The sequence below is a fragment of the Schistocerca americana genome, chromosome 11 (assembly GCF_021461395.2).
Source record: "Schistocerca americana isolate TAMUIC-IGC-003095 chromosome 11, iqSchAmer2.1, whole genome shotgun sequence".
Lineage (NCBI taxonomy): Eukaryota > Metazoa > Arthropoda > Insecta > Orthoptera > Acrididae > Schistocerca > Schistocerca americana.
The window spans coordinates 81961765-82105943 of NC_060129.1; the positions used below are offsets into that span (position 1 = coordinate 81961765).

General features: G+C 44.6%; 1 protein-coding gene and 1 pseudogene across 1 annotated transcript; one reads left to right on the plus strand and one right to left on the minus strand.

Annotated features, from left to right (window-relative positions):
• The first annotated feature begins 1329 nt into the window (after nt 1–1329).
• Nucleotides 1330–72767, plus strand: LOC124553678 (ankyrin repeat domain-containing protein 65-like). Its single transcript, XM_047127563.1, has 3 exons — nt 1330–1432; nt 67095–67590; nt 72059–72767. The coding sequence occupies exons 2-3, from the start codon at nt 67106–67108 to the stop codon at nt 72705–72707; spliced, it is 1134 nt and encodes a 377-aa protein (XP_046983519.1). The 5' UTR covers nt 1330–1432; nt 67095–67105; the 3' UTR covers nt 72708–72767.
• A 10777-nt stretch (nt 72768–83544) lies between these two features.
• LOC124554271 lies at nt 83545–83662 on the minus strand (annotated as a pseudogene).
• Nucleotides 83663–144179: the final 60517 nt, after the last annotated feature.

The window sequence follows — 144179 nt, forward strand, 5'->3', positions numbered from 1 at the left end:
GATAGCGGAACAAACACTGGTAACAGTTAGTTCTGTAAATTATCTGGGAGTATGCGTACGGAACAATTTGAGGTGGAATGATCATATAAAATTAATTGTTGGTAAGGCGGTTGCCAGGCTGAGATTCATAGGCAGAGTCCTTAGAAAATGTAGTCCATCAACAAAGGAGGTGGCTTACAAAACACTCGTTCGACCTATACTTGAGTATTGCTCATCAGTGAGGGATCCATACGAGGTCGAGTTGACAGAGGAGATAGAAAAGATCCAAAGAAGAGCGGCACGTTTCGCCACAGGGTTATTTGGTAAGCGTGATAGCGTTACGGAGATGTTTAGCAAACTCGAATGGCAGACTCTGCAAGAGAGGCGCTCTGCATCGCGGTGTAGCTTGCTGTCCAGGTTTCGAGAGGGTGCGTTTCTGCATGAGGTACCGAATATATTGCTTCCCCCTACTCATACCTCCCGAGGAGATCACGAATGTAAAATTAGAGAGATTCGAGCGCGCACGGAGGCTTTCCGGCAGTCGTTCTTCCCGCGAACCGTACGCGACTGGACAGTGGCACGTAAAATGCCCTCCGCCACTCACCGTTGGGAGGCTTGCGGAGTATAAATGTAGATGTAGATGTAGATAGATGTAGATATTAGGCGGGTTTACCAGTTTGTTTGGCTCTTCAGTGTGTACTCCGAGTTTTTCGTAATAAGGATAGTCCCTTATAATCTCACATTCGCAGCAACGACAATTTTCACGCTGACGTGCAAAACGAAAGCGACGACTCGAAACAGAGGATGTTGACTACAGGAACAGAAGGCGACTGGAAAAGGAAAGGGAGGTAATGACAGTGGCACGTAAAGTGCCCTCCGCCACACACATTTGGGTGGCTTGTGGAGTATAAATGTAGATGTAGATGTAGATAGATGTAGATATTAGGCGGGTGTACCAGTTTCTTTGGCTCTTCATTGTGTATTCCGAGTTTTTCGTAATAAGGATAGTCTCTTATTACGTCACTTTCGCAGCAACGGCAGTTTTCGCGCTGACGTGTAAACGAAAGCGACGACTCGAAACAGAGGAACAGAAGGCCAGAGCAGTAGCAGTAGATGCATCTTTTTTTTTCTAGTCCACTGAGACTAGAAGTAGGTCGTGAGAAAGGGTCTTTACTGAGGATGAGCGGCTGTCTAGGAAGGCGGGAGTCCGAATGACACTCAGACTGCAGCGCACTGTCACAGGAGGTATCGAGTCGACTGATTACGCGGAAGCGAAGGTTGCGGCCTTCACCCGCCGGCGTTGCAACAGCGGCAGCGGCGGTCACGTGACGGCGGAGCTGCTGCGCCGCGTCGTTCTGGAACAGTTGCCGGAGAGGCGCGGCAGCAGGCGGACCTGGAGCGAGGGTTGCGGCTTCCCATCTGGAATCCACGGCAGGCGGGCGTGGCACGGCAGGTAGGAGGGTTTAACCAGCCAGCACTGCTACCACTGAACGCGCTCCAGTCTGGGGAGGTGAGACGGCTGATGAAATACGGGGACCTGGCGGCGGAGGGGCGCCAACTGTCAGACCGTCTCGTTGCGTCCTAACTTCTCTGTGTAATTTATCTATACGGTGATTTTTTTCCACCGTCAGCAAACTCTAGGGATTGATCGATGAGAGGATACGGAACAAAAAGGGTCTAATGAACTTACACTACTGGCGATTAAAATTGCTACACCACGAAGATGACGTGCTACAGACGCGAAATTTAACCGACAGGAAGAAGATGCTGTGATATGCAAACGATTAGCTTTTCAGAGCATTCAGAGCGACACCTACAACGTGCTGACATGAGGAAAATTTCCAACGATTTCTCATACACAAACAGCAGTTGACCGGCGTTGCCTGGTGAAACGTTGTAGTGATGCCCCGTGTAAGGAGGAGAAATGCGTACCATCACGTTCCCGACTTTGATAAAGGTCGTATTGTAACCTATCGTGGTTGTGGTTTATCGTACCGCGTCATTGCTGCTCGCGTTGCTCGAGATACAATGACTGTTAGCAGAATATGGAATGGGTGGGTTCAGGAGGGTAATACGGAATGGCGTGCTGGATCCCAACGGCCTCGTACCACTGGCAGTACAGATGACAGGAATCTTATCCGCACGGCTGTAACGGATCGTGCAGCCAGGTCTCGATCACTGACTCAACAGATGGGGACGTTTGCAAGACAACAACCATCGGTACGAACAGTTCGACGATATTTGCAGCAACACGGACTATCAGCTCGGAGACCGTGGCTGCGGTTACTCTTGACGCTGCATCACAGACAAGAGCGCCTGCGATGGTGTACTCGGTGACGAACCTGGGTGCACAAATGGCAAGACGTAATTTTTTCGGATGAATCCAGGTTCTATTTACAGCATCATGATGGTCGCATCACTGTTTGGCGTCATCACGGTGAACGCATATTGTAAGCGTGTATTCGTCATCGCCATACTGCCGTATCATCCGGCATGATGGCATGGCGTGCCATAGGTTACACATCTCGGCCACCTCTTGTTTGCATTGAAGGCACTTTGAACAGTGGACGTTACATTTCAGATGTGTTACAACCCGTGGCTCTACCCATCATTCGATCCCTGCGAAACCCTGTATTTCAGCAGGATAATGCACGATCGCATGTGGCAGGTCCTGTATGGGCCTTTCGGATACGGAAGATGTTCGACTGCTGCACTGGTCAGCACATTCTCCAGATCTCTCACCATCTGAAAACGTCTTTTCAATGGTGGCCGAGCAAATGGCTCGTCGCAATATGGCTGTCTACTCTTGATGAACTGTGGTATCGCGTTGAAGCTGCATGAGCAGCTGTACCTGTAAACGCCATCCAAGCGCTGTTTGACTCAATGCCCAGGCATATCAAGGCCGTTATTACAGCCAGAGGTGGTTGTTATGGGTACTGATTTCTCAGGATCTGTTTTTGTTGTTGTGGTCTTCAGTCCTGAGACTGGTTTGATGCAGCTCTCCATGCTACTCTATCCTGTGCAAGCTTCTTCATCTCCCAGTACCTACTGCAACCTACATCCTTCTGAATCTGCTTAGTGTATTCATCTCTTGGTCTCCCCCTACGATTTTTACCCTACACGCTGCCCTCCAATACTAAATTGGTGATCCCTTGATGCCTCAGAACATCTCCTACCAACCGATCCCTTCTTCTAGCCAAGTTGTGCCACGAACTCCTCTTCTCCCCAATTCTATTCAATACTTCCTCATTAGTTACGTGATCTACCCATCTAATCTTCAGCATTCTTCTGTAGCACCGCATGTTGAAAGCTTCTATTCTCTTCTTGTCCAAACTATTTATCGTCCATGTTTCACTTCCATACATGGCTACACTCCATACAAATACTTTCAGAAATGACTTCCTGACACTTAAATCTATACTCGATGTTAACAAATTTCTCTTCTTCAGAAACGCTTTCCTTGCCATTGCCAGTCTACATTTTATATCCTCTCTACTTCGACCATCATCAGTTATTTTGCTCCCCAAATAGCAAAACTCCTTTACTACTGTAAGTGTCTCATTTCCTAATCTAATTCCCTCAGCATCACCCGACTTAATTCGACTACATTCCATTATCCTCGTTGTGCTTTTGTTATTGTTCATCTTATATCCTCCTTTCAAGACACTATCCATTCCGTTCAGCTGCTCTTCCAAGTCCTTTGCTGTCTCTGACAGCATTACAATGTCATCAGCGAACCTCAAAGTTTTTATTTCTTCTCCGTGGGTTTTAATACCTACTCCGAATTTTTCTTTTGTTCCCTTTACTGCTTGCTCAATATACAGATTGAATAACATCGGGGAGAGGCTACAATCCTGTCTTACTCCCTTCCCAACCACTGCTTCCCTTTCATGTCCCTCGACTCTTATAACTGCCATCTGGTTTCTGTACAAATTGTAAATAGCCTTTCCCTCCCTGTATTTTACCCCTGCCACCTTTAGAATTTGAAAGAGAGTATTCCAGTCAACATTGTCAAAAGCTTTCTCTAAGTCTACAAATGCTACAAACGTAGGTTTGTCTTTCCTTAATCTTTCTTTTAAGATAAGTCGTAAGGTCAGTATTGCCTCACGTGTTCCAGTATTTCTACGGAATCCAAACTGATCATCCCGAGATCGACTTCTACTAGTTTTTCCATTCGTCTGTAAAGAATTCGTGTCAGTATTTTGCATCTGTGGCTTATTAAACTGATTGTTCTGTAATTTTCACATCTGTCAACACCTGCTTTCTTTGGGATTGGAATTATTATATTCTTCTTGAAGTCTGAGGGTATTTCGCCTGTTTCATATATATTGCTCACCAGATGGTAGAGTTTTGTCAGGACTGGCTCTCCCAAGGCCGTCAGTAGTTCCAATGCAATGTTGTCTACTCTGGGGGCCTTGTTTCGACTTAGGTCTTTCAGTGCTCTGTCAAACTCTTCACGCAGTATCGTATCTCCCATTTCATCTTCATCTACATCCTCTTCCATTTCCATAATATTGTCCTCAAGTACATCGCCCTTGTATAGACCCTCTATATACTCCTTCCACCTTTCTGCTTTCCCTTCTTTGCTTAGAACTGGGTTTCCATCTGAGCTCTTGATGTTTATACAAGTGGTTCTCTTATCTCCAAAAGTCTCTTTAATTTTCCTGTAGGCAGTATCTATCTTCCCCCTAGTGAGATAAGCCTCTACATCCTTACATTTGTCCTCTAGCCATCCCTGCTTAGCCATTTTGCACTTCCTGTTGATCTCATTTTTGAGACGATTGTATTCTTTTTTGCCTGCTTCATTTACTCCATTTTTATATTTTCTCCTTTCATCAATTAAATTCAATATTTCTTCTGTTACCCAAGAATTTCTACTAGCCCTCGTCTTTTTACCTACTTGGTCCTCTGCTGCCTTCACTACTCCATCCCTCAAAGCTACCCATTCTTCTTCTACTGTATTTCTTTCCCCCATTGCTGTCAATTGTTCCCTTATGCTCTCCCTGAAACTCTGTACAACCTCTGGTTCTTTCAGTTTATCCAGGTCCCATCTCCTTCAGTTCCCACCTTTTTGCAGTTTCTTCAGTTTTAATCTACAGGTCATAACCAATAGATTGTGGTCAGAGTCCACATCTGCCCCTGGAAATGTCTTACAATTTAGAACCTGGTTCCTAAATCTCTGTCTTACCATTATATAATCTATCTGATACCTTTTAGTATCTCCAGGGTTCTTCCATGTATACAACCTTCTATCATGATTCTTAAACCAAGTGTTAGCTATGATTAAGTTGTGCTCTGTGCAAAATTCTACCAGGCGGCTTCCTCTTTCATTTCTTAGCCCCAATCCATATTCACCTACTATGTTTCCTTCTCTCCCTTTTCCTACACTCGAATTCCAGTCACCCATGACTATTAAATTTTCGTCTCCCTTCACTACCTGAATAATTTCTTTTATTTCATCATACATTTCTTCAATTTCTTCGTCATCTGCAGAGCTAGTTGGGATATAAACTTGTACTACTGTAGTAGGTGTGGGCTTCGTATCTATCTTGGCCACAATAATGCGTTCACTATGCTGTTTGTAGTAGCTTACCCGCATTCCTATTTTCCTATTCATTATTAAACCTACTCCTGCATTACCCCTATTTGACTTTGTGTTTATAATCCTGTAGTCACCTGACCAGAAGTCTTGTTCCTCCTGCCACCGAACTTCACTAACTCCCACTATATCTAACTTTAACCTCAGGATCTATGCAGCCGAATTGTGTGAAAATGTAATTAGATGTCATTTCTAGTATAATATATATCTGCAACGAATACCCGTTCATCATCTGTATTTGCTCTTGGTGTAGCAATTTTAATGGCCAGTAGTGCATGTACAGAAATGCGTGGTTTCCACGCTATAGACCATTTATTGCAACATACATTGTTGCAGAGACTGCAGTCTAATATGCGCTGTACCGTGCGGTCAGTGTTACAGTATCTGTCGAAAATGGTTTCCATGTGCGGCAACGCACAGTCTTGTCTCACAAGTTCACATAGTCCAGGCTGCTCCCAAACAGCGTCAAAACGAGCACGAATACGGTGCTCCAGTGTCGCCACATCTGGAATGGGCTCTGCATACACGATGTTTTTGAGATGGCCCGGTAGCCAGATACCGCACTGGTTGAGATATGGTGAAAGACAGTCCGTGCAACTGGACTCCTTCGTTCGATCCATTGGCTGGGGAAGACACGAGTGAGATGCGCCCGGACGTTAACGGCGAAGTGCACTGGAGCATCAGCGTTTGAGGATACGGGACAAAAAAATGTCAAATGAACTTGATACGCCCGCTAAAGCCGCTGGGAAGAACAGGTTATGAGGATTGTAGAAAGAGCCAAATAGGTTGGGGTCATTTTCATCTTCTAAATGTAATTTACTGTAATTTAATAACACTTTTACATCCACATAGCCGGCCGGCCGCGGTGGTCTCGCGGTTCTAGGCGCGCAGTCCGGAACCGTGTGACTGTTACGGTCGCAGGTTCGAATGCTGCCTCGGGCATGGATGTGTGTGAAGTCCTTAGGTTAGTTAGGTTTAAGTAGTTCTAAGTTCTAGGGGACTTATGACCACAGCAGTTGAGTCCCATAGTGCTCAGAGCCATTTGAACCATTTGAACCACATAGCCGGACCTTTACCGAATGCAACTCTTTCGTGGCTGAAGGCCTCCAAACAAGAAATCTTAACAAATCAGTAAGGTAAAAATCCAATTAAGATAGCAATAAAACAAAAAAACCATCACCGCAAAGTAGATAGGACAAACATATGCGAGGTGCATTACAAATGGGTGAAGGCCACAATTAAGTTTCAAAATTTTAGACTATATTGCCATAGACTTTTAAAGGCATAAGGCCACAATGTTTAAAAACAATAAATCTTACACATCAACAACATAAAAATGCAATTAAAGAGGTAAATAAAATAAATAAAAAGAAACATATCACGGCTAAGTGGAAAGCCTCAAGGCAAACACATAGGACAAACATATGCAAGGTGCAATACCAATGGCTGAAGGCCACAATTACGATTCAAAATTTTAAAATATATTACCATAATATTTTAAAAGCAGAAGGTCTCAATTTTTAAGCTTGAAAGATAAATTTAAGAATTAATTTTGCAAAATTTTTAAGAAGAAAGGATAATAAACATAAACCTAAAATTTTAAGCAGCTGACAACAGATAATTAAACACTGGTGGCACTCAGAAGCCTCCAGGGAGGTGGGTCAGCCCTCGTTCACTTAGGCGAGACGGGTGGTGAGCCCAGCTACACTTGATCTGTCAGAATCCAACCAGGGGACAGCCACGGTCTGGCCGACACGACGACTTGCAGAGAAGGTTACAAACGTGATAATCCACAATGGAGTATGTATTAGCTGTCGACATTACACACCAAGTTGGACAGCGACAACAGGTGAGGAAAGGACACTCCCTGAAATTACGTTAGTGGCCAGGGCAGGTAGCCAAAACACTAACGGCCACAAGGCAGAAAATTCCACGAGTGCACTCAAATTGTAGTCAACCGAAATGGTAAATTGCACCGCATGGCGGCTAAATTTCAGCAGTAGAAACACTCGGTGTTGCTCACAGGAAACCACCCTGAATGGGCATGGCTTGGGTAGTTGAAGCCATTACTCAACTCTGACGTCCTGGGTCGGTAAACCACGAAGCTCGTAGCGATCGGACAGCTCCACATACTCTCCGACATTGTGCAGGGGCTGCCAGCAGACCCAGCCGGCTGTACCGTGTGGAGATAACTTACCTCATCTCCAACAATCGACCAAATCACTTCAGAATGCCGACATCTAAAATCGTCGTCAGTGGAAATAATGCCAACTATATGCACAGTTTGACAAACACTTGCACGAAGACCTGAACGATACCCAACAGTAACTAAACACGCACGAAGTCAAATCGAGAGTCGATGCACACAGACACACAGCCGACTCATGAACGATCGGCGAGCCAAAACGCGCTGTCCGGTAGGACGACCGACCGACGATCCACCAAGACCGTGGCCCGGCTCAAGTGATGCGTGGCGGCAACGGTCGGGCGAGCCATGCTGACGCAGACCTCACTGCTGCTCCAACCCGAATGCATTTATGTTGGCGGCCGAGTTTAGGTTCGTTCTGCGCATCTGACGACGCAAAACACAGCCATCCAATGAACAGAGAACGACGTTGCCAGATCTCGACTGCAGTGCAGAGCATGGACGAGTGTCTTCAGTTATAGAAACGTTCAGTCATAAATAAAGTAATAGAACAAAAGCAATGTCTTGATAGCAGACTTTCTTTTATACTGCTTTTTCGCAATAAAGAACAGCGGTAATTGTTTATTTCCTATTGTACTTCGACGAAGCGTGAGTAATTCATAGTTATACCAACAGTATTTGTCAGTATTTTGCGTGACGTGTTAGAGTCCTATTGGCATACTAAAGCCGGACGAGCCGCGATAGCGTAACGGTTAAGGTGTTTGGCTTCTGTGTGAAAGGTCATGAGTTCAAATCTTGAGGGGTGCTTAAAATTTTCATTATATCGAAGTGCCGTACTTCACGAATTACATTCGTTTGAATGCAATTTTTTGAAATTTCTAGTGCTTTGTCTCTTCATTAACCCTTTCGCTGCTGCAGACACGTGCTCCCCGCATTCCGCGCTGTGCGCGATTTTGTCATCACTGCACTGCTCGCCTGTGCAGACACATGGTGTTCCCACTACTTTGACACGCTTATCATTCGATTTCACAAAAACTATTTGGCCCAAAAATTTGATTTTTACACGTCTTCTTGACTGATACATTCCCCCCATAAATGACTTAATTTTGTTTCGATGTTCAACGCAGTTATTATGCAGCATTAAATGTAGTAAACCATTGCACGAAATTTTGAAGAGTTTGCAGAGGTAGAAGTCCATAGCGTATACTTTCCGTATTGTCGATTTTAGTTGCCACAATGTTGAGAATGAAATGTGGACAAGATACCTAAATTTCATATAAAATTTACTGTATAACAATATCTCATTTAAGTACCACATAGGTGTCGTATGTAATATTGAGAAATATTCCGTCTTTCGCGACTGTAACAAAAGTTTTATTTACAATAAGCACGTTTGGCTTTATTTTAAAGCACTTCAATCAAGGAAAGGTATGGCACATACACAATGGTACTCATATTCTCTTTATTGTTTTTGTTCCACAGTCGCAGTTTTACCAATGGTACTGAAATATATTCCTCTTCTGCAACTGTAATAAGCGACTTATTTAGACCAGACGCGTTTTTCTCTTTTGAAGCATATTCAGTGGACAGTATTTTGTGTCCCCCATTGCCAAGTCACCTTTCGTAGTTTTGTGCTGCGGCAACACAATATTCAGCGTTTGTGTTGGCTGATCAGTGTTTTAGCAAATAAATGATGTTTGTGTGTGCCACACATAAAAAATATATGTGACATATCTCAGAGCACTTCACTGATAGACGGTATATTCAAGTCCTAATGTTTTTGTAAGACCACAGTTTTGCTTAATGTATTTTGTCTACTTCCTTTTGATTGATTGAAGTGCTTTAAAATAAAGCCAAACGTGCTCATTGTAAATAAAACTTTTGTTACAGTCGCGAAAGACGGAATATTTCTCAATATTACATACGACACCTATGTGGTACTTAAATGAGATATTGTTATACAGTAAATTTTATATGAAATTTAGGTATCTTGTCCACATTTCATTCTCAACATTGTGGCAACTAAAATCGACCATACGGAAAGTGTACTCTATGGACTTTTACCTCCGCAAACTCTTCAAAATTTCGTGCAATGGTTTACTATATTTAATGCTGCATAATAACTGCGTTGAACATCGAAACAAAATTAAGTCATTTATGGGGGGAAGGTATCAGTCAAGAAGATGTGTAAAAATGAAATTTTTGGGCCAAATAGTTTTTGTGGAATCGAATGATAAGAGGGTCAAAGCAGTCGGAACACCATGTGTCTGCACAGGCGAGCAGTGCAGTGATGACAAAATGGCGCACAGTGCGGAATGCGGGGAGCACGTCTCTGTAGCAGCGAAAGGCTTAATGCGGCCGTGGTGGCTTTACTTCATGACTGCGCGCTGCCCCCTAAACGTAAGCTTGCGAACTATACTACACTATGGCGCTGCTTCTGTTGGCGCGTGCGTCGTGTGCAACTGGCAACGCAGCAATCTCCCGCGTCTCGGCGGGCATGCGCGAGCCGCCGAGGTAAAAGAATTGAATTATAGTGCCGCATTGCAACTCCCGACTGCACTCCAGATGCTTCCCAACCGACTGACAGACCCGAGCCCGCAACCCGAACTGGCTTACGACAGACAGTGACCGGGAAGTAATAGCAGTCCAGCACAGATACTACGAGAGGGGATAGATCGATATCTACATCTACATCTACAGCCATACTCCGCAAGCCACCTGACGGTGTGTGGCGGAGGGTATCTTGAGTACCTCTATCGGTTCTCCCTTCTATTCCAGTCTCGTATTGTTCGTGGAAAGAAGGATTGTCGGTATGCTTCTGTGTGGGCTCTAATCTCTGTGATTTTATCCTCACGATCTCTTCGCGAGATATACGTAGGATAATAAAAGGATGGGGCCCCTCCACGCCCGCACCAACGTGGTGACCAACACAAAAGTTCTACTGTCACCTCCGTATGCATGTTAGTTTTGAATCAAGGCGTCACAGGATGCAGGCTGTGATGCTATCCATGCGTCTGGGTAAGGCTACTCATTAACATGGTCCATCAGGAGATAGTAGTGGTCGAAAGCGATCGAAGGGTAGCGGTTGTAAGAGCGGAGGAAAAAAAGTGCCAAGGCCAGCGCCAAGGGAAAAAAACCTCTGCGACAGTAGGACGGGTAGTAAGAGCAGTAGCGGTTTGCTAGCTGCGACAGAGCATGCAAGGTGAGGGGGGTTAGCGTGAGGTATCGTGCAACGTTACCTATGTACTGCGTGGTCGTTCGCTGGGTCAGTCCGGTGCCGCGGCTGGGCTCCCTCGTTGTCTCCTGGGCCGGCCGCAGTGGCTTACTCCCTGTAACACAAAAGTTCGGCGCGGCAGCGCGGCGACGCTTGCGCGATGAAGACTGCCCTGGCGGTTTTCTTCTTTGCACCTTTCACCTGCGGTGCTGCTGGGGCAACCGCTGGGACAGGCGCGCGAACGTCCTTCTGCGAGGTCGCAGGAGTGTTCGCAGGTACGACTGCACTGAGGCCCTGGGCGAAGACTGCTCGCAGTTGCCTCAAGGCCTCTTCCTTCTCTGCAGCCACGGCGGCTGCGAAGGCAGCCCTCTCCGCCGCCATGACGGCTTTGAGAGCTGCTGTGGCCTCCTTCACGGCGATGCCGAGCTCGAGGTCACATCTCTTCGCGGGAGGGCGAGCTGCGTCCTGGCTGCCCGTTTCCGAGCGGCCGTCCCCGCCCCTGGCAGGTGGATCTGCTGCTGCGCCGTCCCTCAGCTGCACCGGGCTGTTCTCCGCCCTACGCCGTTTCCGACGTCGTCTTCTCTTCTGCTGCTGCGTCGGTGCGGCCGCGGCCGCTTCGCCGCCCCCGGCACGGCTGCGGCTAGAGAAAGCCGCGCAACCGCGCCAACTGGCGACGTGCGGGCCGCCACACCGGACACAAGTCGGCAGAGCGTTGCTGCCGCGGTCGCAGGCGCGGCTGTCGTGCTCACCGGAGCACTTGACGCACCGCGCCGCGTTGCGGCAGTACTTCGCAACATGGCCCTCGCCCTGGCACCTGAAGCACTGGGGCTGAGGATCCATGGCGGTCGGGAGAGCTTCCGTCGTAACCGGGAAGCCCAGCAACTTCCGCAAGTCGAAGATGTCGCTCCCGCCGTCGACCGTCTGCACGGTCACGGCATAGAGCGGCGCCCTCTTCCTGTTGGTCCCGTTGTGCAACCTTGCGGCTGCATTACCAAACCCGGCTCGCAGCAGCCCTTCCCGGACCGCTGCCTCGTCACAGCACCAAGGCAACCCCCTGAGGAGTGCCTTAGTCGTCTTCATCCTTCCTACGGAAGATGCCTTCTCCGGCGCGTCGACGATGTGGTCGGCCACTGCGACCTTGATCGCCCTGTGGTCGGCCACGTTTGCGGCTCGAACGCAGATCAGCGAGTCTGTATCGACAGACTCGTAGACCACCTCGTTCCGAGCGCATTTCGTCATGGTGTCGAACAGCGCTGTCCACCCGCCTTTGCACTTGACGTACAAAGGGGGGACAGGCCGCGACTCGTCTTCTCGGGAGTTCCTTGCACGGTCGGCAGACTCAGAGAGTCGCACAACCGAAGGACCCTTCGTAGCGGCAGGTTTTCTCTGCGCACCCTTCTTTCCCATGCTGCGAGGCGCGGAACACGACAATTTGCACGCGTTGTCAAAACAACGCACGACAATTTGCTCTCCGCAGCGCCCACAGCGCTGCGAGTAAGCGAAGCGCGCAACAGCAGCGATGCGCTCGCCTCGCCAGCTCAGGCCGCTCTTGCGGTCTGCCGCATATACGTAGGAGGGAGCAATATACTGCTCGACTGTTCGGTGAAGGTATGTTCTCGAAACTTCAACAAAAGCCCGTACCGAGCTACTGAGCGTCTCTCCTGCAGAGTCTTCCACTGGAGTTTATCTATCATCTCCGTAGCGCTTTCGCGATTACTAAATGATCCTGTAACGAAGCGCGCTGCTCTCCGTTGGACCTTCTCTGTCTCCACTATCAACCCTATCTGGTACGGATCCCACACTGTTGAGCAGTATTCGAGCAGTGGGCGAACAAGCGTACTGTAACCTACTTCCTTTGTTTTCGGATTGCATTTCCTTAGGATTCTTCCAATGAATCTCAGTCTGGCATCTGCTTTACCGACGATCAACTTTATGTGATCGTTTTAAATCACTCCTAATGCGTACTCCCAGATAATTTATGGAATTAACTGCTTCCAGTTGCTGACCTGCTATATTGTAGCTAAATGATAAGGGATCTATCTTTCTATGTATCTTCTCTATCTCTTCTATCAACCCTATCTGGTACGGATCCCACACTGTTGAGCAGTATTCGAGCAGTGGGCGAACAAGCGTACTGTAACCTACTTCCTTTGTTTTCGGATTGCATTTCCTTAGGATTCTTCCAATGAATCTCAGTCTGGCATCTGCTTTACCGACGATCAACTTTATGTGATCGTTTTAAATCACTCCTAATGCGTACTCCCAGATAATTTATGGAATTAACTGCTTCCAGTTGCTGACCTGCTATATTGTAGCTAAATGATAAGGGATCTATCTTTCTATGTATTCACAGCACATTACACTTGTCTACATTGATATTCAATTGCCATTCCTTGCACCATGCATCAATTCGCTGCAGATCCTCCTGCATTTCAGTACAGATTTCCATTGTTACAACCTCTCGATACACCACAGCATAATCTGCGAAAAGCCTCAGTGAACTTCCGATGTCATCCACAAGGTCATTTATGTATATTGTGAATAGCAACGGTCCTACGACACTCCCCTGCGGCACACCTGAAATCACTCTTACTTCGGAATACTTCTCTCCATTGAGAATGACATGCTGCGTTCTGTTACCTAGGAACTCTTCAATCCAATCACACAATTGGTCTGATAGTCCATATGCTCCTACTTTGTTCAAGACCATTGTATTTGTACAGCAAACACAGACGGAAGAGCTTCAACCTGGCGATACGCGCACTATTTTGTCAGTAATCATGATGTAGCGTCATTCTTTCTTTAAATACTGTCAGTGTTTAATGTTACGTCTTTTGAACGACAGCGATTTGTTTCGTTGCTATGGACTGCACAATTGCCTCGCTTGTCCCAATAATACCAGCAGCTTCTTAAAGTGATTTGCTCTCTTCACCTTGGGAGACAACTATTTGCCTTTCCTCTGTAGTTGCTTCCTTCTCTTTGCGTCGCAATTTGCTGTTGCGCGGCATTCACCGCGTATCAGAAGCAACACACACAAGGCGCAGCTTCTAGAGAGCAGCTACGAAGGCTGGTTCGTCGCGCGTTCCGCGAAGAGAGAGAGAGAGAGAGAGAGAGAGAGAGACAGGCAGGGAGGGCGGGGAGAGGGGGGAGGGGGGGGGGAAGGAGACGTTACTTCGTCAGATCACGCACTGAGACACGTGACGCCGTGCTACATACACAGTGGTCTTTAAGAACTGCAGCCTTAGTACTGATAATCCTTGCGCGCACACACACAACCTTCCACGTAGAATTACAACATTCCCAATCGTATAAAATATCGAGATAAATAATTGCTCTTCATTAACTTCTATGTGGTTGAAGACGACGGAGTGAAAGTACAACAGCTGTAAAGAAAAACATAAACAGCCAGGAAAAACGCTGCATGTGATAACAAGGTATACGTGCAAAACTTTGTGCTGTTTTCAGGTTTGTAAAAACTTTCTTAAAAACTCTACTTCATATACAGGGTGTTACAAAAAGGTACGGCCAAACTTTCACGAAACATTCCTCACACACAAAGAAAGAAAACATGTTATGTGGACATGTGTCCGGAAACGCTTACTTTCCATGTTAGAGCTCATTTTATTACTTCAAATCACATTAATCGTGGAATGGAAACACACAGCAACAGAACGTACCAGCGTGATTTCAAACACTTTGTTACAGGAAATGTTCAAAATGTCCTCCGTTAGCGAGGATACGTGCATCCACCCTCCGTCGCACGGAATCCCTGATGCGCTGATGCGGCCCTGGAGAATGGCGTACTGTATCACAGCCGTCCACAATACGAGCACGAAGAGTCTCTACATTTGGTACCGGGGTTGCGTAGACAAGAGCTTTCAAATGCCCCCATAAATGAAAGTCGAGAGGGTTGAGGTCAGGAGAGCGTGGAGGCCACGGAATTGGTCCGCCTCTACCAATCCGTCGGTCACCGAATCTGTTGTTGAGAAGCGTACGAACACTTCGACTGAAATGTGCAGGAGCTCCATCGTGCATGAACCACATGTTGTGTCGTACTTGTAAAGGCACGTGTTCTAGCAGCACAGGTAGAGTATCCCGTATGAAATCGTGATAACGTGCTCTATTGAGCGTAGGTGGAAGAACATGGGGCCCAATCGAGACATCACCGACAATGCCTGCCCAAACGTTCACAGAAAATCTGTGTCGGTGACGTGATTGCACAATTGCGTGCGGATTCTCGTCAGCCCAAACGTGTTGATTGCGAAAATTTACAATTTGATCACGTTTGAATGAGGCCTCATCCGTAAAGAGAACATTTGCACTGAAATGAGGATTGACACATTGTCGGATGAACCATTCGCAGAAGTAAACCCGTGGAGGCCAATCAACTGCTGATAGTGCCTGTACACGCTGTACAATGTACGGAAACAACTGGTTCTCCCGTAGCACTCTCCGTGCAGTGACGTGGTCAACGTTACCTTGTACAGCAGCAACTTCTCTGACGCTGACATTAGGGTTATCGTCAACTGCACGAAGAATTGCCTCGTCCATTGCAGGTGTCCTCGCCGTTCTAGGTCTTCCCCAGTCGCGAGTCGTAGGCTGGAATGTTCCATGCTCCCTAAGACTCCGATCGATTGCTTCGAACGTCTTCCTGTCGAGACACCTTCGTTCTGGAAATCTGTCTCGATACAAACGTACCGCGCCACGGCTATTGCCCCATGCTAATCCGTACATCAAATGGGCATCTGCCAACTCCGCATTTGTAAACACTGCACTGACTGCAAAACCACGTTCGTGATGAACACTAACTAACCTGTTGATGCTACGTACTGATGTGCTTGATGCTAAAACTGTAGAGCAATGAGTCGCATGTCAACACAAGCACCGAAGTCAACATTACCTTCCTTCAATTGGGCCAACTGACGGTGAATCGAGGAAGTACAGTACATACTGACGAAACTAAAATGAGCTCTAACATGGAAATTAAGCGTTTCCGGACACATGTCCACATAACATCTTTTCTTTATTTGTGTATGAGGAATGTTTCCTGAAAGTCTGGCCGTACCTTTTTGTAACACCCTGTATATGTAAGTAGTAACGAATATTTTTCCTATAGTATAACAGAAAGCAAATGAAAGCCCAGCGATGATGCTAAAACCTCAACGAAACGACTCTGGGTGATAGCACAAGAAGAAACTGTGTTTTGCTCAAGGCAAAGCCCTTACAAAAGACCATTGTATTTGTACAGCAAATACAGACGGAAGAGCTTCAACCTGGCGATACACATACTATTTTGTCAGTAATCATGATGTAACGTCATTCTTTTTTTAAATACTGTCAGTGTTTAATGTTCCGTCTTTTGAACGACAGCGATTTGTTTCGTTAATCAAACGAATTTTTGCGTTGCTTACATTAGGTACCCACAGTGATCGAACACATTTAAACCATTTTCAAATTTTAATTATTTGTGACCACAAGGATATCAGAAACGGATCGTTTCATGTGTTACTAAAAGCTAACTTTCTTTCATTGTGCAACCTGCTACGGCGTTATAGTACGTGAACGAAATATGTTTTATGAAGAAAACGGGATCGTTACGAGGTTAAAGATGAAACTTGAGCGACTAGTAATTTTTTATGCTGCTGCAGGAACAGTCGTGCAAATAATGTCATAAGTAGCAGTAATTGGTACATACCTACTTCACAGCAAGATATCCACGCCATCGTCTTCGCTGACATAGATGAATCAGACTCAGCTGACGTAGATGAATCAGCCGACGTAGATGAATCAGCCGACGTAGATGAATCAGCCGACATAGATGAGTCAGACTCAGCAAGATCTATGAGAGATTGTTCCATAACGGTGTCCCTGCCAATTTCCCTGTTGCAATCTTCATCTTGCAGTTTCTCTGCTTGTCTTGCGCAAGCTGCCTACGCAGATGCTGAGATGCTGTCTATTGCCTCATGTGTAAGTCTCTTAACATCTGCAATTTTGAATGTATTGTTTTTTTCCGCAATATGTGATTTCACCTGAGCCCATACCAGTAACGATGTAATGTAACGATACGGCGTCCATAGTGCTTTGCAGTTTCGTCTATCTCATAAACTGTGTATGCAGGCTTGTGTTGATTGAGAAGAACCAGCAATTCTGCTGTGGTATGCGACGAGTTACGAGGTATTCCGTTGGATGATGCCATGCAATAACGCCTGCCTCTTTGGAGTTCGTATTGGGAGCTTTGTTCACTTGCACTGAGTGGATGCTCTCGCATTGTCCACGACTACAACTGAAGACGCGGGAATATGCGGCAATAATTGTTGTGTAAACCACCTTTTGAAGACGCTGTACGCCATTTCAGAGTGGTAATCTTCAGAATTCTTAGCCTTTGACGCCTTAAAAATCAGCTTACCCTGGGGAATAACGCCAGTATCTTCTCATCCGACACAAAGCACTATAATTCTGTTACTCTTACAACAGGAACTTTTAATCCACCGTACCCACCGCTCATTTTCCAACACATAGCCCTTGCGTGGTTCTGATTAACGAAAGATTCATCTAAGTAATAAATTCGAGATGTGCCAGCTTCTCTGATCTTCTGCATTGTTCTTAAAAACACAGTCCTTGCAGCAACAATATCGCTTCGTTCCATTAATAATTTCCTACCATCGTTCGGTTCCTGATACCTGAACCCCACCTCTTTCCGTACCCTGAACATGGTCCATTTGCTCCCGTTAAATTTTTCAGCTTCTTTCATACGCGAAACTAGTTTCTCTCCTTGCTGAACACTATACGCCACAAAACATTTTTCGCGAAATCCTCTAGCTCGCCCACTTCATTTTTGCGGTTGTGTTGCTTCCCGCCGGCCGAAGTGGACGAGCGGTTCTGGGCGCTACAGTCTGGAACCGCGCGACCGCTACGGTCGCAGGTTCGAATCCTGCCTCGGGCATGGATGTGCGTGATGTTCTTAGGTTAGTTAGGTTTAAGTAGTTCTAAGTCCTAGGGGACTGATGACCTCAGATGTTAAGTCCCATTTTGCTCAGAGCCATTTTTAGTAGTGACTGGCGTATTGTGACGAGCCAGTTGCTCGGCAACCATTGACCACATGTTTTCAATTGGTGAGAGACCTGGAGAATGTACTGGCCAGGGCAGCAGTCGAACATTTTCTGGATCCAGAAAGGCCCGTGCAGGACCTGCAACATGCGGTCGTGCATTATCCTGCTGAAATGTAGGGTTTCACAGGGATCGAATGAAGGGTAGAGCCACGGGTCGTAACACATCTGAAATGTAACGCCCACTGTTCAAATTGCCGTCAGTGCGAACAAGAGGTGATCGAGGCGTGTAACCAATGGCACCCCATACCATCACGCAGGGTGATACGCCAGTATGGCGATGACGAATACACGCTTCCAATGTGCGTTCACCGGGATGTCGCCAAACACGGATGCGACCATCATGATGCTGTAAGCAGAACCTGGACTCACCCGAAAAAATGACGTTTTGCCATTCGTGCACCCAGGTTCGTCGTTGAGTACACGATCGCAGGCGCTCCTGTCTGTGATGCAGCGTCGAGGGTAACCGCAGCCACGGTCTCCGAGCTGATAGTTCGTGCTGCTGCAAACGTCGTCGAACTGTTCGTGAGGATGGTTGTTTTCTTACAAACGTCCACATCTGTTGACTCCAGTATCGAGACGTGGCTGCACGATCCGTTACAGCCATGCGGATAAGATTCTTCTCATCTCGACTGCTAGTGATACGAGGTCGTTGGGATCCGGCACAACTGGCCCTTACTGGTGTAGCGATCTGGCAAAAATGTTCTCCCAAAATTTTATTTTCTTGGATAAACCGAGAAGGTAATATGTAATCCTTCTTACCTGTTATTCCTGTCAGTCGTTTATTTCAAAAATGTTCAAATGTGTGTGAAATCTTATGGGACTTAACTGCTAAGGTCATCAGTCCCTAAGCTTGCACACTACTTAACCTAAATTATCCTAACGACACACACACACACACACACACACACACACACACACACACACACGCCCGAGGGAGGAGTCGAATCTCCGCCGGGACCAACCGCACAGTCCATGACTGCAGCCCCTTCAGACCACTCGGCTAATCCCGTGCGGCCGTCGTTTATTTCCTCTCAGGTGGTCTGAATCTATGGATTTCGCTAATAATTATAATAACGCTTGTCATTAGCACATCCAATCAACCACACAAACAAACAGCAGAACTTCATATGGACATATGCCCTATTCCGAATTGTTTCCGAGATAGAACACATTTAATATTACTTTTGTACGTTTTTCTTGATTAACTCGAAAACCGCATCCTCCAGCGAAATTTGAGATAGTTTCCCGACTTGATAGACCACAAGTGTCCCGAATCAAACTGTTCGTCTCAACGTGCTACCTCAAATTGTCCTAAAAAGCTAGATAAGCTACCGCATGCGCGTCGAGCGAGCTTTTCAACATTCTCGCGATCTCTTCGTACAAACCATTAGATCTAGTTTTTTGTAGGAATTTTAATATAGTTTAATTTCGTACTGCGACACGTTTTCGCTGGAGGGTGCGGTTTCCGAGTTTTTCAAGAAAAACGTACAAAAGTGATATTAAATGTGTTCTATTTCGGAAACCATTCGGTATAGGGCACACGTCCATATGAAGTTCTTTGTTCAGAATCACTAATGCTATCACCCCTCAAAGCACGTACATTTCCTTCTCACTCACCCTGTATATAGGGTGTTACAAAATGGTACGTCCAAACTTTCAGGAAACATTCCTCACACGCAAAGAAAGAAAATATGTTATGTGGACATTTGTCCGGAAACGCTTACTTTCCATGTTAGTGCTCATTTTATTACTTCTCTTCAAATCACATTAATCATGGAATGGAAAAACAGAGCAACAGAACGTACCAGCGCGACTTTGTTACAGGAAATGTTCAAAATGTCCTCTGTTAGCGAGGATACGTGCATCCACCCTCCGTCGCACGGAATCCCTGATGCGCTGATGCGGCCCTGGAGAATGGCGTATTGTCACAGCCGTCCACAATACGAGCACGAAGAGTCTCTACATTTGGTACCGGGGTTGCGTAGACGAGAGCTTTCAAATGCCCCCATAAATGTAAGTCGAGAGGGTTGAGGTCAGGAGAGCGTGGAGGCCACGGAATTGGTCCGCCTCTACCAATCCGTCGGTCACCGAATCTGTTGTTGAGAAGCGTACGAACACTTCGACTGAAATGTGCAGGAGCTCCATCGTGCATGAACCACATGTTGTGTCGTACTTGTAAAGGCACATGTTCTGGTAGCACAGGTGAAATCATGTGTGAAATCATGATAACGTGCTCCATTAGGTGGAAGAACATGGGGCGCAATCAAGACATCACCAACAATGCCTGCCCAAACGTTCACAGAAAATCTGTGTCGATGACGTGATTGCACAATTGTGTGCGGATTCTCGTCAGCCCACACATGTTGATTGTGAAAATTTACAATTTGAATCGAGGAAGTACAGTACATACTGACGAAATTAAAATGAACTCTACCATGGAAATTAAGCGTTTCCGGACACATGTCCACATAACATCTCTTCTTTATTTGTGTGTGAGGAATGTTTCCTGAAAGTTTGGCCGTACCTTTTTGTAACACCCTGTATATAACCTATTAATGTGTGTGTCGTTGAATTGAATGAGAATGTGGGATTTTATTATTTTATTTTATCTAATTTATATTGTATTTTTATTTTTAATTTGATTTTGGATTCACTGCAAAGATATGCGAAGGCACAGGTCGTTCTTAGATTTCACTGTCACAAAAATTCGTGGGATCCTGTGTAACTATTGAAGTTACTTAGGCGAGACTGTTCTCAAAAACAGTTAATCATTATAGGCAATAAACACACACACACAAAGGAATTTCACTATTTTCAATACATAAGGACTTACGTGTGATTTAATTTCGCCTTAGCGCAGGCCAGGTCTGTATCCTATTGCACGTAACATAAATCGTCTGAATATATCACTAAGTACTTTGAAAATACCAGTTTGCTATAAATCATAAATGAAATAATATAGCCGATCTCCAGCTTCTCGTGTGGAAAGAACGAGATAATATTTACGATAATTTTAAATTGTCGCTTAATGGCTGCCAATTGTCGCCGTCCAGCGACGTTCAGCTTGCTGCCGGCGCGGCGTCTGAAATTCTTTTAAAAATGATTGAAAAAGCAAAGGGGGTATGTTGGGCAGGTTACGGTTAAAATTAACAACAGCAATACTTTTGACTTATATTGGAGCTCACTGCTCAAATAATAAAACATGTACACACCTTATTATGTAGACTGCGTACAATGGCGTCTTATCAGAACAAGACAGGACAAAGATAATAGTAATACTTACATTAAAGATAATAGTTTTTCTTTATAATCGCATTATTCCTTGACTTTCAGTTTCTTTTACATATGACAAATATAATTGCTTAATATCGTGGAAAAAGTTAAATAATTTATATTTCTCATAACCTGGACCATGGGACATCAACCCTCCGTGGTTCGACCACGGTGTTAATAAACTCCTAGGAAGGAAAAGAGAGCTTCGCAGCAAATTTAAACGTCATCGAGGCCTCAGAGAGAGACGAGAACTGAACGAAGCCTAAACTGGCGGATGGAGGGCCGTGTGTGAACCGTTCGACGACTTCGAAAGTACAATTGTAGTAAGCGACTTGCAGAAAATTGTAGGAAGCTTTGCTCTTACGTCAAGGAATATATATATATATATATATATATTTGAATTTATTTTCAAAGTAATAGATACAATAAGACATTAACAATTGTAACGGAAGTAGATAGTTTCTTTCATAACATGGGAAACAAAACAGGGCGTTTGCATTTCCTGGATGGAAACTGGTACACAGGCGCCCACTGTCCTGTTACGTTATTTTACCGTTAGTATTTTTGCCAACCTCCGTTCTTCATAATTACCTCAAAAATTTTCTTCGGAATCCGTTTACTTAGGTCTTGTAGTTCTTGCAGGGAAACTGTCGTCCACGCTTCTCGTCTCGCACTTTTCAGCTCACATACGGCCTCAAATTCCGTTCCATTGCGATAAACACCCTTGTAAGTACTTCCCAAAAGTCTTCCACGGGATTCAAATCCAGGCTAGGTGCAGGCCAGGGCAAACCATCGTTATCTTTTTCTTAAAACCAACTTTTTGTCGTGCAGAAACACACACAGACGCTTTGTTTTGTTGAAATGTTAGGCTTTGGTCCCCTAGCCCCTTACACAGTCTAATCCATTCCGTCTCTAGCAAGCTGTGCGGGATATCCGCGCGGTCCGAGGCGCCTTGCCACGGTTCGCGCGGCTCTTCCCCCCCCCCCCCCCCTCCCGCCCCCTTAGATGATCCAGTCGTCCCTCGGGCATTCGTGTGTTATCCTTAGCGTTAGTTTAAGTGAAACTGAGTAGTGTGTAAGCCTAGGGACCGATGACCTCAGCAGTTTGGTCCCGTAGGAACTTGGCACAAAAATGTCTCTAGCATCCTAATGTACATAGTAGAGCTCTTCGTAGTGTCGATCCACGCAATGTGTGAATTACCTTCAGTGCAGAAGGCTCGCAAATCTTCCACCGCGAACATTTCCACTCTTTTCTTACATGCTGCTCTCCTCTTATATCACTGCAATCATACTGAAAAATCCATACCTATGTTAAACTTCTTCTCGTCCCTGAAGACCACTTTATCCCATTGTCAAGTCCGTGACATAGGTTTTCCAGTAAACTGCAATCTAGCCTGTTTATATCTGGGTGTGAGAGCAGGTTTCTGCAGTCGTTTCTCCAATGCATGACGTTTGTCATTTGACAAACGTCTGGCAGTCGCTGGCGACTGTAAATCAGCGACAAGTTGAGACTAATAACGATTTGTGGCCCTTGCCCTGCGCAAAAGTAACCGTTTCGATGCCTCAGACAATTTTCTACTTTGCCCACATTTTCGATTCTGTCCATATCTTGCGCGAATCTAACGAAGTTATAAATCTCTGCCCTTGAACTATTCAACTTCTTGGCGGTAGGTGGTTAGGGAGTCCAATTTCCTCCCACGAACCTATTTCTGCTTTTTCATCGCGTGATAACTGTTTTCCGCGTGGCTGTGTCATATGCACTGTATGCAGCTGTTCCGACCAGCAATGTTTATTTTCGTACTGTTTTCCACTGTTAGAGATGTGGATGCAGGCTACCGCTTTGCCACAGACACTGCAGTAAATATCCTCGCTGTGACGAACTACACTACTGGCCAATAAAACTGCTACACCAAGAAGAAATGCCGATGATAGACGGGTATTCATTGGACTAAAACTGACATGTGATTACATTTTCACGCAGTTTGGTTGCAAAGATCCTGAGAAATCAGTACCCAGAACAACTACCTCTGGCCGTAAAAACGGCCTCGATACGCCTGGGCATTGAGTCAAACACAGCTTGGATGGCGTGCACAGGTACAGCTGCCCATGCATGTACAACACGATACCACAGTTCATGAATAGTAGTGACTGGTGTATTGTGACGAGCCAGTTGCTCGACCACCATTGACAAGACGTTTTCAATTGGTGAGAGATCTGGAGAATGTGCTGGCCAGGGCAGCAGTCGAACATTTTCTGTATCCAGAAAGGCCCGTGCAGGACCTGCAACATGCGGTCGTGCATTATTCTGCTGAAATGTAGGGTTTCACAGGGATCGAATGAAGGGTAGAGCCACGGGTCGTAACACATCTGAAATGTAACGTCCACTGTTCAAAGTTCCGTCAATGCGAACAAGAGGTGACCGAGACGTGTAACCCAATGGCATTCCATACCATTACGCCGGGTGATGAGCCAGTATGGCGATGACGAATACACGCTTCCAATGTGCGTTCACCGCTATGTCGCCAAACACGGATGCGACGATCGTGATGCTGTAAACAGAACCTGGATACATCCGAAAAAAAATGACGTTTTGCCATTCGTGCACCCAGGTTCGTCGTTGAGTACACGATCGCAGGCGCTGCTGTCTGTGATGCAGCGTCAAGGGTAACCGCAGCCACGGTCTCCGAGCTGATAGTCCGTGCTGCTGCAAACGTCGTCGAACTGTTCGTGCATATGGTTGTTTTCTTACAAACGTCCCCATCTGTGGACTCAGGGATCGAGGCGTGGCTGCACGATCCGTTACAGCCGTGCTGATAAGATGCTTGTCATCTCGAGTGCTAGTGATACGAGGCCGTTGGAGTCCAGCACGGCGTTCGGTATTACCCTCCTGAACACGCCGATTCCATATTCTGCTAACAGTCATTGGATCTCGACAGACGCGAGCAGTAATGTCGCGATACGATAAACCACAATCGCGATAGGCTATAATCCGACCTTTATCAAAGTCGGAAACGTGATGGTACGCATTTCTCCTCCTTACACGAGGCATCACAACAACGTTTCACCAGGCAACGCCGGTCAACTGCTGTTTGTGTATGAGAAATCGGTTGGAAACATTCCTCAATTGAGCACGTTGTAGGTGTGGCCACCGGCGCCAACCTTGTGTGAACGCTCTGAAAAGCTGATCATTTGCATATCACAGCATCTTCTTCCTGTCGCTTAAATTCCGCGTCTGTAGCACGTCATCTACGTGGTGTAGCAATTTCAATGGCCAGTAGTGTATAAATAAGTTGAAGGAATCAGCTTCTGCCACGCACCAATTTTTGCTTTTTCATCGCGTGATAACAGTTCTCCACGTGGCTGTGTAAAAGCGTGCTTTACGTACACAACGCGCACTGCCACTAATGATGTCTGCTTCCCTTCTGCCCTACGAGTTTCACCCTGTATTCTGTACTGCTGACGTCAAATGCGATTCTGCTTGGCTGCATTTATCATTTTATTGAATATCACACTATCGGATATACACTACATGGAACTATTCCGACCGACAATGTTAATTTTCGTACTGTTTTCCACTATTATACACGTAGATGTAGGCTAGCTCTTTGTGGCAGTCTCTGCAGTAAATAGCGTCGCTGCAAGCCTGCTAGTTGTGTGGTAATATAACAGCAGTTTGCGAGCAGGAAGCGGGCGTCGTGCAGTGGGAGGTAATGCGTGACTGCAGAGCGAGGTCAGCACACGCCGCGGAGCTGACGTCATGGGTGGTGGGAGGGAGGGAGGGAGGGAGGTGACATCGACAGCAGCGCGTATTGACGCATTTGCGGAGCGCAGGATGGCCTCGGTGAGTCAAGTACCCTCCGCCACGCACCGTGCAACGGTCCGATCGTGAGCAGCGGAGATCTGGCTGGTTCTTTATTTATGTCTGCAATACTCTCCATCACAATATTCATTCTGCAGTACTACGTTTTAGGTCTGATTTCTATGCTTTATGACCAAGGTTAAGTATAACGAATTACGATTGTATAGATGAGAGTATACAATTGTATTTATAACAGTACACTGCCATACATTTCACATCGTTTGAAAGAGGTGTTTCACACTCGTGCGGAAAGTATTCCAGCATAAGAAATAAGCTTTCACACCACATAAATTTTTCGTCTACAAGAACTATTGGGATAATCTGACATTAAAAACTGTACGTATTTTCTTTCCGGTAATTTTAGTAAAATCTGTTGGACTACTGGAAACCTGCATCCTCTTCCTGTTATACACTTCCTTATCACGTCTCTCTCGCTATTACGTTTGCGACATATCCGAAAATACCCACCTGGTTGTGCAGTAAGTACATTTTTCATGTACAAGATTGCTTCCTATACCTTTGACAAATGATAAACACTGAAGAGCCAGACAAACTGGTACACCTTTTTGGGACGACGTTCAGTAAAAAAAAAAAAATAGCAAATAGATATTGCTATACATTATGGTGACAGTACTCAATGGTTTCAAATGGTTCAAATGGCTCTGAGCACTATGGGACTTAACATCTATGGTCATCAGTCCCCTACAACTTAGAACTACTTAAACCTAACTAACCTAAGGACATCACACAACACCCAGTTATCACGAGGCAGAGTAAATCCCTGACCCCGCCGGGAATCGAACCCGGGAACCCGGGCGCGGGAAGCGAGAACGCTACCGCACAACCACGAGCTGCGGACCTCAATGGTTTCAATATTGTTCTTTTGTTGTTCAACCGAGGTACATAGGGTGGCCAAAGATAAAAGACGTACATAAACACCGCAAGAATGAAAGGAATGTTTGAAGATCACTGAAGAGCCAAAGAAACTGGTACAGCTGGCTAATATCGTATACGGCCCCACGAGCACGCAGAAGTGCCGCAGCACACCGCGGCAAGGACTCGATTAATGTGTGGAGTAGTGCTGGAGGGGATTGGCACCGTGAATCCTGCAGGGCTGACCATAAATCCCTAAGAGTACGAGGGGGTGGAGATCTCTTCGGAAGAGCACGTTGCAGGGATTCCCAGATATGCTCAATAATGTTCGTGTCTAGGGAGTTTGGTGGTCGGCGGAAGTGTTTAAACTCATAAGAGTGTTCCTGGAGCCTCTCTGTAGCAGTTTTGGGTGCGTGGGGTGTCGCATTGTCCTGCTGGAATTGCCCGAGTTCTTCGGAATGCACAATCGACATGAGTGGATGCAGGTGATCAGACACGGTGCTTACGTACGTGTCACCTGTCAGAGTCGAATCTAGACGTATCAGGAGTCGCATATTACTGCAACTGCACACGCTTCACACCATTGCCGCGCGGGATTAGCCGAGCGGTCTGGGGCGCTGCAGTCATGGACTGTGCGGCTAGTCCTGGGGGAGGTTCGAGTCCTCCCTCGGGCATGGGTGTGTGTGTGTTTGTCCTTAGGATAATTTAGGTTAAGTAGTATGTAAGCTTAGGGACTGATGACCTTAGCAGTTAAGTCCCATAAGATTTCACACCCATTTGAACATTCCACACCATTATAGAGCCTCCACCATCTTGGACAGTCCCCTGCTGGTATGCAGGGTCCATCGATTCAACGAAACTCGTCCGTGTTTCCAGTCATCAAAAGTCCTCGGTTGGCCGAGGCGTAAAGCCTTGTATCGTGAAGTCACCAAGGATATATGAGTTCGCCTCCGGCTCCATTTCGTCAAATTGTTCGCGCGTTGACACTTGTTGACGGCCCAGCATTGAAACTGCAGCAGTTTGCGGAAGGCTTTCACTTCTGTCACGCTGAACGATTCTCTTCAATCGTCGTTGGTCCCTTCTTACAGGATCTTTGTCCGGCCGCAGCGATGTCGGAGAATTGATGTTTTACCGCAGTGCTGCTATTCACCGTACAATCCTGAAATGGTCGTACGGGAAAGGGCAGTAGTAAGGGCGGCGGCTCTGGACAAACCCTCAACTTTCCGGCCAAAAGATGACGATCACCTTTTTGCAAAATTTCGGCGGTGACTTTTTTGGCGATAACTGACCGCTGTTTTAGCAGAATGTTGACACCTTTTTGGCTGCCACTTTTTTTCTGAAGCGACTTCTTCGTCATCACTTTTTTTCGGAGGCGGCTTTTCGTCCAAAAGATAGCAGCCACTTTTTCGCCGGCGCATTTTATCGCAAGCGACTTTTTCGGTAAAATCCGGCAATCTCTTTTTCGCGGATACTTTTTTTGGGAAGGGACTTTCTCGTTAAAAACCGGCAACCACTTTTTCGCTGCCGCTTTTTTTGGGAAGCGACTTTTCGTCCAAAAGATAGCAGCTGCTTTTTCGCTTCCAGTTTTTTCGGAAGCGACTTTTTGACGGTTTCTCGCGGCTACTTTTTTGCATAATTTCAGCGGTTACTTTTAGCAAAAATGTTGACGCCTTTCTCGCGGCCAATTTTCAAGCAACGACTGTTTGGCAGCCATTTTTTTTCGCCCAATTTTTTTGCAGCCGCTGTTTCGATGCGATTTATACCCGCGGCCGGTCAGCAGAAGCAGCAGCAACGACTTTATGGCGACCACAAGTCTGTAATTTTATAGGCCTTGACTTATAAAATTATCCTTAGCAGTTCTTATATTTCACCTTCATTATTTCCTCGTTGATAAATGTCGTATTAATTATTTCTATGCCGGCCGGGGTGGCCGAGCGGTTCTAGGCGCTACAGTCTGGAACCGCGCGTCCGCTACGGTCGCAGGTTCGAATCCTGCCTCGGGCATCGATGTGTATGATGTCCGTAGGTTAGTTAGGTTTAAGTAGTTCTAAGTTCTAGGGGACTGATGACCTTATAAGTTAAGTCCCATAGTGCTCGGAGCCATTTGAACTATTTTTTAATTATTTCTATATTGTCATCGAGTATGAGCTCGTACCAACGAGCAGGATCATCGATGAATTCTGTAATCACTGTTTCCATTAGTATGTGCCAAAGTTTTTCTTTAATATCCCCATGGAAGTCCATCAATTATGCCGTCTTTTTCCTCTAGAAGCATGCGGTTATCGTAGTTAAATTTGAACTCTTTTGCTATAAATTTATTCAGCAGGTTTTTCGTCTCCTTATCTGTCGTAATCATGTTGTTACTTATGATAATCTTATCTTCAGAAGTCTGTATTAATTCTGTCATCGTTTTCATGTCGAGTTTTACGGAATTTTCTCAGTTCAGAGTATAGCGTTTAATTTTGATAGCGTTTGCCTTTATATGTTTGTTAAGCATAGCTTTTTGGCCGAGTGCTTATCCATTCAATGGCAAAATCGTGTTTGCCAAATTCATCTGTCCATTCGCCAAGCTTGCAACCTGCTTGCAGAGTGGTTTTGCCATCATCAATATAAACAACAGAGTCTTTTTCGTAGTATACAATGTTATCACAATGTTAGCATATCATACAGCCTCATCCTAGCGTTAGAAGTGGTGAAGGCGGCAACGACTACGTTAGTACTATGTTCCACATACTAATCGTTGTAACGGTATGTAACTTCAGTGACTTCCTCATTGATGAATATTACGTTACTAACATCTATCGCATCATCGAGTAAAAGTTCATACCAACGACTGGCATTATCTATAAATTCAGTTTGTGTCATATTCAGTCTTCGTCCAAATTTTCTCCAAAGAGAGTTGAGACTTATTTGGAAACATCACGTTTGCCTGCGTTTGATTCAATATTGCTAACATAAAGCTCGATATCTTGCTTTTTCTTGGTAACTCGCCTGTATTCTTCATTTGACTTGTAACTATCTTCCAAAGGACTAGTTTACAGTTCGATCTTCATGAAGGTTTTTACGTAGTCTTTAAACAGTTTGTTACTTACACGAGCAAAATGCCATACCTCGTAAAATTCTTGCATTTTATAGCGTTTTTCGATGGCTTTGTTGAGTTCTGTTGTAGTCCACGTTCCTACAAATGTTCGCTCATCGTCACTGTGATTTCAACAACGATGAGTTTTGATCTACTACACATTTTGCGCGCAGAGCGGACAAAAGCTTTTCCTGCTTAACTGGTTGCACAGGATGATACAAGCCACGCGGCACAACCACTTTACATCTAACAAAACCAAACCATTCCTCGTCGCATTTTTCTGGTTTCATTATGTGTGCAGGATGGCCTGCAGGATAACTGTCGTAAAACATCGCTGTAGGACAAAGACTGCGGATGTCTATGTATCGCTGCTTCTTGCCTGAAACCTTCAATTCAGCAGTGTCTGTTCTTCCGCCGAGAAAGGCGTCTCTAGGATTCAGTAGTTCTACAACATTTGTTGTTTTATTTTCGTTGTCTTTGTAAGTCTTAGAATTTTTCCACTCACAGCTCCACATCTCCACAACGTTATAACCAGCATTCCTTAAATCATGTGTGCGATATGTTGCCTTTAAATAGAGCTCGCCCACTGAAGCATTATTCACATTATTTATAGTATCGGGTGAATAACACTCGAGACAACCGTGCCAAAAGCAGCCGTGAAACTGATACATTGTTTTCGTGTTTGCGTCTTGACCATCAACTTCTGCGCCGCATATTGTAACTTCCCCGCCATGTAGAGCATGCTGTACATTCGGGAAAGTATTCATCCATGCAATCGATTCTTTGCCGAACATTTCCTTCTTTTGATCTTTGACTACAGCAATAGCGTTAGGTTAAAGAAAATTTGACTTGTAAATTGCCATACTACCCACAACTCCACATCTTCACAACGCTATAACCAGCAATCCCTTAATCTTGTGTGCGATATGTTGCATTTAAATAGAGCTCGTCCATTGAATCATTGTTGTTGTTGTTGTTGTTGCCGGCCGAAGTGGCCGTGCGGTTAAAGGCGCTGCAGTCTGGAACCGCAAGACCGCTACGGTCGCAGGTTCGAATCCTGCCTCGGGCATGGATGTTTGTGATGTCCGTAGGTTAGTTAGGTTTAACTAGTTCTAAGTTCTAGGGGACTAATGACCTCAGCCGTTGAGCCCCATAGTGCTCAGAGCCATTTAAACTATTGTTGCTCTTGTGGTCTCCAGTCCTAAGACTGGTTTGATGCAGCTCTCCATGCTACTCTATCCTGTGCAAGCTCATTCATCTCCCAGTACCTACTGCAATCTACATCCTTCTGTATCTGTTTAGTGTATTCATCTCTTGGTCTCCCTCTACGATTTTTACCCTCCACGCTGCCCTCCAATACTAAATTGGTGATCCCTTGATGCCTCAGAACATGTCCTACCAACCGATCCCTTCTTCTAGTCAAGTTGTGCCACAAACTTCACTTCTCCCCAATTCTATCCAATACTTCCTCATTAGTTACGTGATCTACCCATCTAATCTTCAGCATTCTTCTATAGCACCACACTTCAAAGGCCTCTATTCTCTTCTTGTCCAAACTATTTATCGTCCATGTTTCACTTCCATACATGGCTACACTCCATACAAATACTTTCAGAAACGACTTCCTGACACTTAAATCTATATTCGATGTTAACAAATTTCTCTTCTTCAGAAACGCTTTCCTTGCCATTGCCAGTCTACATTTTATATCCTCTCTACTTCGACCATCATCAGTTATTTTGCTCCCCAAATAGCAAAACTCCTTTACTACTTTAAGTGTCTCATTTCCTAATCTAATTCCCTCAGCATCACCTCCATTATCCTCGTTTTGCTTTTATTGATGTTCATCTTATATCCTACTTTCAAGACACTGTCCATTCCGTTCAACTGCTCTTCCAAGTCCTTTGCTGTCTCTGACAGAATTACAATGTCATCGGCGAACCTCAAGGTTTTTATTTCTTCTCCATGGATTTTAATATCTACTCCGAATTTTTCTTTTGTTTCCTTCACTGCTTGCTCAATATACAGATTGAATAACATCGGGGAGAGGCTACAACCCCGTCTCACTCCTTTCCCAACCACTGCTTCCCTTTCTTGCCCCTCGACTCTTATAACTGCCATCTGGTTTCTGTACAAATTGTAAATAGCCTTTCGCTCCCTGTTTTTTACCCCTGCCACCTTCAGAATTTGAAAGAAATTATTCCAGTCAACATTGTCAAACGCTTTCTCTAAGTCTACAAATGCTAGAAACGTAGGTTTGCCTTTCCTTAATCTGTTATCTAAGGTATGTCGTAGGGTCAGTATTGCCTCACGTGTTTATTTCTACGGAATCCAACCTGATCTTCGCCGAAGTCGGCTTCTACCAGTTTTTCCATTCGTCTGTAAAGAATTCGCGTTAGTATTTTGCAGCTGTGACTTATTAAACTGATAGTTCGGTAATTTTCACATCTGTCAACACCTGCTTTCTTTGGGATTGGAATTATTATATTATTTTTGAAGTCTGAGGGAATTTCGCTTGTCTCATACATCTTGCTCACCAGATGGTAGAGTTTTGTCAGGACTGGCTCTCCCAAGGCTGTCAGTAGTTCTAATGGAATGTTGTCTACTCCCGGGGCCTTGTTTCGACTTAGGTCTTTCAGTGCTCTATCAAATTCTGCACGCAGCATCATATCTCCCATTTCATCTTCATCTACATCCTCTTCCATTTCCATAATATTGTCCTCAAGAACATCGCCCTTGTATAGTCCCTCTATATACTCCTTCCACCTTTCTGCTTTCCCTTCTTTGCTTATAACTGGGGTTCCATCTGAGCCCTTGATATTCATACAAGTGGTTCTCTTTTCTCCAAAGGTCTCTTTATTTGTCCTCCAGCCATGCCTGCTTAGCCATTTTGCACTTCCTGTCGATCTCATTACTCACATTATTTATAGTGTCGGGTTAATAACACTCACACTTGCGATTGTTATATACTGGAAATTTCTCTTAAATTCCAGACGGTGCAATTTATCAACATCAGAATGGCAGTACTCGGAAAGCTCTTTCTCGAAGTCAAACACATAATTTTCGCGCACCTTCTGAGCGTGTCATTCTAAGAACTCTTTTCTGGCTTCATGTTTTATAGTATCAACAACGTAGTACTTGGTTGCCGGAAGTTGCCCTACGTAATTCTGATTTACGTGTGTGTTAAAGAAGGGGGGGAAAACAACCGTTTTTCAACACTTTAAAAACCAAATGTTTTTGGAAACGTTGCAATACCTCCTTGGATAAAGTTTATGCTGTCTATTATTCCAAGGTTTATGGTGGATATTTTTAACTCTATATTCTTTGTTCCTTGGTAAATGGTTTTGATCTCAACGCCATTATTGACACAATACCGTAAAATGAAGTACGCGTCGTAAGCCTTTGCATTGTGTGCTATACGTGTATAGCCTCTGTTATTGTGTGATATCAACCATTTACAGAAATCAACCTTACTTCTAAATTCGTAACGGTTTCCTTTGAAGTCATGCTCAGCTGTAAAGTTTGGCGTGTGTACTCCTGTATCTTGTTGTGGTGAAATCGAAAAAGTAGTACTTTTGTGTGTAAGTGCATTTTTTAAATCGTTTAGTACCTCTACCGTCACAAGCACAATAATCCTCGCAGTAAGCGCCGAGACTTACTCTTCTTTGTATGTACCATTCGTATTCACTTGTCTTCACACATTCTTCACCACAATTACGGCAATCAGAGAATCCACAGAGGTGATCGATTTTTGCGCTGATTCTTCTACATATCTTACTCCACTTTTTGCGCTTGTAAACTGATTCACAGACACACCCGTGGTTATCCATGCATTCCTTATTAAAACAAAATCTGTTACAGTTTTTGCAATAAACCCTTGTTTGTTTATCTTTCATATCTTCATGTCTGCGACCTAAACTAATTATTTTGCATGTGTGTTTATTTTTGTGATCAAAGGCAACATCACATTTTTTACAATGATATGAACTACCATCAAATCCTCAGTTTTATACATAATCCACTTGCAAATTATTCCTGCAGATTACGGTTTTTCCTAATGTATGCGATATCGTTGTCTGATAATTTACGATTCAATATATAGCGAGTTTCATAGGTGAGCGCTGTTATTATTGCTCGAGGCCCGCGTAAATTATCAGTATTTATTGATCTGTTTATGCTACTCTTGCTAATTAATTAGCAATACTAAGTACACTCCTGGAAACTGAAATAAGAACACCGTGAATTCATTGTCCCAGGAAGGGGAAACTTTATTGACACATTCCTGCGGTCAGATACATCACATGATCACACTGACAGAACCACAGGCACATAGACACAGGCAACAGAGCATGCACAATGTCGGCACTAGTACAGTGTATATCCACCTTTCGCAGCAATGCAGGCTGCTATTCTCCCATGGAGACGATCGTAGAGATGCTGGATGTAGTCCTGTGGAACGGCTTGCCATGCCATTTCCACCTGGCGCCTCAGTTGGACCAGCGTACGTGCTGGACGTGCAGACCGCGTGAGACGACGCTTCATCCAGTCCCAAACATGCTCAATGGGGGACAGATCCGGAGATCTTGCTGGCCAGGGTAGTTGACTTACACCTTCTAGAGCACGTTGGGTGGCACGGGATACATGCGGACGTGCATTGTCCTGTTGGAACAGCAAGTTCCCTTGCCGGTCTAGGAATGGTAGAACGATGGGTTCGATGACGGTTTGGATGTACCGTGCACTATTCAGTGTCCCCTCGACGATCACCAGTGGTGTACGGCCAGTGTAGGAGATCGCTCCCCACACCATGATGCCGGGTGTTGGCCCTGTGTGCCTCGGTCGTATGCAGTCCTGATTGTGGCGCTCACCTGCACGGCGCTAAACACGCATACGACCATCATTGGCACCAAGGCAGAAGCGACTCTCATCGCTGAAGACGACACGTCTCCATTCGTCCCTCCATTCACGCCTGTCGCGACACCACTGGAGGCGGGCTGCACGATGTTGGGGCGTGAGCGGAAGACGGCCTAACGGTGTGCGGGACCGTAGCCCAGCTTCATGGAGACGGTTGCGAATGGTCCTCGCCGATACCCCAGGAGCAACAGTGTCCCTAATTTGCTGGGAAGTGGCGGTGCGGTCCCCTACGGCACTGCGTAGGATCCTACGGTCTTGGCGTGTATCCGTGCGTCGCTGCGGTCCGGTCCCAGGTCGACGGGCACGTGCACCTTCCGCCGACCACTGGCGACAACATCGATGTACTGTGGAGACCTCACGCCCCACGTGTTGAGCAATTCGGCGGTACGTCCACCCGGCCTCCCGCATGCCCACTATACGCCCTCGCTCAAAGTCCGTCAACTGCACATACGGTTCACGTCCACGCTGTCGCGGCATGCTACCAGTGTTAAAGACTGCGATGGAGCTCCGTATGCCACGGCAAACTGGCTGACACTGACGGCGGCGGTGCACAAATGCTGCGCAGCTAGCGCCATTCGACGACCAGCACCGCGGTTCCTGGTGTGTCCGCTGTGCCGTGCGTGTGATCATTGCTTGTACAGCCCTCTCGCAGTGTCCGGAGCAAGTATGGTGGGTCTGACACACCGGTGTCAATGTGTTCTTTTTTCCATTTCCAGGAGTGTACTTTCATGCATTTCGTGCTTTTCCTCGAGGTACGAGGGCTGTTCAATAAAGAATGATCATAATTTTTTATGGTCATAATTTCTCGAGCTAAAATTTAATCCTATGATATTCTGTTAGCTGAATGTGCAACAAACATGCCGTAGTAGTTTCATTGTTGGGACTCCTGGTTCCCGCCTAGGTAGGCAAGGTCAGACGTGTTCGGTATCTCCTACCGCTGCAATGTTACAGGAGGCCTATGGATAGTCTGTTCTTCCCTACAGCACTGCTCGAACGTAGTTTAAAATGTTTAAAGAGGGGAGACAATCAGTTTCAAAGAAAGGTGGACCCGGTGCTCCAGTTACTGCTCTTACGGAAGAAAACATCAACACCGGTGCTGTGAGAGAGGATCGAGGAATTATCTTAAGATCACTTTCGAAGTACTGAACATTTCATTGGCTGCCACCCACACGTTGGTGACAGAGAAATTACACACGACCTGTGTTTGTGCGCGGTGGTTTCCAGGACTGTTGATTTCGGAACGAAAGGACATTCCTGTGCAGGCCTGCGTGCAGTTAAAGTTGAGGTTAGAGGAAGATCCGGAGTTTCTTTCAAATCACTGCTGATTAAACTTGGCTACCTCATTCTGATCCTGGGAGCAAACAGCAAAGCTCAGTGTGGAAATCTCCTGCATCACCAACTCCCCAAAAAGCAAAGGTGTTTGCTTCTGCGGGGAAGGTTGTGGTCATCTCATTCTTTGATATTCATGTAGTGGTTTATGAGCATGTTGTACCTGCACACACATCAGTAACTGGACAATACTACAGGGATGTACTGAGAACATTGCACTTCAATATCAGGCGCAAATGACCACATTTCCGTGAAGCAGGATGGATGCTGCCCCACGATAATGCGCGGCCGCATATTGCCAATGTTGTTGCTGAATATCTTGCAGAGATCAACGCGAAGCGCATCCCTCACCCTCCCTACAGTCCGGATTTAGCCCCATGTGACTTGAACACGAAGAAACGCCTTCGTGGGAGGCATTATCAATCATCAGAAGCAACGGTGAAGACTGCGGAGGCGATTTTGAAGAACTTCTCAAAAAATGGTTTCCAGCATATATTTGAAGACTGGCAGGAACGGTGGGACAATTGCATCGCACTCATGGGAGACTACCTTGAGGAGGACCATCAAAATTATGAGGATCAGTAAAGGCGTGTCGTCAAAACAAAATCATTCTTTATTGAAGAGCCCTCGGGTTTCATAGACTTCAAAATGAAATGTGGTATAACTTACGTCTACATTTTCGTTGTTGTTGTTGTTGTTGTTGTTGTGGTCTTCAGTCCTGAGACTGGTTTGGTGCAGCTCTCCATGCTACTCTATCCTGTGCAAGCTTCTTCATCTCTGCAGCCTACATCCTTCTGAATCTGCTTGGTGTATTCATCTCTTGGTCTCCCTCTACGATTTTTACCCTCCACGCTGCCCTCCAATACTAAATTGGTGATCCCTTGATGCCTCAGAACATGTCCTACCAACCGATCCCTTCTTCTAGTCAAGTTGTGCCACAAACTCCTCTTCTCCCCAATCCTATTCAATACTTCCTCATTAGTTTCGTGATCTACCCATCTAATCTTCAGCATTCTTCTGTAGCACCACATTTCAAAGGCCTCTATTCTCTTCTTGTCCAAACTATTTATCGTCCATGTTTCACTTCCATACATGGCTACACTCTATACAAATACTTTCAGAAACGACTTCCTGACACTTAAATCTATATTCGATGTCAACAAATTTCTCTTCTTCAGAAACTCTTTCCTTGCCATTACCAGTCTACATTTTATATCCTCTCTACTTCGACCATCATCAGTTATTTTGCTCCCCAAATAGCAAAACTCGTTTACTACTTTTAGTGTCTCATTTCCTAATCCGATTCCCTCAGCATCACCTGACTTAATTCGACTACAGTCCATTATCCTTGTTTTGCTTTTGTTGATGTTCATCTTATATGCTCCCTTCAAGACACTGTCCATTCCGTTCAACAGCTCTTCCAAGTCCTTTGCTGTCTCTGACAGAATTACAATGTCATCGGCGAACCTCAAAGTTTTTATTTCTTCTCCATGGATTTTAATACCTACTCCGAATTTTTCTTTTGTTTCCTTCACTGCTTGCTCAATATACAGATGGAATAACATCGGGGAGAGGCTACAACCCTGTCTCACTCCTTTTCCAACCACTGCTTCCCTTTCATGTCCCTCGACTCTTATAACTGCCATCTGCTTTCTCTACAAATTGTAAATAGCCTTTCGCTCCCTATATTTTACCCCTGCCACCTTCATAATTTGAAAGAAATTATTCCAGTCAACATTGTCATAAGCTTTCTGCAAGTCTACAAATACTAGAAATGTAGGTTTGCCTTTTCTTAATCTAGCTTCTAAGATAAGTCGTAGGGTCAGTATTGCCTCACGTTTTCCCATATTTCTACGGAATCCAAACTGATCTTCCCCGAGGTCGGCTTCTACCAGTTTTTCCATTCTTCTGTATAGAATTCGCGTTAGTATTTTGCAGCCGTGACTTATTAAACAGACAGTTCGGTAATTTTCACATCTATCAACGCCTGCTTTGTTTGGGATTAGAATTATTATATTCTTCTTGAAGTCTGAGGGTATTTCGCCTGTCTCATACATCTTGCTCACCAGATGGTAGAGTTTTGTCAGGACTGGCTCTCCCAAGGCTGTCAGTAGTTCTAATGGAATGTTGTCTACTCCCGGTGCATTGTTTCGACTTAGATCTTTCAGTGCTCTATCAAATTCTTCACGCAGTATCACATCTCCCATTTCATCTTCATCTACATCCTCTTCCATTTCCATAATATTGTCCTCAAGAACATCGCCCTTGTATAGTCCCTCTATATACTCCTTCCACCTTTCTGCTTTCCCTTCTTTGCTTATAACTGGGTTTCCATCTGAGCCCTTGATATTCATACAAGTGGTTCTCTTTTCTCCAAAGGTCTCTTTAATTTTCCTGTAGGCAGTATCTATCTTACCCCTAGTGAGGTAAGCCTCTGCGTCCTTACATTTGTCCTCAAGCCAACCCTGCTTAGCCATTTTGCACTTCCTGTCGATCTCATTTTTGAGACGTTTGTATTCCTTTTTGCCTGCTTCATTTACTGCAATTTTATATTTTCTTCCTTTTATCAATTAAATTCAGTATTTCTTCTGTCACCCAAGGATTTCTACTAGCCCTTGTCTTTTTACCTACTTGATCCTCTGCTGCCTTCACCACTTCATCCCTCAAAGCTATCCATTCTTCTTCTACTGTATTTCTTTCCCCCATTCTTGTCAATTGTTCTTTATGCACTTCCTGAAACCCTCTACAGCTTCTGGTTCTTTCAGTTTATCCAGGTCCCATCTCCTCTAATTCCCATCTTTTTGCAGTTTCTTCAGTTTTAATCTACAGTTCATAACCAATAGATTGTGGTCAGAGTCCACATCTGCCCCTGGAAATGTCCTACAGTTTAAAACCTGGTTCCTAAATCTCTGTCTTACCATTATATAATCTATCTGATATCTTCTAGTATCTCCAGGGTTCTTCCATGTATACAACCTTCTTTCATGATTCTTGAACCAAGTGTTAGCTATGATTAAGTTATGCTCTGTGCAAAATTCTACCAGGCGGTTTCCTCTTTCGTTTCTTAGCCCCAATCCATATTCACCCACTATGTTTCCTTCTCTCCCTTTTCCTACTCTCGAATTCCAATCACCCATGACTATTAAATTGTCGTCTCTCTTCACTACCTGAATAATTTCGTTTATCTCATCATACATTTCATCAATTTCTTCGTCATCTGCAGAGCTAGTTGGCATATAAACTTGCACAATTGTTGTAGGCGTGGACTTCGTGTCTGTCTTGGCCCCAATAATGCGTTCACTATGTTGTTTGTAGTAGCTTACCCGAACTCCTATTTTTCTATTCATTATTAAACCTGCATTACCCCTATTTGATTTTGTATTTATAACCCTGTATACACCTGACCAAAAGTCTTGTTCCTCCTGCGACCGAACTTCGCTAATTCCTACTATATCTAACTTTAACCTATCCATTTCCCTTTTTAAATTTTCTAATCTACTTGCCCGATTAAGGGATCTGACATTCCACGCTCCGATCCGTAGAACGCCAGTTTTCTTTCTCCTGATAACGACGTCCTCTTGAGTAGTCCCCGCCCGGAGATCCGAATGGGGGACTATTTTACCTGCGGAATATTTTACCTAAGAGGACGCCATCATCATTTATCCATACAGTAAAGCTGCATGCTGCATTTTCGTTAGATGTGACAATTCTTTCAGTCTGTACAAGTAGCCGTGAAGCACTGACATTTACGTTACGCTTCGATGATATTACGAGATTAAAAGACTCATTTTCAGGCACGATCCTCATTTCATCACTTTTCTTGATCTCAGTTAATTTTCTTACTCGTTTTATTGTAGCGTGTACGGCTTGTCTGACTGCTTTCATCTGTTCGGATGGATCGTCTTTCAAGTTCTTAATCTTAATACTGTAAGATGTCTCTGAAATGTTATATTTTTTACGCAATATCATTCGTTCACATGGCTTAATCTCGAATGGTAATTTCTCTTCTTTCAGTAAAGTGAACACCTTTTGCTTAAATGGAAAAATTTGGCCTAGTTTTTGTTCACGTGGTTCTTCATTACGTAGCTTCTTTTTTTTTTCTTCAGCGTACTAAATACATCGGGTTTAAATGGAAGAAGCTGACCTATTTTTTTCTCACCATTTTTTCTTACCATTCTTTTTCCTCACTCGTGATTATGTATTTGCCATCTAACAATTCTGTTGTAAATTGAATGTTGCTGATTTTCTTTAAAAATTGTCTCTGCATCTATAAGAGCCACCAAACTATTTCTGTGTGAATTTGGAAACCCTCTATTTTCCTTTGCAATCCGCTTCAACTCACGTACAGTTTTGTTAGAAAATTTGTTTAAATAAGCCGCTTGTCGATGCTGTGGATAAGTCTTCTCTATAGCATCGACAAGATCGTCCTTTTTCATTTTGTATAAGCCTTTAACTCTGAGCAGAAATTATATTTTGAAATTTAGACTGTTCAGTTTTTCGAGACACCGCAACGTTTCTGAGTTACACGCGCGTGTGAAGCACGGCTGACGAACTTCCGCGATAGCAGCGGCGACGGCCATTGCCCCTCACCGCTATCTTCGCTGTTATCGCTAGGCTGGCGCGTGATTCTTAGCTTTACCTAGTGTAGATTGACGGTACACTAAATGCTCCTGCAATAAATAAGCACAAAATTGCAGGCACACACGTGGACAACACATCAATGTTATTGCAACACGTGTCCCTCTTTCAAAATGGTTCAAGAGCTCTGAGCACTATGGGACTTAACTTCTAAGGTCATCAGTCGCCTAGAACTTACAACTACTTAAACCTAACTAATCTAAGGACATCACACACATCCATGCCCGAGGCAGGATTCGAACCTGCGACCGTCGCGGTCGCGCGGTTTCAGACTGCAGCGCCTACAACCGCACGACCACTTCGGCCGGCCTCGCTCTTTCCGTCGAAACGACAGGTGGATGGTACAATGCAAACTATGACTGTGTGAACACTTGTACGCAAAAAGAATGACCTGCAACCACAATTTTAATGGATTTCGATCCATTAAAATTATGCCGACAACGTAGCCTCATGGAGATATTTGATATCATTAATCAGTTCGTCTTGCGTCTAGTCATCCTTCATATTGAAATACGCTACTGGCCACTAAAATTGCTACACCATGAAGATGACGTTCTACAGACGCCAAATTTAACCGACAGGAAGAAGATGGTGTGATACGCAAATGATTAGCTTTTCCGAGCATTCACACAAGGTTGGCGCCGGTGGCGACACCTACAACGTGCTGACATGAGGAAAGTTTCCAACCGATTTCTCATACATAAACAGCAGTTGACCGGCGTTGCCTGGTGAAACGTTGTTGTCATGCCTTCTGTAAGCAGGAGAAATGCATAACATCACGTTTCCGACTGATAAAGGTCGGGTTGTAGCCTATCGCGATTGCAGTTTATCGTATCGCAACATTGCTGCTCCCGTTGGTCGAGATCCAATGTCTGGTAGCAGAATATGGCATCGGTCGGTTCAGGAGGGTAATACGGAACGCCGTGCTGGATCCCAACGGCCTCGTATCACTAGCAGTCGAGATGACAGCCATGTTATCCGCATGGCTGTAACGGATCGTGCAACCACGCCTCGATCCCTGAGTCAACAGATGGGGATGTTTGCGAGACAACAATCTGCACGAACAGTTCGACGACGTTTGCAGCAGCATGGACTACCAGCTGTTACCCTTGACGCTGCATCACAGACAGGAGTGCCTGCGATGGTAAACTCAACGACGAATCCGGGTGCACGAATGGCAAAACGTCATTTTTTCGGATGAGTCCAGGTTTTGTTTACAGCATCACGATGGTCGCATCCGTGTTTTGCGACATCGCGGTGAATGCACATTGGAAGCGTGTATTCGTTATCGCCATACTGGCGTATCACCCGGCGTGATGGTATGAGGTGCCATTGGTTACACGTCTCGGTCACCTCTTGTTTCCACTGAAGGCACTTTGAACAGTGGACGTTACATTTCAGATGTGTTACGACCCGTGGCTCTACCCTTCATTCGATCCCTGCGAAACCCTACATTTCAGCAGGATAATGCAGCTCCTGTACGGGCCTATCTGGATACAGAAAATGTTCGACTGCTGCCTGGCCAGTACATTCTCCAGATGTCTCACCAATTGAAAACGTCTGGTCAGTGGTGGCCGAGCAACTGGCTCGTCACAATACGCCTGTCACTACTCTCGATGAACTATGGTATCGTGTCGAAGCTGCATGGGCAGCTGTACCTGTACACGCCATCCGAGCTCAGTTTGACTCAATCCCCACGCGTATCAAGGCCGTTATTACGGCCAGAGGTTTTGGGTACTGATTTCTCAGGATGTATGCACCCATATTGGGTGAAAATGTAATCACATGTCAGTTCTAGTATAATATATTTGTCCAATGAATACCCGTTTATCATCTGCATTTCTTCTTGGTGTAGCAATTTTAATGGCCAGTAGTGTAGTTCATGTGGTAGTCGATACTCAAGTTTTCCTTCATTTTTGGTACAAATTTATCGAATTTGGATTGTACTCGAGCCTCAGAATTTCTTCTCTGTTTGGATGTCTGTCCATTACGCCGTGCAAATGTTGTTGCAAATTTCTTCTCTCCACTAGGATGTCATAGTAAGTGTAGTCGCAATCATCGTCAAATCATTTCAGTCTCAAATTTTCATTCACTGTTCTAGCAACAACATGAGGTAATAATTCAAGTAAAGTTTCTTACAGCTCTATCAACTATTCCATTTAAATTTTGAATGTGCTCTTCGCGAATTCTGTTCATATTTTCCAAGTGAGTAATTTGGCTTTGATACGTCTTGTACTCACCATATTTTCTGATTGATGGTAAGACATCATGTGAGCCACTTTTTAAACTGCTTAGCCTCTTCTTTCTTGGATGAGAAGATCAGTGAATACAGTCGTGCTTCGTTGATAAATATTGATGATTTTCCGTTGCCCCTTAACCCCCATAAATCTCGGGGGTTAAAAATTCTTTCACATCTCACTTTCCCATCAACTTCTACGTGTTGACGTATTTGCATCGCCAGTATTTTTACACTAAAAAATTTCAGACACATCTTTGGCCTTGAACCATGGACTGTTCTCATTGTCCTGGATAGTTTGCACTTCCTTGTTGTTGAATGTAAGTTGCATGTTGCTGATATCTATAACTGATTCTATTTTATTATACGATCCGGATGGCCCAAAACCATACAGGCCGACCTCGTCTGTTGACTGACAGAGACCGCCGCCAGTTGAAATCATAAGCCACACATCATGCTGGTAAATGCCAAACAATGCCTCGCGTGGTGTAAGGAGCCTAAAATGGTTCAAATGGCTCTGAGCACTATGGGACTTAACCCTATGGCCATCAGTCCCCTAGAACTTAGAACTACTTAAACCTAACTAACCTAAGGACATCACACACATCCATGCTCGAGGCAGAATTCGAACCTGCGACCGTAGCGGTCGCGCGGCTCCAGACTAGGAGCATAAACATTGGACGACTGAATTGTGGAAAAACGTTATCTGGAGAGACGAATCACGATACTCAATGTGGCGGTCCGATTGCAGGATGTGAACGTCATCTGGCAGCGTGTGTAGCGCCAACAGTAAAATTCGGAGGCGGTGGTGTTATGGTGTGGTCGTGTTTTCCATGGAGGGGCTTGCACCCCTTGTTGTTTTGCATGGCACTATCACAGCACAGGCCTACATTGATGTTTTAAGTATTGTCTTGCTTCCCACTGTTGAAGAGCAATTCGGGGGTGGCGATTGCACCTTTCAATGCGATCGAGCACCTGTCTGTAATGCACGGCCTGTGGCGGAGTGGTTACACGACAATAACGTCCCTGTAATGGACTGGCCTGCACAGAGTCCTGACCTGAATCCTACAGAACACCTTTGGGATGTTTTGGAACGCCGACTTCGTGCCAGGCCTCACCGACCGACATCGATACCTCTCCTCAGTGCAGCATTCTGTGAAGAATGGACCGCCATTCCCCAAGAAACCTTCCAGCACCTGACTGAACGTAGCCTGCGGGATTGGAAGCTGTCATCAAGGCTAAGGGTGGGCCAACACCATATTGGATTCCAACATTACCGATGTCACGAACTTGCAAGTCATTTTCAGCCGGGTGTCCAGATGCTTTTGAACACATACTCTATATATTTGGATGCAGACATCCATGAAAAATGACGTGAATAAAAAATAACAATAAAAATTTTTCCATGAACAGAATAATTGTAGTTTCGATATTTTTACTCTTATTAATATCTGCTCTAGATGAAGCAGCAATAAAGTACTTGCACAAATTTGGTTATTTGGCTGCCCAAGAAGACCAGCTTTCTAAATTGAGTGAAGAAGCGTTCAAAGAAGCACTTACGTTATTTCGACACAAATATAGTCTAGTAGGTAATAGCGAGCTGACGGACGAAACTTCGCAATTAAAGAAGAAACCGAGATGTGGCGCGGAAAATAACGTTTTGAGCTTTACTAAACACATCTACAAATTGAACGTGAAGAAAGTAAAATGGCATTACTGTCTTGCCACAAGAAAAATGTTGCAGGCAGCTGACGCAGCTTTTAAAATTTGGCAGCACCACACAGAGCTTACTTTTGAGAACAGCAACCGAAATCCTGATACTGTCATTTCGAACAAGAGAGGAGCTTACGGAAGGCAAAATTCAGTACTGCAATTCTGCCAACGAAGTTTTGACGGGAGAGGTCGCATACTGGCTCTTGCAGATTACCCTAATTTGTACAACGACCCTATTGAAAGTCATGGTGGTCAGGATGAATACTAGCACATGGAAATAAACAGTAATACGCCTTCTTGACAAACAAACTTGCTCGTTGTCTTGGTTCACAAAACTGGCCACACGCTAGGTTTTGCCTATTCCGACGTCGCTGAGTCAATGATGTACGCGCTCTACAACAACACCATCATGCAGCTATCTGAAGACGATATACGCGGCATTCAAAGTTTATACGCGAAACTTGCTGCTCTTGCTGATTGTGAGCCTACACAGCCGCCGACGCCAGCAGCGCCTGAAAAAGAACCAAAATCAAGCAGTTTGGAAGTTGTGTTGTTGTTGTTGTGGTCTTCAGTCCTGAGACTGGTTTGATGCAGCTCTCCATGCTACTCTATCCTGTGCAAGCTCCTTCATCTCCCAATACCTACTGCAGCCTACATCCTTCTGAATCTGTTTAGTGTATCCATCTCTTGGTCTCCCTCTAAGATTTTTACCCTCCACGCTGCCCTCCAATACTAAATTGGTGGTCCCTTGATGCCTCAGAACATGTCCTACCAACCGATCCCTTCTTCTAGTCAAGTTGTGCCACAAACTTCTCTTCTCCCCAATCCTATTGAATACCTCCTCATTAGTTAGGTGATCTATCCACCTAATCTTCAACATTCTTCTGTAGCACCACATTTCGAAAGCTTCTATTCTTTTCTTGTCCAAACTATTTATCGTCCATGTTTCACTTCCATACATGGCTACACTCCATACAAATACTTTCAGAAACGACTTCCTGACACTTAAATCTATATTCGATGTCAACAAATTTCTATTCTTCAGAAACGCTTTCTTTGCCATTGCCAGTCTATATTTTATATCCTCTCTACTTCGACCATCATCAGTTATTTTGCTCCCAAAATAGCAAAACTCCTTTACTACTATAAGTGTCTCATTTCCTAATCTAATTCCCTCAGCATCACCTGACTTAATTAGACTACTTTCCATTATCCTCGTTTTGCTTTTGTTGATGTTCATCTTATACCCTTGTTTCAAGACACTGTCCATTCCGTTCAACTGCTCTTCCAAGTCCTTTGCCGTCTCTTACAGAATTACAAAGTTTTTATTTCTTCTCCCTCGATTTTAATACCTACTCCACATTTTTCTTTTGTTTCCTTTACTGCTTGCTCAATATACAGATTGAATAACATCGGGGAGAGTCTACAACCCTGTCTCACTCCCTTCTCAAGTTGTGTTATTGTGGACGAATTCTTGTACATTTTCCACGGAAGAAGGATTTGGATGAACGCTCTTATTAATAATGACGAGCAGGCTGCTACTAAACCTCTGCTACTCATAGTCTGGTTAAGATTTCTACTGCAGAATTTCAAAAATATATCAGCTGTTTATCAGAGGCCTTCAGGTCAAGTCGTGTTGATTGTTAATAGCATGACACTCGTGATTCAAGTTACGAGTTTAGCGCTAGAAGCTGGCTACCCTAAAAAAGTGTCTGATATAGGCCTGCGGCAAAACTCTGTCGTCTACGCAGCGTTAGACACTTATTCAGACAGAAAGTTTTTATTTTTCATTTTTTATTTTTTTTTTGACGATGTCTACTGTGCAGAAATAGACGAATGCAGCTTTAGAGTAAAGGTCTATAGCGTTATCAGTAAATGTTTTCCTGGCATACCGTCGGCCTTAGACTATATTTAGATACATAAATGGCACGTTGTGCTTCTTCAGGCACGGCGTATTCTACGAACACAATGAATTCTCGAACATTTTAGTGAGAGCAGGTAAATCTGAACTGTCATAATTTGGTATAAATTGCCCAAAACCAACTTTTTCATTCAAGAGAATAACGAAGACTTTTAAAGAATACTTTCGTGTAACTAGAACCGATAAATCCATATAGAGGGTGTTCCAAAAAGGTACGGCCAAACTTTCAGGAAACATTCCTCACACACAAATAATGAAAAGATGTTATGTGGACATGTGTCCGGAAACGCTTAATTTCCATGTTAGAGTTCATTTTAGTTTCGTCAGTATGTACTGTACTTCCTCGATTCACCGCCATGATTTCATACTGTGCTGCTAGAACATGTGCCTTTACAAGTACGACAAAACATGTGGTTCATGCATGATGGAGCTCCTGCACATTTCAGTCGAAATGTTCGTACGCTTCTCAGCAACAGATTCGGCGACCGACGGATTGGTAGAGGCGGACCAATTCCGTGGCCTCCACGCTCTCCTGACCTCAACCCTCTCGACTTTCATTTATGGGGGCATTTGAAAGCTCTCGTCTACGCAACCCCGGTACCAAATGTAGAGACTCTTCGTGCTCGTATTGTGTACGGCTGTGATACAATACGCCATTCTCCAGGGCTGCATCAACGCATCAGGGATTCCGTGCGACGGACGGTGGATGCACGTATCCTCGCTAACGGAGGACATTTTGAACATTTCCTGTAACAAAGTGTTTGAAGTCACGCTGGTACGTTCTGTTGGTGTGTGTTTCCATTCCATGATTAATGTGATTTGAAGAGAAGTAATAAAATGAGCTCTATCATGGAAAGTAAGCGTTTACGGACACATGTCCACATAACATAGTTTCTTTCTTTGTGTGTGAGGAATGTTTCCTGAAAGTTTGGCCGTACCTTTTTGTAACACCCTGTATATATATATAGCAAAAATGGAACGAAATCAGTTGAAGACGAACCTCAATAACGTGAACGCGCCAGTGTGTCATAAAAGGCTGAGCGAGTTAGAAGAAGGACGTTCATACAAAAGTATAAACGCCAGCAGCGTAAATACAAGATACGGACATAAAACATCTCTAACATCTCTAGAGCTCGATGGCGAGTGTAAGATTCTTTTACCAGACAGATACGAGGGCCATTCAATAAAGAAAGAGACAAATTGGTCTGGAGATAAAAGCGTTTATATTTACAAAACAATACTTTTTTTCTGCTTTTCATCATAATCCCCTTGAACATTAATGCACTTGTTCCAACGGGCTTCAAGCTTTTTTATTCCGCCTGCAAAGAACTCTTTATCTTGATGTTTGAACCAATTTCCCAAAAACATTTTCAGGTCATTGTTGTCCTGGAACCTCATCCCACGTAATGCCTCCTTCAGTGCATCAGACAAATGGCAATCACTAGCTGCTAACTCAGGACGAGATGAGGCAGTACTTCCCAGCCCATTTTGTCGATTTTTTCACGGGTTAGTTGAGCAATATGAGGACGTGCGTTGTCTTGTTGGAGAATCACACCTCTCCTCTGAGATCCACGACGTCTCTCCACCTTGTTTGAAAGCAAATCGAGATAATCACAAAAAGCTGGACCTTCAGCATCCCAAACCACCGTCAGTATTACTTTTCCTGCTGATGCTTGGTGTGCTTCCACTCCATGCTTCGTCTTTTTGATTCTGGCTCACACTAGCGAACCCAAGTTTCATCACAATAAAAAGTTTGTCGAGGAAGTGCTCACCTTCTCTTTCATAACGTTCCTTTAGTTCTGTGCACACTCTCAACCTTGTTTCCTTTGGGACCCATCTTGCACATGTTTTGCAGTACTTCAGCTTGTTACAGATAATGTTATGAACTGTACCAGTACTAACTTGAACCTCATCAATTATCATTTCCACAGTCACACGGCTGTCGGCACGAATAATGTCATCAATTCGACTTTCAAGTGAGGGAGTTGAAACTGCAACTGGTCGGCCAGAACGGTGTTCGTCAGAGTCGCGACCATTTCTGAACTGCTCTACTCATTTGTAAAAATTTGCACGCTTCATACAACCTTCAAAATACCCCTTAGACATTCTACAGTATATATTCACCGGTTTCTCGCCTTCAGCAAGTAAAAAACGAATAACAGAATGTTGTTCAGCTAATGTGGACGTTTCAAGCGGACTTGCCGTCTTGAAATGCATTTTTGAGGCTGTAAACAAAACAATGTTCATACATGAGCTCATCAGGGTTCATCCCAGTTGTGCCAACTTAAAGCCAAAAAAGTACCAAATTTGCCCTACTAACAGTTTTTGCCCCAGACCAATTTCTCTCTTTAATTACTAAATGATCCTCGTATAACAGAATGCTGAATTTATCAGCAGTAAAAATTACAGTAAACATGAAACGTAGTGAGTGCTATCCATCCGTCGAAACGACGGAAAGAGTGACACACGCGTCATACTAAATTGCAAACGCATTGCACCATCCACACGTCGTTTCGACGGAAAGAGGGACACGTTGCAATAACATTAATGTGTCGTCCACGTGTGTGCCTGCATTTTTGTGATGGGCGTGTAACGGCACCTATTAAAGGCTTTATTATAACCAAGTATGCGATACCCTCCTAATTCAACAAGTTTAACTAGCAATTATGATAGTAGAAAAGTAATTGTGTATGTTAGCAATGATTGCATAACATGCCTACATAAACAGTCAACCCATTAAAATATAATTAATAACTGACCCACACAAAAGTAACATCACTTGAACACTGATACAGCAGATGTCATTATGTAAAAGCACTATATTCAACTGAAATAATTAATATGAAATACGAATAATATTTGTCAACTTACGTATTTTGGATCTCCTTAAATAAAAATTATCCAGTGAAACCTATTGATTCACTAGGACTATTTTCACTCACTATTCATGTAAACACATCTATTTTAAACGAGAACCACTGTAATTTTTAATAATTCACGTTATTTACTTATGTATGCAAATGAGAGAAGTCAATAGATGTACCTTTGAAAAACGGCCTTTTTGAAACAAAGAATTGTTCTGACAGGTTGACAAATCTGTCTGTCATTTTAATGACCTATTAAATTATGTCACTCGATGTAAATTAATAACTCTTTTGCACAACTTACGATAGCAGATGGATGCCTGACTTATAAACCACATCTCTTCTTAGTCGTTCTTTGACGAGGTTATAAATACAAGCAGCTAGAAGCCTCGTCAGCTCAGTCTTGACAGAACTTTTGTAAAGTGTGTATGTTTTTATCTCATGTGGAAAAACAGTCCAAAGATGTTGTAAAAGAAGTGTTACTCTGCACTGTGACAACGTCTTTGGGTGGTCGGCGGAGTTAAGATGGCTACCATACCAATAAATAATTGAAGTTCACTTATTCTGTCGTTCATTATTTATCAACAAGCACATCAACAACACGGGACCTCATCTTTTTACCCCTAGACGAATACATATAGAGCCTACATTAACATCAAGATACAGCAGTGAACCAGCCAGTAGCAGCAGCAACAACTACAATACAATTTAATGGCGCCAACCCAATTCTCTACATCAAGTGTTAACATGCTTCGTATACTGGAGTGATATAGTGTGAATATAGGAATATCAACGATTGGGCCACCATTATAGTCGAGACCCGCAAAATAGTGAGACGTGAGACGTAAACGTAAAACGTGAGATGTGAGACGTAAACGCGCATCTTTTAAATTTTCTCCTTAAATAAAGAAGTTTGCAAAGCACAATCAAACGCTTGTTAAAGAAGCAAAGAAGAACAGGAAGAAGTTCCAACAGCTGAAAAGTCAGTTCAAAGAGTGGAAGATGAAACCGACAACAGAATACGAGAAGTATAAGAAAGAAGAGCCAGTTATCCACAAACTGGATGCTTTAGGGAAAGAAGTTTTCGGTGCTGTAGCGAAAAATCGAGAGATTGATAAACAGCTACATCCTTACGAAGGGAATTATGACGATGTGTTTCATATACCGCCTACACCTAAGGAATTATCTTTTGAAAGAAGATTTGTCGGTGATGAACCGATCACGTCAGAGACGCGTAAGAGACTTGATCCTATGCTTCAGCAAATTGAGGAAGAAGAACGGGAGAAGACGAAGGCTGTTACAGACTACTCGACAACATATCTCGGACCGAAAGTATCAAAATACTTGCCGTTCTCCGTGATACAGTATTTGGCTTAAGATTTGACCATGGAAAGCAATACATAGGCGATTCGGAAGTAACGCGTTTCACAATGACACTGTTTCTAACAAAGATAACGCTTTCAATGACAGCGATGGATTGATGAAACTGCTGACTCGGAAGAACGTATCATTCGAATACGTGCCTGATGACCTTGAAGCATATTCAACTATGTTGAAAGAAACGAAGGCAGTATTTCACCACAATGGTCCAAGCCGGCTACGAAAAGTACAACAGCATCATTAACCCAATATGGCAGTCATTAAGAAGAGTACGTAGCAATTCGACGTCAAAGTCACCAGGCAGCAGCTAAGGAGAAATGGGTTTTGTAAAAAGATATAGAGCAAAACCTGTAGAGTATGTTTGGATGAATGACGTCAGAGATTTAATTGACCGGCTGATGGTGATTTGCGGTGAAGAGAGTGCAGGAAATAATAGTTACCATAAAGAAAATGTAGATATGACGAAAATGCTCTCCAGTAAATTTAACGACGTCATAGTGAAAAATTCGAAGGGAATTTCGTACTTGATTAGTTTTCTGAATCATCTCCGTCACGCGTTCTGGGAGTCAGAAAAGCATGGTAAAGGCCTAGTCAATAAATCTTGAATAATCTACCAATGCCTTGCACCTACCAGGCATGAAATTTTGCGGGCCTTTTACTAAACTAGATGAAAGATTAGCCCTTTGAGTTGTAGGAATTAATCCTTTAGATGAAGCTTGCAAGAGACATGACACTGCGTACAGAGACCATGAAGATCTGGAAAATAGGCATCAAGTAGATATAGAATTGCAGAAGGCAGCAAAAGGGAGAATTTTCAGCAATGATGCATCGCTAGGCTAAAGATTAGCTTCTACTGCTGTTGATTAGATTAGATTAGTACTTGTTCCATATAGATCATGAATACGACACTTCGTAATGACGTGGAACGTGTCAGGTTAATAGAAGGTGTCTGTACAAGATATTACATTACACAAAATATTACATGACACTTAATATTTTCAATTTCTTTTTTTGGGGGGTTGGGGAAATTACCCACTTACTATATCCAAAAATTCGTCTAATGAGTAGGAGGAGTTGCCATTAAGAAATTCTTTTAATTTCATTTTTAATGCTATATGGCTATCTGTCAGACTTTTGATGCTATTAGGTAAGTGACCAAAGCTTTTGTGGCAGCATAATTTACCCCCTTCTGAGCCAAAGTTAGATTTAACCTTGAGTAGTGAAGATCATCCTTTCTCCTAGTGTTGTAGCCATGTACACTGCTATTACTTTTGAATTCGTTCGGATTGATAATAACAAATTTCGTAAGTGAATATATATATATATATATATATATATATATATATATATATATATATATATATATATATTGTGAGGCTACAGTGAAGATACCTAGCTCTTTAAATAAGTGTCTGCAGGATGATCTTGGATGATCTCCAGCAATTATTCTGATTACACGATTTTGTGCAATGAACACTCTTTTACTCAATGATGAGTTCCCCCAGAATATGATGCCATACGAAAGCAGAGATTGAAAATAGACGTGGTAAGCTGATTTAATGAGATGTTAAAAAATGGTTCAAATGGCTCTGAGCACTACGGGACTAAACATCTATGGTCATCAGTCCCCTAGAACTTAGATCTACTGAAACCTAACTAACCTAAGGACAGCACACAACACCCAGTCATCACGAGGCAGAGAAAATCCCTAACCCCGCCGGGAATCGAACCCGGGAACCCGGGCGTGGGAAACGAGAACGCACTGAGATGTATATTGCCAAAATTTGCAATGACCCTAATAACATAAGTAGCTGAACTCAAACGTTTCAGCAGATCCTCAGTGTGTTTTTTCCATTTCGACTCCTCATCAATGCATACACCTAGAAATTTTGAATATTCTACCTTAGCTACCGATTTCTGATGTGGCGACAATGTAGGAAATAGAGAATTAGACATGGGTTAGTAGACGATAATTTTTTTCTCCTGTTAATAACTGAAAGAATTTAGTATTGATTTTAATGGGTCATCTAGCGGCAAGCCAAAAGCCAAAGCTGTTTAAGCCAAGGCTTTCCAACGACGAACTGAAAAGTCACGGCTTTCTTGGTAATTTTCTCACTGAAACACAGGTGAAACAGAAAGCCAGTCAAATTAAAAAAAGGCGGCAGTTTACTCATAACTTTATCTATTCCTGCTGTGAAAAAATTACTTGAATATCTTACAGCAAAAGAAGAAGATAAACACTAAGGCGGATTCTTGTCACCGACTCTAGCTACATTAGGCGGAATTGGATCGTTGGCCGCTGGTGCGGAGCAATTACGAGCGCTGTCCATAAAAAAACAGAAGGAAGATGCTGAGTTCGCAGAACAGGGGAGGCACAACCTAGAAATGGAGAAAAGAAAAGCAGGGTCAAGTTTGCCTATGAAATCATGCCTAAAAGAAAAAGAAGTCAAAGAAATGGTGCAAAAGTATAGTCATCTGCTAACCAACTTTGATATAGAAAAATTAGTAAAGCAACTGAAAATTGCAAATTGTAGAGGCGTCAATGAACTACAGCAAAAATCAGCAAAAGTTGAAGCAGGAATTGTTAACCTAGACACGTCTGATCACGTAGGCACTCACTGGATTGCTACTTCAAAAATGGCAGTGAAAAATTTGTGTTTTACTCGAACGGTGGCGATATTCCACAAGCGCTAGTGAACTACCTAGGTCAAGATAACTTGTTTTACAATACAGAGAGGATTCAAAATTTGCATCACTTTATATGTGGCCACCTATGTTTTCAGGTTCTGAAGCTGTTTACAGACGGCTGGTCGTTTGATAAAATTCTCGATATAATAAACGGATATATTAGGGAACAAAATAAAGCAAGGAGAAGATGGATAAGCAAGTAGAATCGACTGCTAGTAAAGCTGACTCGGGGGAATTAGCTTCAAAAATCAAGCAATTTTATAAGCAGCTAAGATTGACTGCTAGTGAAGCTGTCTTGGGAGAATGAACTTCAAAAATCGAAGGTGAGGCTGTACAATTTCGAAAGGAATTACACAGCGTTTTCAAAATAACGAAAGGTATATTGACTTCAAAAGCAAGAGATTAGTAAATGTAAAAGACCCTATAGATGGCCATGATGTAGTTACCGAAAGATATCTAGAAAAGCAATTAAGTAATCTTGCTACCAAGCCTGAATACACAAGTATTCTCACACTACTTAATAAGAATGTGAACGAAGCTGACCTCAGCGAATACTACAAAAAACCGACTTGACGAAATTTTACGGTGATTATGTGAGTAAAGCTGAATATACAAGTATTCTCTCACTATTGAATAACTATGCAAGTAAAGCGTACACTACCGCAAAAACGAGTTAGAGACAAATAAAATGAAAACAACGGTTAATCACTTGTTAGGCAGTATTGATGGGCTCGAGAGGAAAATGCAAAGTTAATTATAAATTTTGTGTTTAAAATGCAAAATTCTTATAGCTACAGTTCACCCTCATACAGTTACCACAAAAAATGTTCGAGAAGAATCGAGGGAAATTGTGCAGAATGTAAGAGTGAGAAGAGCAAGTTTGTGAAAAACGGTGCAGTGGTCGACTGTGAATATTCGTGAAGAAACTGTGGACGAGCTACACAAACCGGTGAGAAAGAACTTCCCAAGGAAAGCCGTTACAGCATTTGGTACAGACGATTTGTGACAAGCTGACTTAGTTGAGATGAATTTTGGTAACCTAAAGAACATATCCAAAATGAATAAAAATATGCAGCATTTGTTGACTGTGATAGACGCGTTTTCAAAATTTGCTTGGGCGATACCTGTTAAAGATAAATCTTTCAAATATATATTGACAGAAAGGAAGACGAAAAATTTGCAAACAGATAACGGCAAAGAATTCTACAACAAACACTTTAGAGAGTTGATGAAGCTTGAAAAGATAAATCACTACTCTACTTTTTCAGAGATGAAGGCGTCCGTCGTCGAGCTGTTTAACAGAACAATCAAGGAAAAAATGTGGGAACAGTTTGCTCTTCAAGGTATTTACAGGTGGGTCGACCTACTACCAAAGTTGATACACAAATACAACAACAGTGTACATAGCTCAATAGGCATGAAACCTGTAGATGTAACTGATTTGCTACGGGGGAAAGAAACGCTTGAACTCTGAGGTGAACCACCCAAGTACGCGCCAGGTGACAAAGTGAGAATCAGCGAAGTGAGGGGTTTGTTCGAGAAAGGTTATACAGCAAATTGGTCTACTGAATTATTTGAAGTCGTTGATATCAGCAACACAAAACCACCTACATATAAGCTGAAGGATATGAGTGGCTACGAAATTGAAGGAAGCTTCTATGAGCAGGAATTACGGAAGACGAAATACCTAACTGTTTATCTCGTGGAAAAAGCGATTAAAAAGGAAGGTGATAAAATTTATGTGAAGTGGCTAGGTTTTGGTAGCTCACACAATAGTTGGGTAAACAGTTGGGTAAATGGATCTTGATCCATAGAAATCTGACAAACGTTTTTATTTTATCTCTGTTTTTGCCTTAATTCGCTTTCAGAGTAATATCGATAGTTATAAAGCGAAAATCCTCGTTCCAAGATTTTGCTGCAAAATTTCTCTAAAGTCATTCCACTTCCAATCTCCACCCACAAATTCGTCATAGATGAGATTTAAATTTGTGTCATCTTGCCGAAAAATGTTGAAAAAATTAAGGTTATCTCTCACCAACTGCTTGGGAATTTTTGAGCACGTTTGTGTCCTAAAGTATTTCCTGACTGTATCTTGATTTTCAAGAATGAAGTCGTCAAAAACAACTGAATTATGTTCACATTCATCTAGTGGAATAATTTTATCAGTGTTTTTGATAAAAGTAGTAATTTTTTTGTATTTGTCTTCCATTTTTTAACACGTTTTTATAAATTCTTGATATTTCAGCTGAACTAAACTTCTAGAGTAAACACATAGGTGGGTAATTTTTTTCCAGTTCAACCATCTTGGCGCTATTATTTTCAATCGTTAACGTTGTCTTCCCAAATCCACTTTTGCCTATTATTGCACGTCGAGTAGAATTAGGTGAAAGTTTACCATGTTTCTTTCTCTGGTTTTTTTTTCACGAATTCTTGTTTATGGCTCCCAATCAGTCCTCATTTTTTATAATAATAAATGAACAGAGTTTTGACTTAAAAAAAAGGCTGAATATGCCTATACGAAGTGCGTTTACAAAAATAGGATTGGTTGGTTTTTACTCGACATTTTTAACTCCAAATGTTACATGTAGAAACAACGGACTACACTTTGAGGAAAACGGTGTCATTAATATGTTGACTGTTCCCACAGACGAGTACAGTCTAGATAATTTAGAGAAATATATACAGAGTCAGCAGGCATTCAATGCTGATAATATAAAGATTAAGCCAAACAGTACGCTCGACGGAGTCGAAATTCAGAGCACACGCCATAAGCTGTAGTTTGACAGAGAGCTCAGTATTGGGCAGTTGTCGGGTTTGACGGAGAATCAAACTGTGGAGCTCGCAGTAAACGCTGTTGCAGCACACTGCCGAAAATCAGTCCTTTCGGTAAAACCTAATTCCATTTTAATTTAGCAGACGCCATGTTTGTAAAGGACTCTGATCATTTTCACAGGGAAATGAACATTATCGCTTCATTTAAGCCAAAGTTGCTGGAACTAGCTGGTCATTTGCAGTTTGGCAGTCTTATTACGAGCGTAAGTCAATTGTTACCCGCAATTTAGTTCTGTTTTTGTTTATTTTGGTAGTACTGTCGTTTTTCGTTGACGACGCGTGCTTTGTTTATTTGTTGTTACATCTTTGCAATTTTCAAGCTGCTAGGTTAGTTTCTTTATCGCTGCCGTGTTAATCATGGCTGCCCCGCTGTCTGTTCGTACCGAAGAAGAGCAACGTTCAGTGATCCGTTTCTTGTGGTCGGAAGGCGTAGCAGGGGCTGAAACTCATCGCAGACTTTCGGTACAGTACGGGAACAGTGTTTTGCCACAACAGAGTGTCTACGAATGGATTGAAAAATTCCGAAATGGTCGCACAAGTGTTACGCACGATGAAGGAGCCGGACGAGCGTTTACCTCCACAAATTGAGCGTTCACGTGAAATGATTCTCTTAGACAGACGACTAACTATTGACGAAGTGGCACATCGTCTGCAAATTAGTTACGGTTCTGCCTACGAAATCATCCACAACAGACTTGGGTTTCATAAGGTTTGTGCAAGATGGGTCCCAAAACAATTCACACAGTTGCATAAACAAACGCGCTTGGACATCTGTGAAAAAAACATTTGGATCGCTGTGGTAAGGAAGGGGACAAATTCTTAGATAGGATCATTACTGGTGACGAAACATGGATCCATCACTACGAGCCGGAGAGTAAACGGCTGAGTATGGAATGGAAACATCCAAATTCTCCGTGCAAGAAAAGTTCAAGACCCAACCGTCCGCAGGAAAACTAATGCTTACAGTTTTTAGGGACGGACAAGGTCGAGTAGTGGAACGTTATAGGGAAAGGGGCACAACAACAAACAGTGTACGTTGCAGTGAGATGCTTACTGCCAGGCTAAAGCCTGCAATTCGAAGCAAACGCCGAGGGTTGTTGTCGAAATGTGTTGTGTTGTTGCACGACAGTGCTGCCCACACTGCTGAAACGCTCTAGAAACTCAAATTTGAAGTACTGGATCATCCTCCATATACTCCCGATCTATCACTTGTTTGGTCCACTCAAACAGGCATTAAATGGCCGTCGATTTGTCTCGGACGAAGCAGTGAAAGAAGCGGTGCATTCCTGGGCCGCAGCACAACCGAGAACCTTCTTTTATGAGGCCATGAGGAAGCTTGTACAAGGATGGACCAAACGCATTGAAACGCAAGGAGACTATGTCAAAATATGATTTCTTGTAACTTTCCTATTTGATTACAATAAAATTTTATAACTACTTTGTGGATAATACACTCCTGGAAATTGAAATAAGAACACCGTGAATTCATTGTCCCAGGAAGGGGAAACTTTATTGACACATTCCTGGGGTCAGATACATCACATGATCACACTGACAGAACCACAGGCACATAGACACAGGCAACAGAGCATGCACAATGTCGGCACTAGTACAGTGTATATCCACCTTTCGCAGCAATGCACGCTGCTATTCTCCCATGGAGACGATCGTAGAGATGCTGGATGTAGTCCTGTGGAACGGCTTGCCATGCCATTTCCACCTGGCGCCTCAGTTGGACCAGCGTTCGTGCTGGACGTGCAGACCGCGTGAGACGACGCTTCATCCAGTCCCAAACATGCTCAATGGGGGACAGATGCGGAGATCTTGCTGGCCAGGGTAGTTGACTTACACCTTCTAGAGCACGTTGGGTGGCACGGGATACATGCGGACGTGCGTTGTCCTGTTGGAACAGCAAGTTCCCTTGCCGGTCTAGGAATGGTAGAACGATGGGTTCGATGACGGTTTGGATGTACCGTGCACTATTCAGTGTCCCCCTCGACGATCACCAGTGGTGTACGGCCAGTGTAGGAGATCGCTCCCCACACCATGATGCCGGGTGTTGGCCCTGTGTGCCTCGGTCGTATGCAGTCCTGATTGTGGCGCTCACATGCACGGCGCCAAACACGCATACGATCATCATTGGCACCAAGGCAGAAGCGACTCTCATCGCTGAAGACGACACGTCTCCATTCGTCCCTCCATTCACGCCTGTCGCGACACCACTGGAGGCGGGCTGCACGATGTTGGGGCGTGAGCGGAAGACGGCCTAACGGTGTGCGGGACCGTAGCCCAGCTTCATGGAGACGGTTGCGAATGGTCCTCGCCGATACCCCAGGAGCAACAGTGTCCCTAATTTGCTGGGAAGTGGTGGTGCGGTCCCCTACGGCACTGCGTAGGATCCTACGGTCTTGGCGTGCATCCGTGCGTCGCTGCGGTCCGGTCCCAGGTCGACGGGCACGTGCACCTTCCGCCGACCACTGGCGACGACATCGATGTACTGTGGAGACCTCACGCCCCACGTGTTGAGCGATTCGGCGGTACGTCCACCCGGCCTCCCGCATGCCCACTATACGCCCTCGCTCAAAGTCCGTCAACTGCACATACGGTTCACGTCCACGCTGTCGCGGCATGCTACCAGTGTTAAAGACTGCGATGGAGCTCCGTATGCCACGGAAAACTGGCTGACACTGACGGCAGCGGTGCACAAATGCTGCGCAGCTAGCGCCATTCGACGGCCAGCACCGCGGTTCCTGGTGTGTCCGCTGTGCCGTGCGTGTGATCATTGCTTGTACAGCCCTCTCGCAGTGTCCGGAGCAAGTATGGTGGGTCTGACACACCGGTGTCAATGTGTTCTTTTTTCCATTTCCAGGAGTGTAATTGACCCACCCTCGTATATATCCGTTATTTTTCCAGTTTACGATAAAGTTCAAAATCTGCAAGGCACTATAATGGATGAAAACGATTCTGTGATAGATTTTGGTGGTGCGAATCTAACTGTGCTTCTGGAAATGGTGCAATAAAAATTTTTTCCTGTTTAATAAATATGAACAAGATAGAAAGTTACCAGTAGCAGTCTTTCCCAGTAAACGCGAAGACCAGAAATAATTTGAACTTGCCAAACACAGACGTAGAAATAGACGTCAAAGTTGGTGACGGCTGGTTTGATAATAGTGCTTACTTGTACATGACATTTAATGCGACACATGAAGACGGCTGAGATTACCCTGCCTATGAGGGCAAATCGAATGTGAAACTAGCTGACAATTTTTCAAGTCTTCTGTGGAGTGTCGTAATTGCCAATAAAAGAGGACACATTATCTACCGGCTACAACTTCCAGGCGCTTCTTCAACAGTCTTGAACCACCTAACGTCTTCTCTGGACGATGGCACAAGATTCGAGGGAAATTTCATTAACAACGGGAAGTTGCAAAGAAAAGAAAATGAAGTACTTTACCCGCTGAAAATGCTGGGAGGTTTCTTTAAAGATTACAAAGAAATCATGTGGAAAAGATTCAACGATAACGTTTGTAGGAAGTCCACATCCTCGCGACGCGTTGTATAGATGATTTTCAAAGAAGGATGATGGCACTGACTGTTCAGATTCTCGACCATACCATGGTAAAGTAACAATTACGAATATAGAAATTCGAGCACCTATTGTAAAGCGCGAAGCAAACTATGGAATGGAATTGAAAGATGCTTAAGCGACCTAAAACACCTATTTCAGCTTTTGACCTTCAATCGCAGGAAATAGCGGGAATCAGCGGCAAAAGAAATTTTGAAATGGATACAACAAATTACTATAATTCTATGGACTTTGACATGCTGTATTTTGTGTTTTCCAAAAGGAAAGGAAACGAAGACACAGACTCGTTATTGTGTGGTCATGTTAAGCTGCAAAATATTTATCTCGAGAATGGCCGAGACGATATATTTCCCGAAGAACTGTGGAACATTAATCCTCCAGGCATTTGTCTGAAGGCATGCAGTGCGTTCATAGATTTCAAGAAAATAACTAAATCGAGTAATGGCGCTAAAATTAGTGCATTCGCTCTCATTAATCCGTATCCAATGTACATTATCAATATGAGCAGGCGCAAGAATATCGTCACTGCTCAAAAGACAGACATGAAACTGTCAGACACTTTTAATGCGCCTATTCTTGATGACACTTTAGCGTACATCATTATACGGCAAGAAGAGTTTGATATGATCTTAAGCACGGAATAATTAGTGACAACTTGTAGGCATATGTTTCTTTAATGGATCTCGATCCACTGAAAATGTTCACTCAATATTTCTCTTCATAACTATTCTGCACATTGGACAGTTATTTTCCATCGCTAACCCCCGGGAAACGCATTCTTTATGAAAAAGGTGTTTGCGTTTTGTCCGCACGAATTGACCACTTTCATTTGTTAAGCATATAAAACAGTCATTTTCAGGTTGTTTGGTCAGTATTTCATATGGACATAACATCTTTTGTTTGAACGATTCAGACAGATTTGGAAATTTTAAAATTACTTCCCAGTTTACTTTATGCTGAAATTCCATTACTAAACCTTCAGACAGCTTTTCACAAAGCGATATACCGTTCCAGAACAATATATCTTGGAAATCTCGCTTCAAATCTTCAGACTTTTTTTGATGCAGTGACATAAATTCCCAGTCTAATCTGTCTGCGAATTCTCGCCTGAAATTTTCAGACAGTTTTTGATGTGCTGATATTTGAAATCAGTCTGATCTGTCTTTTAACTCTCTCATGAAATCTAGAGACAGCATTTCATGTTTTGATACGTGATGCAATGACATATATTCCCAGTTTAATCTATCTGCGAATTAGCACATGAAATTTTCAGGCAACGTTTTATTGTATGATATATGATTCCAGTCCAATCTGTCCTGAAACTCTCCCATGAAATCTACAGACAGCGTTATATTACTAGATACTGCACGCCAGTCTAATCTGTCTTGAAACTTTCTCATGAAATCTTCAGACATTTCTTGAGTATATGATGTTTCAGTCAAGTCTAATTTGTCTTGAAAATCTCTCATGAAATCTTCAGACAGTTTTCCCCACCTTGATATATTTCTCCATCTGGCACGTTTGAATGGATTTTCTTTTTTGATATAATCAGCAATTAATGTAGCGTATGTTTCATTTGTTGAATACAAGTTGCATAATTGTTCAGATTTAAAAATTTACACGTTTGATTAATCATCTGAATAAGTTGCTGGCTCAATAGGTTCTTCTTCATGTTGTTTTTCATTCATTTGAGCATTATTAATGTAAATAAGATGGTGTTTTCTCAGCTGCAGCTAACCTTTTAAGCCTATTTTTTTCGCTTCATCTTTTAGTTCATCCATAGTATATTTATTCAATCCATTTCCTTTCGTTGCAATTTTATTAAATATACATATACAATATATTTATTAAATATATACAATATATTTATTGCAATACAATATATTTATTAAATATAATATATTTAATATATTAAATATAATATATTTATTACAATACAAAATATTAAATATAATATATTTATTACAATACAAAATATTTATTAAATATACATGTACAAAAAATATTTCAATTATGCAATTCAATTTTCATACAGGACAGCTCGCCATTCGATGCTGCTGCTGCCGCTCGCCGGCGGCGGGTATAAATCGCATCGAAAAAGCGGCTCCCAAAAAGCGTTCGCAAGAAAGTGGGCGTCAAAAAGTCGCCAACGTTTTGCTGAAAATACCCGCCAAAATTTTGCAAAAAATTCGCCGCAGAAATAAGTGACAAATCGCTTCCGAAAAAAAAAATGGCTATATTTTTGACGAAAAGTTGCTTCCGAAAAAAAAGTGGCTTTCGGTTTTTAACGAAAAAGTCGCTTCCGAAGAAAAGTGGCCACGAAAATTTTGCAAAAAAGTGAGCGCAAAAAAGTGCTCGCATAAAAGCGACCGATAAAAGCGTCGGCAACATTTTGTAAAAAAAGTTACCATTTAGGCGGCTGCCACTGTTTCGTCAAAAAATGACCGCTAAAAATTCGCCGATAAAAATTTGACAATATTTTGCAAAAAAGTTGCCACTTACACGGCTGTCATAAAGTCGCCGCAATTTTGCAAAAAAGTGGCCGCCAAATAGGTCACCGCTACCTTTTCGGCAAAAAGTTACGGGTTTAAGGAGGTGTCAACATTTAGCAAAAAAGTAGCTGCAAAAAAATAGATGCTCGACATAAAAGTCGCCAACATTTTGCAAAAAAGTTGCCGTTTAGAAGGTGCCAAACTTTTGCAAGAAAGCGGCCGCAAAGAAGCGGTCGCCATCTTTTAGCCAAAAATTTGAAGGTTCCGGGAGGCGCCATCTTTGGCGCAGAATGTAGAGGATTTGCCCTGAACCACCGGCCTCACTACTTTTGTCGTTTCACAGAATTTGTCCTACAGGTCTGGCAGTTGCCGGCAACTGTAAATCAGCGACAAGTTGAGAATAACAACAGCTTTTGGCACTTGCTCCGCGCAAAAGTGTTTCGATGCCTTAGACAGTTTTCTACTTTACCCACATTTTCCATTCTGTCCAGATTCTGTGCGAGTCTAACGAAGTAATGGATTTCTGCCCTTGAATAATTCAGCTTCTTGGCAGTTGGCGATTAGACAGTCCCATTTCCTCCCACAAACCAATTTTTGCTCTTTCATCGCGTGATGTTTTCCGAGTGGCTGTGTAAAAGCACTAATGACGTCTGTTTCCCTTCTGCCCTCCGAGTTCCACCCTTTACCACGTCGACCGTCGATGTCTTATTATATCATACTGTACTGCTGACGTCAAATGCGATTCTACTTGGCTGTACTTCTCAGTACATTGGCTATCACACTATTGTGTATGCATTGTGTGCAACTATTCCGACCGACAATGTTAATTTTCGTACTGTTTTCCACTATTATGTATGTAGATGCAGCCTAGCGTTTTGCTGTAGACTCGCAGTAAATACCCTCGCTGTAAGCCGGCTAGCTGTGAGGAAGTATCTTATCTCGGCGGCAGGCTGGCGTCGGACAGTGTTGGGAGGTAATGCGTGGCTCGTGAGCAAGGTCAGAACCAGCCGGGACTTCCCCGAAGAGCTGACGTCATGGAGGGGGGGAGGGGAGAGGGCGGGAGGGAAGCGACATGGACAGCAGCGAGTCTGGCACATTCGCGGAGCGCAGGATGGCCTTGGTGTGTCAAGTATCCTCCGCCACACTCCGTGCTACTGTCTGATCGCGAGCAGCGGGGATCTAGCTGGTTCTTTATTTATGTCTGCTCCATCACAGTATTCATTTTGCAGTACTTCATAATTAGGATACATTTCTAAACAAGGTAGTTTATGGACAAGGACAAATATAAACTCTCCTTGTCGTAGTTGTACTGAAATCTGTGTACTGGCGACGTGCATCCTTTCCCTGTTATACACTTCCTTATCAAGTCTCTCTCGTTATTACATCTACATCTACATTTATACTCCGCAAACCACCCAACGGTGTGTGGCGGAGGGCACTTTACGTGCCACTGTCATTACCTCCATTTCTTGTTCCAGTCGCATATTGTTCGCGGGAAGAACGACTGCCGGAAAGCCTCCGTGCGCGCTCGAATCTCTCTAATCAAAAGAAGAAGTTAAACACTAAGGCGGATTCTTGTCACCGACTCTAGCTACATTAGGCGGAATTGGATTGTTGGCCGCTGGTGCGGAGCAATTACGAGCGCTGTCCATAAAAAAACAGAAGGAAGATGCTGAGTTCGCAGAACAGGGGAGGCACAACCTAGAAATGGAGAAAAGAAAAGCAGGGTCAAGTTTGCCTATGAAATCATGCCTAAAAGAAAAAGAAGTCAAAGAAATGATGCAAAAGTATAGGCATCTGCTAACCAACTTTGATATAGAAAAATTAGTAAAGAAACTGAAAATTGCAAATTGTAGAGGCGTCTTTACGATCAATGAACTACAGCAAAAATCAGCAAAAGTTGAAGCAGGAATTGTTAACCTAGACACGTCTGATCATGTAGGCACTCACTGGATTGCTACTTCAAAAATAGCAGTGAAAAATTTGTGTTTGACTCGAACGGTGGCGATATTCCACAAGCGCTAGTGAACTACCTAGGTCAAGATAACTTGTTTTACAATACAGAGAGGATTCAAAATTTGCATCACTTTATATGTGGCCACCTATGTTTTCAGGTTCTGAAGCTGTTTACAGACGGCTGGTCGTTTGATAAAATTCTCGATATAATAAACGGATATATTAGGGAACAAAATAAAACAAGGAGAAGATGGATAAGCAAGTAGAATCGACTGCTAGTAAAGCTGACTTGGAGGAATTAGTTTCAAAAATCAATCAATTTTATAAGCAGCTAAGATCGACTGCTAATGAAGCTGACTTGGGAGAATGAACTTCAAAAATCGAAGGTGAGGCTGTACAACTTCGAAAGGAATTAAACATCGTTTTTAAAGTAACGAAAGGTTATATTGACTTCAAAAGCAAGAGATTAGTAAATGTAAAAGACCCTATAGATGGCCATGATGTAGTTACCGAAAGATATCAAGAAAAGCAATTAAGTAATCTTCTTGGCAAGCCTGAATACACAAGTATTCTCACACTACTTAATAAGAATGTGAGCAAAGCTGACCTCAGCGAATACTACAAAAAACCGACTTGAAGAAATTTTACGATGATTATGTGAGTAAAGCTGAATATACAAGTATTCTCTCACTATTGAATAAATATGCAAGTAAAGCTGGCCTTAGCGTATACTACTACAAGAACGAGTTAGAGACAAATAAAATGAAAAAAGCGGTTAATCACTTGTTAGGCAGTATTGATGGGTTCGAGAGGAAAATGGAAAGCTATTTATAAATTTGGTGTTTAAGGTGCAAAATACTTACAGCTACAGTTCACCCTCAAACAATTACGATGAAAAATGTTCGAGAAGAATGCAGATAGTTGTTGTGTTGCAAACGTCCACATCTGTTGACTCAGGGATCGAGACGTGGCTGCACGATCCGTTACAGCCATGTGGATAAGATGCCTGTCATCTCGACTGCTAGTGACGCGAGGCCTTTGGGATCCAGCACGGCGTTCCGTATTACCCTCCTGAACCCACCGATTCCATATTCTACTAACAGTCATTGGATCTCGACCAACGCGAGCAGCAATGTCGCGATACGATAAATCGCAATCGCTATAGGCTACAATCCGACCTTTATCAAAGTTGGAAACGTGATGGTACGGATTCCTCCTCCTTACACGACGCATCACAACAACGTTTCACCAGGCAACGCCGGTCAACTGCTGTTTGTGTATGAGAAATCGGTTGGAAACTTTCCTCATGTCAGCACGTTGTAGGTGTGGCCACCGGCGCCAACCTTGAGTGAATGCTCTGAAAAGCTAATCATTTGCACATCACAGCATCCTGTTCCTGCCGGTTAAATTTCGCGTCTGTAGCACGGCACCTTCGTGATGCAGCAATTTTAATGGCCAGTAGTGTATGTTTCGCAAAGCAAGGGCTCTGAAATAATTCGTGAAATTTGGAAAATTGTGTTGCTGATGCTTTCACCTGAGGCACCATTGTGACACTACGAGGACACATGGTGTCGTACCTGACTTGTGGTGAACAACCTTTCCTGACTGATGCTTGCCACAGATCTGCCTGTGACCCCTAAATGTACCAGGTGTGGTGTTTAAGGGCAAAGGGCTGCTCAGTTGGCGATTATAACACTCCCCGTCTGCTACTACTGTACCGTAACCTCAATGCCAGAAGCAGGTTGTAATAGAAAACAATTTTGTAAAAGAAACTATGGCACAAAGCAACAGAGCAGTGTTACCCTCTGAGAGGAATTTTGTTAGTTTGACCGTGTTGTTCCTAACGGAGGTGGCTTATCGGAAATGAAAGTAAGAATTACGTAAATATTGGAATAGTGACAAACAAAATTTTGCCTAGCTATACTATTCCTAGAATAAGGGAAACGGTCGCCAGCCTAATTAGGCAAGAGAAAGATTAACATTCTCGTTTATGAAAGTAGGTATAAGTAACTATAATGGACAACACAACAGACACAACCTAGACTTAGTAACACGCGAGTGCAATGAACTCTGACACACGAATGTTTTAAGATTGAAGCTAACAGTTAGAGCAGCAGGAACTATTTTCAAAATTATAACAGGTACAGAAAAACACTATCACTTTCAGGGTTTACACAAACTGAGTGGTCTTTATACTGTTAATATGCACACAAGAGAGACAAAACACTTGACATACATGATAATGTAACGTTTCACAACTGCAACTTTCTCAATTTTTCTACAACGAAACACAATGTTGACAAAATTGCAAGAAACTGACTCTCCTTTTAGAATTTACTACAGGCAACGATGTGTTCATTTACTTTACTTAAGAACTTTTAATTTTACCGTTAGCAACAGTACTTTGATAAGCAGTTTTACTAGGAAAATTGTTTTCAGTAATTATCATTGATTTACTTTCTCTTTAATAAGTTCAAGAGGCATTATTTAACAGAGCTCTAGGCTTCAATGTACTTTCAGTAAGGACACTCGGTAATCACTTTACTTCGAACGGAGAGGACCCTGAGAGGTGTTGTGATGAGGAGTAAAATCAAGGTAGGTAAATAAATTCCGATATGAATTACCTTATATTTCAGCACACTAACACATCCATTAGGCTGATCCTTCACTGTACATCAATACAGTATTACGTTACAGTGATTGCGCAATGTGGTGGCAACTGAATGTTGGTATGTGGAATTACAGGTAGAATTGCCGGACTTTATCGTATCTTCATGGCGATGATTCATACAAATTCCAGAATAGATCCAGCTATTTATCCACCCATCCGAGGCATTGGAAAGAAGCAGTAAAAGCCTCTCTCTGAATCAGCATGATATGCACCTTTACATTGACAGTGCACAGACTGGTAGCTCGTCTCCGACTGGTGGCTCGTCTCCGACTGACTGCTCTTCCCCGACTGACTATCAGTTCCACCTTTTCCACCTATGCCAACCACTATTTGCGCGCGCTGCACATTTTCGTTCCTGAGGGGAACCACTACACCTTTTACATACAAAATAACTAAAAGCCCTAAGTGAGGATCAGCAATTTACATAACAGCAAACAAATGCATCAAATAAAACAGAACATTTTCACATATTGACACTTCTACAAAAAAATATTCACACAAAATTACAATTGCATACAATAAGTTCTGTTCCCTCCAAATGGGACAAAGAATATAAATTGCAGATACACTACTTTGCATAGAATCAAATCACTACATCAAAGGTTTGACAAAGAAAAGAATACACAATTTTATGTTATCGATTCAATCACACTTACAGACGATCAACAATGTAACATTAAATAAAGCAAAAGCAAAATAAATCCATACAGCATAAGAGCTGTGGTGTTACACGATGTCACGTTTCAGGATCATCTCCGATGGCACAAGCTCTGAAAATGGAGGACGCGGCAGCTGAGGCAGCGCGTGCGCAGACTCACTCCACACCCGGTGTCACGGGAGGCGAGACTGCGCCTGCGCAGAACGGCTCCACAGCCAGTGTCGTGGCAGCTGAGGCGGTGCCTGTGCAGACTCACTCCATCCCCGGTCTACAAGCAGCCGAGGCCGTGCGTGCGCTGGCTCGCTCCGTGCCCGGCCTCACACATGCTGGCGCCATTAACCTCTTGAAGGGTCACTTACAGCTGATGGCCATACAGCAGACTCACTCGACACCGAGTGTCACGGCAGACCAGGCAGCGCCTGCGCAGACTCACTCCGTCCCCAGTCTCGAGGCAGCCGGGGCTGTGCGTGCGCTGACTGGCTCCTTCCCCGGTCTCACGGATGCTGGCGCTATTAACCTGTTAAAGGGTCACTTACAGCTGATGGTTATACAACAGGGATTGGCACTCACGAAAGACGAGGCAAGGTAAGCACGAGCTTAGGCACTCACTTGTGTTCCCCGGTTCTACACACACCAAAAAAGTTTCGCATCACTCGAGTTCCCAGAACTCCTGAAGATAGATGTTGACTGCTGATATTGTATCTCAGACACAGTCCCTTTGAATGTTCAGAGATGTCACTAAACCCGACCAAATCGTGCACGAGCAGCGGCTATTAGACAGAAAGGGTCCAACAGCCGATCAGTTCCAGTCATTCCACCAGGAATGAGTTACACTGCTCGTGTTATCTGTTGTTCGACCGTGCCTAGACGGTCAATACCGCGGTTCGATCGCGTCCGCATTGTTACTTTGTGCCATGAAGGGCTCTCAACAAGGGAAGTGTCCAGGTGTCTAGGAGTGAACCGAAGCGATGTTCTTCAGACACGTAGGAGATGCAGAGAGATCGGAACTGTCGATGACACGCCTCGGTGACGCCGCCCGAGGGCTACTACTGCAGTGAATGACCGCTACCTACGGATTATGGGTCGGAGGATCACAGACAGCAACGCCACCATGTTGAATAATGCTTTTCGTGCAGCCGCAGGACGTCGTGTTACGACTCAAGCAGTGTCCAATAAGCTGCATTGTGCGAAACTTCACTCCCGACGTCGATGGCGAGGTCCATCTTTGCTACCAAGACACCATGCAGCGCGGTACAGATGCCGAATGGACCTCTCAGGATGGGCATCACGGTTTCTTCGCCGATGAGTGCCGCAGATGCCTTCAACCAGACAATCGTCGCAGACGTGTTAGGATGCTAACCGGCGAGACTGAACGCCTTAGACACACTGCCCAGCGAGTGCAGCAAGGTGAATGTTCGCTGCTGTTTTGGGGTGGCATCGTTTGGGGCTGACGTACGCCGCTGGTGCTCACGGAAGGCGCCGTAAAGGCTGTGCGATACGCGAATGCCGTCCTACGACCGATAGTGCAACCATATTGGCAGCATATTTGCGAGGCATTCGTCTTCATGGACGACAATTCGCGCCCCCATCGTGCACATCTTGTGGATGACTTCCATCAGGAGAACGACATCGCTCGCAGCATGTTCTCCAGACTTGAACCCTATTGTACATGCCTGGGATAGATTGAAAAGGGCTATTTATGAACGATGTGGTGTCGTGTCCCACCAACCACTCTGAGGGATCTACGCCGAATCGCCGTTGCGGAGTGGGGCAATTTGGACCGACAGTGCCTTGATGAACTTGTTGATAGTATACTACGACGAATACAGGCATGCACCAATGGAGAGGACATAGTACTGGCCACTGTGCACAGCAATCTGGACCACCACCTCTGAAGGTCTCGCTGTATGGTGGTACAACATGCAATGTGTGATTTTCATGAGGAATAAAAAGGGCGGAAATGATGTTTATGTTGATCTCTATTCCAATTTTCTATACAGGTTCTGAGGTCATCAGTCCCCTAGAACTTAGAACTACTTAAACCTAACTAACCTAAGGACATCACACACATCCATGCGCAAGGCAGGATTCGAACTTGTGACCATAGTGTTGGCGCGGTTCCAGACTGAAGCGTCTAGAACCGCTCGGCCACAGCCGCCAGCCACAGGTGGACAACCTTTGGAATCGTATGAGCAGCTATAGTGGAGGTTTGTCCGAGGGAGGCTGAAAGTTCTTGCTGTGGGGCTCCCAGCCAATAGTGCCTTACGAATTTACATTACATTACTGCTAGACTATGGAATGACAACATTACTCAAGGCGGATTACAAAATTTTAGAGCGCATAGTAAACAGTAGTCTAACACCAGGGGCAGTTTGAGGCCCAATGGCCGCTCGGGGCCCGAGAGGGGCGCCGGGGGAAACCAGGAGCAACATTCCAGGGGAAGCCAGCAATTGTCGGAGGGAGAAGGACTGGCGTCAAGCGACGTGTCGCTGCCGTGGAGAAATGTTCTCGAACCTCCCCTGGCTAAAAACGCAGCTGAGAAAGATTCTAGCCCCCTGCCACACACCATGGCTACAGGTAGGAGCACCTCAGAGCAGTTCACAGAATGTACAGGCACGTGTATTCTCCATGTCACGTCAGTCTGAAAATCACAGTTAGCCATAAGCCTAATGTTTATTACCAGTACAAAGTGTGTAACTGAATTAAACACAGTTTTTAATTACGTGTGTGAGCAAAATGGCATTTAACGAATGGGCATCCTCTGTTATATTCTAATGGATGAGGACACCAGAATCAATGTCTGTGGAAAACTTACACTATTATTGAATGAGGACACCAGAATCAATGTCTGTGGAAAACTTACACCATTATTGAGAAGTCCAAGTCAACAGGGATTTCTTCTTCCACAACATTACATGCAACTTACGTGGAGACAACTCCCGAAACATTTCGAGAACTCTGGCTTCTCGACATGAAGATGGTATGTGACGAATATGCAGATTAAGTCATCTTGGTGATCAGCAAGAAGGAAGTTTAATAGAAATCCAAAAAAGATACACTATGTGATCAAAAGTATCCGGACACCTGGCTGAAAATGACTTACAACTTCGTGGCGCCCTCCACCGGTAATGCTGGAATTCAGTATGGTGTTGGCCCACCCTTAGCCTTGATGACAGATTCCACTCTCGCAAGCGTACGTTCTATAAGGTGCTGGAAGAATTCTCGGGGAATGGCAGCCCATTCTTCACGGAATGCTGCACTGAGGAGAGGTATCGACGCCGGCGGATGACGTTGACCGGGTATTCGCCACACCCTGCCGTCGGATCGCCACATTGTGTACCGTGATTCATCACTCCAAACAACGTTTTTCCACTGTTTAATCGTCCAATGTTTACGCTTCTTACACCAAGCAAGGCGTCGTTTGGTATTTACCGGCGTGATGTGTGGCTTATGAGCAGCCACTCCACCATGAAATCCACGTTTTCTCCCCTCGCGTCTAACTGTCATAGTACTTGCAGTGGATCCTGATGCAGTTTGGAATTCCTGTGTTATGGTCTGGATAGATGTCTGCCTATTACACGTTACGACCTTCTTCACCTGTCAGCGGTATGTCAGTCAATAGACGAGGTCGGCCTGTACGCTTTTGTGTTGTATATGTCCCTTCACGTTTCCACTTCACTTTCACATCGGAAACAGTGGACCTAGGGATGTTTAGGAGTGTGGAAATCTCGCGAACAGACGTATGACACAAGTGACACCCAATCACCTGACCACGTTCGAAGTCCGTGAGTTCAGCGGAGCGCCCAATTCTTTGATTTTTTTTTTTTTTTTTTTTTTTTTTTTGGTGTCCGGATACTTTTGATCACGTAGTGTGTGTCAAAGTGACAGAAGTGAACGTTTCCTGTAAGAAAATCATAGCTCAGGAATAACTGGATTATTACGACCGAGGAAAGGACGTTGTCGAGTAACATGATAAAAGCCAGCCCATATCTTCTGGCAATAAGGGTCCCACAGCAAATGCGCCAAGGAAATCAAATACCCTCTTGGCAGTGGTAGGCCCGGAGGACGGCGGTAGCGTGCCGCCGAAACTAGTCGGGTGACACAATAGAGACATTCTCTAGATACAGCTGTGGCCTTATTTTTCTCAGAATGTTCTTGCTTTTCTTTTGTATGGGTGTTGCTGAGTTTTACTTCTCCCCACAAGTAACACAGTTTGCAGTACATCAATATACTTTGTGTGCTAGGTTCACTGTGGTGAACCAATGAAAACAGAATTGTTTGTTTCTCAGTGCACACATCAGTAGTGTTACGTATACAGCGTATTGGAAAAGCCAAGGTTTACTTACAAGAAGTTTTGTTATTGTAACCTACATGAGACATTACTTTAGTCTGTAAGTCCACAGGTTTTGAAGTCGCCTTCAGATACATGGCAGGCACAAGAATTTACTTGCAAGTGGATTGTGTGTGTGTGTGTGTGTGTGTGTGTGTGTGTGTGTGTGTGGATGCATGTGTGTATGTGATTGAGTGTGTTATGCAGACGTATCTGTGCATCATGTCAAACAATAAGTTCCTGTATTTGGTGTGGTTGAGTTGCGAAATTAACTATGAAGATGTCAGGGAACTGTTTTAAATACTCAGCTGTATGTGTTTAGTGTCTTTGCTAGTTTGAGAAACGTTTGCTGCACACAAAGGACCTGTAATAGAGGTATTAAGAACCTGTTTCAGTGCAGGTCAGTTCTTAGATCTGAAGGTGAAAGGAAGTGAATGTCAAGTATGACTCTGAGAAAACGTGTCAAGAGAATTTCTTGAGTGATTGAGAACACGGATTTTTAATGGGAAATAGGTGTGGATTTTCATACAGGGATGCAATGATATATGTGTACTTCAAGCGACACAGAATTCTAAAAGATATAAGGCAGAATGTTTTATATTGGTAATTTAGAACTGGACAGTTGCGTTTCATGAATTCTTGTCTGTTTCGCATCTGATAGTTTTCTTGATAATGTATGTGTGTGTTTATAGTAAAGTATGAGAATGTGTCTGTTTTGTGTAGGGAGTTTTCTCAAATGAACAGCTGGATGATCAAGATGGCAGATGACGGGATAGTGGAAGAGGTGGAGAGGCTGCTGAAGTTGGGGGCGAACGTGGAGGCGAAGGAAGAGAAGTATGGCTGGACAGCCCTTCACCCTGCGTCAATCGACGGATACTTGGACGTGGTGCAGTGTCTGCTGAGGTACGGAGCGGATGTGGGGGCGAGAGACAGGGAAGGGCGGACACCACTGCACTGGGCGGCGAGGTACGGACAGTTGGAGGTGGTGAAGTATCTACTGGAGAACGGGGCGGATGTGCAGGCGATGGACCACGAAGGCCAGACGCCAGTACACTGGGCAGCAAAGAATGGGAGTTTGGGGGCGTTGGCGGTTCTGCTGGAGAGTGTGGTCGACGCCAAGGACGAGAATGACGACACCCCTCTCCACTTGGCCGCAACCTGGGGCTACACAAAAACGGCACTGCTACTGGTGAGGTTCGGTGCTGACCTGAGTGCCATCGGTCAGGAGGGGCTGACACCGCAGGAGAGGGCCGAACGCTGGAACCACGACGTCACGGCAGCTGCACTACGAGAAGCAGCGATACTATTTGAGGGCAGTGGGGACAAGGACACAGCCTCCCAGACTAGAGTCCAGCAAATGTCTGTGGAGTAAAATTCAAATAGTTTCACTACACATTTATTCTTTTCTTCAATAAAGGATACAAAAAATTAATCCTACAGTCACTCATTTGCACCCTCTTTGCATTATATAACAACTGAAGTAAAACTGCAGCTAAAGTAAGATGAAGGTAGGTATGTCAAAGTGTTATCAAGTAAACACTGTTCAGTAACAAGAGACAACCTTTCTTTCGAATGAAACGCCTGAAATACATTCCTAGGAACAACATTCGAAACTTCAACGAGAACTGAAAAATACAGGCTTCATTATTTGATAAGCGTAAGTAGCCAACAAGTTTTTACTTACTGTAAAGTATTTCATAGTGATTTGCTATGTGCTCTGTGCAACGAGTATAAACTGCACAGTAGCAACGTTAGAGCCATATAAGGTCTACGGTTAGAATGAATCTTCGAGTCAGATCTGTTCTAGAATTTAATTTATGTCTCTCTCTGCAGCGCAGATGGTCTCATTCTTTGATTAATTACAAAATGAAATAAGTGGCAATATTCACACTACACCATGCACTTATCGTGTGGAATCTTATGATCAGTTCACTTGTAGCTCAGGAGAATCGAAGAACAACCTCCAATCGTATGTTCCCCGAATAGCTGTAACGCTGCAGTTACAGTCTGCTAAGTAACACGAGTCGTCACTCTCAAATAACAGGAGCCTACAACAGATTTTCCGGCTTTCACGACATTCCTTACCACCGCCTACAGCCAACTGATTGTGAGACTGCTCCACTCAGACGGTGACTGTACGAAGTACCCCTAATTGTTAACAGCGAAGGAGCCCGCAACCGCCATACTGCCCGGACATAAGTCCTGGTCACTTTGATTTGATTCCGAAGATGAAGGAACCACTTCGTGGCATTCGCTTCGCAACTATTCCAGAGATTCGACCGGCAGTAGACCACTCCATTCGCACCATCAACAGAGCAGGCTCTGCTAACGGTATACTACACCTTCCACATCGCTGGCAACGGGTTCTACACAACGCTGGTGACTAATTTGAAGGACAGTAACAGGTGCAAAACATGTAACTCTTTTGCATCGGTTTGCATAAATACAGTCATGGAAATGGAAAAAAGAACACATTGACACCGGTGTGTCAGACCCACCATACTTGCTCCGGACACTGCGAGAGGGCTGTATAAGCAATGATCACACGCACGGCACAGCGGACACACCAGGAACCGCGGTGTTGGCCGTCGAATGGCGCTAGCTGCGCAGCATTTGTGCACCGCCGCCGTCAGTGTCAGCCAGTTTGCCGTGGCATACGGAGCTCCATCGCAGTCTTTAACACTGGTAGCATGCCGCGACAGCGTGGACGTGAACCGTATGTGCAGTTGACGGACTTTGAGTGAGGGCGTATAGTGGGCATGCGGGAGGCCGGGTGGACGTACCGCCGAATTGCTCAACACGTGGGGCGTGAGGTCTCCACAGTACATCGATGTTGTCGCCAGTGGTCGGCGGAAGGTGCACGTGCCCGTCGACCTGGGACCGGACCGCAGCGACGCACGGATGCACGCCAAGACCGTTGGATCCTACGCAGTGCCGTAGGGGACCGCACCGCCACTTCCCAGCAAATTAGGGACACTGTTGCTCCTGGGGTATCGGCGAGGACCATTCGCAACCGTCTCCATGAAGCTGGGCTACGGTCCCGCACACCGTTAGGCCGTCTTCCGCTCACGCCCCAACATCGTGCAGCCCGCCTCCAGTGGTGTCGCGACAGGCGTGAATGGAGGGACGAATGGAGACGTGTCGTCTTCAGCGATGAGAGTCGCTTCTCCCTTGGTGCCAATGATGGTCGTATGCGTGTTTGGCGCCGTGCAGGTGAGCGCCACAATCAGGACTGCATACGACCGAGGCACACAGGGCCAACAGCCGGCAGCATGGTGTGGGGAGCGATCTCCTACACTGGCCGTACACCACTGGTGATCGTCGAGGGGACACTGAATAGTGCACGGTACATCCAAACCGTCATCGAACCCATCGTTCTACCATTCCTAGACCGGCAAGGGAACTTGCTGTTCTAACAGGACAATGCACGTCCGCATGTGTCCCGTGCCACCCAACGTGCTCTAGAAGGTGTAAGTCAACTACCCTGCCCAGCAAGATCTCCGGATCTGTCCCCCATTGAGCATGTTTGGGACTGGATGAAGCGTCGTCTCACGCGGTCTGCACGTCCAGCACGAACGCTGGTCCAACTGAGGTGCCAGGTGGAAATGGCATGGCAAGCCGTTCCACAGGACTACATCCAGCATCTCTACGATCGTCTCCATGGGAGAATAGCAGCCTGCATCGCTGCGAAAGGTGGATATACACTGTACTAGTGCCGACATTGTGCATGGTCTGTTGCCTGTGTCTATGTGCCTGTGGTTCTGTCAGTGTGATCATGTGATGTATCTGACCCCAGGAATGTGTCAATAAAGTTTCCCCTTCCTGGGACAATGAATTCACGGTGTTCTTATTTCAATTTCCAGGAGTGTAGTTGCTACTACTTACATTCCAACCCTTGTATAAATGAAATGACTGTATTCATTTGACTGAAAGTTCTTCTGTAGCCTTTCTTACTTTCGAACCTCCTTAAGAAAAATATTGCTGCTCCTTTTTTCACGCTGACTACACTGAAGAGCCAGAGAAATTGGAACACCTGCCTAGTATCGTGTAGGGCCCGTGCGAGCACACACTACTGCCACAGTATGATGTGGCGTGGACTCAACGAATGTGTGAAGCACTGCTGGAGGGAACCGACGCTATGAGTCCTGGTGGGCTGTCCATAGATCCGTGAGAGTACGAGGGGGTGCAGACCTCTTCTGAACAAACGCTGCAAGTCATCCCAGAAATGCCCAATAGTGTTCGTCTGTCAGGGTTTAGTGGCCAGCAGAAGTGTTTAAACTCAGAAGTGTGTTCCTGGAGCCACTCTGTAGTAATTCTGGACGTGTGGGGTGTCAGATTGTCCTGCTGGAATTGGCCAAGTCAGTCGGAAAGCACAATGGACATGAATGCATGCATGAAATTAGAATTATATTAATACTGTCAGCTGCTCACGGGCGTTGCTTCGTATCGACGGGGACACGTGAAGATGTGTGCCCCGACCGGGACTCCAACCCGGGATCTCCTGCTTACATGGCAGACGCTCCATCCATCTGAGCCACCGAGGGCACAGAAGATAGTGTGACTGAAGGGAGTATCTCGCGCATGCCTCCCACGACGCTCACATTCTCACTTTGTACATCCACACACTACGTCCGTAGTGTCCCGCCCCAACACACTCATTACTTGTCGAAGACATTCTTTCCAAGTCCCGTAAGAGTTCGGGGAATGTGTGTGCATCCGCACAGAAGAAGAAGGTCATGGCCGGTATTTCCAGAGCTATATATTTATATGGATATGGTGTCTGTTCTTTCGGACTGTAATGATAAAGGGCCCGCTTAAATCAGGCATGTTGTATACAGAAGTGGAAGAGAGAGCACCACTAAATTCTACAATCTGTATAAATTGCATACACACAGAAATTACTGTTATAGTGTATTATTGGAACCCAATGGGTTAACTGCGTATTTTCCGGTGAGAAAGAGCACTGGCAAACAGTCTTCGCTGCATTAGGTTACTTAAACTGGTGTCACTCTGAGCTAGAATTTATGGTCGGCGACTAAGTGTAAGGTCAATGGGTCGGATGCGGGTTTTCCAACTGTGAAATTCTGTCTCACATTACAGAAGCGAATATTAAATTTGAACTAATATTGCGAAAATTTTGAACTTGTATAGCTTAGAATGAAACTCTTTCTGTTTATTGAAAAGGAAATCAATTGATTTTCTAAAACATTCTCTGTCATACACAACCTGAAACAGGTCACGTCGACCAAATCGTATGGAAGAACTGACAGTGGCGAATATCGGAAGGCAGTAAGATCCCTTGGCGTTTGGTTTGGCAGTATTCGACAGCCATTTCTAGGCGCAAGTAAATGAAGAAAGACAGCGCGTTTTTGTTATCAAGTGACGTCTTCATCAATTACTTCAGTTTTAATGTTATCTACGAGTAATTGCTGATGTTTGATATTAACATGAAAAGAATTCCGTAGACAGGGAAAGAACCTGTTCTTAGGCAACCACTTCTATAATGACCAAAAGGCATTAAATGATGTTCTAGTACATGTGTTCCAGCAGCGGTATGAAGAAAATGATAGCAATAATGACGGTAATAACCGAATTATCCGGTAACTTCACACTTCACAGTGGATTTTCTCAAACTAAGAAATTTGCTGAAACAGTGAAAATTTCAAAATGGCTTTACATCGAGGCTGTTATGCCTAGAAGAGTCTTTACATCCTTCTGACATGACAATAGCATAATCTCCGCGTCAGAAGCTTGCTCCTACTTAACCATGTAATAGACTCGCATTTTTTCCACTGTGACTAATTTTGTAAGCTAAGCATATCATCCGTTACAGCACACTCCTGGGGCTGGGAAATGTGGCCACAATGGTCTGGTGGTACGAACTATCACAGGTGCAAGTCGTGGGTTCAGGCATTTACTTTAAGAGGCACAAACAGATTTACTTTACCTCTGGCAACCTCAAGAGAAAGACATTATAATTCAGAATCCGCATTAAACATCACGTTCCTTCATTACCAACTGGGCAGAGCCAGTTTACGTTGGGAAATGACATACGCGGAAGTAATGGTAAACAGAAATACTGTCGCCGGTAATCTTACTTACATTAGAAAATTTTATTTTATTTGATGTATCGATAGCCATTTAAAGGAACAGGGCTCTTGTTTTGCTTGTACTTGATTGAACTAAGGACTTTGAAAAATTTGGTGCTGGACTGTGATTTGAATTCGTATCTCCTCTTTCGAGGATCTGAATCTCTCGGAACAGTGTAGTTCGGTCATTTCGTTCCTTTTCTCAAGACTGCAATCTTCTCTAGGTCTCCTCTCAAGTAAGTATGTGGGTCCGAATACTGATCCAGTACAAAAATATCCATAATTTCATTTCAAGCCCTATCACGTGCACACCGGCCTGGTAGTGAAAATTAACATGCATTTTTGATGTCTGTTCATGTGTTACCAACATTCGCAATAGGTGTCATTATTTCTCCTCAAACACGCACACATATTACTGTTGGTGAGCAACCAATTGATAGTTAAGCTATATTCGTGGATGATAAAGAAGGACGGTAGGTGTGCGGTTCGATTGTCGCTCAGGCACAAAAATTTGTATCCTTATTTTAGATTCAAAAACCTAGCAGCTGGTAAGGAAAACCGATACACAACATTTGATTTTACTTAGTTAACAATCCAATTACGTGTTGGGTTCGTATCTCCGTCACAGAACTTCACATCATGCGCTTCATCTTTAAATGCATGCACACTTTGTTACTTCTGAATGGAGGTATATCAGACATCTATCGTGGTTAGTTAACAGGGACGAAAGGGTCTTGATAGGAGTACCGGTTTGTTACAAAAAGCTGTCGTCTTTTATTTTCAAGTTAGGATTTCGTTACTGATACTGGCGACAACTTCGGTAATTCATGACTCTTCACGGTAGTCAGCAATATATGATTAGATTAGATTACATTTGATTAGATTAATACTTGTTCTATAGATCAGGAAATCAGTAAAAGAAAGGCGTTTTTCGTTGCGACAGAATCTTCTCACGAAATTCCAATCACCAGCTTTCTCCTCCGAATGTGATAATATTTTGTTGACACCGACCTACATAGGGTGGAACGATCGCCACGATAAAATAAGGGAAATCAGAGCTCGTACGGAAGGGTGTTCATTCTTACCGCGCACTATACGAGATTGGAATAATAGAGAATTGTAAAGGTGATTGGGTGAACCCTCCGCCAAGCACTTAAATGTGATTTGCAGAGTATCCATGTGGATGTAGATGTAGAAAACTAAGAAACTCATCCATGGACGTTTTCGTGCTTGGCCGACAGTCGATCACAACAAACAAATAAAAATATAAATTAATGTTTGTCTGTGTGTGTGTGTGTGTGTGTGTGTGTGTGTGTGTGTGAAGGGAGAGAGAGATAAAAATAAAAAATAATGAGAGAGATAGTAAAAAATGGTTGTAAAGAAATTGAATCATGGTACGTAAAGAAATCTTTCATAAAACTGACACATTCCACATCATTACTTCCCCTCCTCACAGCCTTACTTCTGCCAGTAACTCGTCTGCTGCGAGGACGGGGCGTGAGTCGTGCTTGGGTAGCTCAGTTGGTAGAGCGTTTGCCCGCGAAAGGCAAAGGTCCCGAGTTCGAGTCTCTGCCAGGAAGCTTCATACCAGCGTAGAGTGAAAATCTCATCCTGGAAACATCCCCCAGGCTGTGGCTAAGCCATGTCTCCGCAATATCCTTTGTTTCAGGAGTGCCAGTTCTGCAAGGTTCGCAGGAGAGCTCCTGCAAAGTTTGGAAGGTAGGAGACGAGGTACTGGCAGAAGTAAAGCTGTGACGACCGGGCGTGAGATGTGCTTGGGTAGTTCAGTTGGTAGAGCACTTGCCCGCGAAAGGCAGAGGTCCCGAGTTCGAGTATCGGTCTGGAACACAGTTTTAATCTGTCAGGAAGTTTAATATCAGCGCACACTCCACTGTAGAGTGAAAATCTCATTCTGGAAACTTTCAATGTAATTGTAGTTATACTTCAGGCAGAGGACAGACTGTCTCTATTCTGAACACAGATTCCTCAGTGCGGTTCACTAAACTCGACACTTATCAGACAGAATGGTGCAGCTGAGGCAGTAATGAAAGAACAGGTAATATCAATACATTAACTTTAGGTCACAAATGAAGTAAATGAGTGTAATGAAAAGTATGCATGTAATACGTTAATTAGAGTTGCGTTATTTAATTCGCTGTTGGCAATTGCGCGGTTTCTCTGACGTTAAGCAAATCGTGAGTTGATGTATTTATCTCGCATTTTTATAGAAGGGCATGTATTCCATATCAACACAAGTACGGCAGCGTCAGTGCACCTTTTTATGCTTCAACACCTGCGCACGGCCATTACACTAACGTACTTAACGTTGTCAGTCATCAGACATACATTCAAACAATGATTTGTACATTTCATTTTAAAATCATTTCAAACTAATTTTTGAGCTAGTTGTTCATACTTTGTACGCTCAGTTTAGTTGATATGTTATTTCAACAACAAAGATAACACACTCAATGGAAGTTCAGGAACACACGTGAGCAATGCACAGCAAATGTCAGACAATACTCCATACTGATTGATTACTTTCGTGATACGGCCGCAGATAAAAGATAGTCTGTATTGTCTGCGAAGTAGAATTAACAGAAGAGATCGAGAAGATACAAAAATCAGGGGCACATCTGGTAACGCGATTGGTAAGTCAGGTAGAGAGCATTAGGGAGATGGTGAAAAATCTCCAGTGGCAGACATCCCGAGAGGAAAGTCACCCATCCGGAGGAGAGGTGCTGTTGACGGTCCGAGAGCGCTTTCCGAGAAGAGTCAGCAACAAAACACTTCCTCCAACAAACTTTTACAGTTCGCAAAGCGAGCGTCACCGGAAAATCAGAGAATTTAGAACTCTTACTGAAGCTTATAGACATTGTAAGGAGTGTGTCAGAACCCTTCATTGCATAAAACGATGTGACCAGCTTAACGCTGTTCTCAGCATTGTGTAAGCACTCAGATATCGATAGTGACAATGTGAGGGCGAAACGTGGGAGCGCCATTCTAAGCGTTGTCGTGAGACGAGGTCCGTGTGCAGGGTGTCGGTCGGTCGAGAGCTCGCAGACAGAAGACGCGCCACGCTGCCCTCACGTCGGTGGCGGCGGATCTCACCACACTCCAGGCCTCACTTCATTTATACAGCCAGGAGAGATTTCAATGGCTTAGCTACACTCGGAGATGGAATTCGAGGTGAAATTCGCAAGCATAGCGCAAAAGCAATTGCAGGGCTAGGCTCGTGATTCTTAATCAGAGTTTGCAATAATCCCATGTTTTGCTTGTCAGTGAAAGATACCTTCTTATCCTCCAAATAATAATAATCATTCTCCACACCTAAAAACACTACTGGCCATTAAAATTGCTACACCGAGAATAAATGTAGATGATAAACGGGTATTAGTTGGACAAACATATTATACTAGAACTGACATGTGATTATATTTTCACGCACTTTAGGTGCATAGATCCTGAAAAATCAGTACCCTGAACAACCACCTCTGGCCGTAGTAACGGCCTTGATACGCCTGGGAATTGAGTCAAACAAAGCTTGTACAGAGCGTGTACAGGTACAGCTGCCCATGCAGCTGTACCTGTATCACAGTTCATCAAGAGTAGTGACTGGCGTATTGTGTCGAGCCAGTTGCTCGGCCACCATTGACCACATGTTTTCAATTGGTGAGAGACCTGGAGAATGTCTGGCCACGGCAGCAGTCGAACATTTTCTGTATCGAGAAAGGCCCGTACAGGACCTGCAACATGCGGTCGTGCATTATCCTGCTGGAATGTAGGGTTTCGCAGGGATCGAATGAAGGGTAGAGCCACGGGTCGTAACACATCTGAAGTGTAACGTCCACTGTTCAAAGTTCCGTCAATGCGAATAAGGCGTGACCGAGACGTGTAACCAATGGCACTCCATACCATCACACCGGGTGATATGCCAGATGGCGATGACGAATACACGATTCCAATGTGTGTTCACCGCGATGTCGCCAAACACGGATGCGACCATCATGATGCTGTAAACAGAACCTGGACCCATCCGAAAAAAATGATGTTTTGCCATTCGTGCACCCAGGTTCGTCGTTGAGTACACCATTGCAGGCGCTCCTGTCTGTAATGCAGCGTCAAGGGTAACCGCAGCCACGGTCTCCGAGCTGATAGTCCGAGCTGCTGCAAACGTCGTCGAATTGTTCGTGCAGATGGTTGTTGTCTTGCAAACGTCCCCATCTGTTGACTCAGGGATCGAGACGTGGCTGCACGATCCGTTACAGCCAGGCGGATAAGATGCCTGTCATCTCGACTGCTAGTGATGCGAGGCCGTTGGGATCCAGCACGTCGTTCCGTATTACCCACCAGAACCCACCGATTCCATATTCTGCTAACAGTCATTGGATATCGACCAGCGCGAGCAGCAATGTCGCGATACGATAAACCGAAATAGCAGTAGGCTACAATCCGACCTTTATCAGAGTCGGAAACGTGATGGTACGCATTTCTCCTCCTTACACGAGGCATCACAACAACGTTTCACCCGGCAACGCCGGTCAACTGCTGTTTGTGTATGAGAAATCGGTTGGAAACTTTCCTCATGTCAGCACGTTGTAGGTGTGGCCACCGGCGCCAACCTTGTGTGAATGCTCTGAAAAGCTAATCATTTGCTTATCACTATCTTCTATATGTCGGTTGAATTTCGCGTCTGTAGCACATCTTCGTGGTCTAGCAATTTTAATTGCCCGTAGGGTGATATGCTGTGGTTAGTAAATGTTAATGTAGCTTTGAAATTGAAATGATTTGCTAATCTGGCACTCAGCCTTTATTGTCAAATTTGTCATTTATCATTGTCATTATTAATGCTTGTTCATGACAATTCTGAAGTTTTAAACAGACTTAATTAGTGAAATCCCTTCTCAAAAGTTATTTAGTACTTAAGAGACCCAAAGAAACTCCTTTTAATTAAAATCATTCTTAGTAACAATAAACTTTAGCCGCTGCTGCTGCATGTTGCCGCTCGTAGCTGTAAACCACATGGAAAAACGAAGTCATCTAAAGAGGTGAGTTGAAAACTTAGGGCCAAAACAGAGACACTGGCACACTACAACTTGTTTTAATTCCGTTGCACAAGTCAGACACTGTATCACTTGTAAATTCCTGTTCAAAAACGCAGTCAGATAGCTTATCCAGTCGTTAGTCTTAAGTTTTTCATGTAACGATCTGTTGAGGGCTAAAATGACAGTGAAACTGACACTCATACAACACACACACAGTGTTATGCAGGTTGGATTCAGTTTACTGATAACTCACGTTGCTTATCGAGCCGAACACAGGCAATATCGGCTGTAGCTACGTTACAGGTATTGGTTGTATATACGTTACAGCATTCGTTCTTGACGCACACCGTTGCCGGATGGAACAGAGAAGGGGAGTGTGAAGACTGCAGAGGCGCAACTCGCTAAGACTGACACAGTTGTGACCAGCAAATTCATGAGAATCTTAAAAATATACAATGTGGCAAAAAGCCAAGTATTTGCTTGAAAATATAATGAGGTTAAGATGTGACGTATTTATAGGCCCGTATTTCTCGAAATACAAGTTGCTACGTTAGTGTGTGTTGTTCCCTTATTTTTTATTTGAGTGCCAGCATCAAATGTGAACCAAAGGGGCAACGGCTACATACATTCACCCAGGGATCCATCTCGTTATAAGCTTTTTTAATTCTGTTTTTAATAGCATTAAAAGTAAAAGTTTTATCAAACAACTGTGGGGATGTTGTCAAGCCAGGAACAGCTGAAGGTGCAATGGAGCTTGTTGAACACTAGACATTTAGCACATTAGGAGGTCACCCTTGGCTGCGGTTTGCGATAGACTTGTAGTTACACTATAATCTGAAGTCATATCTGAAGTGGTTTTTGTGTAATATAAGAGCACTCCGTCTTCAGGCCACAAGTGGTCCATCGGGACCATCCGACCGCCGTGTCATCCTCAGATGAGGATGCAGAGAGGAGGGGCGTGTGGTTAGCACACCGCTCTCCCGGTCGTTATGATGGTTTTCTATGACCGGAGCCGCTACTATTCGGTCGAGTAGCTCCTCAATTGGCATCACGAGGCTGAGTGCACCCCGAAAAATGGCAACAGCACATGGCGGCCAGGATGGTCACCCATCCAAGTGCCGGCCACGCCCGACAGCGCTTAACTTCGGTGATCTGACGGGAACCGGCGTATCCACTGTGGAAAGGCCGTTGCCTGGTGCTCATAAAAGCAGGGAATTAAATGAGAAGTTTTTACAAGTTTTTCTTTTCAGTAGAAACGTACACTTGCTCCCTTCGGATAAATGGAGATTAATGGTATCGTTTTTTACTATTCAAGACGACTGTGGCACAACCCCGTAGACAGGCAGTGAGTCACGTACAAAGGACATAGCTTTCAGCCAAAAGGTGCCACAACTGCAGGGACAAGGAGTAACTGAAGTTTGTGGTGCGTCTGCCGCCGAGACCAGAGCAGAGTCTGGGGTTTGACAGTAGTGACAGTGCAGCTTACGGGTAAACTGGTGGAGCAGATTTATGACTGATCGTTGTTGCAACGAAAAAAGCATGTCAAATTTAAAACAACGCAAAATCGCCAAGATTGCCAAAGTTTTACCGAAGACCGAGATATGGAGCGTACTTCAATGCGAGATGCTCTTAGTAATTTCCACAACGAAATTCTGTCTCGACATCTGGCAGAAAACCAAAGAGATTCTGGTCATACATAAAGCACACCAGTAGCAAGACGCTATCAATACCTTCACTGCGTGATAACAACGGTGAAGCCACTGATGAAAGTGCCACTAAAGCAAAGTTATTATGCACGGTTTTCCGAAACTCCTTCACAAAAGAAGACGAAGTAAATATTCCTGAATTCCAATCAAGAACAATTGCCTAAAGAGTGGAAAATTGCTCAAGTCGCACGAATACCCAAAAAGGGAAGTAGGAGTAATCCGCTGAATTACAGGCCCATATCACTAACGTCGATTTGCAGTAGGGTTTTGGAACATATACTGGATTCGAACATTATGAAGTACCTCGAAGAAAACGATTTGTTGACACACAGTCAGCACAGTTTCATAAAATATCGTTCTTGTGAAACACAACTAGCTCTTTTACTCATGAAGTAATAAGTGCTATTGGCAGGGGATGTCAAATTGATTGCATATTTTTAGACGTCCAGAAGGCTTTCGACACCGTTCCTCACAAGCGTCTTCTAACCAAACTGCGTGCCTACGGAGTATCGCCTCAGTTGTGGGACTGAGATTCGTGATTTCCTGTCAGAGAGGTCACAATTCGTAGTAATAGACGGAAAATCGTCGAGTAAAACAGAAGTAATATCCGGCGTTCCCAAGGAAGTGTTATAGGCCCTCTATCGTTCTTGATCTATGTTAACGACATACGAGATAATCTGAGTAGCCGTCTTAGTTTGCAGATGATGCTGTCATTTGCCGTCTTGTAAAGTCATCAGATGACCAAAACGAATTGCAAAATGATTTAGATAAGGCATCTGTATGGTGTTAAAAGTGGCAATTGACCCTGAATAAGGGAAAGTGTGAAGTTATTGACATGAGTACTAAAAGAAATCAGCTAAATTTCCATTACGCGATAAGTCACACAAATGTGAAGGCTGTAAATTCAACTAAATACAAATTCAACTAAATATATAAATACAATATATATATATATATATATATATATATATATATATATATATAATATAAAATATAATATATAAATATATAAATACAAATTCAACTAAATACAAATTACAAATAACTTAAAATGGAACGATCACATAGATAATATTGTGGGTACAGCAAACGAAAGACTGCGATCCATTGGCAGAACACTTAGAAGGTGCAACAGGTCTACCAGAGAGACTGCTTACACCACGCTCGTCCGCCCTATTCTGGAGTATTGCTGTGCGGTGTGGGATCCACATCAGGTGGGACTGACGGATGACATCGAAAAAGTACAAAGAAGGGCAGCTCGTTTTGTACTATCGCGAAATTGGGGAGATAGTGTCACAGACATGATGCGTGAACTGGAGCGGCAATCATTAAAACAAACGCGTTTATCGTTGCGACGGGATCTTCTCACGAAATTTCAATCACCAGTTTACTCCCCCGATTGCGAAAACATTCTGTTGGCACCCACCTACATAGGGAGAAATGATCATCACGATAAAATAAGAGAAATCAGGGCTCGCACGGAAAAATTTAAGTGCTCGTTTTTCCCGCGTGCCGTTCGAGAGTGGAACGGTAGAGACACAGCATGAAGGCGGTTCATTGAACCCTCTGCCAGGCACTTTATTGTGAATAGCAGAGTAATCACGTAGATGTACATGACTCAGATTACAACTGACACAGTGAAGTGAACCATTTATAAGCAATTAGGGTCGCCAACTTCATTTACTGTCTGGCTTTCTTGCCCTTACGTTAGCATAAAGATACATTTCTCGTCACCAGTAACGATATACGACAGCAATGGTCGGCGTTGTTCACAGGCCAGTTGATGACGAGCAATCAGGGACCCACATACGACCACCCGCTGGTTTCTTTGACTTTGGCTTATAGCATATGGTACCTGGACACCCAATTTTTCAATCTTCATCATTGCATGCAAAGGTCACGCAATGATGGAACGATGACAGTTCATGACATTTGCCAGTTCTCCAGTCCACTGATGTGGATCATTGTGGATTAATGCGTTTAAACGAGCTTTATCAAACCCATCCTGAATGTGGAGAGTCACTAATGTCAAAGCGACCCTTCTTAAACCGAGAAAACCATTTTACTGTCGTGCTCTGTCCAATGACATTATCCCCATACACGGCGAAAATGTTTCTGGCTGCCTCGGCACCACACGTCAGCTGAGAGCCGGCGGTCTAGGAGTGTCGGCCACATCCGGGCTGTCCAGGGGTCCACTCCCAGCCCAACCTGCAGACCGGGACCGCTCTGCCTGCAGCTGATCACTGCGCGTCCCCACCGCCTCGCCTTTCGCGCTGTCTGTGGACCCGGTCACTGACCGCTGGCTGCCTGCGACGTATCCAGCCGTTAAGTTTTGCCAGACTCAGTTAAAACTTCGTACTGACTGAGTGGCCAACTATACTGCCCAACAGAATTAAGACTACTGAGACTGTGTCAACAATAATAATATCAAGGGTGTAACTTCCAGTAATGTGACTACGCACTAATGCCTGAAACCAAATTCAAAAGGAGTATTTGCTTATGGTTTTTTTTTTTTTTGGCGAGATTGTTTTTCCTGGAAAACTAGTGTTTTCTCACAGGATGAAACTGGTAAAAATGAAAATGTGAGGGTACAAATGTAGTATAATTAGCTTTTTACACTAACAGACATGCCAAAATTCTTAAAGTTCCTACAAATGTGAAGGCGTTGCGACAAAATTACAAACTCACAATACAGCCTGCAAAGAGTTTTTTTTCACCCTTCGCTGTTGTATATGGTATGGTGGATGAATCGTGAAGGGTTGCCAGAAAAAAAAGTCATCTAGATATAGGCGTTAGCAGTAAACTTTGCAAATTAGATAGAGATGTGCAGTGAGAGTTGCTTTCGACAGTTCCAGTTCAGTAGGTCACGCACACTGAGGAACCGCTGGTTTCACACTCGCTGATTGCGAATTGGTGATGGTGGTAAGTTCATATCGGACCAAATTGCTCAGGTCATCGGTCCGTAGGCTTACACTACTTAATCTTTCTTTTTTTTTTTGTCGTCAGTCTACTGACTGGTTTGATGCGGCCCGCCACGAATTCCTTTCCTGTGCTAACCTCTTCATCTCAGAGTAGCACTTGCAACCTACGTCCTCAATTATTTGCTTGACGTATTCCAATCTCTGTCTTCCTCTACAGTTTTTGCAGCTCCCTCCAGTACCGTGGAAGTCATTCCCTCATGTCTTAGCAGATGTCCTATCATCCTGTCCCTTCTCCTTATCAGTGTTTTCCACATATTCCTTTCCTCTCCGATTCTGCGTACAACCTCCTCATTCCTTACCTTATCAGTCCACCTAATTCTCGTCTATAGCACCAAATCTCAAATGTTTCGATTCTCTTCTATTCCGGTTTTTCCACAGTCCATGTTTCACTACCATACAATGCTGTACTCCAGACGTACATCCTCAGAAATTTCTTCCTCAAATTAAGGCCGGTATTTGATATTAGTAGACTTCTTTTGGCCAGAAATGCCTTTTTTGCCATAGCGAGTCTGCTTTTGATGTCCTCCTTGCTCCGTCCGTCATTGGTTATTTTACTGCCTAGGTAGCAGAATTCCTTAACTTCATTGTCTTCGTGACCATCAATCCTGATGTTAAGTTTCTCGCTGTTCTCATTTCTACTACTTCTCATTACCTTCGTCTTTCTCCGATTTACTCTCAAATCATACTGTGTATTCATTACACTGTTCATTCCGTTCAGCAGATCATTTGATTCTTCTTCACTTTCACTCAGGATAGCAATGTCATCAGCGAATAGTATCATTGATATCCTTTCACCTTGTATTTTAATTCCACTCCTGAACCTTTCTTTTATTTCCATCATTGCTTCCTCGATGTACAGATTGAAGAGTAGGGGCGAAAGGCTACAGCCTTGTCTTACACCCTTCTTAATACGAGCACTTCGTTCTTGATCGTCCACTCTTATTATTCCCTCTTGGTTGTTGTACATATTGTACACTCCTGGAAATGGAAAAAAGAACACATTGACACCGGTGTGTCAGACCCACCATACTTGTTCCGGACACTGCGAGAGGGCTGTACAAGCAATGATCACACGCACGGCACAGCGGACACACCAGGAACCGCGGTGTTGGCCGTCGAATGGCGCTAGCTGCGCAGCATTTGTGCACCGCCGCCGTCAGTGTCAGCCAGTTTGCCGTGGCATACGGAGCTCCATCGCAGTCTTTAACACTGGTAGCATGCCGCGACAGCGTGGACGTGAACCGTATGTGCAGTTGACGGACTTTGAGCGAGGGCGTATAGTGGGCATGCGGGAGGCCGGGTGGACGTACCGCCGAATTGCTCAACACGTGGGGCGTGAGGTCTCCACAGTACATCGATGTTGTCGCCAGTGGTCGGCGGAAGGTGCACGTGCCCGTCGACCTGGGACCGGACCGCAGCGACTCACGGATGCACGCCAAGACCGTTGGATCCTACGCAGTGCCGTACGGGACCGCACCGCCACTTCCCAGCAAATTAGGGACACTGTTGCTCCTGGGGTATCGGCGAGGACCATTCGCAACCGTCTCCATGAAGCTGGGCTACGGTCCCGCACACCGTTAGGCCGTCTTCCGCTCACGCCCCAACATCGTGCAGCCCGCCTCCAGTGGTGTCGCGACAGGCGTGAATGGAGGGACGAATGGAGACGTGTCGTCTTGAGCGATGAGAGTCGCTTCTGACTTGGTGCCAATGATGGTCGTATGCGTGTTTGGCGCCGTGCAGGTGAGCGCCACAATGAGGACTGCATACGACCGAGGCACACAGGGCCAACACCCGGCATCATGGTGTGGGGAGCGATCTCCTACACTGGCCGTACACCACTGGTGATCGTCGAGGGGACACTGAATAGTGCACGGTACATCCAAACCGTCTTCGAACCCATCGTTCTACCATTCCTAGACCGGCAAGGGAACTTGCTGTTCCAACAGGACAATGCACGTCCGCATGTATCCCGTGCCACCCAACGTGCTCTAGAAGGTGTAAGTCAACTACCCTGCCCAGCAAGATCTCCGGATCTGTCCCCCATTGAGCATGTTTGGGACTGGATGAAGCGTCGTCTCACGCGGTCTGCACGTCCAGCACGAACGCTGGTCCAACTGAGGCGCCAGGTGGAAATGGCATGGCAAGCCGTTCCACAGGACTACATCCAGCATCTCTACGATCGTCTCCATGGGAGAATAGCAGCCTGCATTGCTGCGAAAGGTGGATATACACTGTACTAGTGCCGACATTGTGCATGCTCTGTTGCCTGTGTCTATGTGCCTGTGGTTCTGTCAGTGTGATCATGTGATGTATCTGACCCCAGGAATGTGTCAATAAAGTTTCCCCTTCCTGGGACAATGAATTCACGGTGTTCTTATTTCAATTTCCAGGAGTGTATATGACCCGTCTCTCCCTATAGCTTACTCCTACTTTTTTCAGAATCTCGAACAGCTTGCAGTTAATCTATGTTAAACTAACTTACGCTAAGAACAACACACACACCTCTGGAGGGGGAGCCGCTGCGAATTGGAGGTAAAAGGTTTTGCAGTCACTTACCCTCTATAAGCAAACAGGCCACAATGCCGTACATAGAGGCTCTCACAAGGGAATGGTTAGACTTGTCATGCCGGAACATGTATTGCTTTTCTTAGCACTGTTATTTAACTGTGCAAAAGGTCCGTATGCAAAATCACGAACATGGCTGTGTTTCCTGCTTGGCGCTTGCAGTGACGGCTGGCCACCCCTGGAAATGGCGAGTCGCGAGCGTTGTGCGCATGGTCGGGAAGTGCGGCCGTCTTATCGCGTCGTTCACTACAGAGGAGTATCGCTGCACTGTTTTGGTGGAAAGAGGAAACAAATATTCGTTTCTGTGGCATGCACGTCCTTTTAATTTCTGGTACTTATTGCGAAACATACCGTCCTGAAACTGGTTAGAGATGTGAAAGAGGTTCTGTACATGTTCATCTATACTCCGCAAGCCACTTTACGGTGAACATTCAATCTCCCCTCTCAGGTGATGGCGAACCCTGTAAATGTTTTGCTGCTTGCCATGGAGATATACCACAGACGCCAAACGAAGCAATCGACAGAAAACACGTGTGAAGACTGTGTGTTGTGCGACATGGTTGTTAAACTTCTAGACGAGCGTGTAAATGGCGCAGACATGTGGCCAGAAACAACTGAAACACTCGATATTGCAGATTGTGAATCTACAGACGGCGAAGACACCGACGGAAGTTGCACTCGTGAAGACTCTTCGAGTGATTGTGCCAGGTACCATCATCAGTTATCCCCGAAAGTAACACCAGCAACTACAATTACCTTATCAGACAAAGAACAAGCGGTGACGTATTGATTGAACAAAAGTGGTAAGAAACGCCTACGTGTCAGTGCTGTTCAAAATAATTGTCGCTTTGTCCGTTCTGAACGCGAATTGTATAGATGGAAAAAGCAAGTCGCTGGACGACGTAAGAGTCGACTGGAAATTGCGACGGAGACAAATGCGCGACTTTTTGAGCTATTTACCGATGCCAGGAAACAGTCATTTAGTGTCAGCGATACAACTTCGCGTGATTGGGCGCTAGAGATTGCCAAAGCGATAGGCGCTAAAGAATTTACAGTTTCTCAAAGTTGGATTAGTCGCTCTAGAAGATCACAAAAAATTGTGGCAAGAAAAATAACAAAATTTGTATCGAGAAACAGGTCGGAAAATGAAGTGACACAAATCGAAATTTTAGAAGCTTTTCTTGCGAATGCAAAAAATAAGATCGCTAGTTTTAGTGAATCGTACGTGTAGAATGCAGATCTGTCAGGTTTTCAAAAAGAAATGCGTGCGAAAAGAACACTGTCATTCAGAGGGGAAAAACATATTGAGGCGATTGCGCAGTCCACGACTGCACTCGCCCATTCATACACTATAATGCCCATAATTAGTCTGGATGTTTCATTGCTGCCTAAACTATATGTGTGTCTTCAAGAACCAACTGGACGTTTTGGACCACGTGTCAAAAGAACAATGTTCTACGCAAACAATCTTGTGGTAGACGCATTGAAGTCTGAAAAAATGGGAAATGAAAACGTTACACTTCTCGTGCGTCATGCTTTTCTTCCGTTCTGCGGGAACAAATCTCTTCTCCTTCAAGATTCGTTGTCAGGTCGTAAAAGGTCATTAAAAGCTGTATTTCGAGCCCACCATGACAAAGAAGTAGAGATACTTCAGATTCCACCCGGCACGACGAACGTAATTGAACCTTTAGACAGAGAATTTTTCCGTCAGTGGAAGGCATTTTACAGAAAACTAACAGAGAAAATTATTGTGTGCAGATCACTGCAATTTCCTGCCTATCGCCGTGACAATATTCTCAAGCTGCAATCGGTAGTACATTACCGATTTCCCTCCCCACGGTTTCAGAATCTGATTAAATATGCGTGGCAGTCCTCGAAATATACTGTTACTAGGCCTGATTCATTCCTAACACCAGCCCAGTTTTGTCTACTGACATCTATCAACGTCTGTGATTCGCAGGGCTGTCATATGTCGTCTTTGCTTGTATGTTCTTGGTGCACAAAAAAACCTATGTTTTGAACATTGTATCAATATTTCGCATTTTTGCGGTAATTACAAGAAATAAAATTTGGACGTGTTCTAAACCGTATATTTATTTGTGTCTATTTCATAGCTACACTTCTGGAAATTGAAATATGAACACCGTGAATTCATTGTCCCAGGAAGAATTCAGGTCAGGACTCTGTGCAGGCCAGTCCATTACAGGGACGTTATTGTCGTGTAACCACTCCGCCATAGACCGAGCACTAAGAATGGATGCTCGATCGTGTTGAAAGTTGCATTCGCCATCCCCGACTTGCTCTTCAACAGTGGAAAGCAACAAGGTGATTAAAATATCATTGTAGGCCTGTACTGTGATAGTGTAACAATAAGGGGTGCAAGCCCCTTCTGTGAAAAATAACCACACCGTAACACTACCACCTCCAAATTTTATTGTTGGCACTACACAGACTGGAAGATGAGGTTCGCCATACCCACACTCTGTCATCGGATTGCCACATTGTAATTTTAGACTGTTCAATCGTCTAATGCTTACGCTCCTTACACCAAGAGAAGCGTCGTTTGGCATTTACGGCGTGATGTGTGGCTTATGAGCAGCCGCTCGGCCATGAAATCCAAGTTTTGTCACCTCCACATAACTGTCACAGTATTTGCCGTGGATCCTGAAGCAGTTTGAAATCCCTGTCCGACGGTCTGGATGGATGTCAGCCTATTACCCATTACGACCTGCTTCAAATGCAAATGTCGCCAGTCTGTCAGCCAACGGACGATGTCGGCCTGTAAGCTTTTGTGCTGTACGCGTCCCCTCAAGTTTCCACTTCACTATCACATCGGAAACAGCGGACCTAGGGATGTTTAAGAGTGTGGAAATCTCGCATACAGATGTATGGCACAAGTGGCATTATCACCCGACTACATTCGAATCCGTGAGTGCCACAGAGTGCCCCATTCAGCTCTCACGATGTCTAATAACTGCTGATGTTGGTGATGAGGGGTACTTGTCGGTAGGGGTCAGCACAATGCACCTAATACGGAAAGCGTATGTTTTGAGGGTGTCCGAATACTTTCGATCACATAGTATATGTGGCAGTATCTATTTGTCCAGCTCAAATGGAAACCCAGTTCTTATCAAAGAAGGGAAAGCAGAAAGGTTGAGAGGTGGCAGAAGCCCCCCTCTCATATTTCAATCTTACTCTGAGTAATTCGATTTTCCCTAATTACATGCAGTGAAAAGTTGCTATTCCTTCACACGCGGACTTCCCACGCAGCGTCTCTCGTCATCCGGGTGGTCCAGTGACAGGCGGGCTCTGCTGATCTTGAAAGGGTTAAGCCGATGGGTGTGACGGAGTCGAGTGAATGCTTTCCAGACGCCGACATTGTCATCATAGCGGCGCAGACACGCCTGCAGGGGCCTGAAGGAGCGGCTGGGCTAGAGATTCCGTTACTTCGCAGAAACTTAGCGAAAACATTTTCTGGTGGGCTACCAGCAAGGCGTGTTCCCAGGCACTCGTGCCGGGCAAATTTCCGCGTTTTCTGCAAAATCGTAACTGTGATTGGCTTGCTCAGGCTACAGCTCCGTGACGTAGCAAAATCGGCGCAGAAATTGGCGCCAAGAACCTCCATTGGTGGAATGGTAGTGCTTCAGCAATAGAGTGGAATTTCCCGCCGGTTTTCGAGTTGCTGATTGGAGCGTTTAACCACGGCCACTGTCGTGGGGGCGGGAATGTTCTGTGTTCGGTTTGTACGGGTGCTCTTGTGGGCTCTCGCCTTTCGGTAGGAGTAGGTTACAAGACTGAGCTCTCGCTGCTCTGGACAGCCTGCCTTCCGTTGGCTGCCTAATATACTTTTATTTGATTGTAACTGTTTGACGAAGTTGCTAAAGTTTCGACTTCAACATAACTTTTCGAGTAAAGTTGGCAATTGAGCGTTCTGCGTACAAGCGGCCTATGTTGTTTGTCTTGGGCAGTTTTGGCTAAAGTTGACTGTATCGGAGTTACTGTGTGACTTCGCTTGTTAAAATCAGTCACTGTACCGTCAGTGATTGTGTGGCGAGCCTTCTTCGTCTCCCTCAGACACGCATTTGTATTGATAGGAAGTCTTTAGTCTGGAACAACCAGACCAGGACAATTTGTTTCGGGCTATACTCGCGACATTATCATCACCACGATGGGACGTTGAAGCAACCAGCCATTGCTTCCGGTACGCCAGATCGTGTCCTTGCAGTTAAGAAGACAGCTTGGTAATGTATGTCTGCAGCATCGGCAGGTTAGGGAACTGTGTTCTGTGATAATCAAAGCTCAGCAGCGCGCGCCTGTTCCCGTCTTTTCTTACGTGGTTCTGTCTTGGATGTTCATTGTCTGAATTATCACTACTGTAGCAGCAATTAATGTTGAGTTGGTTGGGTGTTTCTCTTAAGATTTGAGTTGCAAGGAATTGGCTCCACATTCCACTTTGTCATAAATGTCACAATCTAGTTTATGGACAACTTCACCTTCACAGCATTTATTTGAGTATCCAATTTGATGTATTGTAAATGTTTCATGTGTTTTGTTTATGATTTTGAGTTTAGTCATAATAAATCATATTGTTATTTTGGACAGAACTTCTATTCTGTTAATCGGTAGAGCAATCCTTTCATTTCCCACTACGTTAATGAAACTTTCCTTTATGTAACTTATTTATCAAATTAAATTATTGCAGGTGCCAAACTCTTTTCTACTCTACTTGCAGGGTCCATTACAGTCAGTTCGCGTTTCTTCTTAATCCATGTGCAACAGCAAAAGTAGGAGTTAGAAAAGGGGGGGCTTAGAGCATCATTTACATATGAAGATTCGAGAAGAATTTAGTGTTAAATACACTGCTAGCCCCGGCACCTCGCATAAAATGGCGTCCCTTAGCCTCGGATCTTTCCTGTGAATCACTGATAAGCGAACAGTATTCCTAGTAGGAACATTCAAAATTTTTTTCTCTACTTTTTTTAATGATTAATACTCAAGTTCTTTGTCTTGTAGTTCCATGATTAGTTTTAAGCAGCGGCGCATGATTACTGTTTTTGTTTTCAGCATATATATTTGTTTGTTTGTTCATCGTTTTATGTGTTTCTTTGATGTGGTGTCCGCACCACATCACATTTTGTCGGGTTTGTGTGCAGTTTCTGTACCACAACAAATCGTGCATGTAATTACAGCGTTGGAACGGCGTTGTTGAAATTTTATGTCTATGTGGAAAAAATATATGGAGTAGATTATTTTTATTGTGCATTGAAGATAAATTAGCTTTTCATGAACGATCACGAGAAGTAAGGCACGACTATTATCCAGCGAAGCTAAAACAAAAGAGGATAGCATAATGGATAAGGGGCAGTTTACTGACGGGGATAGGTTCGGAGATGAGATGGGCACATTTTTAGCAGTACAGGACGACAGGGTCATTGATGAGGACGGTGATTTTGACGTGATCTTAGAGCAACGTCGCGGCCGTGATTATGATAGTGAGGTAGAGGATGAAACAGAGACAGGCACACAGGTCGAGACAGTAGCAGAAATTTATAATCAAACGAACGAGAGCAGACAGGGGCCAGCTCGGTCACGTCAGAGCTCTAGCGCCCACATGTCCAGAGTTACATTGCCCATGTTTGAAGAGGATCAAAAAGATGACATAAACCCAATACTGAGCTTCCTACGATCGATGAAAGAAGAAGCTGACGAACAGCGTAAGAAGGACACTCAGGCAATAATTTCGCATATAGGAGAAATTCGAGGGGAATTACTAACAATAAAGAAAGAATGTGGAGAAGTAAACCAAATGTCAATGGCTGCACAAAAAGTAGCAGGCCTGGCCAAAACGGCAGCAATAGGGGCAATGAAAGTCGCGGAAGCAACTTCTAAACTCGCAGGGCGCTTGCGACGTACAACACAATCCCACTCAGAATCCCTAGCGTTCTTAAAAACCCAAGGTAATATAGCGGTTGCGAACACCACGAAACGAATGGAAGAAGTAGAGAGTCGGATAGCAAAACTAGAGCAAAACGGGCACCCGAGCACTGCGCGTTCGGATACCAATGTTGCAGTACACAGAATTGTGTCTCCAAGGAACAGCCCGCCGTGCTCTAGGCCAATGACCGAGCGCGGAACTAACAATGCACACGCAGAAACAGCGAGTAATAGCTCCAATAATTGTAGCCCACTTAGGAGAGTGAATTCTGAGTGCCACTGCCACTGTGATTCAGAGGTAGCACATCACAGTTATCAGCAAGATAGATCAGGACACTCAGCAGACGTGCAAGTATCGGAAACGAGTACAACACCAGTGTGAGGATCAGACAGGATTTTGGTCACAATCACTTCTTGTCGATACTAAAATTTCAGAAGTTCAAAGAAAGTGTAGGGTCGATGCATCCGAGGAGCTGGGTGATGCAGTTTACAAATTCATTACCGGCATCATGGCCAACACAGGCAAAATTAGAATTCATGTGTGGACACATCGAAGGCCAAGCCGCAGAAAAGATGCGGGGTGTGGCAGCGACGTGTCGTTCTTATCAGGAATTTGTTGGAGCATTCCTGCGGACCTACTGGTCAAAGGAAACGCAAGACAGGATTAAAGAGGAAATAATATTTTGTCCTGAATGACTCTGAGCACTACGCGACTTAACTTCTGAGGTCATCAGTCGCCTAGAACTTAGAACTAATTAAACCTAACTAACCTAAGGACATCACACACATCAATGCCCGAGGCAGGATTCGAACCTGCGACCGTAGCGGTCACGCGGTTCCAGACTGAAGCGCCTAGAACCGCACGGCCACACCGGCCGGCTTTTGTCCTGAACCGGAAATGTCCGGGCATAGGAGCGCAACCAAATTTCTTGATGATTTACTCAAGAAGAATCAATTTTTAGATAGTCAATATAGCAACGGAGAAATCATTAAATTTTGCTTTTCCAAATTGCCAGTTAGGTACCAACAGACACTTGTTGGGAAGTGTGGATCTGACAGAAGCATTCAAGAGTCTATTGCGCGAACTCGAAGTAGTCTGGCCGGCCGGAGTGGCCGAGCGGTTCTAGCCGCTACAGTCAGGAACCGCGCGACCGCTACGGTCGCAGGTTCGAATCCTGCCTCGGGCATGGATGTGTGTGACGTCCTTAGGTTAGTTAGGTTTAAGTAGTTCTAAGTTCTAGGGGACTTATGACCACAGCAGTTGAGTCCCATAGTGCTCAGAGCCATTTGACCCATTTTTTTTCGAAGTAGTCTTTGATTAACAAGACGCAAAGGGCAGGAAGAAGGGGCAAAGTAACAAATACCACGGGCCAGGAAGGGAAGATCGCATAATCGCACTGGTCAGTTAGGAAACCAGGGTTACGGAAGTGAAGGTTACGCTATTCAAGGTTATGGAAACCAGAGACACGGAAAGCAGAACGTCAGGGAACAGGGTCAATCTAGACAAGGAATCTGGGATAGGAGGAATAACGAACGGTAAAGCGACCGTAATTGGAAAGAGCGAAACCAAGGACAACAGTGGAGCCAGGAGATTGAAACTAGACCCGCAAATCCTAATGCACGTCAGAGGAGGGGGAGCTTAACAAGGGATTGACGCCAGACTAGTGCGAACACAGGCCGCCGGAAATTCGCACGTAATCTCGGACCTGGCCAACTACGGATAATAAATTACGAAGATTTATCAGAAATCCTGCTCGAAGAACATAAAACAACTCCTCGACAGGATCGGCAGCCTCTTATCACAGTAGCACTAGCTGAAAAGAGGAGGAACGCGATAACAGGTAGTGGAAGCTACATAACAGCAATATCTGAGGCAGCATACAAGAGGTGCTCTCAGGAGATGGACTGGCCTGTCCTATCCTATCGGTTAAGAAAACCAAAATAAAAGCGGCATTAGCGGGTAAATGTACGGAGGTCACCCAACAAACAAGACTGGAATTCTCCTGCCAAGGACACAAAATAGAGTCTAACTTCTGGATCGTGCCAAATCTGGCGATCGACGTGATAATAGGAACGGACTTCCTAAATGAGCATGAAGCGATAGTTGATCTAGGACGAGGTGAAGTGGTTTTGAGGAAAGGGAATCCCGTCCACATTAAGTTCGACGACCAGCTGATCCCAGCTCAACTACCGTCTAGCTGTGTACGGATAAACTATGCGTGTCTGAAAGACAGAAAGGAAGAACAGGTCGACGTTGCGGGTAGGGGAGAGGACACGGATGAGAATGAAGTCGGAATAATGGGAGAATTAAAGGAGAAAATAGGAGAAAAAGTGGAAGCAATAAAGAATATAAGGTGCGACCACCGCAAAGAACTTCATAAATTACTAGTAGGACATGCGGAGGTCTTCATTCCCAAGACAGGATCAATAAAGAACTTCCAATATGAATTCCGTGTACGTCCGCACAACCAGTTTCGTGTGCCACCCTATCCAATCCCCTTGGCATATCGACAGAAAGTAGGAGTTGAAATTACGCGAATGCTTAATGAAGGAATAATAGTACCTACGGCTTCAGCCTATAATAACCCGTTAAGAGTAGTCGAGAAGGCAGATGGTAGTATTCGTTTAATCTTGGACTCGCGACGAATTAATACCATAATAGAGCCCGAAATAGACAGACCGGAACGATTAGAGGAACTCTTACAAAACTTCCATGGAATATCAATCTTCTCATCAGTTGATCTAAAATCGAGTTTCTGGCAGATCGAGCTCCACCCAAATTGCAGACAGTACACAGCCTTTTTAGCATTTGGAAGATGTTACCGGTTTCGTGGTCTACCATTTGGTTTGAACATTTCGTCTGCCGCATTCATTCGGGGGCTGGACGGCATACTAAGCGATAATTTGAAACGTCATGTCACCAGCTATGTGGACGATTTGCTGATAGCGGAGAAATCTTGGGGAGAGCACAATGCGGTCCTCGGTGAACTCCTTGCGACATTCAAGGTGGTGGTGGTGGTGGTTGTTGGGATGTTTAAGGGGGACTAAACAGCTAAGGTCGTCAGTCCCCCATTCCAAAAACGGGCGAGACGAAAATTTGCGGAGCAGGTAAAACCCCAAGGGGAAGGAGACTCCCCCCCAGGCACTGAAAGAACACAAATGCGGCAAAGAACACTACAGACCAGAAGATTACAGATGAACACCAGACAGAAAGAAACAGGAGAAAATAAGATGGCCGGAGACTGGTTGACTGACCACGAAAAAAAAAAAAAAAAAAAAACAGAAACAGGGGATAGAGTCAACCATCTGACTACACACTAAAATCTGCAACCAATTATGAGAGACTCAAGGACAAGAGACACAGAAAGGGAAAGGTGCAGGACCTCCCTAAATGGAACCATAAAAAGGACTACCACGGATAAAATTTAAAACGTCGTCAGCCATGGAGGCATCGTCGCATAAAACCAAAGGCAAAGTGCCCTGGAGATTAAAAGACTGCCGGAGGGTGCGCAGTCTGGACATTCAAGGAATACGGAGTGACTATCAATATCGAAAAATCGAATTTTGGGATGTCCTCTGTCAAATTTCTAGGACATATCATCACGGGTGAGGGCATTGCGCCAAATCCCGAAAAGATCGAAGCGATTGAAAAGTTTCCCATTCCTACGACAAAGAAGCAGTTAAATGGATCTTAGGGATCATAAATTTTTACAACCGCTTTATACATGTGAAAATTCAGAGCAGTCCTAGGTTGCATCAACTTACAGGAAAGAAGACAGACTCCTTGGGAATGGGATGAGGCGGCCGAATCCGAATGGAAAGCATTAAAATTCGCATTATTACAAGCACCCATCCTCTCACACCCTAATTTAGCAGAAGAGCTTTGCACAGTAACGGACAGTTCATACTCAGGTCTGGGTGTCATGGTGTTCCAAGACTATGTACATGAAGGAAACAGGGTGTGGAAGACAATTGCATTTGGTAGCAGGGTACTAGAAAAGAGTGAGAGGAATTACTCAGTAACCGAGTTAGAGGCGCTGGCTATTGTATGGGCGTTTGAAAAGTTCAGATACCTTCTGTTTGGTCGCAAGACGAGGGTCTACACAGACCACAAGGCACTCGAGTTCCTGATGACTGCAAAGCTTAATCACAGGCGGCTCATTAGGTGGGCATCATATCTGCAGCAGTACAACTTTTCGATAGAATATATCCCCGGCAGTCAGAACATTATTGCAGACGCCTTATCACGGTCACCGATCGGATTTGAGCACAACATGGAAGAAGATCTGGAGGAAAGTCACTACTGCCTTTTCTATATGCAGAAAGTAGCCTTTGAAAATTTTATTACCTGTAGTAAGCAGGACATCAAGAAGGAGCAAGACAAGGACCCTGCCCTAGTGTTATTGAAACAGAAATGGATAGACAGAAGACACGCCACCGTCAGGCAGTTCTACCTCTTGCGGAAAGGCATAATTTTCCACCGAAATTATGCCAATGACGCTGAACACCTAATAAACAAGGTTATATGGCATACTCACCTCAGCTATGGACACTTCGGACCACGCAAGTGCAATCTCAAGCTAAGAACCATGTGTTACTTTCGAAACATGGAGCGTCGAATTCGGAGCGTACTGTTGGTGTGTGAAGACTGCCAAAAGGCTAAGCACACCACTGTGAGCATGCAGGCACCATTATACCCAATCGTACCGACCAAATTAAGGCAATAAGCGGCAACAGATTTGATGGGGCCTTTGCCAAGAACAAGAAAAGGATATATCTACGTATTAGTGTTTGTGGAACTAATGTCCAAATACGTTACCTTTGCGGCACTGAAGAGGGCGACAGGACGAACTGTATCACGAGCTCTAATCCGGGACTTCCTACCACAGGTTGGTCATGTGAGTAGAATTATTTCTGATAACGGGCCACAGTTTAAGTAAAAAACACGGAAGGAGACGTTGCGTCGATGTAAAATTGATCCCATTTCAATATCTTCACACCATCCGAGCTCGAATGCTGCAGAACGGGTTATTAAGGAACTCGGAAACTTGTGCGGGTTGTACTGTAACAAACAGCACACGACATGGGACGTTTTCCTTAAAGACTTCCAGGAGGTGATCAATGAGGCACCCCATAGGATAACAAAATTGGCACCCATTACAGTACTGAAAAACCGGATTCCTAAGGACTTGATAACAGAGGTCTTAAACTTCCCACCAAGGGCGCGAACGCAGCACCGAGCCATAGTGGATTTGGCTCTCAAGAGGATACGGGCTGCAGCAGAGGTCAGGAAGAGACGTGCCGACAGGGGAGCTCGTCTACGACACTCCCAAATTGGACAAAGGGTGCTCGTGAAGTCTTTCCGTCTCTCCAACAAACAAAAAGTGAAATGCCAAAAATTCTATTCTGTTTACAACGGCCCGTACCGTATAAGGAGAGCAGCTCACCACAATGCTTACGAATTGGAGACGCTGAAAGGAAAGAAGTCCATAGGACTCCACCACATCTGTCACATAAAGGAGTTCGTGGAATAGTAGTAGTGTAAGTGGTGTACATAGTAGAATGGGCAAATACATGAACCTTGCTATAGTAGTAGTGTAAGTGGTGTACAGAGTAGAATAGGCAAATATACACTCCTGGAAATTGAAATAAGAACACCGTGAATTCATTGTCCCAGGAAGGGGAAACTTTATTGACACATTCCTGGGGTCAGATACATCACATGATCACACTGACAGACCCACAGGCACATAGACACAGGCAACAGAGCATGTACAATGTCGGCACTAGTACAGTGTATATCCACCTTTCGCAGCAATGCAGGCTGCTATTCTCCCATGGAGACGGTCGTAGAGATGCTGGATGTAGTCCTGTGGAACGGCTTGCCATGCCATTTCCACCTGGCGCCTCAGTTGGACCAGCGTTCGTGCTGGACGTGCAGACCGCGTGAGACGACGCTTCATCCAGTCCCAAACATGCTCAATGGGGGACAGATCCGGAGATCTTGCTGGCCAGGGTAGTTGACTTACACCTTCTAGAGCACGTTGGGTGGCACGGGATACATGCGGACGTGCATTGTCCTGTTGGAACAGCAAGTTCCCTTGCCGGTCTAGGAATGTTAGAACGATGGGTTCGATGACGGTTTGGATGTACCGTGCACTATTCAGTGTCCCCTCGACGATCACCAGTGGTGTACGGCCAGTGTAGGAGATCGCTCCCCACACCATGATGCCGGGTGTTGGCCCTGTGTGCCTCGGTCGTATGCAGTCCTGATTGTGGCGCTCACCTGCACGGCGCCAAACACGCATACGACCATCATTGGCACCAAGGCAGAAGCGACTCTCATCGCTGAAGACGACACGTCTCCATTCGTCCCTCCATTCACGCCTGTCGCGACACCACTAGAGGCGGGCTGCACGATGTTGGGGTGTGAGCGGAAGACGGCCTAACGGTGTGCGGGACCGTAGCCCAGCTTCATGGAGACGGTTGCGAATGGTCCTCGCCGATACCCCAGGAGCAACAGTGTCCCTAATTTGCTGGGAAGTGGCGGTGCGGTCCCCTACGGCACTGTGTAGGATCCTACAGTCTTGGCGTGCATCCGTGCGTCGCTGCGGTCCGGTCCCAGGTCGACGGGCACGTGCACCTTCCGCCGACCACTGGTGACAACATCGATGTACTGTGGAGACCTCACGCCCCACGTGTTGAGCAATTCGGCGGTACGTCCACCCGGCCTCCCGCATGCCCACTATACGCCCTCGCTCAAAGTCCGTCAACTGCACATACGGTTCACGTCCACGCTGTCGCGGCATGCTACCAGTGTTCAAGACTGCGATGGAGCTCCGTATGCCACGGCAAACTGGCTGACACTGACGGCGGCGATGCACAAATGCTGCGCAGCTAGCGCCATTCGACGGCCAACACCGCGGTTCCTGGTGTGTCCGCTGTGCCGTGCGTGTGATCATTGCTTGTACAGCCCTCTCGCAGTGTCCGGAGCAAGTATGGTGGGTCTGACACACCGGTGTCAATGTGTCCTTTTTTCCATTTCCAGGAGTGTATGAACCTTTCTTCGGGGAACAATAATCGTTGCATTAATAGATTAAGATTGCTAAAGTATTAACACGCTGCGTTGTCTCGCATAAGAATTTACTGCTGCTATCCTTTTTTGTTTATGTTCGCGACTTCCAATGTCGATGGAGTAGAAGACACTACCTTTCCATGTGGAGTAGAAGACACTACCTTTCCATGAGCAATGTTTTTGTCCTTTCCTGTCTGGTTGAGGGATAATGATGAGTGAGGAGATGTCGCACAAATGGGCGCATACAAGAACGTGCTCTGAGAAGCGTTCTGGGAAGTCGTGATACGCTCCATAGCGGCCACAACCAGTTCGTGAGACGTTCATACCAATGCTTGCAGGCACGCGTCAGTGCACTGCAAGATTGTGGTATATTGCGTGATTTCGAGGATGAATATGGACAGTATAGTTTTTGCAGAGATGCGCCAGCATCGTTGTCTGGTAAGTCGGGGTGAACCTGTGAGCGTTTCACTCCCTACACGGTAGAAATGCGGGCATAAAGCCTACCATGCCAATGTGCTGGTTGGGGATTTAGCGTGCTGCTTGTGACACTCACAGATGAATAACCGAGGAATTATACTTGGAGATTCGTTACATACTGTGTAGCTGGTGTGTGGTGGGCGACGGAATCCTCAACAGGAACCACTCCTGGCTTGGTCATATTACATTGCCTCTGGAAAGGTGCGCTTTGATCGCGAAAACCGCATCACATAGAGAAAGAAGTTGCAACTATAAATTTATTGTCTTGTATAGCCATGGCTAACTCAGTTTCTGGAGTTTCAGTGAGGCGTAGTGAGAACTCGGAGGCCATGTCGTACGGCGCGCACATCACTGTCGTCAATAGCGGTGAGCAGCGAGACATCTCAACATAACAGGAATTATGTAAGAGTATTGTACAAGGTAAAAAAACAAAGAAAAAAGAAAGAAAAAGGTACGATATACTAGGATAAGTTAAACTGTAGGATTTAACAATAACTAGATCTTTAATATTGTGGGGGTTTTCTACCACAAGTGTTTGGCGCGCGCCTGTTGGGATGCTATTTTTCAGGTCACCAAACCACAGACCCGAGATGGAGGGACGACGGGCGAGCGAAAGTAGAATAGATGCATGTTCTTTATAGCACAGTAGAACTTCGAACGGCATAACAACATAATTTATTCAAAAGACATAGAATGTAGATCGTTGGCAAATGGTAGTTAATTACTGAGCATGTCTACTGTCGATCTATATAATTAATAGGAATATTGGTGCGGGCCCGCACATTTAGTAGCGTCACACACCATGTACAGTAGTGAGATTGGTCTCTACACAAATATCAAGATAGATTATTTCCATGTCTAGATTAGATATACCAAAATTTTGCTATAATGATAGCCATAGATTGATAACTATAAAATTAAAATAAGAGTTTCTGAAATGACAGACCATCAATGTATCGTTATGTAAATTTATTATAACATAGGTCATGGGAAAAAGTTAGACATAAGATTTTTGTCAGAACTGTGCAGATGACGGGAATCGTGGCAATGCAGAGGCCGGCCGGAGCAAAAAACTAAGAGGTCATCGGCTATCTGCAAGAAGGGGAGCGTCACCTGACGAGAAGGGTGGGGCAGCGTCCGGTCCTACAAGCTGACAGTCACCGGGCCGTATACCTGAGGGATTAGGCGGCAGACAGCCCTCGCCGGGCCACAAGCGAAAGTGAGGCTGGCCGTTGACACTGACACGCGACCCACACGCGACAGCCTGCTAGCTCTCCGGACGCGGCAGCCGTTTGGAGGGATTCCCTGCGCCTCATGTGCCTCAGGACAGAAAGGAGCGCTATATCATCACCTATTTGAGTTTTTACAACTCACCAGCATTGGCCTATCTGCATACACAAAGCAGTATCGTGCCACAAACTCTAACAAAAGAATTGTCTCATTTTTAACTTCTCCTCTCACTTAGAGAGCAGTTCTACCAATCGTCGCTCCTAGTTCGGTCCTGTCTGGATCACCTCACACATTTGTGGAGTCACTCTATGTGCCATCATCCCTCGTCGAACTGCAATATTGGGAAACTTAAAGTACTGTCCAGGGAGAGAAGAGACCTGGACTAGTGATGCATCCAAACCAGTAGTCCTCAGAGACATTTAATCGACATGAGGAGAGCCTATGTCTTCCTACCGTACTGCCGTGATCATATGCGTGGGTCTTGCTGCAATCTCAACAGCGTACTGCAGATGATCCAGCACACCCTATTGCTGTTGCAACAACGTAGCAACAACACCCGACGTTTAGCCCTATGTGATGTCAGTACTGTGGCCCCATCCCAAAAGCCCCCCCTCCGATGCTCAAGACATGGAACCACGTGCATCAATGCATATAACTCAACATACCAACCCCTCAGAGAAACTAACGAATTTGTGAAGTGCTTCGAATATTGCTAACAATGTGATTTAGTGCCTCATTCTCAGCACAGTCGTGAACATTGTGCAATGTCCACGCACAACTTGGCACCACATGAACCTTGTTTTTTTTCTTAAATTTCTGTTGTTTTTGTAATGTATGTTATACCTTGTATGTGTTTGTGAATTTGCACTGTAATTCTTATGTAAGTGATAGAGTAGGGCGCACCAATTACAAATTACTGTATTGTTCTCTACACCGTGTTTTTTTGTATTCTGTATTTTTTGTTGTGTGTATGCAAACAGTGTGCCTGATGTTCCCATAAGCTCAAGCAGATACCACCACTGTCATTGTGAATGGACCATCAGTTCAGGGAACATTCTGTAAAGGTTATTCTTGCTGCAGGGAGACAGAATGAATCGGAGGTTGTAATTAGATTCTGAAAGCTCTCAAAGAGATTGTTAACTTAAATATTATCATGTGTGACTGAGTTCAGGTTAGTTTAACGATTGAAATTGTTGTAACATCTTGGGCATTTAATTGCGGAGCACTCCAACTCTGATTGTAAGGAATAAACTGCTCCATATTTGGCTCACATGCCTGGGCCATATTTGGAGTGTGAATGTCTGTGTGAATCGGTGTTTGGAAGGGGCTCCCTGGGTATGGATGTGTGATGTGAGTGTTAGAGTTCCATATTAAGAAGGTAAAGTTGGCTACATCATAAATAATCCTCCCTCTATGAGCTGCATTTTTCAGTTGCAGTTATTTTTTTTATAGAGTGCGACATGTGGAGTCAATTTGCAAGATTGTTTTTGGGCGACTGGCTCACTGCCTTGCTCGTAAGTGAGCCAACCACTCACCAATTACAATCTCAAATGGCGTAGGAGCTATGAGAGGTGGCAGAAGCCCCCTGTCATATTTCTATCTTACTCTGAGTAATTCGATTTTCCCTAATTACATGCAGTGAAAAGTTGCTATTCCTTCACACATGGACTTCCCACGCAGCGTCTCTCGTCACTCGAGTGGTCCGGTGACAGGCGGGCTCTGCTGATCTTGAAACGGTTAAGCCGATGGGTGTGACGAGTCGAGTGAATGCTTTCCAGACGCCGACATTGTCATAATAGCGGCGCAGACACGCCCACAGGGGCCTGAAGGAGCAGCTGGGCTAGAGATTCCGTTACTTCGCAGAAACTTTGCGAAAACACTTTCTGTTGGGCTACCAGCGAGGTGTGTTCCCAGGCAGTCGTGCCGGGCACATTCCGCGTTTTCTGCAAAATCGTAACTGTGATTGGCTTGCTCAGGGCATAGCTTCATGACGTAGCAAAATCGGCGCAGAAATTGGGGCCAAGAATCTCCATTGGTGTAATGATACTGTCTCGGCAATAGAATGGAATTTTCCACCGGTTTTCGAGCTGCTGATTGGAACGTTTAACCACGGCCAGTGTCGTGGGGGCGGGAATGTTCTGTGTTCGGTTTGTACGGGTGCTCTTGTGGGCTCTCGCCTTTCGGTAGGAGTAGGTTACAAGACTGAGCTCTCGCTGCTCTGGACAGCCTGCCTTCCGTTGGCTGCCTAATATACTTTTATTTGATTGTAACTGTTTGACGAAGTTGCTAAAGTTTCGACTTCAACGTAACTTTTCGAGTAAAGTTGGCAATTGAGCGTTCTGCGTACAAGCGGCCTATGTTGTCTGTCTTGAACAGTTTTGGCTAAAGTTGACTGTATCGGAGTTACTGTGTGACTTCGCTTGTTAAAATCAATCACTGTACCGTCAGTGATTGTGTGCCGAGCCTTCTTTGTCTCCCTCAGAGATGCATTTGTATTGATAGGAAGTCTTTAGTCTGGAACTACCAGACCAGGACAATTTGTTTCGGGCTATACTCGCGACATTATCATCACCACGATGGGACGTTGAAGCAACCAGCCATCGCTTCCGGTACGCCAGATTGTGTCCTTGCAGATAAGAAGACAGCTTGGTAATGTACGTCTGCAGCATCGGCAGGTTAGGGAAATTGTTCTGTGATAAAGCTCAGCAGAGCGCGCCTGTTGTGTCTTTTCTTACGTGGTTCTGTCTTGGATGTTCATTGTCTGAGTTCTCACTAGTGTAGCAGCAATTAACATTCGGTTGACTGGGTGTTTCTCTTAAGATTTGAGTTGCAAGGGATTGGCTCCACATACCACTCCGTCATAAATGTCACAATCTAGTTTATGGACAACTTCACCTTCGCAGCATTTATTTGAGTATCCAATTTGAGGTATTGTAAATGTTTCATGTGTTTTGTTTATGATTTTGAGTTTAGTCATAATAAATCATGTTGTTATTTTGGACAGAACTTTCATTCTGTTAATCGGTAGAGCAATCCTTTCATTTCTTACTACGTTAATGAAACTTTCCTTTATGTAACTTATTTATCAAATTAAATTATTGCAGGTGCCAAACTCTTTTCTACTCCACTTGCAGGGTCGATTACTGTCAGTTTGCGTTTCTTCTTTATCAATGTGCAACAGCAAAAGTCGGAGTTAGAATAGGGGGGCCTTAGGGCATCATTTACAAATGTAGATTCTAGAAAAATTTAGTGTTAAATACACTGCTAGCCCCGGCACCTCGCAGCACCCCCCGTCATTCGCTGGGCGCGTGCAGCCTCCGACGCTCGCGGAAAACGCATCTTGTTGCTGGTGTCCAGCAGAGAGCCCGTGCGGGGTGTGGCAGTGTCGTGCTGGAGGGCGACACTGGTAGCGATTTGAGCTGCTTCGCCTCGCCTCGCCTCGCTTCGCCTCGCCTCATACGAGATGTTTACATAGTTTGCAGTGCATTCGCACCATTCCCATCCCCATCCGACTTGACCCGACTTTGCTCGACTGCCGCTCGCTGCCTCTCGGGTCGTGGCCCGTGTAACAGCGCAAGCACGAGAAACGTCTGCAGGAGATGATGAGACAACTAAAGAATAAATTTATGATTACATACCGAATTAGGAATTGTACACCGGTACAGAACAAGAGGCGCTGACGTATTTCAGAACATATCTGCCGATTCGAACTGTTTTGTCGTTTTCAAAGACTTCCTGGCGAACTTGGTTAGCACATTCCCCCTCAAACTGAGATATTTACTGCAATTTTGTACCATTACAGTAGTTTAAAAAGCTTAAGGAAGAATCTTTGTCAACAGAAATATGGTATGGAAAGAGGGCGGTATAAAAAAAAAGTAAATTAAGGGGAGCCAAGAGCACGCGGTATTCCCAGGCGGTCACCCATCCAAGTACTAACTGCGCCTGATGTTGCTTAACTATGGTGATCAGACGAGAACCGGTGTATTTTTTTTTGCCACGCTTCAAAAACAAAGTACTTGGCATTATCATGCCGCAGAGAAAATAGCTAAACGCATATGCAAGATTACCGCACAAAAAGAAAAATTAAAATATTATGCAATAAGCTCGCCACGCTTCAAAAAAAATGAGAACGAAAATACCTGGCATTATCATGCCGCAGAAAAATAGTCAAACACGTAAGCAGGCGACACTGCATGCGTAAAAACAAAGTCACTTAAGCGAAACATAATAGTCGTGGCAGTGATAAGCATTTACACATTGAGGTAACACACGCCCCGAAGTTCGTCACTATAAATGAAAAAAGAAAATGGGTATGGCAGTACCACAATTAAGACACAAAAGTGTCCAAACTTGGGGAAAAAAATTGGTAAAGAAATAAATTAATGAATAAATGAAATAAAGGAAATTCAAAGTCGTAGAACTTCCATATAAGCATGAGAGATCGCGACATTCAAATAGTTCGCGAAATCTGCACAGTATGTCTTTTTACGTTTCGCCGTCACAAAACAATCCCAGATATACACTAAATAAGAAAATTCATCAGACAGTTCCAGATCAATCAGGGCGTAAACCGTATGTCCAAATAACCACACAGTAGTTGTATGTCTTGCACGTGGAAAACACTTAAAATCAGGGGTAATAACGGAATCGACAGTGACATTTGCCGGTACAGTTCTGTGAATGAGTGCGAGCATGATCTGACAAAGCGACCACACGTCTGCAACAGCCCGACACTGCAGCCGGTACTCCCTGGTGTCAGGCGCGCCACACCTGCCACAGTGGGGCGATGCGAGGAGGTGGATGTCGGCGAGGCGTTGGTTGGTTGGTTTATGGGATAAAAGGGACCAGACCGCTATGGTCATCGGTCCCTTTTTCCAAAAAACTAAAACCACCCAAAGAGAATAAAAAACGAACAACAGGAAAGACGGCAGACGACACAGGATAAGAAATACTCCGACAGAGAACAGACAAAACAAATTAAAATCACACCGAGTGTGACGGTGGTTGGCCGACCATAGAGAGAAAAAAAAAAAGGAGAAGCCAACCACCGAGAACACATTAAAAACTCAGTTTACAATCGGAGGCCAAAAGCCAGAATCAACACAAAAGGACATAACAAACACTCAGATCAAATGATAAAAACCCCCCTGCTCGAATTAAACGTAAAACTAAGTCCGCTATGGCAGAGTCGTCAGTTAAAAGCGAAGGGAGCGTATCAGGCAGCGCAGAAGTCTGCCTGAGCACAGTTAAAAGGGCGCACTCCACCAGAATATGGACCACCGTCAAGGACGCCCCGCAATGACAAAGAGGTGGATCCTCACGACACAGTAAATATCTGTGTGTCAGTCGGGTGTGGCCAATGCGGAGCTGACAAAGGACGACTGAGTCCCTGCGGTTGGCTCGCATGGATGACCGCCAAACAGTCGTCGTCTCCTTGATACGACGGAGTTTGTTTGGCACGGGCAGGTTGCGCCATTCAGTGTCCCATAAATCGAAAACTTGGCGGCGTAATAGTGCCCGCAAATCAGGCGCTGGGAGGCCAATCTCCAGAGATGGTTTACCGGTGGCCTCTTTCGCCAGGCGGTCAACAGTTTCATTGCTGGGTATCCCAACATGGCCTGGGGTCCAAACAAAGACCACAGATCTGCCGCGACGAGCAAGAGTATGCAGGGACTCAAGGATAGCCATCACCAGACGAGAACGAGGGATACACTGGTCGAGAGCTCGTAAACCGCTCTGGGAATCGCTACAGATAATGAAGGACTCACCTGAGCAGGAGCGGATATAGTCTAGGGCACGAAAGATGGCGAACAGCTCAGTAGTGTAAACGCAGCAGCCATCCGGCAAGGAACGTTGTTCGGAATGGTCCCCTAGAGTTAGCGCATAACCGACACCACCAGCAAACATCGACCCAGAGACGGTTGTAAAGGTTGAGGAGGCGTCGCTTGCAGTCCACTGAAAGGTGTTTCAGCATCTGATAGTGGATGCGATCTGGCACAGGAGCGGTATCAGGGCAAGCGGCAAGGGCACTGTGAAATTCCCACTCACAGAATGGAGCATTGTAGGATTCAGGATGGTGGGTGCGAAAAGAAAGGCTCCGACGTTCCATCCGCTCTTTAATGGAGCGGAAGGCCAGTGGGTAATTGGAAGAAGCGGAACTCAGTGCAAAATGCTCTGCCAAGCTGTTGGCAATTTTGTCGGAGTCTGTACAAACTGCTCCATTCAGGGAGAGCGCAGGGACGCTGACAGGGGTCCGATAGCCACAGAGGCGTCGGATCTTGGCCCAGACCTGCGATGGAGAGACATGGAGGCCAATGGTGGACACATACCGCTCCCAGCACTCCTGCTTGCGTTGGCGGATAAGGCGGCGGGCCCGCGCACGCAGCCGTTTGAAGGTGATGAGGTGTTCAATGCAGGGACGTCGCTTGTGACGCTGTAGCGCCCGCCGACGATCTTTAATCGCCTCAGCGATCTCAGGTGGCCACCAAGGCACAGTCCGCCGCCAAGAGGACCCAGAAGAACTGGGAATGGCAGATTTGGCGGCAGCTGCTTCGTGCCATGTGAGGTCGGCTTAAAAGAGACATACGCTGCTGGCAGCATAATGGACACATGACGTTCTTCACTTGAAGGTACCCTAAATTTACCCGATACAGTGTCGCGCGGCCATCCGGTATGGCCAAGTGGTTCTAGGCGCTTCAGTCTTGAACCGCGCGACCGCTACGGTCGCAGGTTCGAGTCCTGCCTCGGGCGTGGATGTGTGTGATGTCCTCAGGTTAGTTAGGTTTAAGTAGTTTTAAGTTCTAGAGTCCCATAGTGCTCAGAGCCATTTGAACCAACAGTGTCGTGCAAAATCCATCGATTTTCTTCAGAGGACTCCCATTTAACTCCTCGCAGCTATTCTGGTAGTCTTTCCTAAGGGATACACTACCAATTACTATCTTAGCATTGCATCTCTGTATTCACTTGGTATATATCGTTATGCCAACATGATAAGAACTTCAAGCGCATAAACAATACTGTGAAATGGGCCACCCTAACATCTTGAATGAGATTTCCTTTTCAGATATGGCTTGTAAGTAGATATAATTTGTGTCTATTCCCCCCCCCCCCCCCCCACCTCCCCCCTGCGCATCACCATTATTTCTAATACTCTTAACTAAAACTGTACATAAAAGTAGCTAAATTTTAATTATTTTCATTTTTTGTATGTCCCCTTTCATAAAAAAAATCAATTTAAAATGCAGTGGTGACTGAGTGAACCACCGCATCAACGTCATCACTAGATAGAGGCTCGCTAGCGGCAGTGGAAGAAAACAAATCCCAGTCAGCCTCATTCATAGCCCACCTGCAAGGGCGCAGAGAAGACTGACGCTGTGGCACTGACAGAAAGATCGGAAAGTGGTCACTACCACACAGGTCGTCATGCACTCTCCAATGGACGGATGGTAAGAGGCTAGGGCTGCAGATCGAAAGGTCGATAGCGGAGTACGTGCCATGCGCCATGCAGAATTGTGTGAAGGAACCATCATTTAATAGCGAAAGATCGAGCTGTGCCAATAAATGCTCAATGGTGGCGCCTCAACCTGTCACCACTGACCCACCCCACAGAGGGTTATGGGCGTTGAAGTCGCCCAGTAACAAGAAAGGTGGCGGCAATTGGACTATCAGAGCAGCCAGGACATGCTGCATGACAGCACCATCTGGTGGAAGGTAAAGACTGCAGACGGTAACAGCCTGTGGCGTCCACACCCGAACAGCGACAGCCTCTAAAGCTGTTTGTAGAGGTACAGACTCGCTGTGAAGAGAGTTAAGGACATATATGCAGACGCCACCAGACACCCTTTCATAAGTTGCCCAGTTCTTATAATAACCCCGATAGCCATGGAGGGCGGGGGTTTGCATTGCTGGAAACCAAGTTTCCTGAATAGCAATGCAGAAGAATGGGTGAAGGCTGATAAGATGTCGGAGCTCAGCTAGATGGTCGAAGAAACCGCTGCAGTTCCACTGTAGGATGGTATTGTCCATGTCTGAGAAAGGCGTAACGGGACTTGGAAGGCAGATTACGCCGCTGGGTCATCTGCTGCCTCCAATTGAGCACTGGTGCTAGCGCTATCCACGGTGTCTGAGGGACCGGCGAGATCGAGGTCCTCAGCGGACGCCAGAATCTCCACCTCATCCTCAGATGTAGAGCTTGTAGGAAGCGGTGGGATGGGTGCCACCGCAATGTCGTTGGTCTTGGGGACTTTCTTCTTTTTCTGCTTGTCGCGCTGTGTCTTCGGTGGTTCAGGCTTCATCTGCTTCACTGGGTCAGTCTCAGGGACAGACGACGACTGTGAGGCCCTACGACCAGGGACTGGTGGTTGTTTCAGCCACTTGTGGGTGTCCGCTTTTCCACTGGTCGGAACTTGCGAAGGGAGGTCCCCAAGGGATCCCTTCCTGGCGAGAGTAGCCGAAGAAGTCTTACGCTTCTCCAGCTTGGAAGGGGGAGCTGATGTCCCCAATGGTTGGAAGGGTGTTGCTCCTGAAGAAGATGGAGCAGGAGCAACAGGGTGTGAAGTGCCCCCACAATCAAGGGGGCTGTTGGATTCTGACCAATCAGAGAACCTACCGTACAGGACGACACAGGAGATGGAAGAACCGTCGTTGCAGCAGCGGCGTACGTTGACGTCAGTGGCACAGGATGGAGCCTCTCATATTTCTGCCTAGCCTCAGAGTAAGTCAGGCGGTCCAGGGTTTTATATTCCATTATCTTCCGTTCTTTCTGGAAGATCCTACAGTCCGGCGAGCAGGGAGAATGGTGTTCTCTGCAGTGAACGCAGATGGGAGGCGGAGCACATGGAGAATTGGGATGCGAAGGACGTCCACAACCTCGAAATGTGATGCCGGAAGTACAGCGGGATGACATGTGCCCAAACTTCCAGCATTTGAAACACCGCATCGGAGGAGGGATATATGGCTTCACATCACAGCGGTAAACCATCACCTTGACCTTTTCGGGTAAAACATCACCTTCGAAGGCCAAGATGAAGGCACCGGTGGCTACCTGATTATCTCTCGGACCCCGATGGACTCGCTGGACAAAGTGAACACCCCGTCGTTCTAGATTGGCACGTAGTTCATCGTCGGACTGCAGTAGAAGATCCCTGTGGAAAATAATACCCTGGACCATGTTTAAACTTTTATGGGGAGTGATTGTGATGGAAACATCCCCAAACTTGTCACAAGTGAGCAACCTCCGTGACTGGGCAGAGGATGCTGTTTTGATGAGAACCGACCCAGAGCGCATTTTGGACAAGCCCTCCACCTCCCCGAACTTGTCCTATAAATGCTCCACAAAAAATTGTGGCTTGGTCGACATAAACGATTCCCCATCACCTCGTGTACACACGAGGTACCGGGGTGCATAATCTCCACTGCCTTCTTTTGCCGTATGTTCCTCCCATGGAGTGGCCAGGGGGGGAAATGATCTTGGTTCGTACTTCTTACCGTTGAGGTTAGACCTCGATCGCTTAGAGACTGCTGGTGGAGGCCCACCAGCGAGAGATGATGTACCATGCTTCATTGTGGGTCATCCGCCCTGATGCCACCCACTCCGACCAGAGGCTCTCCCCACGGGTGCCATCCAGCCACAGCGAAGACGACCTGGTAGGATGACCTTTGCCTGGAGTCCCGATGCCCCAGAGGGATAGCCATCTACTCCTCGGCATATGTGAGGAGGTAGCAGCTCAGGCATTAGCAGTTCAATCCCTGTGTAGTCAGGGGGCTACCACCAAGAGGGTACATGACAACAACATCACAACGGACTGGCTACCGTGCTGGATGTCGGGTGTCGAAATATCCATATACATCACGAGGGCAAAGATGGAAGTGCACAAAGGAGGGAATGTATGCTATCCGGAACACACTGCAGCGGATGTGGCCGGAAGCTAGATGTTGAAACGTCCCCTTAGAACAATTATACATGACTGTGTTTAAACTGACACACAATATTGTGTTGCCGAGCGATCGATCGATAATGCTTCCCTGTTCACTACCTGTTTCACTGTCTACGCCATTGTTTGCAGCCCGCTCCATTTCCCTATGCACAGTTACCAAATTACTACTTTGAACATTAGTTAATTCATTACCCAGTGGTGCTGGCAAGCTACGCTCGTCGTCACTATTATTTCTCAGTTTACTTTGGAGCCTAGTGTTACGTTTTTCACACGCCATTATTGTCACAATATTTCACACGATAACACAGAAAAGCACAATTTGAAGAGAAAAAATAAGAGAACACATTAACATAGCACTGAAAATAATATCTAGTTAATTGCAGCTGCGAAATACTAGGTGCAAATCTACATGCATGCCACAACTGTGTACAACAATGAAAAACTACAACTACAAAGGAGATTCTCTCTCCAATTGCGCGCTAGCAATAAACAATAGCTACACTAATTACACAAACTACAAGAAAAAAAAATCAGAAGATTCCAGTGAGGAATCCTCGGCTAAGGGTCGACATATGATACGTCCCCTTTGAACAATTATACATGACTGTGCTTAAACTGACACACAATATTTTGTTAGCGCAACGCAATCTGACTTTCAAAATTCCCTACAAAAGAATGGCCCTGACTAACATTAAACTATACCTTTCACAAATCACTTACCTCACAAAAATCTTTGCTGCTCAAGCTACTGCAATACAGCGAGCGCCACTACTGCCAGCTAAATAAAAGATTCAAACTATGGAAGGCACTAACTACTGATAGGGATAGTTAGCAAATGAAAGATATTAATAGAGAACAAACAATGTATTTACCTTGATATCATCATATATAAATATAGCAGTTCATGACAAATTTCAAAACTCCGCCATCTCTCTCCCCACATCCACCACTGCTGGCGGCTCACCTCCAACTGCGCAACGCTACGCAATGTTCACATCCAGCTGCCGCTGCCCAACACTACAATGGCGAGTATTACAACAATGCAAAGCAGCCACAGACTGCACACAGCACAGCCAGTGATTTTCATACAGATGTGGCGTTACCAATAAAAAAACCTAAACAGCCTACTTACAAAACCTCAACGAAACGACTCTGGGTGATAGCACAAGAAGAAACTGTGTTTTGCTCAAGGCAAAGCCCTTATAAAAGACCATTGTATTTGTACAGCAAACACAGACGGAAGAGCTTCAACCTGGAGATACACATACTATTTTGTCAGTAATCATGATGTAACGTCATTCTTTCTTTAAATACTGTCAGTGTTTAATGTTCCGTCTTTTGAACGACAGCGATTTGTTTCGTTAATCAAACGAATTTCTGCATTGCTTACATTAGGTACCCACAGTGATCGAACACATTTAAACCATTCTCAAATTTTAATTATTTGTGACCACAAGGATATCAGAAACGGATCGCTTCATGTGTTACTAAAAGCTAACTTTCTTTTATTGTGCAACCTGCTACGGCGTTATACACTCCTGGAAATTGAAATAAGAACACCGTGAATTCATTGTCCCAGGAAGGGGAAACTTTATTGACACATTCCTGGGGTCAGATACATCACATGATCACACTGACAGAACCACAGGCACATAGACACAGGCAACAGAGCATGCACAATGTCGGCACTAGTACAGTGTATATCCACCTTTCGCGGCAATGCAGGCTGCTATTCTCCCATGGAGACGATCGTAGAGATGCTGCATGTAGTCCTGTGGAACGGCTTGCCATGCCATTTCCACCTGGCGCCTCAGTTGGACCAGCGTTCGTGCTGGACGTGCAGACCGGTGTGAGACGACGCATCATCCAGTCCCAAACATACTCAATGGGGGACAGATCCGGAGATCTTGCTGGCCAGGGTAGTTGACTTACACCTTCTAGAGCACGTTGGGTGGCACGGGATACATGCGGACGTGCATTGTCCTGTTGGAACAGCAAGTTCCCTTGCCGGTCTAGGAATGGTAGAACGATGGGTTCGATGACGGTTTGGATGTACCGTGCACTATTCAGTGTCCCCTCGACGATCACCAGTGGTGTACGGCCAGTGTAGGAGATCGCTCCCCACACCATGATGCCGGGTGTTGGCCCTGTGTGTCTCGGTCGTATGCAGTCCTGATTGTGGCGCTCACCTGCACGGCGCCAAACACGCATACGACCATCATTGGCACCAAGGCAGAAGCGACTCTCATCGCTGAAGACGACACGTCTTCATTCGTCCCTCCATTCACGCCTGTCGCGACACCACTGGAGGCGGGCTGCACGATGTTGGGGCGTGAGCGGAAGACGGCCTAACGGTGTGCTGGACCGTAGCCCAGCTTCATGGAGACGGTTGCGAATGGTCCTCGCCGATACCCCAGGAGCAACAGTGTCCCTAATTTGCTGGGAAGTGGCGGTGCGGTCCCCTACGGCACTGCGTAGGATCCTACGGTCTTGGCGTGCATCCGTGCGTCGCTGCGGTCCGGTCCCAGGTCGACGGGCACGTGCACCTTCCGCCGACCACTGGCGACAACATCGATGTACTGTGGAGACCTCACGCCCCACGTGTTGAGCAATTCGGCGGTACGTCCACCCGGCCTCCCGCATGCCCACTATACGCCCTCGCTCAAAGTCCGTCAACTGCACATACGGTTCACGTCCACGCTGTCGCGGCATGCTACCAGTGTTAAAGACTGCGATGGAGCTCCGTATGCCACGGCAAACTGGCTGACACTGACGGCGGCGGTGCACAAATGCTGCGCAGCTAGCGCCATTCGACGGCCAACACCGCGGTTCCTGGTGTGTCCGCTGTGCCGTGCGTGTGATCATTGCTTGTACAGCCCTCTCGCAGTGTCCGGAGCAAGTATGGTGGGTCTGACACACCGGTGTCAATGTGTTCTTTTTTCCATTTCCAGGAGTGTAGTATGTGAACGAAATATGTTTTATGAAGAAAACGGGATTGTTACGAGGTTAAAGATGAAACTTGAGCGACTAGTAATTTTTTATGCTGCTGCAGGAACAGTCGTGCAAATAATGTCATAAGTAGCAGTAATTGGTACATACCTACTTCACAGCAACATATCCACGCCATCGTCTTCGCTGACATAGATGAATCAGACTCAGCTGACGTAGATGAATCAGCCGACGTAGATGAATCAGCCGACGTCGATGAATCAGCCGAGATAGATGAGTCAGACTGAGCAAGATCTATGACAGATTGTTCCATAACGGTGTCCGTGCCAATTTCCCTGTTGCAATCTTCATCTTGCAGTTTCTCTGCTTGTCTTGCGCAAGCTGCCTACGCAGATGCTGAGATGCTGTCTATTGCCTCATGTGTAAGTCTCTCAACATCTGCAATTTTGAATGTATTGTTCTTTTCCGCAATATGTGATTTCACCTGAGCCCATACCAGTATCGATGTAATGTAACGATACGGCGTCCATAGTGCTTTGCAGTTTCGTCTATCTCATAAACTGTGTATGCAGGCTTGTGTTGATTGAGAAGAACCAGCAATTCTGCTGTGGTATGCGACGAGTTACGAGGTATTCCGTTGGATGATGCCATGCAATAACGCCTGCCTCTTTGGAGTTCGTATTGGGAGCTTTGTTCACTTGCGCTGAGTGGATGCTCTCGCATTGTCCACGACTACAACTGAAGACGCGGGAGTATGCGGCAATAATTGTTGTGTAAACCACCTTTTGAAGACGCTGTACGCCATTTCAGAGTGGTAATCTTCAGAATTCTTAGCCTTTGATGCCTTAAAAATCAGTTTACCCTGGGGAATAACGCCAGTATCTTCTCATCCGACACAAAGCACTATAATTCTGTTACTCTTACAACAGGAACTTTTAATCCACCGTACCCACCGCTCATTTTCCAACACATAGCCCTTGCGTGGTTCTGATTAACGAAAGATTCATCTAAGTAATAAATTCGAGATGTGCCAGCTTCTCTGATCTTCTGCATTGTTCTCAAAAACACAGTCCTTGCAGCAACAATATCGCTTCGTTCCATTAATAATTTCCTACCATCGTTCGGTTCCTGATACCTGAACCCCACCTCTTTCCGTACCCTGAACATGGTCCATTTGCTCCCGTTAAAATTTTCAGCTTCTTTCATACGCGAAACTAGTTTCTCTCCTTGCTGAACACTGTACGCCACAAAACATTTTTAGCGAAATCGTCTAGCTCGCCCACTTCATTTTTGCGGTTGTGTTGCTTCCCGCCGGCCGAAGTGGACGAGCGGTTCTGGGCGCTACAGTCTGGAACCGCGCGACCGCTACGGTCGCAGGTTCGAATCCTGCCTCGGGCATGGATGTGCGTGATGTTCTTAGGTTAGTTAGGTTTAAGTAGTTCTAAGTTCTAGGGGACTGATGACCTCAGATGTTAAGTCCCATATTGTTCAGAGCCATTTTTAGTAGTGACTGGCGTATTGTGACAAGCCAGTTGCTCGGCCACCATTGACCACATGTTTTCAATTTGTGAGAGACCTGGAGAATGTACTGGCCAGGGCAGCAGTCGAACATTTTCTGGATCCAGAAAGGTCCGTGCAGGACCTGCAACATGCGGTCGTGCATTATCCTGCTGAAATGTAGGGTTTCACAGGGATCGAATGAAGGGTAGAGCCACAGGTCGTAACAAATCTGAAATGTAACGTCCACTGTCCAAATTGCCGTCAGTGCGAACAAGAGGTGACCGAGACGTGTAACCGATGGCACCCCATACCATCACGCCGGGTGATACGCCAGTATGGCGATGACGAATACACGCTTCCAATGTGCGTTCACCGTGATGTCGCCAAACACAGATGCGACCATCATGATGCTGTAAACAGAACTTGGATTCATCCGAAAAAATGACGGTTTGCCATTCGTGCACCCAGGTTCGTCGTTGAGTACACCATCGCAGGCGCTCCTGTCTGTGATGCAGCGTCAATGGTAACCGCAGACACTGTCTCCCAGCTGATAGTTCGTGCTGCTGCAAACGCCGTCGAACTGTTCGTGCAGATGGTTGTTTCCTTACAAACGTCCACATCTGTTGACTCCAGTATCGAGACGTGGCTGCACGATCCGTTACAGCCATGCGGATAAGATTCTTCTCATCTCGACTGCTAGTGATACGAGGTCGTTGGGATCCGGGACAACTGGCCCTTACTGGTGTAGCGATCTGGCAAAAATGTTCTCCCAAAATTTTATTTTCTTGGATAAACCGAGAAGGTAATATGTAATCCTTCTTACCTGTTATTCCTGTTAGTCGTTTATTTCAAAAATGTTCAAACGTGTGTGAAATCTTATGGGACTTAACTGCTAAGGTCATCAGTCCCTAAGCTTGCACACTACTTAACCTAAATTATCCTAACGACACACACACACACACACACACACACACACACACACACACACACACACACACACACCCATGCCCGAGGGAGGAGTCGAACCTCCGCCGGGACCAACCGCACAGTCCATGACTGCAGCGCCTTCAGACCACTCGGCTAATCCCGTGCGGCCGTCGTTTATTTCCTCTCAGGTGGTCTGAATCTATGGAATTCGCTAATAATTATAATAACGCTTGTCATTAGCACATCCAATCAACCACACAAACAAACAGCGGAACTTCATATGGACATATGCCCTATTCCGAATTGTTTCCGAGATAGAACACATTTAATATCACTTTTGTACGTTTTTCTTGATTAACTCCGCATCCTACAGCGAAATTTGAGGTAGTTTCCCGACTTGATAGACCACAAGTGTCCCGAATCAAACTGTTCGTCTCAACTTGCTACCTCAAATTGTCCTAAAAAGCTAGATAAGCTACCGCATGCGCGTCGAGCGAGCTTTTCAACATTCTCGCGATATCTTCGTACAAACCATTAGATCTAGTTTTTTGTAGGAATTTTAATATAGTTTAATTTTGTACTGCGACACGTTTTCGCTGGAGGGTGCGGTTTTCGAGTTTTTCAAGAAAAACGTACAAAAGTGATATTAAATGTGTTCTATTTCGGAAACCATTCGGTATAGGGCACACGTCCATATGAAGTTCTTTGTTCAGAATCACTAATGCTATCACCCCTCAAAGCACGTACATTGCCTTCTCACTCACCCTGTATATAGGGTGTTTCAAAATGGTACGTCCAAACTTTCAGGAAACATTCCTCACACACAAAGAAAGAAAATATGTTATGTGGACATATGTCCGGAAACGCTTAATTTCCATGTTAGTGCTCATTTTATTACTTCTCTTCAAATCACATTAATCGTGGAATGGAAACACACACCAACAGAACGTACCAGCGTGACTTCAAACACTTTGTTACAGGAAATGTTCAAAATGTCCTCCGTTAGCGAGGATACATGCATCCACCCTCCGTCGCATGGAATCCCTGATGCGCTGATGCGGCCCTGGAGAATGGCCGTCCACAATACGAGCACGTAGAGTCTCTACATTTGGTACCGGGGTTGCGTAGACGAGAGCTTTGAAATGCCCCCGTAAATGAAAGTCGAGAGGGTTGAGGTCAGGAGAGCGTGGAGACCACGGAATTGGTCAGCCACTACCAATCCGTCGGTCACCGAATCTGTTGTTGAGAAGCGTACGAACACTTCGACTGAAATGTGCAGGAGCTCCATCGTGCATGAACCACATGTTGTGTCGTACTTGTAAAGGCACATGTTCTGGTAGCACAGGTGAAATCATGTGTGAAATCATGATAACGTGCTCCATTAGGTGGAAGAACATGAGGCCCAATCAAGACATCACCAACAATGCCTGCCCAAACGTTCACAGAAAATCTGTGTCGATGACGTGATTGCACAATTGTGTGCGGATTCTCGTCAGCCCACACATGTTGATTGTGAAAATTTACAATTTGAATCGAGGAAGTACAGTACATACTGACGAAATTAAAATGAACTCTACCATGGAAATTAAGCGTTTCCGGACACATGTCCACATAACATCTCTTCTTTATTTGTGTGTGAGGAATGTTTCCTGAAAGTTTGGCCGTACCTTTTTGTAACACCCTGTATATAACCTATTAATGTGTGTGTCGTTGAATTGAATGAGAATGTGGGATTTTATTATTTTATTTTATCTAATTTATATTGTATTTTTATTTTTAATTTGATTTTGGATTCACTGCAAAGATATGCGAAGGCACAGGTCGTTCTTAGATTTCACTGTCACAAAAATTCGTGGGATGCTGTGTAACTATTGAAGTTACTTAGGCGAGACTGTTCTCAAAAACAGTTAATCATTATAGGCAATAAACACACACACACAAAGGAATTTCACTATTTTCAATACATAAGGACTTACGTGTGATTTAATTTCGCCTTAGCGCAGGCCAGATCTGTATCCTATTGCACGTAACATAAATCGTCTGAATATATCACTAAGTACTTTGAAAATACCAGTTTGCTATAAATCATAAATGAAATAATATAGCCGATCTCCAGCTTCTCGTGTGGAAAGAACGAGATAATATTTACGATAATTTTAAATTGTTGCTTAATGGCTGCCAATTGTCGCCGTCCAGCGACGTTCAGCTTGCTGCCGGCGCGGCGTCTGAAATTCTTTTAAAAATGATTGAAAAAGCAAACGGGGTATGTTGGGCAGGTTACGGTTAAAATTAACAACAGCAATACTTTTGACTTATATTGGAGCTCACTGCTCAAATAATAAAACATGTACACACCTTATTATGTAGACTGCGTACAATGGCGTCTTATCAGAACAAGACAGGACAAAGATAATAGTAATACTTACATTAAAGATAATAGTTTTTCTTTATAATCGCATTATTCCTTGACTTTCAGTTTCTTTTACATATGACAAATATAATTGCTTAATATCGTGGAAAAAGTTAAATAATTTATATTTCTCATAACCTGGACCATGGGACATCAACCCTCCGTGGTTCGACCACGGTGTTAATAAACTCCTAGGAAGGAAAAGAGAGCTTCGCAGCAAATTTAAACGTCATCGAGGCCTCAGAGAGAGACGAGAACTGAACGAAGCCTAAACTGGCGGATGGAGGGCCGTGTGTGAACCGTTCGACGACTTCGAAAGTACAATTGTAGTAAGCGACTTGCAGAAAATTGTAGGAAGCTTTGCTCTTACGTCAAGGAATATATATATATATATATTTGAATTTATTTTCAAAGTAATAGATACAATAAGACATTAACAATTGTAACGGAAGTAGATAGTTTCTTTCATAACATGGGAAACAAAACAGGGCGTTTGCATTTCCTGGATGGAAACTGGTACACAGGCGCCCACTGTCCTGTTACGTTATTTTACCGTTAGTATTTTTGCCAACCTCCGTTCTTCATAATTACCTCAAAAATTTTCTTCGGAATCCGTTTACTTAGGTCTTGTAGTTCTTGCAGGGAAACTGTCGTCCACGCTTCTCGTCTCGCACTTTTCAGCTCACATACGGCCTCAAATTCCGTTCCATTGCGATAAACACCCTTGTAAGTACTTCCCAAAAGTCTTCCACGGGATTCAAATCCAGGCTAGGTGCAGGCCAGGGCAAACCATCGTTATCTTTTTCTTAAAACCAACTTTTTGTCGTGCAGAAACACACACAGACGCTTTGTTTTGTTGAAATGTTAGGCTTTGGTCCCCTAGCCCCTTACACAGTCTAATCCATTCCGTCTCTAGCAAGCTGTGCGGGATATCCGCGCGGTCCGAAGCGCCTTGCCACGGTTCGCGCGGCTCTCCCTCCCCCCCCCTCCCCCTCAGATGATCCAGTCGTCCCTCTGGCATTCGTGTGTTATCCTTAGCGTAAGTTAGTTTAAGTGAAACTGAGTAGTGTATAAGCCTAGGGACCGATGACCTCAGCAGTTTGGTCCCGTAGGAACTTGGCACAAAAATGTCTCTAGCATCCTAGTGTACATAGTAGAGCTCTTCGTAGTGTCGATCCACGCAATGTGTGAATTACCTTCAGTGCAGAAGGCTCTCAAATCTTCCACCGCGAACATTTCCACTCTTTTCTTACATGCTGCTCTCCTCTTATATCACTGCAATCATACTGAAAAATCCATACCTATGTTAAACTTCTTCTCGTCCCTGAAGACCACTTTATCCCATTGTCAAGTCCGTGACATAGGTTTTCCAGTAAACTGCAATCTAGCCTGTTTATATCTGGGTGTGAGAGCAGGTTTCTGCAGTCGTTTCTCCAATGCATGACGTTTGTCATTTGACAAACGTCTGGCAGTCGCTGGCGACTGTAAATCAGCGACAAGTTGAGACTAATAACGATTTGTGGCCCTTGCCCTGCGCAAAAGTAACCGTTTCGATGCCTCAGACAATTTTCTACTTTGCCCACATTTTCGATTCTGTCCATATCTTGCGCGAATCTAACGAAGTTATAAATCTCTGCCCTTGAACTATTCAACTTCTTGGCGGTAGGTGGTTAGGGAGTCCAATTTCCTCCCACGAACCTATTTCTGCTTTTTCATCGCGTGATAACTGTTTTCCGCGTGGCTGTGTCATATGCACTGTATGCAGCTGTTCCGACCAGCAATGTTTATTTTCGTACTGTTTTCCACTGTTAGAGATGTGGATGCAGGCTACCGCTTTGCCACAGACACTGCAGTAAATATCCTCGCTGTGACGAACTACACTACTGGCCAATAAAACTGCTACACCAAGAAGAAATGCCGATGATAAACGGGTATTCATTGGACTAAAACTGACATGTGATTACATTTTCACGCAGTTTGGTTGCAAAGATCCTGAGAAATCAGTACCCAGAACAACTACCTCTGGCCGTAAAAACGGCCTCGATACGCCTGGGCATTGAGTCAAACACAGCTTGGATGGCGAGCACAGGTACAGCTGCCCATGCATGTACAACACGATACCACAGTTCATGAATAGTAGTGACTGGTGTATTGTGACGAGCCAGTTGCTCGACCACCATTGACAAGACGTTTTCAATTGGTGAGAGATCTGGAGAACGTGCTGGCCAGGGCAGCAATCGAACATTTTCTGTATCCAGAAAGGCCCGTGCAGGACCTGCAACATGCGGTCGTGCATTATCCTGCTGAAATGTAGGGTTTCACAGGGATCGAATGAAGGGTAGAGCCACGGGTCGTAACACATCTGAAATGTAACGTCCACTGTTCAAAGTTCCGTCAATGCGAACAAGAGGTGACCGAGACGTGTAACCCAATGGCATTCCATACCATTATGCCGGGTGATGAGCCAGTATGGCGATGACGAATACACGCTTCCAATGTGCGTTCACCGCTATGTCGCCAAACACGGATGCGACGATCGTGATGCTGTAAACAGAACCTGGATACATCCGAAAAAAAATGACGTTTTGCCATTCGTGCACCCAGGTTCGTCGTTGAGTACACGATCGCAGGCGCTGCTGTCTGTGATGCAGCGTCAAGGGTAACCGCAGCCACGGTCTCCGAGCTGATAGTCCGTGCTGCTGCAAACGTCGTCGAACTGTTCGTGCATATGGTTGTTTTCTTACAAACGTCCCCATCTGTGGACTCAGGGATCGAGGCGTGGCTGCACGATCCGTTACAGCCGTGCTGATAAGATGCTTGTCATCTCGAGTGCTAGTGATACGAGGCCGTTGGAGTCCAGCACGGCGTTCGGTATTACCCTCCTGAACACGCCGATTCCATATTCTGCTAACAGTCATTGGATCTCGACCGACGCGAGCAGCAATGTCGCGATACGATAAACCACAATCGCGATAGGCTATAATCCGACCTTTATCAAAGTCGGAAACGTGATGGTACGCATTTCTCCTCCTTACACGAGGCATCACAACAACGTTTCACCAGGCAACGCCGGTCAACTGCTGTTTGTGTATGAGAAATCGATTGGAAACATTCCTCAATTCAGCACGTTGTAGGTGTTGCCACCGGCGCCAACCTTGTGTGAATGCTCTGAAAAGCTGATCATTTGCATATCACAGCATCTTCTTCCTGTCGCTTAAATTCCGCGTCTGTGCACGTCATCTACGTGGTGTAGCAATTTCGATGGCCAGTAGTGTATAAATTAGTTGAAGGAATCAGCTTCTGCCACGCACCAATTTTTGCTTTTTCATCGCGTGAAAACAGTTCTCCACGTGGCTGTGTAAAAGCGTGCTTTACGTACACAACGCGCACTGCCACTAATGATGTCTGCTTCCCTTCTGCCCTACGAGTTTCACCCTGTATTCTGCACTGCTGACGTCAAATGCGATTCTGCTTGGCTGCATTTATCATTTTATTGAATATCACACTATCGGATATACACTACATGGAACTATTCCGACCGACAATGTTAATTTTCGTACTGTTTTCCACTATTATACACGTAGATGTAGGCTAGCTCTTTGTGGCAGTCTCTGCAGTAAATAGCCTCGCGGCAAGCCTGCTAGTTGTGTGGTAATATAACAGCAGTTTGCGAGCAGGAAGCGGGCGTCGTGCAGTGGGAGGTAATGCGTGACTGCAGAGCGAGGTCAGCACACGCCGCGGAGCTGACGTCATGGGTGGAGGGAGGGTGGGAGGGAGGGAGGGAGGTGACATCGACAGCAGCGCGTATTGACTCATCTGCGGAGCGCAGGATGGCCTCGGTGAGTCAAGTACCCTCCGCCACGCACCGTGCAACGGTCCGATCGTGAGCAGCGGAGATCTAGCTGGTTCTTTATTTATGTCTGCAATACTCTCCATCACAATATTCATTCTGCAGTACTACGTTTTAGGTTTGATTTCTATGCTTTATGACCAAGGTCAAGTATAACGAATTACGATTGTATAGATGAGAGTATACAATTGTATTTATAACAGTACACTGCCATACATTTCACATCGTTTGAAAGAGGTGTTTCACACTCGTGCGGAAAGTATTGCAGCATAAGAAATAAGCTTTCACACCACATAAATTTTTCGTCTACAAGAACTATTGGGATAATCTGACATTAAAAACTGTACGTATTTTCTTTCTGGTAATTTTAGTAAAATCTGTTTGACTACTGGAAACCTGCATCCTCTTCCTGTTATACACTTCCTTATCACGTCTCTCTCGCTATTACGTTTGCGACATATCCGTAAATACCCACCTGGTTGTGCAGTAAGTACATTTTTCATGTACAAGATTGCTTCCTATACCTTTGACAAATGATAAACACTGAAGAGCCAGACAAACTGGTACACCTTTTTGGGACGACGTTCAGTAAAAAAAAAAAAAAAATAGCAAATAGATATTGCTATACATTATGGTGACAGTACTCAATGGTTTCAAATGGTTCAAATGGCTCTGAGCACTATGGGACTTAACATCTATGGTCATCAGTCCCCTACAACTTAGAACTACTTAAACCTAACTAACCTAAGGACATCACACAACACCCAGTTATCACGAGGCAGAGTAAATCCCTGACCCCGCCGGGAATCGAACCCGGGAACCCGGGCGCGGGAAGCGAGAAAGCTACCGCACGACCACGAGCTGCGGACCTCAATGGTTTCAATATTGTTCTTTTGTTGTTCAACCGAGGTACATAGGGTGGCCAAAGATAAAAGACATACATAAACACCGCAAGAATGAAAGGTATGTTTGAAGATCACTGAAGAGCCAAAGAAACTGGTACAGCTGGCTAATATCGCATACGGCCTCCACGAGCACGCAGAAGTGCCGCAGCACACCGCGGCAAGGACTCGATTAATGTGTGGAGTAGTGCTGGAGGGGATTGGCACCGTGAATCCTGCAGGGCTGACCATAAATCCCTAAGAGTACGAGGGGGTGGAGATCTCTTCGGAAGAGCACGTTGCAGGGATTCCCAGATATGCTCAATAATGTTCGTGTCTAGGGAGTTTGGTGGTCAGCGGAAGTGTTTAAACTCAGAAGAGTGTTCCTGGAGCCTCTCTGCAGCAGTTTTGGGTGCGTGGGGTGTCGCATTGTCCTGCTGGAATTACCCGAGTTCTTCGGAATGCACAATCGACATGAGTGGATGCAGGTGATCAGACACGGTGCTTACGTACGTGTCACCTGTCAGAGTCGAATCTAGACGTATCAGGAGTCGCATATTACTGCTACTGCACACGCTTCACACCATTGCCGCGCGGGATTAGCCGAGCGGTCTGAGGCGCTGCAGTCATGGACTGTGCGGCTAGTCCTGGGGGAGGTTCGAGTCCTCCCTCGGGCATGGGTGTGTGTGTTTGTCCTTAGGATAATTTAGGTTAAGTAGTATGTAAGCTTAGGGACTGATGATCTTAGCAGTTAAGTCCCATAAGATTTCACACCCATTTGAACATTCCACACCATTATAGAGCCTCCACCAACTTGGACAGTCCCCTGCTGGTATGCAGGGTCCATCGATTCAACGAAACTCGTCCGTGTTTCCAGTCATCAAAAGTCCTCGGTTGGCCGAGGCGTAAAGCCTTGTATCGTGAAGTCACCAAGGATATATTAGTTCGCCTCCGGCTCCATTTCGTCAAATGGTTCGCGCGTTGACACTTGTTGACGGCCCAGCATTGAAACTGCAGCAGTTTGCGGAAGGCTTTCACTTCTGTCACGCTGAACGACTCTCTTCAACCGTCGTTGGTCCTTTCTTACAGGATCTTTGTCCGGCCGCAGCGATGTCGGAGAATTGATGTTTTACCGCACTGCTGCTATTCACCGTACAATCCTGAAATGGTCGTACGGGAAAGGGCAGTAGTAAGGGCGGCGGCTCTGGACAAACCTTCAACTTTCCGGCCAAAAGATGACGATCACCTTTTTGCAAAATATCGGCGGTGACTTTTTTGGCGATAACTGACCGCTGTTTTAGCAGAATGTTGACACCTTTTTGGCTGCCACTTTTTTTCTGAAGCGACTTCTTCGTCATCACTTTTTTTCGGAGGCGGCTTTTCGTCCAAAAGATAGCAGCCACTTTTTCGCCGGCGCATTTTATCGCAAGCGACTTTTTCGGTAAAATCCGGCAATCTCTTTTTCGCGGATACTTTTTTTGGGAAGGGACTTTCTCGTTAAAAACCGGCAACCACTTTTTCGCTGCCGCTTTTTTTGGGAAGCGACTTTTCGTCCAAAAGATAGCAGCTACTTTTTCGCTTCCAGTTTTTTCGGAAGCGACTTTTTGACGGTTTCTCGCGGCTACTTTTTTGCATAATTTCAGCGGTTACTTTTAGCAAAAATGTTGACGCCAATTTTCCACCAACGACTGTTTGGCAGCCACTTTTTTTCGACCAATTTTTTGCATCCGCTGTTTCGATGCGATTTATACCCGCGGCCGGTCAGCAGAAGCAGCAGCAACGACTTTATGGCGACCACAAGTCTGAAATTTTATAGGCCTTGACTTATAAAATTATCCTTAGCAGTTCTTATATTTCACCTTCATTATTTCCTCGTTGATAAATGTCGTATTAATTATTTCTATGCCGGCCGGGGTGGCCGAGCGGTTCTAGGCGCTACAGTCTGAAACCGCGCGTCCGCTACGGTCGCAGGTTCGAATCCTGCCTCGGGCATCGATGTGTGTGATGTCCGTAGGTTAGTTAGGTTTAAGTAGTTCTAAGTTCTAGGGGACTGATGATCTTATAAGTTAAGTCCCATAGTGCTCGGAGCCATTTGAACTATTTTTTAATTATTTCTATATTGTCATCGAGTATGAGCTCGTACCAACGAGCAGGATCATCGATGAATTCTGTAATCACTGTTTCCATTAGTATGTGCAAAAGTTTTTCTTTAATATCCCCATGGAAGTCCATCAATTATGCCGTCTTTTTCCTCTAGAAGCATGCGGTTATCGTAGTTAAATTTGAACTCTTTTGCTATAAATTTATTCAGCAGGTTTTTCGTCTCCTTATCTGTCGTAATCATGTTGTTACTTATGATAATCTTATCTTCAGAAGTCTGTATTAATTCTGTCATCGTTTTCATGTCGAGTTTTACGGAATTTTCTCAGTTCAGAGTATAGCGTTTAATTTTGATAGCGTTTGCCTTTATATGTTTGTTAAGCATAGCTTTTTGGCCGAGTGCTTATCCATTCAATGGCAAAATCGTGTTTGCCAAATTCATCTGTCCATTCGCCAAGCTTGCAACCTGCTTGCAGAGTGGTTTTGCCATCATCAATATAAACAACAGAGTCTTTTTCGTAGTATACAATGTTATCACAATGTTAGCATATCATACAGCCTCATCCTAGCGTTAGAAGTGGTGAAGGCGGCAACGACTACGTTAGTACTATGTTCCACATACTAATCGTTGTAACGGTATGTAACTTCAGTGACTTCCTCATTGATGAATATTACGTTACTAACATCTATCGCATCATCGAGTAAAAGTTCATACCAACGACTGGCATTATCTATAAATTCCGTTTGTGTCATATTCAGTCTTCGTCCAAATTTTCTCCAAAGAGAGTTGAGACTTATTTGGAAACATCACGTTTGCCTGCGTTTGATTCAATATTGCTAACATAAAGCTCGATATCTTGCTTTTTCTTGGTAACTCGCCTGTATTCTTCATTTGACTTGTAACTATCTTCCAAAGGACTAGTTTACAGTTCGATCTTCATGAAGGTTTTTACGTAGTCTTTAAACAGTTTGTTACTTACACGAGCAAAATGCCATACCTCGTAAAATTCTTGCATTTTATAGCGTTTTTCGATGGCTTTGTTGAGTTCTGTTGTAGTCCACGTTCCTACAAATGTTCGCTCATCGTCACTGTGATTTCAACAACGATGAGTTTTGATCTACTACACATTTTGCGCGCAGAGCGGACAAAAGCTTTTCCTGCTTAACTGGTTGCACAGGATGATACAAGCCACGCGGCACAACCACTTTACATCTAACAAAACCAAACCATTCCTCGTCGCATTTTTCTGGTTTCATTATGTGTGCAGGATGGCCTGCAGGATAACTGTCGTAAAACATCGCTGTAGGACAAAGACTGCGGATGTCTATGTATCGCTGCTTCTTGCCTGAAACCTTCAATTCAGCAGTGTCTGTTCTTCCGCCGAGAAAGGCGTCTCTAGGATTCAGTAGTTCTACAACTTTTGTTGTTTTATTTTCGTTGTCTTTGTAAGTCTTAGAATTTTTCCACTCACAGCTCCACATCTCCACAACGTTATAACCAGCATTCCTTAAATCATGTGTGCGATATGTTGCCTTTAAATAGAGCTCGCCCACTGAAGCATTATTCACATTATTTATAGTATCGGGTGAATAACACTCGAGACAACCGTGCCAAAAGCAGCCGTGAAACTGATACATTGTTTTCGTGTTTGCGTCTTGACCATCAACTTCTGCGCCGCATATTGTAACTTCCCCGCCATGTAGAGCATGCTGTACATTCGGGAAAGTATTCATCCATGCAATCGATTCTTTGCCGAACATTTCCTTCTTTTGATCTTTGACTACAGCAATAGCGTTAGGTTAAAGAAAATTTGACTTGTAAATTGCCATACTACCCACAACTCCACATCTTCACAACGCTATAACCAGCAATCCCTTAATCTTGTGTGCGATATGTTGCATTTAAATAGAGCTCGTCCATTGAATCATTGTTGTTGTTGTTGTTGTTGCCGGCCGAAGTGGCCGTGCGGTTAAAGGCGCTGCAGTCTGGAACCGCAAGACCGCTACGGTCGCAGGTTCGAATCCTGCCTCGGGCATGGATGTTTGTGATGTCCGTAGGTTAGTTAGGTTTAACTAGTTCTAAGTTCTAGGGGACTAATGACCTCAGCCGTTGAGCCCCATAGTGCTCAGAGCCATTTAAACTATTGTTGCTCTTGTGGTCTCCAGTCCTAAGACTGGTTTGATGCAGCTCTCCATGCTACTCTATCCTGTGCAAGCTCATTCATCTCCCAGTACCTACTGCAATCTACATCCTTCTGTATCTGTTTAGTGTATTCATCTCTTGGTCTCCCTCTACGATTTTTACCCTCCACGCTGCCCTCCAATACTAAATTGGTGATCCCTTGATGCCTCAGAACATGTCCTACCAACCGATCCCTTCTTCTAGTCAAGTTGTGCCACAAACTTCACTTCTCCCCAATTCTATCCAATACTTCCTCATTAGTTACGTGATCTACCCATCTAATCTTCAGCATTCTTCTATAGCACCACACTTCAAAGGCCTCTATTCTCTTCTTGTCCAAACTATTTATCGTCCATGTTTCACTTCCATACATGGCTACACTCCATACAAATACTTTCAGAAACGACTTCCTGACACTTAAATCTATATTCGATGTTAACAAATTTCTCTTCTTCAGAAACGCTTTCCTTGCCATTGCCAGTCTACATTTTATATCCTCTCTACTTCGACCATCATCAGTTATTTTGCTCCCCAAATAGCAAAACTCCTTTACTACTTTAAGTGTCTCATTTCCTAATCTAATTCCCTCAGCATCACCTCCATTATCCTCGTTTTGCTTTTATTGATGTTCATCTTATATCCTACTTTCAAGACACTGTCCATTCCGTTCAACTGCTCTTCCAAGTCCTTTGCTGTCTCTGACAGAATTACAATGTCATCGGCGAACCTCAAGGTTTTTATTTCTTCTCCATGGATTTTAATATCTACTCCGAATTTTTCTTTTGTTTCCTTCACTGCTTGCTCAATATACAGATTGAATAACATCGGGGAGAGGCTACAACCCCGTCTCACTCCTTTCCCAACCACTGCTTCCCTTTCTTGCCCCTCGACTCTTATAACTGCCATCTGGTTTCTGTACAAATTGTAAATAGCCTTTCGCTCCCTGTTTTTTACCCCTGCCACCTTCAGAATTTGAAAGAAATTATTCCAGTCAACATTGTCAAACGCTTTCTCTAAGTCTACAAATGCTAGAAACGTAGGTTTGCCTTTCCTTAATCTGTTATCTAAGGTATGTCGTAGGGTCAGTATTGCCTCACGTGTTTATTTCTACGGAATCCAACCTGATCTTCGCCGAAGTCGGCTTCTACCAGTTTTTCCATTCGTCTGTAAAGAATTCGCGTTAGTATTTTGCAGCTGTGACTTATTAAACTGATAGTTCGGTAATTTTCACATCTGTCAACACCTGCTTTCTTTGGGATTGGAATTATTATATTCTTCTTGAAGTCTGAGGGAATTTCGCTTGTCTCATACATCTTGCTCACCAGATGGTAGAGTTTTGTCAGGACTGGCTCTCCCAAGGCTGTCAGTAGTTCTAATGGAATGTTGTCTACTCCCGGGGCCTTGTTTCGACTTAGGTCTTTCAGTGCTCTATCAAATTCTTCACGCAGCATCATATCTCCCATTTCATCTTCATCTACATCCTCTTCCATTTCCATAATATTGTCCTCAAGAACATCGCCCTTGTATAGTCCCTCTATATACTCCTTCCACCTTTCTGCTTTCCCTTCTTTGCTTATAACTGGGGTTCCATCTGAGCCCTTGATATTCATACAAGTGGTTCTCTTTTCTCCAAAGGTCTCTTTATTTGTCCTCCAGCCATACCTGCTTAGCCATTTTGCACTTCCTGTCGATCTCATTATTCACATTATTTATAGTGTCGGGTTAATAACACTCACACTTGCGATTGTTATATACTGGAAATTTCTCTTAAATTCCAGACGGCGCAATATATGAACATCAGAATGGCAGTACTCGGAAAGTTCTTTCTCGAAGTCAAACACGTAATTTTCGCTCACCGTCTGAGCGTGTCATTCTAAGAGCTCTTTTCTAGCTTCAGGTTTCATAGTATGAACAACGCAGTACTTGGTTGCCGGAAGTTGTCCTACGTAATTCTGATTTACGCGTGTGTTAAAGAAGGGAGGAAAACAACCTTTTTTCAACTCTTTAAAAACCAAATGTTTTTGGAAACGTTGCAAGACCTCCTTGGATAAAGTTTATGCTGTCTATTATTCCAAGGTTTATGGTGGATATTTTAAACTCTATAATCTTTGTTCCTTGGTAAATGGTTTTGATCTTAACGCCATTATTGACACAATACCGTAAAATGAAGTACGCGTCGTAAGCCTTTGCACTGTGTGCTATACGTGTATAGCCTCTGTTATTGTGTGATATCAACCATTTACAGAAATCAACCTTACTTCTAAATTCGTAACGGTTTCCTTTGAAGTCATGCTCAGCTGTAAAGTTTGGCGTGTGTACTCCTGTATCTTGTTGTGGTGAAATCGAAAAAGTAGTACTTTTGTGTGTAAGTGCATTTTTTAAATCGTTTAGTACCTCTACCGTCACAAGCACAATAATCCTCGCAGTAAGCGCCGAGACTTTCTCTTCTTTGTATGTACCATTCGTATTCACTTGTCTTCACACATTCTTCACCACAATTACGGCAATCAGAGAATCCACAGAGGTGATCGATTTTTGCGCTGATTCTTCTACATATCTTACTCCACTTTTTGCGCTTGTAAACTGATTCACAGTGGTTATCCATGCATTCCTTATTAAAACAAAATCTGTTACAGTTTTTGCAATAAACCCTTGTTTGTTTATCTTTCATATCTTCATGTCTGCGACCTAAACATAAATTGCACACATTTTGTATCTCTTTTTTGCATGTGTGTTTATTTTTGTGATCAAAGGCAACATCACATTTTTTACAATGATATGAACTACCATCAAATCCGCAGTTTTATACATAATCCACTTGAAAATTATTCCTGCAGATTACGGTTTTTCCTAATGTAGGTGATATCGTTGTCTGATAATTTACGATTTAATATATAGCTAGTTTCATAGGTGAGTGCTGTTATTATTGCTCGAGACCCGCGTAAATTATCAGTATTTATTGATGTTTATGCTACTCTTGCTAATTAATTAGCAATACTAACTATTTTCATGCATTTCGTGCCTTTTCCTCGAGGTACGAGGGCTGTTCAATAAAGAATGATCATAATTTTTTATGGTCATAATTTCTCGCGCTAAAATTTAATCCTATGATATTCTGTTAGCTGAATGTGCAACAAACATGCCTTAATAGTTTCATTGTTGGGACTCCTGGTTCCCGCCTGTGAGAGGTAGGCAAGGTCAGACGTGTTCAGTATCTCCTACCGCTGCAATGGAGGTAACACGCGAGGAACAATGTGCGGTTTTGAAAGTCTTCTTTCGCCTCGACAAATCTTCAGCTGAGTCCAATACAATGTTACAGGAGGCCTATGGAGAGTCTGTTCTTCCCTACAGCACAGCTCGAACTTAGTTTAAAATGTTTAAAGAGGGGAGACAATCAGTTTCAAAGAAAGGTGGACCCGGTGCTCCAGTTACTGCTCTTACGGAAGAAAACATCAGCACTGCTGCTGTGAGAGAGGATCGAGGAATTATCTTAAGATCACTTTCTGAAATACTGAACATTTCATTGGGTGCCACCCACACGTTGGTGACAGAAAAATTACACACGACCCGTGTTTGTGCGCGGTGGTTTCCAGGACTGTTGATTTCCGAACGAAAGGACATTCCTGTGCAGGTCTGCGTGCAGTTAAAGTTGACGTTACAGGAAGATCCGGAGTTTCTTTCAAATCACTGCTGATTAAACTTGACTACATCATTCTGATCCTGGGAGCAAACAGCAAAGCTCAGTGTGGAAATCTCCTGCATCACCAACTCCCCAAAAAGCAAAGGTGTTTGCTTCTGCGGGGAAGGTTGTGGTCATCTCATTCTTTGATATTCATGGAGTGGTTTATGAGCATGTTGTACCTGCACATACATCAGTAACTGGACAATACTACAGGGATGTACTGAAAACATTGCACTTCAATACCAGGCGCAAATGACCACATTTCCGTGAAGCAGGATGGATGCTGCCCCACGGTAATGCGCGGCCGCATATTGCCAATGTTGTTGCTGAATATCTTGCAGAGATCAACGCGAAGCGCATCCCTCACCCTCCCTACAGTCCGGAATTAGCCCCATGTGACTTGAACACGAAGAAACGCCTTCGTGGGAGGCATTATCAATCATCAGAAGCAACGGTGAAGACTGCGGAGGCGATTTTGAAGGACCTCTCAAAAAATGGTTTCCAGCATATATTTGAAGACTGGCAGGAACGGTGGGACAATTGCATCGCACTCATGGGAGACTACCTTGAGGAGGACCATCAAAATTATGAGGATCAGTAAAGGCGTGTCGTCAAAACAAAATCATTCTTTATTGAAGAGCCCTCGGGTTTTATAGACTACAAAATGAAATGTAGTATAACTTACGTCTACATTTTCGTCGTTGTTGTTCTTGGTTGTGGTCTTCAGTCCTGAGACTAGTTTGATGCAGCTCTCCATGCTACTCTATCCTGTGCAAGCTTCTTCATCTCCCAATATATACTGCAGCCTACATCCTTCTGAATTTGCTTGGTGTATTCATCTCTTGGTCTCCCTCTACGATTTTTACCCTCCACACTGCCCTCCAATACTAAATTGGTGATCCCTTGATGCCTCAGAACATGTCCTACCAACCGATCACTTCTCCTAGTCAAGTTGTGCCACAAACTCCTCTTCTCCCCAGTTCTATTCAATACCTCCTCATTAGTTACGTGATCTATCGATCTAATCTTCAGCATTCTTCTGTAGCACCACATTTTGAAAGCTTCTATTCCATTCTCTTCTCGTCCAAACTATTTATCATCCACGTTTCACTTCCATACATGGCTACACTCCATAAAATACTTTCAGAGACGACTTCCTGACACTTAAATCTATATTCGATGTCAACAAATTTCTCTTCTTCAGAAACGCTTTCCTTGCCATTGCCAGTCTACATTTTATATCCTCTCTACTTCGACCATCATCAGTTATTTTGCTCCCCAAATAGCAAAACTTGTTTACTACTTTAAGAGTCTCATTTCCTAACCCGATTCCCTCAGCATCACCTGACTTAATTCGACTACATTCCATTATCCTTGTTTTGCTTTTGTTGATGTTCATCTTATATCCTCCCTTCAAGACACTGTCCATTCCGTTCAACTGCTCTTCCAAGGCCTTTACTGTCTCTGACAGAATTAAAATGTCATCGGCGAACCTCAAAGTTTTTATTTCTTCTCCATGGATTTTAATATCTACTCCGAATTTTTCTTTTGTTTCCTTTACTGCTTGCTCAATATACAGATTGAATAACATCGGGGAGAGGCTACAACCCCGTCTCACTCCCTTCCCAACCACTGCTTCCCTTTCTTGCCCCTCGACTCTTATAACTGCCATCTGCTTTCTGTACAAATTGTAAATAGCCTTTCGCTCCCTATATTTTACCCCTGCCACCTTCAGAATTTGAAAGAAATTATTCCAGTCAACATTGTCAAAAGCTTTCTCCAAGTCTACAAATGCTAGAAACGTAGGTTTGCCTTTTCTTAATCTAGCTTCTAAGATAAGTCGTAGGGTCAGTATTGCCTCACGTGTTCCCATATTTCTACGGAATCCAAACTGATCTTCCCCGAGGTCGGCTTCTACCAGTTTTTCCATTCGTCTGTACAGAATTCGCGTTAGTATTTTGCAGCCGTGACTTATTAAACTGACAGTTCGGTAATTTTCACATCTGTCAACGCCTGCTTTCTTTGGGATTGGAATTATTATATTCTTTTTGAAGTCTGAGGGTATTTCGCCTGTCTGATACATCTTGCTCACCAGATGGTAGAGTTTTGTCAGGACTGGCTCTCCCAAGGCTGTCAGTAGTTCTAATGGAATGTTGTCTACTCCCGGGGCCTTGTTTCGACTTAGGTCTTTCAGTGCTCTATCAAATTCTTCACGCAGTATCATATCTCCCATTTCATCTTCATCTACATCCTCTTCCATTTCCATAATATTGTCCTCAAGAACATCGCCCTTGTATAGTCCCTCTATATACTCCTTCCATCTTTCTGCTTTCCCTTCTTTGCTTATAACTGGGTTTCCATCTGAGCCCTTGATATTCATACAAGTGGTTCTCTTTTCTCCAAAGGTCTCTTTAATTTTCCTGTAGGCAGTATCTATCTTACCCCTAGTGAGGTAAGCCTCTACATCCTTACATTTGCCCTCTAGCCATGCCTCCTTAGCCATTTTGCACTTCCTGTCAATCTCATTTTTGAGACGTTTGTATTTCTTTTTGCCTGCTTCATTTACTGCATTTTTATATTTTCTCCTTTTGTCAATCAAATTCAGTGTTTCTTCTGCACCCAAGGATTTCTACTAGCCCTTGTCTTTTTACCTACTTGATCCTCTGATGCCTTCACCACTTCATCCCTCAAAGCTATACATACTTTCTTTCCCCCATTCTTGTCAATTGTTCTTTATGCTCTTCCTGAAACCCTCTACAACCTCTGGTTCTTTCAGTTTATCCAGGTCCCATCTCCTCAAATTCCCATTTTTTTGCAGTTTCTTCAGTTTTAATCTACAGTTCATAACCAATAGATTGTGGTTAGAGTCCACATCTGCCCCTGGAAATGTCTTACAATTTAGAACCTGGTTCCTAAATCTCTGTATTACCATTATATAATCTATCTGATATCTTCTAGTATCTTCAGGGTTCTTCCATGTATACAACCTTCTTTCATGATTCTTGAACCAAGTGTTAGCTATGATTAAGTTATGCTCTGCGCAAAATTCTACCAGGCGGCTTCCTCTTTCATTTCTTAGCCCCAATCCATATTCACCTACTATGTTTCCTTCTCTCCCTTTTCCTACTCTCGAATTCCAATCACCCATGACTATTAAATTTTCGTCTCCCTTCACTACCTGAATAATTTCTTTTATCTCATCATACATTTCATCAATTTCTTCGTCATCTGCAGAGCTAGTTGGCATATGAACTTGCACAATTGTTGTAGGCGTGGACTTCGTGTCTGTCTTGGCCACAATAATGCGTTCACTATGTTGTTTGTAGTAGCTTACCCGAACTCTTATTTTTTTATTCATTATTAAACCTACTCCTGCATTACCCCTATTTGATTTTGTATTTATAACCCTGTATTCACCTGACCAAAAGTCTTGTTCCTCCTGCCATCGAACTTCACTAATTCCTACTATATCTAACTTTAACCTATCCATTTCCCTTTTTAAATTTTCTAATCTACCTGCCCGATGAAGGGATCTGACATTCCACGCTCCGATCCGTAGAACGCCAGTTTTCTTTCTCCTGATAATGACGTCCTCTTGAGTAGTCCCCGCCCGGAGATCCGAATGAGGGACTATTTTACTTGCGGAATATTTTACCCAAGAGGACGCCATCATCATTTATCCATACAGTAAAGCTGCATGCTGCATTTTCGTTAGATGTGACAATTCTTTCAGTCTGTGCAAGTAGCCGTGAAGCACTGACATTTACGTTACGGTTCGATGATATTGCGAGATTAAAAGACTCATATTCAGGCACGATCCTCATTTCATCACTTTTCTTGATCTCAGTTAATTTTCTTACACGTTTTATTGTAGCGTGTACGGCTTGTCTGACTGCTTCCATCTGCTCGGATGGATCGCCTTTCAAGTTCTTAATCTTAATACTGTAAGATGTCTCTGAAATGTTATATTTTTTACGCAATATCATTCGTTCACATGGCTTAATTTCGAATGGTAATTTCTCTTCTTTCAGTAAAGTGAACACTTTTTGCTTAAAGGGAAAAATTTGGCCTAGTTTTTGTTCACGTGGCTCTTCATTACGTAGCTTCTTTTTTTTTTTTTTTCTTCAGCGTACTAAATACATCGGGTTTAAATGGAAGAAGCTGACCTATTTTTTTCTCACCATTTTTTGTTACCATTCTTTTTCCTCACTCGTGATTATGTATTTGCCATCTAACAATTCTGTTGTAAATTGAATGTTGCTGATTTTCTTTAAAAATTGTCTCTGCATCTATGAGAGCCACCAAACCATTTCTGTGTGAATTTGGAAACCCTCTATTTTCCTTTGCAATCCGCTTCAACTCACGTACAGTTTTGTTAGAAAATTAGTTTAAATAAGTCGCTTGTCGATGCTGTGGATAAGTCTTCTCTATAGCATCGACAAGATCGTCCTTTTTCATTTTGTATAAGCCTTTAACTCTGAGCAGAAATTATATTTTGAAATTTAGACTGTTCAGTTTTTCGAGACACCGCAACGTTTCTGAGTTATACGCGCGTGTGGGCACGGGTGACAAACTTCCGCGATAGCAGCGGCGGCGTAACCGCCAAGGCCATTGCCCCTCACCGCTATCTTCTCTGTTATCGCTAGGCTGGCGCGTGATTCATAGCTTTAGCTATTGTAGATTGACGATACACTAAATGCTCTTGCAATAAATAAGCACAAAAATGCAGGCACACACGTGGACAACACATCAATGTTATTGCAACGCGAGTCCCTGTTTCAAAATGGTTCAAATGACTCTGAGCACTATGGGACTTAACATCTGAGGTCATCAGTCCCCTAGAACTTAGAACTACTTAAACGTAACTAACATAAGGACATCACACACATCCACGCCCGAGGCAGGATTCGAACCTGCGACCGTCGCGATCGCGCGGTTTCAGACTGCAGCGCCTAGAACCGCACGACCACTCCGGCCGGCCTCGCTCTTTCCGTCGAAACGACAGGTGGATGGTACAATGCAAACTATGACTGTGTGAACACTTGTACGCAAGAAGAATGACCTGCAACCACAATTTTAACGGATTTCGATCCATTAAAATTATGCCGACAACGTAGCCTCATGGAGATATTTGATATCATTAATCAGTTCGTCTTGCGTCTAGTCATCCTTCATATTGAAATACGCTACTGGCCACTAAAATTGCTACACCATGAAGATGACGTTCTACAGACGCCAAATTTAACCGACAGGAAGAAGATGGTGTGATACGCAAATGATTAGCTTTTCAGAGCATTCACACAAGGTTGGCGCCGGTGGCGACACCTACAACGTGCTGACATGAGGAAAGTTTCCAACCGATTTCTCATACATAAACAGCAGTTGAGCGGCGTTGCCTGGTGAAACGTTGTTGTGATGCCTTCTGTAAGCAGGAGAAATGCATAACATCACGTTTCCGACTTTGATAAAGGTCGGATTGTAGCCTATCGCGATTGCAGTTTATCGTATCGCAACATTGCTGCTCCCGTTGGTCGCGATCCAATGTCTGGTAGCAGAATATGGCATCGGTCGGTTCAGGAGGGTAATACGGAACGCCGTGCTGGATCCCAACGGCCTCGTATCACTAGCAGTCGAGATGACAGGCATCTTATCCGCATGGCTGTAACGGATCGTGCAACCACGCCTCGATCCCTGAGTCAACAGATGGGGATGTTTGCGAGACAACAATCTGCACGAACAGTTCGACGACGTTTGCAGCAGCATGGACTACCAGCTGTTACCCTTGACGCTGCATCACAGACAGGAGTGCCTGCGATGGTGCACTCAACGACGAATCTGGGTGCACGAATGGCAAAACGTCATTTTTTCGGATGAGTCCAGGTTCTGTTTACAGCATCACGATGGTCGCATCCGTGTTTTGCGACATCGCGGTGAATGCACATTGGAAGCGTGTATTCGTTATCGCCATACTGGCATATCACTCGGCGTGATGATATGGGGTGCCATTGGTTACACGTCTCTCTCACCTCTTGTTTCCACTGAAGGCACTTTGAACAGTGGACGTTACATTTCAGATGTGTTACAACCCGTGGCTCTACCCTTCATTCGATCCCTGCGAAACCCTACATTTCAGCAGGATAATGCAGCTCCTGTACGGGCCTATCTGGATACAGAAAATGTTCGACTGCTGCCTGGCCAGTACATTCTCCAGATCTCTCACCAATTGAATACGTCTGGTCAATGGTGGCCGAGCAACTGGCTCGTCACAATACACCAGTCACTACTCTTGATGAACTGTGGTATCGTGTCGAAGCTGCATGGGCAGCTGTACCTGTAAACGCCATCCGAGCTCAGTTTGACTCAATCCCCACGCGTATCAAGGCCGTTATTACGGCCAGAGGTTTTGGGTACTGATTTCTCAGGATGTATGTACCCATATTGGGTGAAAATGTAATCACATGTCAGTTCTAGTATAATATATTTGTCCAATGAATACCCGTTTATCATCTGCATTTCTTCTTGGTGTAGCAATTTTAATGGCCAGTAGTGTAGTTCATGTAGTAGTCGATACTCAAGTTTTCCTTCATTTTTGGTACAAATTTATCGAATTTGGATTGTACTCGAGCCTCAGAATTTCTTCTCTGTTTGGATGTCTGTCCATTACGCCGTACAAATGTTGTTGCAAATTTCTTCTCTCCACTAGGATGTCATAGTAAGTGTAGTCGCAATCATCGTCAAATCATTTCAGTCTCAAATTTTCATTGACTGTTCTAGCAACAACATGAGGTAATAATTCAAGTAAAGTTCCTTACAGCTCTATCAACTATTCCATTTAAATTTTGAATGTGCTCTTCGCGAATTCTGTTTATATTTTCCAAGTGAGTTATTTGTCTTTAATTCTGTACTCACCATATTTTCTGATTGATGGTAAGACATCACGTGTGAGCCATTTTTTAAACTGCTTAGCGTCTTCTTTCTTGGATGAGAAGATCAGTGAATACAGTCCTGCTTCGTTGATAAATATTGATGATTTTCCGTTGCCCCTTAACCCCCATAAATCTCGGGGGTTAAAAATTCTTTCACATCTCACTTTGCCATCAACTTCTACGTGTTCACGTATTTGCATCGCCAGTATTTTTACACTAAAAAATTTCAGACACATCTTTGACCTTGAACCATTGATTGTTCTCATTGTCCTGGATAGTTTACACTTCCTTGTTGTTGAATGTAAGTTGCATGTTGCTGATATCTATAACTGATTCCATTTTATTATACCATCCGGATGACCCAAAACCATACAGGCCAACCTCGTCTGTTGACTGACAGAGACCGCCGACAGTTGAAATCATAAGCCACACATCATGCTGGTAAATGCCAAACAATGCCTCGCGTGGTGTAAGGAGCCTAAAATGGTTCAAATGGCTCTGAGCACTATGGGACTTAACATCTGAGGTCATCAGTCCCCTAAAACTTAAAACTACTTAAACCTAACTAACCTAAGGACATCACATACATCCATGCTCGAGGCAGAATTCGAACCTGCGACCGTAGCGGTCGCGCGGCTCCAGACTAGGAGCGTAAACATTAAGACGACTGAATTGTGGAAAAACGTTATGTGGAGAGACGAATCACGATACACAATGTGGCGGTCCGATCGCAGGATGTGAGCGCCATCTACCAGCGTGTATAGCGCCAACAGTAAAATTCGGAGGCGGTGGTGTTATGGTGTGGTCGCGTTTTTCATGGAGGGGCTTACACCCCTTGTTGTTTTATGTGGCACCATCACAGCACAGGCCTACATTGATGTTTTAAGTACTGTGTTGCTTCCCACTGTTAAAGAGCAATTCGGGGGTAACGATTGCACCTTTCAATGCGATCGAGCACCTGTCTGTAATGCACGGCCTGTGGCGGAGTGGTTACACGACAATAACGTCCCTGTAATGGACTGGCCTGCACAGAGTCCTGACCTGAATCCTGCAGAACACTTTTGGGATGTTTTGGAACGCCGACTTCGTGCCAGGGCTGACCGACCGACATCAATACCTCTCCTCAGTACAGCATTCTGTGAAGAATGGGCTGCCATTCCCCAAGAAACCTTCCAGCACCTGACTGCGAGATTGGAAGCTGTCATCAAGCCTAAGAGTGGGCCAACACCATATTGGATTCCAACATTACCGATGCCACGAACTTGCAAGTCATTTTCAGCCAGGTGTCCAGATGCTTTTGAACACATACTCTATATATTTGGATGCAGACATCCATGAAAATTGACTTGAATAAAAAATAACAATAAAAATTTTTCCATGAACAGAATAATTGTAGTTTCAATATTTTTAATCTTATTAATATCTGCTCTAGATGAAGCAGCAATAAAGTACTTGCACAGATTTGGTTGTTTGGCTGCCCAAGAAGATCAGCTTTGTAAATTGAGTGAAGAAGCGTTCAAAGAAGCACTTACGTTATTTCGACAGATATATAATCTAGTAGCTAATGGCGAGCTGACTGACGAAACTTCGCAGTCAAAGGAGAAACCAAGATGTGGTGCGGAAGATAACGTTTTGAGCTTTACTACACACATCTACAAATGGAACATGAAGAATGTAAAATGGCATTACTGTCTCGCCACAAGAAAAATGTTGCAAGCAGCTGAAGCAGCTTTTAAAATGTGGCAGCGCCACACAGAGCTTACTTTTGAGAACACCAACCGAAATCCTGATACTGTCATTTAGAACAAGAGAGGAGCTCACGGAAGGCAAAATTCAGTACTGCAATTCTGCCAACGAAGTATTGACGGGAGAGGTCGCATACTGGCTCTTGCAGATTACCCTAATTTGTACAACGACCCTATTGAAAGTCATGGTGGTCAGGATGAATACTAGCACATGGAAGTGGACAATAATACGCCTTCTTGACAAACTAACTTGATCGCTGTCTTGGTTCACGAAAATGGCCACACGCTAGGTTGTGCCCATTCCGACGTCGCTGAGTCAATGATGTACGCGCTATACAACAACACCATCATGCAGCTATCTGAAGACGATATACGCGGCATTCAAAGTTTATACGCGAAACTTGCTGCTCTTGCTGATTGTGAGCCTACACAGCCGCCGAAGCCAGCAGCGCCTGAAAAAGAACCAAAATGAAGCAGTTTGGAAGTTGTGTTGTTGTTGTTGTCTTCAGTCCTGAGACTGGTTTGATGCAGCTCTCCATGCTACTCTATCCTGTGCAAGCTTCTTCATCTCCCAATACCTACTGCAACCTACATCCTTCTGAATCTGCTTACTGTATCCATCTCTTGCTCTCCCTCTACCATTTTTACCCTCCAC

What these genes read in the sequence shown, in the direction of transcription:
- LOC124553678 (XM_047127563.1), top strand. Translation starts at nt 67,106, where the DNA reads ATGGCACAAGCTCTGAAAATGGAGGACGCGGCAGCTGAGGCAGCGCGT. An exon ending in CTCACGAAAGACGAGGCAAG is followed by an intron (nt 67,591 to 72,058) that starts GTAAGCACGAGC and finishes TGTTTTGTGTAG; the next exon opens with GGAGTTTTCTCAAATGAACA.